Source organism: Peromyscus maniculatus, chromosome 1 (genome assembly GCF_049852395.1).
Source record: "Peromyscus maniculatus bairdii isolate BWxNUB_F1_BW_parent chromosome 1, HU_Pman_BW_mat_3.1, whole genome shotgun sequence".
NCBI classification, from domain to species: Eukaryota; Metazoa; Chordata; class Mammalia; order Rodentia; family Cricetidae; genus Peromyscus; species Peromyscus maniculatus.
Window position 1 is genome coordinate 77,814,254 of NC_134852.1, and position 121,896 is coordinate 77,936,149.

The 121,896-nt window shown below is 44.6% G+C and overlaps 2 protein-coding genes across 6 annotated transcripts; one reads left to right on the forward strand and one right to left on the reverse strand.

Annotated features, from left to right (window-relative positions):
- Positions 1 to 49,884: 49,884 nt before the first annotated feature.
- Positions 49,885 to 93,875, reverse strand: Asb7 (ankyrin repeat and SOCS box containing 7). Its single transcript, XM_006995143.4, has 6 exons — positions 92,732 to 93,875; positions 92,453 to 92,550; positions 85,546 to 85,660; positions 82,903 to 83,164; positions 63,805 to 64,410; positions 49,885 to 50,745 (listed from the first exon to the last, which is right to left on the reverse strand). The coding sequence occupies exons 4-6, from the start codon at positions 83,111 to 83,113 to the stop codon at positions 50,606 to 50,608; spliced, it is 957 nt and encodes a 318-aa protein (XP_006995205.1). The 5' UTR covers positions 83,114 to 83,164; positions 85,546 to 85,660; positions 92,453 to 92,550; positions 92,732 to 93,875; the 3' UTR covers positions 49,885 to 50,605.
- Lins1 (lines homolog 1) lies at positions 93,465 to 121,596 on the forward strand. Of its 5 annotated transcripts, none has more exons than XM_006995144.4 (9): positions 93,465 to 93,660; positions 108,754 to 109,020; positions 114,176 to 114,384; positions 114,762 to 115,275; positions 115,362 to 115,451; positions 116,077 to 116,218; positions 116,937 to 117,524; positions 118,632 to 118,803; positions 120,626 to 121,596. In XM_006995144.4, exons 4-9 carry the CDS (start codon positions 114,865 to 114,867, stop codon positions 121,500 to 121,502), a joined length of 2,280 nt encoding a protein of 759 aa, XP_006995206.1. In that variant the 5' UTR covers positions 93,465 to 93,660; positions 108,754 to 109,020; positions 114,176 to 114,384; positions 114,762 to 114,864; the 3' UTR covers positions 121,503 to 121,596. The 5 variants fall into 5 exon arrangements, with proteins under 5 accessions (XP_006995206.1, XP_006995207.1, XP_042133669.1 ...); XM_006995145.4 differs by having other exon boundaries at positions 93,495 to 93,660; positions 114,187 to 114,384; XM_042277735.2 differs by lacking the exon at positions 115,362 to 115,451 and having other exon boundaries at positions 93,527 to 93,660; positions 114,187 to 114,384.
- The last annotated feature ends 300 nt before the right edge of the window (positions 121,597 to 121,896 follow it).

Below are 121,896 nucleotides of genomic sequence, written 5' to 3' on the forward strand. Positions count from 1 at the left end.
CACATCTTATGGGAGCATTTTCTCAACTGAGGTTCCTGACTCTAGCTCGTATCAAGTCAACATAAAACTAGCCAGCACAAGGAGATTGCAATTAAGAAGAGGGTTCATCCAAGTTCCCCCTGGCTATTGTTGGGATGGATTGGGGACTAGAGATGGAGAGCTGTGATCAGATGCTCTTGCACAGTTCAAATGGGAATCCATGATGCTCTGATACAGCTGAGATCAGCAAGCCTGATAAGCATCTCCAGAACCACTTCTGGAAGGACCAACCGAGTTTCCTGATACAGTCAAATCACGTGGGTTCCACCCCTGACAGCTGATGGAGTCCTGACACTGGTCTTTGCTCTCCCCAGCTCAAAGTGGCCTCTCCCAGCCTGACTTTCCACTGCACCCAAGACCTGGTAAGCCTCTTCCTCAGAAACGGTCGCCCCATGAGGAATCAGCAGTGATGACTAAGCCAAAGGATCCAGTGAGTCGAATGTTTACCCACGGAAGCCAGAGTTAGAAAGAACAAAGGGTGTGAAGGAGAAACCCAGAAAATCCATCCCGGACCCAGGAGCTTGTTTGGGTTTAGTGCTCTTTCCCACACATCCTTAGCAGCTGCAAGGCTGGTCCTCTGTGGCTGACACTTCTCAGGGAAGGCATCAGACCACACACATCAGTCAGGAAGACCGCACAGGAGTAGTGGAGTATTCACCTACCTACACTCTCCTTAAGGTATGAATACAAGGTGTCTCTTCAAAAAGCTCAGACATTGAAGGCTCAGTCTTCAGCTAGCGGCACTGTCGAGAATGATTGAATCATTGATCAATTAATCCACTGAGGAGTTCTTAGCTGAATGGAATACTGAGAGGTAGGACCTGATTGAAGAAAGTAGGTCACTAGAGGCACAACTTCGAGGGGTTTGTCTTTACTCCTGAGCCTTCCTGGCCACCATGAGGGGAAGCAGCTCTCCTCAGTTACACAGTTCCACCATGATGTTTGTGTCTTGCCATAGACTTAAAAGCAATAGAGCCAGCCAACCATGGACCAAGTCCTCTGAAACCATAGCTCCAAGACTATCGTTCTTCCTTCAAGTAGATTTCCATTGGGTCTTTTGTCATAGCAATGAAAAGCTAAGTGACACACCTCTTGACATCATTGCGTTTCCCAGCCTCTTTTGCTGTTTACCAGGTCATATGACCAATTCTGCCCAGTGGAGTGTATCAGAAATGTATTTCATTTCCACAACAAGCAATGAGAGGCAGTGAATCCCGTCTATCCCTCTTTCCCCACTATAGTGAATAACAACAAAATAGATTGAACCAGGATCCATGAAGTACCAAGAAGAAAAGAACTACAGCCACCTCTAATTAGACCTTATGTGAGCACAAAGAAACTCGTAAGGTACAAGGTGGATTTGCTGCTGCATCCAGCTATAGACTTCAATGACAATTACAAATTGTCCATGATTTTGGAACCAATCCAGATCAAGAACAAGAGTATGTAACATTTTTATGTTACTTTACAGTTCAAAAGATTTTTTGCTTGTTTTCATTTGATATCCATTGTTTCCATTAACTGCATAGTCTATCCAAACATTTTCAGTTGGACATCTGCTGAGAAGCTTTCAAAACAAGTATAAGAGACACTGGTACTTTCATGTTTACTATTACATTATTCATAATAGCTAGGATATGGGATCAGCTAGGGTACCAATCAGTAGATGCATGGATAAAGAAAATGGCCCTCCTGTTCCTCCTACTGGGTTGCCTCATTCAGCTTGATATGATGGTATGTGCCTAGTCTTATTGCAGCTTGTGATATCATGTATGGTTGATGTCCCTGGAAGGCCTTCTCTTTTCTGAGGTTGGGGAAGAAGGGAGGTGGTGAGGAGAGACTGGGGAGGGAAGGGGAGAAAGGGGAAACTGCAATCGGGATGTAATATATGAGAAGAATAAAAAGAAAATGGCCCTCTATCTATACACACACACACACACACACACACACACACACACACACACACACACACACACACCTCACAGACCCAAGTTCTTTGCAATATCAGGTAAATTTCAAAAGAATTAGAATAAGAGTCGATGTTTTCAAGACTAGACTCTGGGATACTCCATACATTCCCAGGGTAACAGTGGCTCATAATGGCAAAAATTCTTATTGAGAGGGCTTGAGATGGAAATGGATATGTAAGATGTGTGACTATGTGCTCCCATAAGTTTGTATATAGTCAACTTGTTATAAAAAAAGTTATAAGCAGTTCTACGTGTAACTAGTTCTGCAATAGAAAGAAGAAATGAGATCAGAAAGATCTCTAAAAGGTCTTTCAAGGATTTAATAATGTTCAATTTATTAAGTTGAATTGTGCATAGATAAGAGTTTCTTGTATTCTTACTTAACTTTTTAAAAATAGCATATCAGAAGTATACATGTTTTTGTATGTGTGACATACCTCTCATTTCATTTTAAAGAGCCTAAGGTATATTGATATCCTTCCCAGGAAGGCATATTCATTCAAGCCCAAGTTATGAGTCACTGAATTAATTTGTGAACAATGAAACAATAAAGACAACTTGAGGATTTTAGAATGACTCACTTTATTTTGTAAAAGCATGGCGATGTAGCCAAGGTCTAAGCACTTACACACACACACACACACACACACACACACACACACACAAAAAAAAAAAATGACAAAATAGGTCTTAGTGTATCATTTCCCCAACCTCCTTATCCAACCAAGCAGGAGACATGGCTTCCTTTACATTAGCAATTCCAATTAGAACTGCAGTGGGTGCTGCAGAGATGGCTCTGTGGCTAAGAGCACTTACTGCTCTTGTAGAGGACCAGGGATCAGTTTTTGGTATTCCAGATCCAGGGACCCAATGCCCTCTGGCCTCTGAGGGACCTGAGCATGATGCATATAAACCCGTAGAGGCATGTGTACATATACATAAGTAAAAATAAACAAAATAAGTTGTTAGAGCTGTAATAATAGAGGGAGATACCAGTCAAAGGAACAAATGTAACAACTCAATAGGAATAAAAAATTTAAATCCTTGATGAAAAATAAAATGTATTGGAGTCTGTTTTGTAAAAAAAAAAAAAAAAAGAAGTGCTCATTTTTTTTTTGTTCTGTGTTTTGCCTGAATGTATGTATATACACTGTATATGCAGTGCCAGAGTAGGCCAGAAGAGGATGTGGAAACCTCTGGAACTGAGTTACAGACAGTCTGAGCCACTAGGAACACAGAAATGGGATACTCTGCAAGAACAGCAAGTGCTCTTAATCCCTGAACCATCTCTCTCCCCTCTGTGGAACCTGTTCTAAAAAGTCTGACTTGAAATGTCCAATATTATAAGGAGGGTTCTTCTTCTCTGAATGATGCACAAACTGAGTGAAAACCCAGCTAAGTCTTTAAGGATTCCTACAGGATTTGAAATGGACTCTCTTTAAAATCTATCAACATAATATCAGAAATGTTTGAAAACGCAAGATTGTTGACTCAGTACCAAATATTTTATAAAGATATAATAATCAAAACATTGTGGTATTGACCCCAAAACAGACAAATGGGGAGAAAAGAACACCAAATCTTGAAACAGACTCATGATTATTTAGGAATTTAGTACATGGCAGAGAATTAGTTCAGATATAAATTCAGATGTTTAATAAATGTGGGTGGAACTATTAACAAGTATTTTAAAAACATACTTAGATCCCTAATGCACCCCAATATGCAAAAAAACAAATGCAAAATGAATTAAATAATTGCATGAAGAAAAATAAATTATAAAAAACTAAACTATGTGGGACTACATCTTCACATTTGATTTGTAGTCTTTCTAGAAAATATACCAAAGTAATTAGCTATAAAACAACACAGATTTGATATCATTTGCAAAATGTTATGATGAGAGATACTTAGGGAGAAAAGACCAGTAATGAGTAGAATGGGCAAGTTCAAGTCACAAATTAGAATAAATTTATAAAAATTAATAAAAGACAACTTAGATTAACTAAGCTAAAGGTATTTTAAAACACCTTACAGAAGAAATACTGATTCTAACACAGAGAAGTGCCAATTCAAACAATAAGATGACATTTTACAATCTGCTAGATTGGGAAACATTAAAAATCAGAATATCCTAGGTTGGCTAGATTGTGGGAAAAGAGACCGTCCTAAGCCAATGAGGGGAGGGTGGGGCACCGACCTGTTCTGGAGAGTTCCAAGTCAACCTCTGACTCAGCAGCCTCACTATTCGGAAATACAGTTGGCCCAGATCCCCTCACGTGCTCAAGATTTTATGTGCGGGAACATTCTCTCTGTTCTTGCTGGTCGTAGATCAACAGGGGAAATGTGTTCGTTAGGATGAAATGGGCAGCTTAGACAATGATGAAGCGTGCCTACCATGAGGCATGCAGCTCTCTGCTGGAAATAGACTGGTGGGGGGGGGAGGTGCTGGAGGAGGGGGGAGAAAGGGAAAAAGAGCCTCAAAACAATGCACCTTTTACAACTCATTCCTGCAGGTGCAGGAAATGAAACTACGCATCGCAAAACAAAAATCAGAACCATTATTCTTGTTGGAGAAATGAGGTCACGGGTGCGTTGGGAGATAGGATCTACAAGGAAGAACTTTTAAACCATTGGTATTTGTGTTGCCGCTGATTTTGAGAAGCTCGGATTAAAAACATTAAAGCTGGAGAGCCACAGGCAGAAATGACTCCGTTAAAAAAAATTTTTTTTTGAAGGCAAATTCCTAAATACACATGGAGTTATCTTTCTTTTGCCTTGTAGTGTGAGGTCATAAAAATGATCCAGTCGTCTGAAACATGAGGAGCAAGCTCAGCAATTAATGGGAGGGTCTGCTCCCCTGGGGAGGGTGCAAGCGCTGGGTCCTAAAGAGGGAGCTGGCTATTGGATACTTAATTGTGAACCTTCCAATTTAAGACAGAAGGAAACACACACACACACACACACACACACACACACACACACACACACACACACACACACACACACACAAAAGGGATCATTCCTGAACAAAAACTGCTCTTCGAAGATGTTTAAATGCATACAAATAAAAATATTTCATTAGACTGTCAACTATTTTTATTAGATTTTTTTTTAAGTTATGAAGTGATACATATCCATGGCAAGTGAGACAAGCCAACAGTGAGGAAGGAAACCTTCATGTCTCTGGCTTCACTCGGGGTCACCGACCTGTGACGGTTTCTCTGCTGGTGCTATTTTTCTGTGCAGATGTCTTACGGTTTTATTAAAACAATCTTAAAGGAGCTTTTGATATTGGCTGGGGCAAACCACTCCCTTGATGTGATCATTTCCCAGAGTACTCTGGGCTATTCTCAGACTTTACTATCTTATGTTGCCATTAAGAGCTATTTGGTTCAACATGGGCCTCTGGAATTTCATTTAAGGTGGCATTTCACTTTCTTTTTTATGTAATTTTTAGAATATTTATTTTTATTTCACGTGTATGGGTGTTTTGTCTGCATGTGTGTCTGTGTACCATGTGTGTACCCAGTGCCCTCAGAGGCCAGAAGAGGGTGTCAGATTCCCTGCTACTGGAGTCACAGCCTGTTGTGAACTGCCATGTGGGTGCTGGGACTCTTACGGGGTCCTCTGCAGGAACAGCCAGTGCTCTTCAAGGCTGAGCCATCTCTCCAGCCCACAGATTTGTTTTTACATGTCTCTTCAGCATCATTATAATTTCTTTTAATAAAGTTATTTAAATAACTCTCTCATGAGCACTATAATATTTTTGCTGGACTTATGCACATGAATGTTGTAGAATTCTCTTCACTGACGTGAGCAGGACTTTTATGTTTTCCTTTTCCTTTCATTCCATTTGTTAGTATAAAGAAAATCACTTCATTTTTCTTTACTTACCTTGTGCCTAGCAAACTTGCTAAAATTTCTTGATCAGTCCTAATTAATATTCAGTTTGGGGAGCTTTCAAGACATGCAGCCAACCACGACAATTGTATACCAAGATAATTTTGCATTTATTTCAAGTATTTTCTACTTTTATAAAAGTGAAGCCCTTAAGCAAACAATAATAAAAGACACAGTTATAACAGCACATTTTTGCTATGCTCACGCGCTGGGAACTTAGTGAGCCCAGAGTCTGTACCTACTAGGCAAGGCTCTACCGCTGAGCTCTGAGCCAATCTCCAGCCAGACACTCCTGACTTTTGCCACATTCATTTTTGATTCAGAATCCTCAGATGTAGCCACTTGGGCCCATTTTGGCTATTTCTTCTGACCATTTCACAATACTATACTGCTTTTGTGTATGTGTGTGAGAGAGTCTGTGGGGTGTGTGTGTGTGTGTGTGTGTGTGTGTGTGTGTGTGTGTGTGTGCATGCTCCTATATGTGCTCGCAGAGGATGACAGATGTCCTCCTCTGTGACCCTATGACTTACTCGTTTGGAGCAGGATCTGTCCCTGAACTGAGACCTCATGCTTTTCAGTGGGGCTGGTGAGAAGCAAGCCCAGGCTACCCTCCTGTCTCCACCCACAACAGCACTGGGATGACAGGCACCCAGACCACACCCAGTTTGTTGTCTCTCAGATGCTCAGGGTTGTGCCTCAGGTACTCCTAAGCACTGAGTTATACCCCCAGCCCTCAAATACTATGTGTCCACGTTATATGCTCAGACTGGTTCTTTTTATTTATCTTTTTATTTATTTTAGCTTTAAACATTGTGTACTGACCTCCTAAAATAAGAATTTAGCTCTCTTATACTATCCCCCACCCATGTGCATATTCTATTTCTCTTAACATGGTTTTTTCATGTTAAAACAATTTTTATAATCACTTAGTCACGCCTGTATAACCAGTATCGTAGCCAAATCATCCGCTTGATGACTAAACAGCTTTTATTTGCTGTTCAGCTTTTCTTTTTGCTGGAATTGAGAATGGCTGTAATCTTTTCGTTTTCCTTGTTCTGTGTATGGGTAATGTGTTGTTTTCTTTGCTTATTCATCAAGACCTCTGAGAACAGACCATGCTCAAAGCATTTAAGCACATGCATCAACTATCAATCTTCTTTGTTTTTTGGAGGTCCTTTTCCTGTGGCTGTGGATCTTCCTGGTCCAAATGGGATCAGCTGTTCTGAGAAGCAACAGGGATGCTCTCCTGTGCTTCTGTTCATTGGGGTTGCTAGAAACATCTCTGTGTTTGATCTTCCTGCTCACTTGGGTCCTGCCCCTCACAGTCTTTCTCTTTTCTGATTTATCCCTTGCTATAGATAAAAGAGAGATGGAGAGAAAGAGAAGGCCACTCTCTTTACTTGTCAGAAAAGTAAAAAAAAGAAACACAAATGACTAACTCCAGAGAGCCAAGGTGAGAAACTGTGCTCACCCAAGATGATGTGGGAGAGGATCCCGCATCACCAGCAGGGAAAGCTAAGAGGTAGACTCCATGTCTGGGAGTTCAGCAGGCACATCATTTGAGGCAACTCTTGGTTTACTGACTTAGCTGTGACAGATAAGACAGAAGCATTTTTTTGAAAGCCCCCCAGAAAGCTGGCAGAGTTTCTGATTTATTAATTCGCCTTTGGATAGTAAAAAAAAAAAAAAAAAAAAAAAAAAAAGGCGTGCAGTGGCAGCGGCGGTGGGGGGGGGGGGATCAACAATAATTTAACCCCAAGGATGTAGTAGGCCAAAACTATAGGGGAGAGGAGGACCCTACCCAACTCACCTGAGAGGTCAGATCCGTACTGACATGGCTTTTGAGACCCCTTGAGCATCCAACAGATTTGCATCTTGGTCTTTAATAGGACGAGAGTGGGCAAGAGTTCCAAGTGAGATGTACAACTAGTGACTGTCCTGCATCACCTCAGGGGACTTGTTACAGTTGGGATAGAAACGCTCCCCAAGAAGGTTCATGCTGTGAAGACTTGGTCCTCAGGATCCAACCCTTGAGAGGTGAGTAGATCACAAGGACTCTGATCTACTCTATGGATGAACCCGTTGATGGGTTGTTGGATAATACTGGGCATATTCATTTTCTCTCTCCCTCTACTTCTCTCTCTTGGCTGCCATGAAGTGAGCAAGTCCCGGAAAAATGGCTCCAACCAACTAGATTATAATCTCTGAAACTATGAGCGAAAACAAAGCCTCGCTCTCTTCAGCTGTTGATCTCGGGTGCTTTCCCCCCTGACAGTGATGACAGGGTGACTAACACCAGCCTAAGGATCTATGCCCTCAGAATCTTAGTGAGTAAGCAGTCATCACCTCCCACCCAAATCAGGAACGTAACAGAAACTGCTGTGACACTCTGCAGAACAAGAGCTGTACCATTGTGCCACACTGCCACCCAAAACATGGAACGGCATTGGAAGCTTTTTAAAAATGTCTTCTGGGAATACTAGACTATGAAACTGACCCAGGAAACTTGATAGAGCCAAATGGAATTTCTAGGAAATAAAAAAAAATCATAATCAAAAATTTGTGACTCAGTCAACAAGTTTTACAAAAGGTAAGAAAAAGTTGAAGAAAGAATTTGGGAATGAAAAGGTGGGCCCACAGAAATCATACAGAATGAAGCAGAGATTTAAAAACAACACCAAACTACCCAATATAAAAGAGCTGAAGAGCTATGGAGTAGAGTTTGGATTAAAAACTCCAGCATACATTCAGTGAGAGCCAGAGGAGGGAGGAGAACCTGACAAAGTCAATATTTGAAGGGACAATGGCCAAAACTCTCCAGAACTGGCGAAAGCTTGGACTATGTGTCAGGACAGCGCTCCTTAATAAATCCATAACAAAATGTGTTCTGCAGTCATATCATTGTGGGTGTTAGAAGGACATAAGAAATTTAAAAATTGTATTAAACAAGATCTACCCCACCCCTCCCTGGAGTGTAAATCCAATGCCAATGTGATAAGGCACTTCAAGATCAGTCCCCAGTCTGGATGGGAGGCAACAGCCTGCATCCGGGCTGACAGGGCGTGGAGGGTGTTCTTGAGTTAGAATTCCCTCCAGTCCTCCCCAAAGAGCTGTGAACTAATAATTTTGTTTCTGCCTCCCCTCTGTCTCTGTCTCTGTCTCTGTCTCTCTCTCTCTCTCTCTTTCTGTCAATATTTCGGTAACAACGTGCAACTTCCTCAGAAGATGAGAAAGAAAATCCATGCAGTCCTATATCAACAACCAAAGCCAAGGAGCCAGAAAATCTTCACATACTGCGTCTTGTCATGAGTTACAATCATTGTTCTGGGAATTTCCTCAAGGGTTGGCTCTCTTCCTTATAAACAAAGCTACACATCATTCTTGACGCTGTCTGATAACTGGGATGCAAGCAGTTGCAGCATCTTTTTTTTCAGCCCAAAGAGTGATGCCCAGTGGTCCCCATAGAGCTCCTCCCATCCGAGACCCATACAGACACAGACTGCCCCAGGTATTTCACGTAGGGTACTCAGAGAGCTCCCTTCTCTGCCCTGCAAGCTTATATTTTCCTCTGCCTAAATGTGTCCCAACCCCAGGGCTAAGGCTTCACAGCGAGCTATGAGTGGGGGCTGAGCTCCTTGAGATGTCTGGCTCAAGGACTGATAGCTGGTACAGTATGTTCCTTGTTTGCAAGTTAGTCCTGCAGTGAAGTTTACAAGATAAAGTTTAATGACCTCTTGGATAAAGAGACGGAGGCTCCAGGACAGCTTAAATAAACCGGACTTAAAAACAAAGGAAACGATTGTCGGCGAGTCCCTGAGTCATCTCTTCCCCTCTTCCTCCCTTCCTTCCTGTTTGTGACATCAGGGGACGAGATCTTTTGCATAGGTGGTCTCCATGCCCCGCTGCTATGGTGGGCGTGTGGTTGGAGCACATACCCTGAAAGCATGCATCTTCCCAGTATGGGGATGTTAACCGATCGTTAGACAGCTCAGAGTTGGGGCCTGATGGGAATCTTTGAAAGCATTCTTTCCGGAAGGGTTAGGGTAGGGACCACAGGTCCTCAGTGAGTTCTCAGTCTCTAGAACGGAGCTCTTCCTCTCTCCTGAGCTGCCGCCATGCTGTCGTCTGTCATGCTGTGATAGAGCCAGAGAGGACCTGGCCAGAGCTGTGTAAACATACCCTGCTGTTTAGACATTCAGCAATCAAAATGATCTACACAAACTTCTTTTCTTTATACACTACCCAGACTCAAGTGTCTTTACTACAGTAACAGAAAATGGACTAACTCTGTGACCGGGGCAGAGGCCCTGGCTCCTTTAAGGCTTGGTAAAGGAGCTCCATTCCCTTCTGCTGGTGGTGGTACTGGGTTATTTCTCCCAGGAACACAAGGCTGACCACAGGAGATAAACGGTAGATGACTCACGGGGATTCTCAGCCACCTTGAGTCTGCTGTCTGCAGTGTCTGGCTCTCCCCTTTTCTAGCCCTTCCCACCACACACTCTTCCTTGCTCATCAACCTTCAGTGGCTTCTCATTGTTTCCAGGCTCCAGGCCAGACTTGTTTGTCTGGTTTTCAAGGCCTTCCTTAGTCTAATCCCAGAAACAGTCCAACTGGGCTCCCAATGCTCATTTTTCTCCTCTGGTTCTGAGCCCGGGGTGCCCTAGAGGGTGTTTAGAAATGCGTGCAAGCATTTGAGTTGACACAAGGATGGAGGTGGCAGCTGGCATTTAGTGGGCATGGTCCAGGTGTGAGAATCACCCTCTGGGTACCAAGGCAATCCCACACACGGACTGCCACCCCATCTCAGTGCCAGCACTGTTCCTGCTGAGGACTGCCATTTGATTCTGGCCAGTCTTGATCACTCTCCACCCTCAGGTCGGTTACATGTGTTTCTTGACGCCATCCCACCCATCCCTCTCCCCATCCCTAGTTCTCTGTGTTCTAACCGTGTGAAGACCTGGTTTCTGGATGGGCATCTGCAGCCGTCTCTAGCCCTCAAGTCACTGTCGACATGAGAGGCTAGGGAGCAGACATAAGGATACAGAACTAGTGAGCAGACACAAGGATACGGAACTAGTGAGCAGACACAAGGATACAGAACTAGTGAGCAGACACAAGGATACAGAACTAGTGAGCAGACACAAGGATACAGAACTAGTGAGCAGGCACAAAGGATACAGAACTAGTGAGCAGACATGAAGGATACAGAAGCTGATATCACAGAGACCTAGGTTTAGACTCATGCTACCACTTTACCCACATTAAACACAGAGAACCACTTCCTCCAGCCAGCCCTCACCTTTTAAAGTAACCATGGTGACGGCGCCTACCCTAGAAGGTTCTGTGAGCGTTAAATGCTCTGAGGTCAGGTGAAGTTCTCAGTGTTATCCAGCATGTGGTCAGAGCTCCACTGAAGCCATTACTAAAAAGACTCCTTTCCAATAGGGCTCATATTCAATAAGCCCTTGTGGAGTTGATGTTCACCCTGCTGAGACTTCGTAAAACGAAAGCGAAAGTTTCCTTTATTCTAGACAGGGGCTGCACAGGCAGAGATTTTATTGTTTTAATTCAGTGACAGCAACTGTCATGGGGTAGGCTAGTTATTAGGGGAGTGAGTTGTCACCTTTGTTCTCCATCATACTGCAGCTCTGTCATCAGATGAGGTAGCAAGGACGCCCTCAGCAGATGCCGGTGCCTCGGTCTTGGACTCCGCAATCTCCAGGACTGCAGAAACGAATGCGTTTTCTTTATAAACTACCCAGCCTGCGATGTTCCAATATAGCGGCAGGAAACAAAGGCAAGATTATTCTAGATGCCCTAGAGAAATAGTTTACATTCAAGGCATTAGTTTGCTGCATTTGAAGACAAGACATAGAAGAGGCCCAACCAGACCCAGGACAATAACCTGATGAAGTAGTCTGGACCATGTTAATTGAAGGAGCAAAGGACAGAAGTGAGAAATGGCTGGACCTTAGATCTAGCCCTGGTTCTGCTACAAAGTCTCCAGAGGGTTCTGAGTATCTCCCATGGTTGTTCTGGTCATATGTCTTCTGACCTACCCACTGATTGGTCTATACAAGCTGATTCAACGAGTGTGATGATCCAGTTAGAAACGCAATAGTCTCACCCAAACAATGGTAAGCATTTAAAATGTTCATGCTGTTTATTTTTCTGCCAGCCCTTTCTATGGAAGACTTTTCATCCACCATCCACAAAAGTCCTCTTGAGGATATTCAGCACTCCAGAGTTACCCCAGATCCACTGAAGGCTTCCATTTGCTCAGATGCTGTTTATGCCTCCGGGGCCTAGGTTCTGCTAAGTGGTTCTCAACCTTCCTAACGCTGTGACCGTTTAATAAAGTTCCTAATGTTGTGGTGACCTCCAACCATAAAATTATTTTCATTGCTATGTCATAAGTATAATTGTAATGTAAATAACCTGTGCTTTCTGATGGGCTTAGGTGACCCATGTGAAAGGGTCATTCGATCCCCAAAGGGGTCATGACCCACAGGTTGAGAACTTCTGTAAGCCCTACTCTTGACTCTTGTCTGTCAATGAACTCCCTGGACCTTCTCCTTGTGTCTCCTCTGGCTCTGCTCCCAACCCCGGGGCATACACGGGCAGCTCCATCAGGGCTGTGGGGTCAGAGGCACCAATCCCCCAAACCAGTTTCAAGAAGCCGCAATGCTCTTTGCTTCTCTCCTTCCTCAAGGTAAAGCCTGCTGTTGAGACAAAGAAGAAGCGTGAGATTGACCAGGACCACCTAGGGTTCCTCTTCTCTGAGTGGGAAGTTGAACATAAGAGTCTCGGGAAAGTTGCTAATAGACCTGCACGTGAGCCTACAGGTGAAACACCCCCCAAAGCAGGGTCTCAATGAGAGCCCTAAACTAAGCTCATGAACATCCACACACCCTGGGAGAATGTTACCGAGAAAAAGGCTGGCAGGGACCAAACTCAGCCCTCCTCCATAGGAGCTGGAGAAGCCAGGCTTCAGAGAGGAAAAACACATGCCCTTCTCTAGCTAGGTCCAGCTGGCATAGACAAGCATCCCCATCCGGGATCAATTGGGGGCCTTCTCCAAGCCCTCTACTCTGCTGTCTTCCACTCAGAGGTTTTACTGCAGCACAGAGACCTTTATAAACCAGAAAATAGTCAAAATTTAAAATATATTATCTAGTCACCTATATGACTGTAACAATTAGAAAGAAAAAAATCAGAGTAATACAACAGACATCCCATTGGGCCTAGATCTTGGCATTGACAAAGAAGCAACTTGAGGATGGTGGCCCTAAGGCCACTAAATCCCAAAGGAATCATCCCAACCATTCAACCAAAGTACCAGTTCTGGAGAGGGGTACTGTTTCCAAGGCGGAGAACAGACCCATTCACTGAGGACTGACATTGGTGAAGTATCTGGGATCATGTCTCTGGATTCACTCAAGTAAATGAGATCATTTCATTTTAACTGGTTCTTGAGCATCTTGGGCCCTGCTCAAACATTTTAGTGAAATGGCATTTGTACCTCACACAAAGCGTTCATGACCCTGCATCATGGCAAAAACAGATACTTCAAATCCTCTTTAGAAATGTGGTACCAGATAAAATAAGATATGGACAAAAATCAATTTTAAAGAATCCACCAAACAAATGGAAAGAAGGGGGTGGGAAGACTCATGGGCTATCCTTGTATGGCTCTTTGGAGGCTTGGAGCTGTCATGTTTATTGGAAAATCCTGGCACTGGCCACCTTCCCAAACTTGAGTGGCACCTGAAGACATTTGGAAGAAAACACCAGTTGGCTAGGGGAAGTGGTGACAAGGGACGGTTTTGGACCACGCACTCCAAGGAAAGTAGCAGTCATGTTAATCAAGTGACTAGAATTGGTTTCCCACAGGCTGTCACAGAAATAACTGGCAAAGATTACCTTTCTGTTTTTAAGCACTGTTGACCAAAATCCATCTTCTCCAGAATTCATTAACTCCTCATCTACTTGCTTTTAAAAATCTGGAGGTTTTGGAATGCAATAAAGCAATATACCATGTTCCACTGAAAATCCCCTGCAGGCACCCAGTTTACAATGAATCTGAAAGGGACTGAAGCCATGCCGCAGACCCTGGCTTGAGATGTCTCTGATGAAGAGGCCTGCATTTGATCCACACACTGAGGGGGTACAGGTCCACATCCCAATGCCAGGGCCCCATCGACTAAAAGACTGATGGGAATGGTCTAATCATAAAAGCAGGGCACATTCATAGCTCTTGGCTTTTCCCTGGTGAAACACCTGTTTTTTGGAGACATCCAAAGAACCTTCCCAGGGCCATCCTTCTCAAGGACTGGCAGGCATTGACAGAGCATACCTATAATCCCAGGACTTGGGAGGTTGAGGCAGGAGAATCTCAGGCTTAAGGCATCCTGTGTACAATATAGAACGATCCTATCCTTCTCTCAGTCCCCCGGATACACATCCTATTGTATCTACTGACATGACCAGCTAGGACAATCCAGCAGTGCTCAGTTTAGGGACAGTTCCATTTAGGTTCCACCCGATAACTGGTGTTTATGCCTGTGTGTGAATTTGTGGCATGGGGGACCTTTGGGCTCGCCTGAACCAAACCTTTATGTTCCATGATTTGTTCAAAGGAATTGTGGGGGAGCAAAACAACCAACGCAGTGAGTTCGCTCAGCAGTGACCCCGGTACTCTGCCCCCATGACTCCTTGCCGCTCACCAGTTCTAATGCCTTAATCGAGAAGGCTGGAAAATGCAGCCTGGCGTATGACCAAAAGAGCAGAGAATGAATGTGTTGGGAACTCTCCCCCACATGCCGCCGACACAGGTGAGACCATGACCTGCAAACATTGGGCTGAAGGTCCCAGATCGAGACAGGACTACGGAGACGACCGCCTGGGTCTGTGGTACTCAGCATCTTTCCTCCAGGTCACAGTCAGAACGGGAGAGGGAAAAGAGAAGGTGTGAAAACTGAATCCTCTTTACACTGCATTCGGGGACCGCAAGGTGCCGCCTGCATACTGAGGACCACCTCCACCAGGGCATTGTGTCCCACCTCACTCCTGGGGCAGGTCCACTCACTGCAAACTCTCATCTGATGTTAGCAATACAGGAAGATTTGCATCTGACCTCTGACTGGGAAGAATATCCCCAGCCTCCTGACCCACTCAAGTTTCTATGGCCCCAGTGTCACTGAGGCCAAATAAGGCATTTCAGCTGCTCCCTAACAACAGTGGCTACAGGCTTCCACAGCAGGTACCCTCTCCCCACAGGAGACAGGGGCCAAAGGAGCTCCATTCATTTTTTTCTTGTAGCTCAAAAGGAGGACTCGGAAGTGCTTTAGAGCAGTGGTTCTCAACCTGTGGGTTGAGACCCCACTGGGGTTGAATGACCTTTTCACAGAGGTCACCCAAGACCACCGGAAAACACAGATTTTTATATTACAACTCATAACAGTAGTGAAATCACAGTTATGAAGTAGCAATGAAAATAATTTTATGGTTGGGGGTCACCACAGCATGAGGAACTGTATGAAAGGTTGCAGCGGTAGGAAGGTTGAGAGCCACTGTCTCAGAGGCTGTCTGGGAAGTGTAAAGGAGACTTGCTGAGGTGTCCTGGTTTCAGATGCAGAACTGCCCTCCTGACGCTGCTCCCTAGCAGGATGGTGCCGGGGTTGTGGGGCTCCAGCCTGCTCAGTCCTAGACTCTGAGCCAAAGAGCAAAGTGGGAACCATTCAGGGGGTGTGCAAAGATCTGTCCTTTCTCAGAGCTGCAGCAGGTGCTCATAGCAAAGGCTGGGTTAGGCCCTGGATCCCTAAGGGGACCCTATAGTACTAGCCCGCTAAAAATGGGGGGCTGCCCTGCTGGTCAGATTCTTTGCTGGTTTGGGGTCTGCTCTATTTATTCTGGGAGTACAATAACTTGAGAAGGCCCCAGCCCCTCACACCCTAGGGATCTCCCCAGCTTCCCAGATATTCCCAGTCTCTCCCATGTATTCTTGCTCGCTGCCGGTGTGACATCGGCTGGACAGTGTCAACCTCGGTAGACACTCTTGTCAGGCGTCCTGGCTTGTGGGGGAAAATTGGAAGTCCCTGGTGGGAATCTGGCTACTTTCTTCACTGGGAACAGCGAGGCAGCGGCAGGCTGCGTTTAGCCTTTCCTGGAATTCCTCTTCCTGCTCGAACACCAGGCTGAGTGATGTGAGCCTCCCTGACCACTGCATCTGCTCCTGGTTTCCTTGGCTGGACTTGTGGAAGCAGTTTCCGCCCTGGTCCTTCCAGTTCTTCCTTTCCGGCACCCTGTCACCCTGTCCTGAGGTCTCTGGCTCTCTGGCTCCAGTGAAACGCCCACTCCATTGCTTACGATCTAGGGAGCTTTGCACTGGATCTGCCTGAGAAACTTCCCCGGATGATTAGAGCATTGCTTACGCTTTGGCAGAACACATGTTTGCCCACTTAACCATCATTAAGTTTTTCTTCCACTCAGATGTTCAGCCTTACATAGTACATTATTTTTGGCTCTGTGTGTGTGTGTGTGTGTGTGTGTGTGTGTGTGTGTGTGTGTGTGTGTGTGTAGGGGTGTAAAATACCATTTTTTTTCTGTTGAAAGTCACACTGTGTACCTAAATTTGAACTTTTGTCCCTATGAAGAGTATCTAAGAGCTATCCATAACATTAAATAAATACTCCCCTTTTAAAATCAGTTTTCTGAAAGAGTTCCTTTCCTTGGTCCTGCCTCATCATCTTACTCATGCCTCCATCATTTCTTTCTTGAGTGTGGTGGTTTGAAAGAAAATGGCCTCCAAAGGGAGTGGTACTGTTAGGAGGTGTGGCCTTGTTGGAGGAAGTGTGTCACTATGGAGGCGGGCTTTGAGGTCTCCTACGCTCAAGCTACTCCCAGTGAGACAGTTCATTTCCTGTTGTCTTCGGATCAAGATGTAGGACTCTCAGCTACTTCTTTAGTACCATGTCTGCCTGCATGCTACCATGCCCTGCCATGTTGATAATGGATAAAACCTCTGAACTGTAAGCCACCCCAATTAAATGTTTCCCTTTATAAAAATCGTCATGGTCATGGTGTCTCTTCACAGCAGTAGAAACCCTAACTAACACATTGAGTTTAGATAGTTCTTGTTTAATGACTAATCTGACATGGTGTCTTTTGCACATCTAAGGAGCTAAATGGACAAATGTCAGTCATTGGCTTTACTCCTGAAATACATGGATGGATTGAAATCTAAATCAGGAATCTGAATTTCCAAGGTTGTTAGCATTCCACTTAGTTGCATAGTCCAAATCCAGAACCATCTTCACCTGCTCCATAGGAGTCCTTTCTTAGAGAATCTGCGAGAGAGGTAATATCCAAGCTACTATCCAGGGAGGACAATGGAACAGCTGTGACAATCACACTGTGAGACTCTCCAGCCCATCTATGTCCCACCAGATCCAGGTTTCAGTTGCTCACAGGCCCAGCTGTTTCCTGGAGAGGACTCGTAGAGATATTGTTAAGGACCCTCTGACTTCTAGGTTGACCTGGCCCCAAAAAACTGTGTTTAAAGCTCTGGAGTTCCTAATCAGAATTATACTTGAGTCTTCTGTGACTGTCATTCTTTAATGACCTATGTCTCCTTAGGCAGCCACATTTCTATCTACCCAGGGGTCTATAGAATAAGTCTGTTTCCTGGAACAGAGGTGCCAGCCCAGAGGACTGGAGCCAAGAGACGGCCTATATGCCTCATGCAATAGAAGCCATGTTCTTGCCCACCCTGAGCTTCTGCAGCCAACACATCTCTCTGACTTAGGGTGTGATGGTCTTTTTATCCCCCAGAAAATGCCCCCTTGTACAGCAGCCTTCTGTGGTGATATTCTGTTTGTGATTTAACAAATAAGGCTTGCCTGAAGATCAGAGGGCAAAGCCAGCCACTAGTTAGCCATAGAGGCCAGGTAGTAGTGGCACACACCTTTAATCGCAGCACTTGCAGGCAGAGGCAGATGGTTCTCTGTGAGTTCAAGGCCAGCCTGAGCTATACAAAATTGATCCAGTCTAAAAGAGAAACAGAGCCAAGAAGTGATGGCTCACGCCTCTAATCCCAGCACTAGGGAGGTTGAGACAGGAAGTGATAGGTCTGGAAGAAGAAAAGGAATATGAGGTGGGAGGAGACAGAAGCTCAGGTCCCTTTTGGGTGAGGATTTCCTAGAGGTAAGAACTAGGGGCTGGCTGCTCTGCTTCTCCGATCTTCAGGCAAGCTTTATTTGTTAGATCACAAACAAAATATCACCACAGCCTTCTCTTACACTCACATGCTTCCCTCTTTACCCTGCACTCCCCATCTGAGGGTGGGGTGGTCGCTGGGAAGCAGTCTCACCAGGAGGCATCCCCGCCATGGACTACATCTCCCATCTTCCCATCTGGCTAGATGAGCCTGCCTCTTGCTAGTGGGATATAAGCAGACACTCTGAGGGTCACTTGGGCTGAGGATCTTAAGAAGCAGATGTGACTGACTTGTCTAGAGTCTTCATTCCACTCACCTGTTGGAGAATGAACATGACAAAGGGCCCATGGGATAGCCAAGATGCAACATGGAAGAGCCAGGTTCCTCACATGACACGTGGAAGACAGCTGCCTATTGAGCAATCACCACTGCTTTACACTTTGTCAAGGGGCACTGGCATTCTAGAAGCAAAGAGAGAACTGGAGTAGGGCCAAGCTATAACCCCGAAGGTTCCACCCCTAGTGACGTACTTCCTCCGGCCAGGCTCCATCTTCTCAAGGTCCCGTTACCTTCCCAAGCAAGCACCGCCATTTGGAGACCAAGTATTCAAGCTCGTGAGCTGATGGGAAACATTTCACAGTTAAATCAAGTTGCTTCTTGTCGGGTCTTTTGTCCCAGTAATGGGGAAGCAACCAATACAAGACTGAGCTTGTGTCTTCCATGGCTGGAACTCCAGCTGAAAATTTCCCAAGGCTGCTGGTCTACCTCCCACCACGAGGAGACCCTGAATCAATTCTTGAAGGCAAAGCGGGTGTTTGAATGCCTCGAGTCAAACATAAGATTTGCACCTTAGGAAAACTCTCATATGTCTCTTCCATATGCAGGATTTGTAGCACAGATGTCCAATTTCTCAATTTGAAAATAGCATACAGAGGACATTCTTAATGGGTATAGAATGCACCTTGTGAAGGGGGGCACATGTGTTACATAAGGAACAGTAGTTAGAAAGAAAGTAGGACATCGTTCTTTGTGTCTGACGCTGTCATCACCCCTACCTCCTGGCTAACATTTTCTTCTCTGCCCCTAATCTGTTGTGTGAGGGATTCTAGGCAATTGAATGTTTTTTTCCAAGTGTGATGTTCATTCATCCTTCTATGATGTCTGTATTAAGAAGCAGGTGAGGGGTTGGGAAGATCGTTCAATGGGTAGGAGCCCTTGTTTTGTAAGCATGAGAACATCCGTGTTTGAATCCCTAACACTCACATAAAAAGTTAGGCATAGTCACATGTATCTAAAACTCCAGCATTAGGATGGTGGAGGTAGCCTAGCCAGGCATGGCCACATGTATCAATAACCGCAGCATTAGCAGGATGGAGGTAGCCTAGCCAGGCATGGCCACATGTATCAATAACCGCAGCATTAGTAGGATGGAGGTAGCCTAGCCATGCATGGCCACATGTATCAATAACCCCAGCATTAGTAGGATGGAGGTAGCCTAGCCAGGCATGCCACATGTATCAATAACCCCAGCATTAGTAGGATGGAGGTAGCCTAGCTAAAATAACACATTTGTGGTTCATTGGGAGGTTCTACCTCAAGAGAATATGGTGGAGATAGACAGAGGAAGACACTGCACAGCCTGCTCTGACTCTACATTTATGAGCATGGGTGCACATACCCATACACTCACATGCATATCACACACACATTACACAACATACTCACATATACCTTACCCCCCCCCACACACACACACGCGCGCGCACACACACAGATGTTTGATGAATTAGGGTCCTTACACTAATGAAACTTATAGCCCTGTAGGAGTAAAGACCACACAAAATATGGCATAGGGCATAAAAGTATTGCCTACCTTGTCTGAGTTGGGTACTAGAGAAGGCTTTTCTGAGAACATGTGAACTTCTCAGCTAAGAACTATAAGATGCCCAGGGTTCAACTTCTAGAAGGAACAGTCTAAATGGAGTGTTGACACAGGCCACACTCAGGTGACAGAGGTAGTTAGTACAGAGAGAGTTGGGTTCATAGTTGGGGAAATCGCTGAAATTCCAAGAGAAGTGAATAATAAGGTCCATGGGTCAAAAGGAAAGTGAACTTCACTCCAGAAGCAATGTCAGGATACAAACCTGGCATGGGAAAACAGGGTGGGTTGGCTACCAGGCATTAGAGACTCTAAGATACTATCAATTGTAAGCTACTACCTGCTCTAGATATATTAAAGTGTGAAAAACTGAATATCAGCATATAAAAGATGAAAGTTCAACTGTTGAATTCAGGGGGAAAAATCAGTTTGAAGGAACACACACACCACAGAAATGAGGCAATCCCATGTGAGGTGTGAAGAGAGTATTCGTGCAAAGTACAGCTTGAAACTCTCTAGTCTGATTGTAAAATAAAATACAAAACTTTTTAAGGCAGAACAGAATAATTAGGTTACTTTCCAAAGGAACTGGTGTAATCTTGACAATCCCCACCTCTCAAGTGAACAATAAGAGCCACATTCAAGACAGAGACCCTGAGAAAATCCACATTGTCCTCCTAGGACAACACTTCAAAAACCTACAGAATATGACATTTAATATGTTTAATAACCTAAGGTTTTTCATGACAGTGAGACATGTCTGCTCCTGACAGCACCAGTCTATTTCAAAGAAGGTTGGTGGGCATCAAAGAACCTCCATATAGAGTTTGCTTTCTTTATGGCAAAAGCTAGCCATTTGGACAAAGAAACTGCCCTTGACTCAATTTCTGACATTTTGCTGTCCAAACTGGACCAGAAGGATACAAAAGAAAGCAACTGCCAAACTTTGCCAAGACAAGGCAGGACAGTCCTTCAAAACTCCCTGTTTCTCAAAAATGTCTGTCAAATATATTAGTCCTGTAGGCCAGAGCTGGGTGCCCCAATATTTTAGAAGAACTTTAAGTGACTCTCCAGGAAGTCAGATGTCCTTGTCATTAGGTAACATTACTCCCTTCTGGGGTTCTTGATGAAGTTAAAGACTAAGTAATTAGACTTAAAGTTTTCCTTAGTTATGATAAAAAGGTAAATTAGGTATAAAACTTTAGACTTACAAGGAAGGATAAGATAAATAATAGAATATTTTCTCTAAATTTGTCAAATCCCAATGAACTGGATATTATAACTCTAATTCTTACTTGATAACTATTTTGTTGTATATAATTTTACTGTGTTAAAGTTAAAACCTTCCTTTTTAATTAGACAAAAAGGGAGAAATGTGGAATATTCTTTTACACTATGTGAATATGTATAACTGTGATTGGATTAATAAAGAAGCTGACTGGTCTACAGCTGGACAAGAAGGTTAGGTGGGAGAACCAGACTAAGAGGATGCTGGGAAGAAAAAGGGGAGGAATCTCAGAGTTGTGAGCCAGAAGCAGAAGAAGCAACATGGGAATTTCATAGATGAGGTAAACAAGCCTCAGGGCAGCATATAGATTAATAGAAATGGGTTAATTTAAGTTGTAAGAGCTGGCTAGAAACAGGCCTAAGCTATCAGTCAAGCATTTATAATTAATATTAAGTCTCTGTGTGGTTATTTGGGAATTGGCTGGCAGGACAGAAAAGTCTTACCTACTCCCTGTGCCACTGACCCATACATGAGGGTGAAGCCTCCAGGACTAATCATTTCTCAAAGGTCCCACTTCCTTGAACTGACACAAACAGCAATTAATCATTAGGAATTCTGGTGGGAATATTCAAAGCATAACATGACCGGAACACCCTACCCAGGCTGGAGTTGTCTGGCTGCTTGGACATGTCTCAATCCTGCTTGCTGCCACTGGATCACAATGACTAGTTTTTCTCAGTGGGGGCAGGGAAGGGCAAAAGGGGGTGGAAGGGTCCCTCCAGGACACTTCAATATGGCCTCCTAGTTTCAATCAGGTGTGTCAGGAAAGAAGAACTTGGAGGATCCTTGGCTAGTGCTGGAGTTAGCATGGCAGTTGAACTTTCTATCAGTTATCCAGTTCTTCCTTGACCCTGCTGGCACTGACCCAAAGACCACATCCAGCTCTGGAAGTGATGCAAAAGTTGACCAGAAGCCTCACATCCTGGTCTGAGGCAGAAATGGTTTACTTCCCTCAAAACCAAACCGGGATGGCCAGCACCTTGAACCCCACACCTGGGTCACAGATGAACAGCTAAGTGATGTCCAGAGATCTAAAATAGTGTTCTTTCTGCAAAGAAGTCCCTGAGAATAGCTAGGACAGATGGACATGGCCCACCATCCCACCTACACTGATTCTGGTATAATTTTGAGCCTCTGTGTGCCTCAGTTTCCTCCTAGAGTTAAACAAAACAGAGAGTAAGAGTGTACATTGTCAATGCCCCTGCACAGCACTATAGTTTTCCATAATCAGTTTCTAGGTTGTTAAGACCAGATGATGAAATGATGGCCACCCTGTTAAGATAGAGGCAGAGCCAAAAGTGGTCCTCACAACTTCCAAGAGAGCTCCCAGCTACCTCATGCCTATGTTTTTTTTCTTTCAGATCCCAACAACTCTGAGCTTCAGCAAAGAAAGTCTTCTTCAGTCTGGAGCCTTCATAACAGTGGTTCTCAACTTTCCTAACACTGCAACCCCTTAATACAGTTCCTCATGTTGTGGTGACCCCAATCACAAAATTATTTCATTGCTGCTTCATAACTATAATTTTGCTACTGTTCTGAGTTGCAACATCAACATCTGATACAGGACCCCTATGGGGGTCACGACCCACATATTGAGAACCACTGCTCTACAGGCAGGAAACAACATTAAAATGTCACCTGGAAATGGCCATGTTGGTTAGGGGAGAACACAGAGCCAAACTGATTGTCAGTGCTCCATGTCCCATTCACTTCTCTGTGAGGAGCATGTGTGTATGTGTGCACACGCATGCACACATGTGCATACACTTGACACAAACAAAGCTGTGTCACAGCACGGAAGAGCTCAGGGAAGGAATTTTCAAGTGTGTCTTGTCAGCTTCCACTCTGTCAACCAGCCAGCTTGGGCCATCTATTAACTTTGTTATTGAGTTGTTGGTCTGAGGGGAGAAGGGGAGGGGAGGGCAGACAATGAAGAAGGGAGGGAGGGAGGAAGAAAAGAACAAGATCCTTCACTCAAACTCTTTGGCCTCTCCAGGGGACTCTGCAGCTTCCCCTCACTCCAACTGAAGTCCACATCAGAATCAGGAGAAGGTGAATTCTGATTCACTGTGCCACCGTGCTTTGCCCCACCCTTAGTTCCTGGAAGGGACGCAGCATTTCCCAGACTCTGTAATGGGCCAGATGTTTTCCCCATTAGGGCCTTCCTGGGGCAGCAATGATCCTCGCCTGTTTAACACTCAACTATACTAGCAATCGTTCTGGAAGTCTGGAGCTGTCTGATTTCAATTGCCTGTAGAGACAGAACTCTTAATACGCGCTGTTGTATAATGTGTCAGCTCAGCATGCTTGCCAAGAATGCTTCATCCAGCCAGCATTGCTGACACTAGCCTCTCGTTCACGGGAAGTACTGAAGAGAAAGGAGCAAGCTAAATACACCAGGAATAAACACAAGCTCAGAACAGGGGACATTCTCCAAGACAACTCTTCTAGACGCTTCAATAGACCCCAAAGTATTTTTTTGGGGTGGGAGAGTTAAGGGGGTCCTGTTTTAGAACACAAGATATCAAAGGAACAGAACTATGCACGATAGGCACATTGAAACTAGAACCTGGTTTGATTAACAATATCAAAACAGTATTAATACCATAAAAACAAAAAAGAAATAGACAGTTTTAATCCAGCTGGAGAAATTTGAATCTGGGCTATAGATTAGATAATGAAATTACCACTGTTTTCTTAGGATTGATATTGGAGCTGTAGCTAGGTTGAAGAACGTCTTCGTTCTTTGATCGGAATGAAGGCTCGTGATATCTATGATGTTTAAATGACACGGGAAAGGTGGGGATGCAGTTCAGTAGTAGAGTGCTTGTCTAGCAAACACAAGGCCGGGGTTGGATCCCCGAGTCCCCAGTCCTGTAAACAAACAAAGTCGAACAGAAAAGGAATGTTTGTGTACACATGGAGATGAAGCAACGACGTGAAAATCTTAAGCTACTGGAACTGCATGAAGATCTTCACTGTGCGTAGATTTCATAGTTCAAAGCAGGGGAAAGCAAGAACAAAGAGAATAAAATGAATAGAAGGTTTATAAACTAAAAGTAACATTTCAGAGTTTGGGGAAGGTTTATTCTAATTTGAGGCTGTTCCCTCCATTACTTTGTTGTCTGAAGAAACAGAGTGGAGAAAATGGCGCCAGCATGCACCTGGGCATGAAAAAGGAAGACAAAAGGGTGATAAAGTCACAATTCACAGTGTGGCTGACATCTCAGGAGCAGCGAGGAGCACAAGTGTGACTCTCTGTGTGCCAGCTTGGGGCTGTGTGGCAGCTTCGTGCATGTGATGTCCTCTTAATAAATGAAAAGGTACAGCGGAAGGGGGCTGCATGTGGACCAATGAGGGGACACACAAGTCAAGTAAAAGAAGACATTGCCTGTTCCCTATGTTAGCTTGTGGTGATGATGGGACAGAATTCTCATGTCCGTCTTCATCCCTGTGGGTGCTGAAGGAAAGAACTACTTTCCTTCTAGGATGTTTCTGTTGACCTGTCTATCCATCCACATATACTTGCTGAGGGCCTGTTATAATTTAGGTATATGAAATAGAGAGATAGATAGATGAACAGATATGCACAGGAAAGTAGATGGGAGATGACAGAAACAGAATAGACAACTGTGTTGCTTAGTTTTATGCCCACTAGACATAAGCTAGTCATTTGGGAAGGGGGATTTCAATTGAGAAAATGCCTCTATAAGATTTGCCTGTAGGCAATTCTGTGGTGCGTTTTCTTGATTAACAATTAATGTGGGAGGGTCCAGCCCACTGAGAGCATTGCCACCCCTGGAAAGGTGGTCCTGGATGGTATAAGAAAGCAAGTTGAGAAAGCTATGCTGAGCAAGTTAGCAAGCAGCATTCCTCCATGGCTTCTGCTTCAGTTCTTGACTGGAGTTGATGGCCAGACTTCCCTCAGGAACAGAGTGTGGCCTGAGAGCTGTAAGATGGAAGAAACTCTTTCTTCCCCAGATTGCTTATAGTCATGGTATGATATCACAGCAACAGAAACTAAACTAAGACAACAACTTAGATAAATAGTTAGATAACCAGATAGTAGACACAGGTAGGAAAAAACAGATTGTAGATACTGATGTATGACAGAGAGTAGCTACAGATAGGTGAAAGGTGATAGATAAGCAAATGATAGACAGGTAGCAGATAGGTGACAGGCTTGTTTATCTTTATACAAATGTACATGGGGGACACAGAGAACAGTTCATAGCTATCCTGATAGATAAGAGATGTTCTTTAGGTATATATGTAACATATAAACATGTCATTATCTTATTTAGGGTTTCTATTTGTGTGATAAAACACCATGACCAAAAGCAACTCAGAGAGGAAAAAAGATTATTTTAAGTTTACAGTCTCATAACACATTCCTTCTATCATTGAAGAAAGTCAGGACAGGAACTCAAGGAAGGAACCTGGAGACAGGAACTAAAGCAGAGGCCATGGAGGGGTGCTTGGTTCCCCATAGCTTGCTCAGCCTGCTTTCTTACAGCACCCAGGACCACCAGCCCAGGGTGGCCCCATAGTGAGCTGAGCCCTCCCACACCAATGATTAATCAAGAAAACACCCTCACATATTTGCCTACAGGCATTTGGATGGAAGCGTTTTCTCACTTAAGATTCCTTCTTCTCAAACCATCCTAGCTTGTCAACTTGACATAAAACCATCCAGCACAATTGGCCCCTTGCCAACTTGACACACACACACACACACACACACACACACACACACACACACACACACACATCACAGTTAAACCATAACCTCTCCTTTCTTGTTATCCCTAAGATGTCCTGTTAACATCAATATCATAATATAAAATATATTCTGAACTTTAAGAAGTCCCAGTCTTGCTGGGCAGTAATCCCAGCACTCAGGAGGCAGAGCCAAGTAGGTCTCTGTGAGTTCGAGGCCAGCCTGGTCTACAGAGCGAGATCCAGGACAGGAACCAAAACTACACGGAGAAACCCTGTCTCAAACAACCAAAAAGGAAAGAAGTCCCAGTCTTTAAAAATTCAAATACTTTAAAAGTTCAGCCTCTTTAAAACATATAACATATCTCAAACACCCTAAAGTCTTTTGAAAATATCCAAAGTTTCTCTGATGTTCCAAAGTCTTTTGCAGGCTTCTGTGAAATTAAACCTAAGTTAAATGCTTTCTCACTCCAGGAGGGAAGAACCACAGCACAGTTACAGTCACGACAAAGCAAAGCTGAAGTCCAACGGTGCCAGAATGTTGGGACCTACAGCAGGCTGAGTTCCACAGGGCTTGGCTTCCCATACAGTGCATATCAGATTGCCCATACAGTGCATATCAGATTGCCCATACAGTGCATATCAGATTGCCCATACAGTGCATATCAGGGCTGCTCATACAGTGCATATCAGGGCTGCCCATACAGTGCATATCAGGGCTGCCCATACAGTGCATATCAGGGCTGCCCATACAGTGCATACCAGAGCTCAGGCCAGCTCCACTCCACAGCCGCTGTTGTTCTTGTACCTGTTCTGTGGTTGTACATGGTCTCTGCTGCAACTGGCCTGCACCTTCATGCCCCGCCTCCCGTCACCTTCACCAATAGCCTTTCTCGGGCTCTCTGAAGGACTTAAGTCCTGTCACATGGTGTCAAGCTTCACCTTCTCCCTGCAAGCTGTCAAGCCTCAGCTGAGGTCTCACATTCACCAGTCCACCCCTGTGGCCTCTCACGGGGCCAAGCATCAACAGCTCTCCATGAGCCCTCCAAGCCTTTGAAACCAGGATCTAAATGACTCTTGGACATTACCAAGTTCAGCTGCCAACATGAGATGCATCCCCAGCCCTCTCTGGACCACAGCTCTGTGTACTGACCCTGAGGAAACATTTGCTGGAATATCTCAACTCAGTGATGCTGGTCCCTTCTTACTGTCCATTAATTTCTCAACTCTAGATGATTAGCATTGATTTTCCCTGGAAAGCAAATGTTTTGCTGTAGTGGTTCTGGTCCCTTCTTAATCACAGCTGATTCTTTAGCCCCCACTGACCAGAACCATAGATTCTAAATTCAAAACATGGGATGACCCCAATAGAGTCTTTAGGAGAATCTCAAACTTCCCTCTGGTGTGTTACAAGCCAGGCCCTGAACTGCTCTAGTATTATCTTCTTAGCGTCCACAGTAGCTCACAAAGCTCTGGACATGAAATTTTTCTTTCCAGCCCAAAGTTCAAAAGCCACCACAACACCCCTTCCCCCACAAATCCCACATAGTCAGGTCTGTCACATCAGTACCCCCACAAACCTGGTACTGACTTCTGTCTTAGGGTTTCGATTTCTATGATAAAACACCATGACTGAAAGCAACTCAGGGGGAAAAGGCTTATTCCAAGCTAATAGCTCCACATCGCAGTCTGTCTTCAAAGGAAGTCAGGGCAGGAAGTCAAGGCAGGAGCCTGCAGGTAGGAGCTGAAGCAGAGGCCATGGAGGGGTGCTGCTGACTGGATTGCTCCCATAACTTGCTCAGCCTGCTTTCAAGTAGCACACAGGACCACCAGTGCATGGGTGGCATCACCTAGAGAGAGCTTGGCCCTTCCACATCAACCACTAATTTAAAAAAAAAAATGCCCTAAAAACTTGCCTGTAGGCAATCCTATGAAAGTATTTCCTCAGTTAAGATTCCTTCTTCCCAGTGACACTTGTGTCAATTTGACATAGAACTAGCTAGCATAGTCATATATATAGAAGATCTGCTACACCCCAGGTACACACACACATACACACACACACATACACACACACACACACACACACACACACACACACACACACACACACACTCACTCACCAAATATGGTGGGAAAATATGTAAAATATAAGAAGCTTGGAAGCAGAGTCCGACTTTAGGCCAGTGAGTTAGGAGACAAGCTCTCTAGGAAGGTGCCCTCAGGGCTGAGCTTGAGGTGAATTATTATGCATGGAAGCAGTGCTCTGATGTTTATCTTTATACAAATGTACATGGTGGATACAGAGGAACAGAAAGTGCAGAGGTGTCAGGACAGAAGTGCACTGTGCCTATGGGAATCCATGAGCTCAGAGTACTCTAGTACCATGGGTTACTCTATGGATCAGAAAGGGTTTTGACACCAAGGTAAACACCAGATTGGGTGAGTCAGAAGCAATCGGTGGGCTCTGCGTGGAGAGGTGGCATAGAACACCTGTTTTTAAATGTCAAAGCTGAGTGGTTCTTTAGAAAAGTGGACTAGAACATGATCATGCCCATGAAGGACAGGCATTGTTCCAAACACTGAACGACTTGCAAGTCAAGATTGAACCAGATAGAACTGATGGACAGAACTGATGTTGGTGCTGGGAGACAGCTTGGGACGAAAGAGGGGTCCAAACCCAAAGCCGGCGAGTCTGAGTAAGGTCTCTGGAGGCCAGGAGGCTGGGGCAGAGGAGGCAGGGACACTGAAAGGCTCAGGACATGACTGACTTCCTTGTGGACAGAGTCAAAACTGTAACAAAATACAGGTATAGATATAACTGTGTAAGCATACAATGACGGGAAGAGTAAGTCATGCTTCCACTGAATTGTCTAAAGCAGTTCAGGTTGAGCTGGAAGTTTAAAGAAACACAACCAAGGACACCTGTTGTGGAATATTATTTTAAGATGTGTGACATTTGTTTATACTGGGGAACATTGTTTAACGATGTAAAGATGTATTGCATTATTTTCTGTTGCATTTGTTTAACTCTGTGAGGCTGTGTTACTTTGCCTGTCTAAAACACCTGATTGACCTAATAAAGAGCTGAATGACCAATAGTGAGGCAAGAGAAAGGATGGGCGGGCCTGGCAGGTAGAGAGGATATAGAGGAGAAATCTGGGGAGAGAGAGATCTAGATGTGAGAGAAGGAGGAGGACTCCAGAGGCCAGCCACCCAGCTACACAGCAAGCCACAGAGTAAGAAGTAAAGAAAGGTATATAGGATAAAGATAAAAGCCCAGAGGCAAAAAGTAGATGGGACAATTTAAGTTAAAAGCTGGCTAGAAACAAGCCAAGCTAAGGCCGGGCATTCATAAGAAAGAATACACCTCCGTGAGTGTATTTATTTGGGAACTGGGTAGCGGGCCTCTCAAAGAATGAGAGAGTAAGAGTGAAAACAACTACAGATACCAGTGAAGAACTCCACTTCTTCTACAGCTGCTTTTATGGAAAGCAGCTGTTCATCCACCTCTCCAGTCATCCATTCCACCTGTCAATTCATCTGTTCACTTAACTATGCATAGATAAAATAAACAGCATTATTATGAGGCTTAAATTTTTTAAAAATATTTTATTTATTTTTTGTGGCTTTTACATCATGCATCTCAATCCCATTCAATTCCCCATCCCTTCATATCTGCTCTCCATCCTTGCAACATCCCTCTGAAATAAAATAAAATTTAAGAGAAAAGATTAAAAAAAACAATGAAAAAGTTTCATCATAGAAGTTATAGTGTGACACAGTGAGTCACACAGTTTACCCTTCAGTCCATACATCTTTACTTGCAAGTGTTCATTGCAAAGAGTCATTGGACTGGTTTGAGGCCTCTGGTTTCTGCTACACTATCAATGCTGGGCCCTCACTGGGACTCCTCTTGGATATTCTATTGTTGCCCTGTATTGTGGAGATCCTGCAGCTTTGGATCTGTGGGACCAGCCCCTTCATGTGCCCCAGCTGATCATAGATGGAGTGGATGTTGGGGTGGGCCAACTTATAGCCCTGGTTCTGGGCCTGAGTAGTTTCAGGGTTGGTCAGCCCACCTATTCTCCCCCATCCTCACCACCAGGGTGAGTGAGCTTTCCAGCACAGCCTGGCTACTTTACCCTATGCAGCAAGGAACTAGGGGCGGGGCCAGTTCTCCTGTTTTCACACCCTCGGGGCTGACTCACCCACACCTAAGCCACCAGGGCCAGCTCTACTGTGTTGCCCAGGTGAGGTGCAGGGGCCAACTCTCCCACTCGTGTGCCCTCAGGGTCACCTCACCCCTGCCCCCACCAACAGGGTCAGCTCTACTGTGTTGCCCAGGTTGAGGTGCAGGGCCTGCTCTCCCAACTGCTGCAACTGGTGAAGGGGAAGGTGGGCTCTTCCACTCTCGTGACCCAGGGGCCAGGTCTCCTGCCTGCCACAGGTGGTGAGGAGCAAGTAGGGGGCATCTCTTCCTTGTTCATGCTGAGGCATAACAGAAGAGTAGTGGGGCCATGTATTAGGCTTTCTCTGTCCCACCAGCCAGCTTCCAAATCATGCCACAGAGGCTTATTATTAATTATAAATGCTCGGCCTTAGCTTAGGCTTATTTCTAGCTAGCTTTTTTTAAAAAACTTAAGTCAATCCATTTCTATTCATCTATGTGCTGACCCCAGTGCTCATTTACCTCATCCACATACTGTCTATTTTGTGAATTCCTGCTTCCTCCATGTCTGTCTGTCTGTCCGTCTGGTCCTCAGTTGGCTGGCCCCCTACTGGCTGGGCCCTGCAGGCTGGTACCCCTTTTCTCTCTGCCCACCAGCCCCACCTATCCCTCCTCTGCCTAGCTATTAGCCATTCAGCTTTTTATTAGATCAATCAGGTACCTTAGGCAGGCAAGATAAGACAGCAACACATCTTTTTTTTTTTTTTTTTTTTTTTTTTTGGTTTTTCGAGACAGGGTTTCTCTGTGTAGCTTTGTGCCTTTCCTGGGACTCACTTGGTAGCCCAGGCTGGCCTCGAACTCACAGAGATCCGCCTGGCTCTGCCTCCTGAGTGCTGGGATTAAAGGCGTACGCCGCCACCACTGCCCGGCCTCAGCAACACATCTTTACATAGTTAAACAAATGCAGCATAAAGAAAACATCTTTACATAGTTAAATGCAGCATGAACAAAACAACACATCTTTACATAGTTAAATATTCTATTCTACAACAAGGCCAGCTCCCCCATGCTTACATCCTTTCGGGCAGCTCACCTGCATCTCCTGACAACAGGGTCAGCTTTACTGTACTGCCAAGGTGAGGTGCAGGACCAGGTCTCCCACCTGTCATAGGTGGCAAGGGGTTGGGGAGGCATCTCTCCCTTGCCCACTCCACCACATGGAAGATGAGGTATGGGACCAGATCTCCCACACTCACATTCTTAGGGCCCAGCTCTCTCAAGTGCTACAGCAGATGAGGGGCAGGGCCAGTTATACCTAGTGTTATACAGGGCAGGAACAACTCTGTGCAGCCCTCTTGGCCTTAGGTGGTAACAGGAGCCATGGGTATCAACACAGACCATGGCTGGGCGGCAGGGCCACGGACTCAGACATGGGCCTTGGCAGCAGCCTAGGCAAGCAGGCCACCCACCTCAGCCTGTTCCTCACTGCCTTCACCTCTTCAAGTCTGCCTCTCTCCACAGGACATGAACCATTTTCTATCTATCTATCTATCTATCTATCTATCTATCTATCTATCTATCTATCTATCTCTATCTCCCATACCCCACCATATATTTGCTCACCATAATAGTGCCCAACCACCCAGCACCATACAGGCAGGCCCATGTTTTCTCACCATCCAGGGAAGTCTGCCAGCTTTTAAAAATTTTAAAAATTGTATGTGTATGACAGTTTTGCCTGCATGGGTATATGATGCCTGCCAAGGTCAGAAGAGGATATTGGATCCCTTGGAACTGGAGTTACAGATAGTTCTGAGCTACCGTGTAGGTGCTGGGAATCAAACCCCACTACAAGAACACATGTGCACTTGAAGGCCAACACATCTCCAGCCCATTAGAAAACATTTTTGTTTGTTTTTAAAAATTCTTTTATTGTCTTGCTTTTATCTATCTATTTTAATGAGACAGAGTCCTGCTTTGTTGTTTAGGCTATCTCTGAACTTGCAATTGTCCCACCTTAGACACTTCAGAGTCCTGGGAGTCTAGGTGTGCCCACCAGAGCTGTCTGGGGGAAGCAACTGTTTGTGAGCTGCTGGTGTGGGCAAAAACTGTTTGAATGCTGAGGACACATGAGTAAAGAGAAAAGGCAATGCCCCAGGTCCTTGTAGTTTCTATCTTAATGTAGATGGATGATAAACAAATGCACAGCAAGCAAATTTCATCCTGAGAAAATAAAAGCCTTCGGTTATTAGGAAGTAGGTTGGATTCTTTTAGATTCCAGAAAGAAATTAGCAAGAAAAGGATATACGTGGAACTCATTTCTGCTCCATCTTTGGTCCTAGAGAAGCTTCCGGTTTCTGAAAGGTACTTCATGGATAGATGGATAGATAGGTAGGTAGGTAGATGGATGGATGGGTGGGTGGGTGGGTGGATGGATGGATGGATGGATGGATGGATGGATGGATAGATAGATAGATAGATAGATAGATAGATAGATAGATAGATAGATAGATAGATAGACAGACAGACAAATGATAGACTAGGTAGATAGACCAGATAGAGAGGATTCTAGCTAGAATGGAAATATGAATGTGGACTGCTATTAGCCACAATAAGAATTAGATACCACTGGACATAGTAATTGAAAAGTTTCTGTGGGTGGAGACAAACAGGCTGCAGAAAGAGAGAGACAGAGACACAGAAACAGGGAGGAGAGAGAGACAGAGAGGAGAGAGAGAAAGAGAGAGTGCACAATTAAATGCACAGGGGAAAAGCAGGAAGGAGCCACACATTTGGATCCTTGGGCAGGATGGTGTGAGAGGCTGCACTTTTCCCTTAATGTGCATGCGCACTAATTACATTTTAAGGGCATGTACTCATTTAGAAACAAAGTAGACTTCTCTAAAGATGCATACAATGATACGCACATCTGGAAGGGTGGCCTGGAAGTGAAGCAGGAGTGCTGGTCATGAAAGCTGCCCAAGACTAAGTTCCTTTGCAGTTAACAATGTCTCAGGTGTCCAGGGATGGCCAGCGCATTACACACAACGCTATCACCCGGCCTCCCAGACGCTTCTGAAGCCTCCTGCATTTAAGGAAATAACCGTGTCGAGCACAGCACACATTCTAATGCACCTGTGCTTATTTAACAAACACGAGGCAGAGCCAGGAGAGAAATTAAAGAACTGCAAGTTTCTAATCTCAGCATCCTGTTGGCACCACAAAAAGAATTTGCTAGCAACACTTGTGCCGCTCAACAATCCAGGTTAGTGCCACGGAAGGAGACGACTGAGGCTGATTCTGTGAATGCAACCCTAGAGAATTCTGAGGCCACTTTACAACAAAAATAATGGGTCAGGATGTGACTGGCCTTTGGGGGTCTCACTCTGAACGCACCTGCTGCATGTGGGGGATACTAAAAGCCTGGGAACAGGACGCTTGGCGGTATCCAGAGAGGAACAGGAAGCTGTGCCATCCCAATGCATGTAGGGAGGCTACAGATAACAAGCATGCCCTACGTATTTCAAAAAAGTGAGATCTTTGAAAGATTTCATCATAAAGAAATACTAAGTGTTCGAGGAGATAAATATACTAACCCTGGTTTGGACTGATGAAATGTACGTATGTATATATCAAAACATGGAACTTCCAAAATATAATTCATGTCAACTTAGAAAAATTCTAAGTCAATAGACATCAAAAATTGTAATTTTTTGAAACTGGAGACAAAGACATATGGAATGGATTTTTGTTCAGGTAGAAGACTAACAAGGCATGGCCTCCCTAAATGGACCCAGGCAGTGTTCATCTGAGAACCCCTTCCAAGGGCAGTTGCATACAAAAGCTGGTGGGTGGGATGCTGGCAGGGGTGTCCCGGGTGAGGGCTCTGACCCCAAAGGCTGAGGGGGCAAGTCAGGTGACTTGAACTCCTAAAAGGCCCTGTAATTTTCAGGTGACTAAACAGGGAGAGAATCAGTGTGTGAATCAGCTTTCAAGTATTTAATTTAATTAGACAAGGAAAATGAGGCTCCTTGGAAATCCATACTCGGTATTAACTCCTGTCACAAAGCAGCCCAAGGTAATTGGTGAAAGTGAAAAAGTGGTTACCAAGGCTTAAGCTTATTTTATCACAGCTGCTGCACTTTCACAAAGTGAGGCTTTCTGGTGCTAACCCTCTGCCAGAGCCGCAGGGGCCCTGGAGCGCGGATTCCAGTGTTTGTGCAAACCGCCTCTAATAAGCCATTGTAATAGGGTCAGCACATGGGGTGGGGGGCTGCTAACAGACGCGGCTGACCAGATGCTCACAGCTTGCACTCTGGTCCTGGGTGCCTGTCCGCTTCCCTTCTGGCTTCTCTGGAATGTTAGAATCATACAGCACAAGCTTGGCCACCGAGTCCTTAGAGTCTCCTCCGACTGACCAGTCACCAGCAAAGCTGGCTTTTAGCCTCAAGACCGAGGACACCCATGTCACGGACCCTTTCGGTCTTCATCAGAGGAATCAGAAGGTGGGGTAGCTCTGTGAGTGGGCTGCCGCAGCGGCTCTTTAGCTGGAGCCCTCCTGGAACTGGTCCCCTTTGATTTGTCTTCTTTCCTGGCAGGGCCTGACCCTCAGAAGGCTAGTTCCCACTCACACTCCTCTTTCAAGATGAGCTGTAGCACAAGGGCTTTAACTGTGTGGAAGGAGATAGGAACCTCGCCTGGTAACTGAGCAACCTAACAAATAAACCGGAGTCGAGGAAATTCCGGTAAGGCCTGGATATTTGCAACATGCTGTGCTCTGTGCCCCGACGGAAAACTGAAGGGAAAATAGGCCCTGTCCCCACACCATGTACAACCAAGTAGGTAAGAGGACTGCTCTGGTACAGTGCATCCCCAGCGCTCATGTGTTCAATGCCCGCTTTCCAAATGACAGTGTTATTTTGGGAGTTTCTGGAGCAATAGTAGGTGGGATCTAGTTGGAGGAAGTAGGTCACTGAGGTGTGTCCTTGCATCCATATCTTGTTGTATACTCCAGTCTCTGCTTCCTGTCCAGCATGAGGTAAACAGCTGCCTACGCCACACCCTCCCCACCACAGTGGACAAAACCTCTGAAACCATGAGCAAATACATAATTCCTCTTTTCATGCTGTTCACTCTGGCACTTTATCACAGTCACGGTTCTTCATTTGGGGGTGTTCTGGTTCCTTTTTCTCAACTTGGCAGAAACTAGTCACCTGGGAAGAGGGACCCTCAACTGAGAAATTTGCCTCCATCAGATTGGCCCATATTTGTGTGTCATATCCTTGATTGATGATTGATGTGGGAGGGCCCAGCCCACTGTGGGTGGTGCCCTCCTGGGCAAGCGGTCCTGAATTGCATAAGAAAGCAAGCTTGAGCCAGCCTTGGAGAGGAAAGCCAGTAAGCATATTCCTCCCTGGTTTCTGCTTCAAGCTCCTGTCTGTCTTGACTTCCTTCAATGAGGGACTGTACGTTGTAAACCGAAATAAAACCCTCTCCTGCCAAGTTGCTTTTGGCTATGGTGTCAATCACAGTATCAGAAAGCAAACTAGAACAGGGGTAATGTTAAAGTGAAGGCTCACAAAATAGTCCAGACAGTCATGACTTCGAATTCCCAAACCCAAACAGATACAAACACTCAGTACTGTAACAGGCCAGAAATTGTCTGTGATTCTCAACTAGTAGGTCGGGGATTAGACTGTATTTCCCTTTAGGAAAATGTCCCATTGTGTATGTTAGGAGATACAGGGGTTAGGAGATATGACTATTGAAGAGATTCAAAGACCCTAACTATTTACTCTTGTTTAATGTATGATGTCTGACCCTCTTCTCCCACACAGTTCTGCCAATTGCACCTGCTGTCTGGGAAGAGCTGGTGCCTCCCGCCCTAAGATACACCTGGTCAGGCTTCAGAACAAGGACGTCAGCTGGGCCCAGGCCCCGAGTTATATGTGGTAGATTTTGAGAAGAGACTTTGGACATCCTCTTTCATTCAAGGTTTTCCCACTTTCAAGTGAGAATGATCAACTCATCAGCTTGCACACATTAAACATGTGGTTTTTTTAAACAAACAAACAAACAAACAAACAGCAGTTGGATCTGCATAAGGAAAGGGTCTTCATTTCATCAGGCAGAGTTCACTCAGAGGTTCTTCTGTGTTGGTTCCGGAGAGGGGCTTCCTTAACAACCAGTGACAGCAGTTCAGGCTATACGTACCACGCAGCTGCTCTGTGTTATAAAGCAGGAAATACCGATCTAGTCCCCATGAAGCCCAGGCACCTCCAGGGGTTGGGCCAGAATGTCGGGTGCTATGGTTCCCTCTGACTGCACTGGCTTTAGCCAGGTGAATGAGGCAAGGTGTTTCCCATCTGCTACCAGCACTGGGAACAATACTGTCCATGTTCCCCTCCCAGAGACACGCCGTTGGCAGCCTGTCTCCTGAGCAGAGCCAGGGCCCATGCTGGCCGAGGTAGTGAGAGTCTCCTCCCCCGAAGCAGGCTAGGGCTGTCATTATTAATGTCTGGCACACATATTTATTTACAAGTGACTACCCTAGGCTAAAGAACAATAATAGCAGGAGAACAGAACTACATTGGTACTGGTTTTGTCTGTGCCCAACTTATTAAGTAGCTGCAAGAGATAATTGGAGACATAAAGGTCTAGACATGGAGTCAGCTTGTAATGTGGCAGCAGAGATCTGTAGTCTTTGTTAACATAACACACAGAACTATTCTAGCCTGGTGCATAAAATAAGGAGGCTCACTTTACATGTGGGCTCTGGAGATAGATGGTTTCTCTGTTTCTTAGAGATCACTGGACTTGGCTTCTTGTCTTTTCTCTTCATGATGTAGGAGTCCAAATTCCTTAATGCACTGATTCTACATACAAGCCCCGGGCCATTGGCACTTATATCACCCTGAGAACTCAAATATGTGCTGGGCTATAGCTCAGTGCTAGAGCCCTTGCCTAGCAAGCACAAGGTACCAGATTTGGTTCCTATTATGGACAGAATCTAGATCAACAAAGACAGATTGATCGGGTTTTTCTGCAACATCTGCTGTACGACTAGAGGTCGCCACCAGCAATATTTTAATATTTCGCCATGGGATTCTATGGCTTGCTCATCTGAATTCCTGTGTACAATCCACACTCCACTTGGAACTGGGAAAATGGAAGTCCCTTGACTAGCCACGTGTGGCTCTTCCCATCCTACTCAGCCAACCCAGATCTCTTGTCCATCAGTCAGGTTCCTCTAAATGCTGTCCCTATTCTGTCCTTCGGCACAGACACTCAAAAACCTATATCCTGAGTGAACAATGAAGCCTCAGCTGGACCCTTCCTACAGCCTCTTAGAATCTGGTGAACAACTGTCAGGAGACAACATGATCTCCCATTTGCCCTGAAAGTGCAGCGGGGACTCTTGAGGATTCTTATTCTACCGTTTCCAGGGGACATACTCTGATTTGAGTCAAGTGTGAACCTAAGAATCCCACAAAGACAGGCTTCTGCTAAGCAGGCATTTTATGACTTCCCGTTAAAACAGAAGGTGATTAAAGCACTTTTTAATTGAAAACAATTATTAAATGGTGCAGGAAGCAATGGTATCAGCTAATCTCAGGGTAGAGCTCTTTTTTTTTTTTTTTTTAAACACCCTAATAGCTTCCTAAACATCAAGCGTTTCCATGAAGCTAGCCAAAGTTACTTAATTACAGGCTCTGCAAGTGTTTCTATGAATTCTCAAAGGAGTCACGAGGACCCTTGTATAATATAGGGTTTAGATGTTCCACACTGGAGCCTATAGACCAGCCCTTTTATCTTAATGCATAAAGGTGTCCAGAAGAGGATGCAATGGGGAATTAATCACCCAGGGGAGCCAGCCTGGCTCAGGGATGAAGCAACCAGCTGAATGTGTGAACTCAGTGTCAACATTCCCAGCCTGCCTGTCCATGGGCCACTGGAGCTCCATGCTGGTTACACTGCCGCCCCCACCCCCTGAGGCCCTGGTGAGCCCCTCAAAGAGCAGCATCAGCTGCTCACCCAGGACACTTTGCTGCACTATTGCTTCTCTGAAAGCCTCTGCAGAGGAAGACTGTCGTCACACAGGATCGCAAGAAAACAGGGCAAAGACGAGCTAGGGTACAGTAGACAGATGGCTCTATTGGACAGCAGAATCCGGCCAGGGGTCATCACCAGACCCTTGGCAGGGCATGTGGTTGTCCTCCAGCCTCTTCTAGTCTCAGGGTTCCCTCCTCCCTGTCAGACGGCAGCGCGAGATTCTGAGGCGTCTGTGAGCTTATATGTTCTTTACTCTAAGACCTCTGTGTTTAAGATAGGACTCGGGAAAATTAGCTGGGGAGATGAGAACAAAGCTGTCTGAGTGCTAATCGTTCAAGTCTGAAGTGGTTCCTGTCGGTCCCTAGCATGGCGCACTCTGGGGAGGTAGGGTGCGCGTAGGAGGTAGAGCCTAGTGGGAGGTCCTCCAGCCACTGGGAATGTCTCTTCAAAGGGCATTGAAAGACCTTGGCCTCCATTTCTCCGTTCTGATTCCCATGCATGGCTGATTTTGCTCCCACCATGATGTGCTCTGCCACAGGCCCATAACAACAGGATCAACCGACCAGGGACTGAGACCTTTACAACCTGAGCCCAAAGGATCTGTTCTATCCGAGTCCATTATCACAGGCAACGCTAACATAGGGGAGTGGGAAGCAAGCATGCCCTGTGTAACCCAAGCCCGAGTGTCAACCAGGCGGGGGACACTGAGGCCCCAGTGCAGGAGATGGTGTGCAGCCCACTTTCATTGACCACCTCAGTGCAACACAGGCAGGACTAGATCCCTGAGGAGGCTGAAGAGATGCTGGGAAGCTATGGTGTGGGGGTGGGGTCACTCAAATGCTACCCCGTAACACTCCTAGGGCTCTGGACTCCTCTGATGGCTTGGCACCTCACAGATCCTCTTCTTAGAAAAGGCTATCTGTACACAACCTCCCCGGGGGAGGTGTGTGTGTGTGTGTGTGTGTGTGTGTGTGTGTGTGTGTGTATGTGTGTATGTGTGTGTGGTGTGTGTATGTGTGTATGTGTGTACGAGTGTGTGTGTGTATGTGTGTGTATGAGTGTATGTGTGTGTATGAGTGTATGTGTGTGTATGAGTGTATGTGTGTGTGTATGAGTGTATGTGTATATGTGTGTGTGTATGAGTGTATGTGTGTGTATGTGTATGAGTGTATGTGTGTGTATGTGTGTGTGTATGAGTGTGTGTGTATGTATGTGTGTGTGAGTGTATGTGTGTGTGTGTATATGTGTGTGAGTGTGTGTGTGTGTGTGTTCAGGGTCCTGTGGAGCACAAGCACTCACAGGAACAAGGTAGTGGGGACATGTATCATGGAGCATATCTGTGAGAGCCCTGGTCAGGGTGAGCAAGGTCAGCTCAGAAGCTTGCTGAAGCTTTTCTGGCAAGATGGCAGTGGGTGGGGAGGGGTCTTGCCTCAGCTTCTTCTGTGGAGATAATCAAACTACCTCACACAGAGGAGGTGAGAAGGACCGAGAATGAATGTATAGCGGCTTTACAGAAAGGAGGTGAGCAGCCAAGAATGAATGCATAGTAGCTGTACAGGAAGAGATGAGAAGCCCTGAGAATGAATGTATAGCGGTTTTACAGGAAGGAGGTGAGAGGCCTGAGGATGAACGTATAGCGGTTTTACACAGTAGGTCAAGTTCTGGTTCCCTCTGGCTCTTACCTGCTGCCAGGGCCACAGCAGAGCCATGCTTACTCTTGATTCACCGGATTCCTCCTTCTGACAGTGACAATATTCAGGGTTGTTCTAGCTGTTGGGCAGCAAGGCCCACAGCTGGCTAACTCTTGCCTTCTAGAAGCTTCAGGCATGACAGGCGGAACCAAAGCAAATGGGTTTCCCATTTATAAAGACCTTCAGAGCAATCCCTCCCTCCTGCCGGCACTTTCCCAAAGCCACAGCTTGGGCCAAGAGATGGGAAGTGGAAGGCCAAGTGTGGTCGGACTAAAGCAGGATGACCTTGAAGAAATGGCCCAAGGCAGCCTTGACTGCCATCCTGAGTAGGGGCCCTGTGTCTAGCAGGATGGGGACCCAGAACCAGCAAGTGCCTCGTGAACTAAGCATCAGTACCCTCTTCATCATCATCTTCATCATCTCCCCGGTCTCCCTTTACTAGCACGTCTGAGCCCAAATGACTACACCCCTGCAGGCCTTCAGACTGTAACAAATGACAGAAGGCTGGGGGTGCATCAGTTTAGCAGGTGTTGTGAAAGCTAACAGAAGAAAAACTGGGGGCAGACTGCAAGTCACAGGCCTGTTTGTAGAAGCCCCTAGATTCCATTATCCAAGTCACCCTGAAAAGACAGTGTACAACAAAACTATATAGCAACAGTCAGTTATTCTCGCTGCCAGGCTCACAGGCTGGCAAGGGGCACGCACAGTGAGGGCTCCTCTACCCCACAAAACTATATAATGACAGTAGGTAATTCTCGCCACCAGGCTCACAGGCTGGCAAGGGGCATGCACAGTTAGGGTTCCTCTACCCCAGGATGTTTCTGTTTTTATGCTGAAAGTGGTGGTGGCCCTGGTTATCCCAGCACTAGGCATTTACACGATCTAGAAGAAAAAATTAAAAGTTTTTTTTTTTTTTTTAGATAGGAGCTTAATATGCAGCTTTAACTGGCCTAGAACTCTAGAACTTGCAATGTAGATCAGGCTAGACTTGAAATCACAGAGATCTGACTGCCTCTGTCTCTCAAGTTCTGGGGTTAAAGGTGTGTGCCACAACATCTGGCTAAAATAAAATTTTAAAAGTCTAAGAATAGGCATGAAAAGGGCAAGACCAACAGGCATTTCGCATGGACCTTGATCAGGGAAGGGTATGGATGAAACCTTAAGTAAGCTCTATAAACTCTTGCCAACACATACGCCGTTCTATTATTGCTCTCAGAACAGTGGCTAGGTCCCTACTCCACAGCAAATAAGTGGCATAGGCAAAATCAAAGCCCCAGTAATTTGCAGAAAACTGATTACTGAAAGGCTGGGAGGCCAGATCTTATGTTCTACCTGTAGTAAAAATGAGGAGCCAGAGCTACAGAATTGTAATTCATAACTATTCACCTTGCCTGTCTTGCAGGCAGAGTTTCACACACACACACACACACACACACATACACACACACACACACACACACACACACACACACACCCTACATCCCATCTGTGCACAAACAAAAAAAGTATGGAAAGAACGCAAGAGGTGGTACCGTACGGGGTTCCACTGAAATCCTCATTCAGCTGTCTTGAGAACCCAGGGCACTGGGACCTGTGAGGACACCCTAGGCAACCTGAGAACCCGGAGGGACACTCTGAGCTGGACAGTCATAGACTGGACCCTGCATGCTTCAGAGACCCGAAGTGCTAGGGAAACTCAGAGAGGGTACCCGAGACAACTCACTGCAGCCAGGGTTCCACAGGGGGGGCTCTGTGGAAGTTCACCATCCAGGAGGCCTACTGCCTGAACTATGGCAAAGGAAGGGGCAAAGAGGGGGTTGGGGGCCTGGAGGAAGAACCAAGCCAATACTGACAGGAAGCAGGACTAACTCCACCTGAGATTTGGAGAGAAGAACGTGGATACCATCACCTATTTGGTCCTGTTTGTTTTTCATAGGACTGAAAAATAGGCATGGGCTAAAAAGCACTGAATGACCACCACAGCTTAATAAAACACTGAAAAATGGAAAGACAGGCAGGTAAACCCAGGGAGCCGGGTGTCAAGAAGCTCTTTGACTCAGAGAAAATGATTTCTTATAGGCATCACTAGTCAAACAGGAAGAAATGTAATCTGTTCTTGTGTGTATTCAAGATGGAAGACAGCTCCGGCCCACGCCACTGACTAGTCATTCTTTCCAAATAAAATCGAGCTGTAGTTTTACTTTGGTAAGAGAGGGGAAGCAAGCAGGTTAGGGCTTCACAAACAACCCTAGTGCAGTCTGCTCAGGGTGAGTCCGTTCCTTGCCAACAGCATGTAAGTCACTGGGATTGGGACTGAGTGCCTGGGACTGAGAAGGAAATCTAGAATTGCTTGCTCTAAAACAGTGGTTCTCAATCTTCCTAACGCTGCGACCCTTTAATACAGTTCCTCATGCTGTGACCCCCAACCATAAGGTTATTTTCCCTGTTATTTCTTAACTGTAATTTTGCTACTGTTGTGAACTGTAATGTAAATATTTTCTGAGATAGAGGTTTGCCAAGGGGTCATGACCCACGGATTGAGAACCGCTGCTCTAGCCACATCTGTAAGAGCCATGTACGGTAATTCCATAGTCTCCGAGCGCTCTTTATACTGGCAAAGACAAGGAAAACCAAGCTACAACCTGACCCCTAGAACTACCAGCGGAAGGAAAGCCACAGGAGGTCAAGCAGAACAGCAGGACGGAGAGGACTGGGTTTGCCAGATAAAACAGGCACGGCACAGCTGCGTCACCACCCCACCGTGTCAGCGGAGGTTAAGTCTACTCATGACACAAGCCAGTTTCTCAACCTAAGCGGAATCTACCGCCACACACAGCCACCCCGTCTGATCTGTGAGACTTGGTTTCCCTGAGAAGTGACTCACTTCACTGTTCTCAACACGACTTAAACTATATTTATATTAATTTAAAGGTTCCCCAAGAAAAGGGGGGAAAACCCACATAAATACCCATAAGCGATGGCTTGCAACTGGAACCCAGCCTCTCAAGAGGCACAGACGAGTGGACCCCAGGAGCTGGCTGGCTAGCCAGTCTAGCCAGACTTCAAACTCAAGGTTTAAGGAGAGACCCTGTCCCAAAACAATTAGGTGGCTGGTGATAGGGGACATCCTAGTGCCAGTCTCTGACCTGCACAGATGAGCATATCTGCAGACACACTTGTGCACAACATACACATTCCCAATGAGAGTTTTGAATCCTAGAATAAGCCAAGATTTAATATTATTTATGATAACTACAAATGACTGTACTTATTCTTCTTTCCAAACAGAACAGTAGTATTTGGCTTCACCTTCGTCCCGGAGCTATCTAGTCTCGGGTTCTCGGTCACCCAGGCAGCGTCTGGTATGGGTTCCATTTCATGGAGCAGGCCTTAAGTCAACTCTGATACTCATTGGTTGCTCCCACAAGCTACGTGCCTCCACTGCACTAGCATACCTTGGAGGCAGGACACCACTGCTGATCCAAGAGTTTGTGGTTGGCTTGAGTTTACGTTAATCTTTTGGTAGCATGCAGAGTACCTACCTGTAACAAAGACACCAGAACACGGGGATGACGGCACCAGCTCAACTTCACCACGTTCGGTGCCATGTGGAGGTGCTGTCTTCAGCAATGGGGCCTTGCTGTCAGTTTGTAGAGAGCAACCTATAGTCTTGGCCACAGCCTGGGTTGTTTGGGGATTCCTGTGGGACCCCTTCGGCCAACAACTCAATTAGATGTAACCCAGTCCAAGGATTGGAAGCTTCATTTGGTGACGAGAGATGGCCAGTTGGAGCTCGGTCTTCCTAATTACTTGGGATTTTCAGTTAGATCACCTTCATATATGTATATACTTAAGGAAGCTTCTACTGTATCATGTTTCCACACTACCCCGCCAATGTGCTGTAATTTCACCGGTCTCTCCCTGTGTTCCTTCTATCACCCCTCCTCTTCCCCTCCCCACTCGGTCCTCCTATACCACTGCCTCCCCAATCCATCCACAACTATCTGTTCTATTTCCCTTTCCTAGGGAGAGCTATCTGTGTCTCCCCGGTCCCTTACTCTATCTGTACCTAACCTCTGTGGGTCTATAAACTGTAGCTTGGTTATCATTGACTTAACAGCTAACACCCACATATAAGCAAATACATACCATATTTCTCTTTCTGGATCTGGGATACCTCATTGAGGGTGATTTTTTTTTTCTAGTTCCATCCACTTACCTGTGAATTAAATGATTTCATTGTTTTAAAAAAATGAAGTAATACTTCATTGTATAGATGTACCACATTTCCTTGATCTGTTTTCTTTTGGCATCTAAGTTGTTTCCAATTTCTATTATGAATAGAGCAGCAATGAACATGGTTGAGCAAGTGTCTCTGTGGTAGGATGAAGCTTCATTTGGATATATGCTCAAGTGTAGTATAACTGGATCTTGAGGGAGATCCAATTGCCATCTTCCTAAGGAATCACCGCCACACTGATTTCTGTAATGGCAATACAAGTTTATACTCCCACCAGCAATGGATGAGTATTTCCCTTACTCCACATCCTCACCAATATGAGCTGTCTTTGTTTTAATGATCTTGGTGGGTATAGGATCAAATCTCAGAGCAGTTTTGATTTGCATTTCCCTGATGGCTAAAAACAAAACTGTAGCAATACAATGACTAATGATATTCTGCTATACTCATAGACCAGTGCCTTGCCCAGCCATCATCAGAGAAGCTTCCTCCTGCAGCAGATGGGAGAAAATACAGAGACCCACAGCCAGACATTATGCAGAGAGTGAGAGACCTTGGAACATTCAGCCCGAAATGAGATATCTCCATCAAATCCCTCTCTTCAGGGATCAGGGCACCCTGTAGAAAGAGTGTAAGAGCCAGAGGGGATGGAGGACATCAGGAAAACCAGGCCCTCTGAATCAATACAATCAAAGCTCATATAAACTCAGAGACTGAGACAGCATGCACAGGGCATACATGGGTCTCACTAGGCTTCCAATTTAGTGTTTTTACAGGATTTCCAAGTGTGAGAATGAGTGGGTCTAGGGTTTTTGTACTTTCTCTTGGGCTCTTCTTCTGTTTTATTTTTTTCAATTTATATAGTAGTTTTTGTTTTATACCTTACTAAATTTTATTTTATTATTATCCCTTAAAAGCCTGTTTATTTTCTAATTAGAGACAGAAAGGGGGTGGGTCCAGATGGGAGGAGAGGAGGAAGTGGGAGGAGCAGAGAGACATGAAACTTTAATCAGGATATGTTATGTGAGGGGAAAAAAATCCACTTTCAATAAATGGGAAAAAAAAACAAAACAAATGCCTACTAGTTTTCTAAAGCTCATGATTTACAACAGAAAATTAAGTTTTAGAGCTTTAAGGATTTAAAAAAATATTTCAGGAGTGCTTGCCTGCATGCATGTATGTGTAACAAATGAATGTCTGGTATCTGAGATGTCAGAAGAGGGCATCACATCCCCTTTGGAATTGGAATTATAGATGGCTGTGAGCCACCATGTGGGTGCTGGGAACTGCATCCGGGTTCCCTGCAATAAGCAGGACTCTCAGCTGCTAAGCCACTTCTCAGGCTCCTAACTGTCAGATCATTTACTTCTAATGTTTCATATATATATATATGTCTTCAGAATTGAGAACTTGTTCTGTTTGAAGATGCATACAGTGCGCGCGCGCGCACGCACACACACACACACACACACACACACACACACTTGAATGAATGACATCTAGGCACTTAGTAAAAGATCCTCACTTAGACTGAAAGAGACCAAACACGCCAGCCGCACCATGGGGTTCAGGCGTTTATCACTGCACTGACATTCTCTTGTAGAACATTCTTGACCAAACCTCAGTTTTTTCAAATGTGCTCTGGTCTGTGAAGACAATAACTTGTCCCTAGAGAATGAGAACTCTTCTGGAACATATCCAATATAGAAACATCTATAGAATGCATAATGGTCTGCAACATGAAACCAGAGATATCCAGGAAATCATCTGATCCAGCTGGCACCCTATGTTGGCTGACCCTTTGATTACTTAACACTTACCAGGCAGGTGGTGACAGGACAGTAATGGCAAGAATAAAGCAGCAGCAGTCTGTACGGCAGGAGTCTACAGCAGCTGACCTACAACCCCAGGATCTAGCAGAGGATGCTCATCAAGTCTCAACTAGTTTTGAATGACAATACTAACATTAAAGTCAGGCTGGGAAGCTTGTTTCTTTAATCCTGCACTCAGGAGGCTAAGGCAGGAGGAGGATGAGTTAGAGGCTAGCCTGGGCCACACAGCGAGACACTGTCTCAAAAGCATCAAAATGCATAAAGTATCATTCCTTCTCCGTAGGGAACACGGGGCTGCAGGAAGTTACAGAAATAGAGGGAGGTGACACAGAGTCTTTCTTTCATCTTGGACATCCAACTACATGGGTGTGGAAATATTTCTTTTATCAAGCAGATGGTATGCTCTATCAACAGCTAGTAAGCCACTTTTGTAATCTTTCAGCTGAGAAAACAACACACTCCTTACATCATATCAGAAAAGGAATGACTCCAAGACTTCCAGGCAATGCAGCTATTTTTCAAATTCAAACTCCCTTGTTAGCCATTATAAATGATTTCAAATATGCCATTCTTGGCCGTGATTTGCACCAAACCCTGGATAAGCATGCAGCAAAGTTGTAATCCCAGCATATCGCTGTCCCCCATGAGGTTCTTCAACAGTCTGTCTTTCCTTTCCCCTAGCATGCCATCCTCGGGAGCCAGAGGTCTCTCCCCAATCAAGCTGTGCAAACTTGAGGCTGTGCCGCTGTCTCCTGCAGGCTAACAAACTACCTCAGCTCTGCTCTGCTCTGCCTGCATTTGCTCTTCTCCTTAGTGTGCCGTGGCCTGTACCCACTGTCCTGGTTTGAATGTCTTCCTAGTCAAAATTTGGCAGATAATGAATCTAACTCAGGAAGCCTTCGTGCGGGATGGACACCCTCAAGGCTGAGTCGTTTTCCGGTTTGTAGTCACAGAATGGGTTTTAAAAGGGAATAGGGGCAGTGAGAAGCTCAGCAGATTAAGGGCTTTGCAGGCAAGCCTGAGGGCCAACCTCCCCCCCCCCCACACACACACATAGTAGGAGAGAACAGGCTCCTGCAGGTTGCCCTCTGACCTCCACAAAGTAATAAATAAGTAAATAAATAAGTAAATAAATAAATGTAAAACACTAAAGAGTAAATAAAAAAGAGGATAAAAAAATGTCTTGAAATGTGGACCTGTTTGGAAATTATTTTCTTACCCAGTCACCGGTGACCTAATGTGCTGAAGAAGAAGACAGCTTTATTTCATTTTACCAAACACCTGGAATTGTTAACAAGTTAAGGCGGAGTAGAAAGAAAACACGAATCCAGTATGATTTTTTTTTAAACCAGATTTAAGATTTTTTTTTTAATTCAAATTGACCCAAAGCAAAACTTACATTACAAAGAAAGAACAGAATATATTATGATACAACACACTGGGAGTTACATGAAAGCTAAATTTGTGGGCAAACGGCCTTGTCCCCATCCCATCCTGGGCTAGCGAGTAATTCAGTAGGGAAATTAGAAGCGCTTTCGTATGGTCCCCTCTGCTCATGGTCCACTCTGCTCATTAAGCTACACTCTCTTGTGCCTTATGAGGGTGTGAGTCTAACAGGTCATGCTAGACTCTCTCATGCTCCAAAAGTGACTCCTGCCACTGCCAGAATGCTGACTTCTCCAGCGAAACGTTGCTCCAAGCATGACTGATAATGAATTAAAAAAACCACCCAGTCATCCAAACTAGTGAGCCCGGGTTATTCTGTAGTAAATAGTTTAGAAATATGGGAATTAAATAATCTAGAAAACCACTCTTACTCTGCTGTACATTTATAAACACAAATATTTACAAAGAAACACCCTTGTTTGCAAAAGATGAGGTTTGCAGTTCATTAATGATCATAATCTTTTATGAGCTGGTTTCTTTGGTGTATTTGCCAAATGCATTTTATAAAGTTTTAGGAATAGGCTTAAATAATACATTTCAAAAGAAACACAAAAGAATCAGTGGCGAATTTTGAGTCAAGATTTTGGAATAGCCAATAGGCCGAGTTTCTGAAAATGCTTCTTTTTCTCTCCTCATGGCCACAGAATGCTTCTCTGATAATCAAATTCAAGTGCAGACCTACATGTCATCACAGCCACATAAGCAACTGTACGGCCTTTCAGTCACCATAAGATACAGCATACGACTGGGATTCAATTAATAAACAAAGAACATTCTTTTAAGCTTCCAGATAAATCAAACCTCAAACAATAAATAATGGAATTATACACTTCTTCATTAAATAGAATTCTCAATTCCAGGAAGAGCGCTCATAATTTGTATTTCTGAAGTCACAGCAGCACACAGAACAAAGAATTTGCCTTACGATGATCTTTGTACTTGGGATTCCCTGACTCAGTCTCAGTGGCTTAACTCAGAACCCTCTGAGTGGCTGGGGAGTGAATGTCATTTCTAACTTACTGAATAAATTAACACACACATATGAGCCCTGTGCGACCCGAGCACACTATCGCGGCAGTTCTGAGCACACGCTCCAGGCTCCCTCCCACCACTTCCCACGCTGGGCTTGGGGTTCTAAAAGAAGTTACACTCAAGTAACTGGTCACGTGGTGTCCCTCAGGCTGTTAATGAGTCTCCAGCCTTGACCTGGATCCTGGATAAAGAATGAGAACACAGCTGTCTGCACAGGGGAAGCAAGCTCCGTGGAGATAACCTTTCCGACAAGGTCACGACAAACACCTATCCCTATCCACTGGGTTCCCAGCTACTCAGGGATCAGCTAGAACTCTATGTGCTCCCGAGCTTGCCGAAGGCGTCTATGGGCCACACTAGCGATTCCCTGAATCATCATCTTCTTCTCCAAGCTGCCTGTTCAGGAATCTTTACGACATCTAGGTACACACAGATTCCATGTTCTGATGTCACAGCTATTTTGCAGGCAAGACGACAAACTCCGGGCTTGAAAAAACAGCACTGTGGGCCTGCACTTGGTGAAGCTGAATTTCTGCTGAATCCCACTGTGGGGTGAAAGAGTGTTTGCTTGATGCCCCCAAAATGGCAATTCCGACAAGAAAGAGAAGCCCTTTACCTTGCAAACTTCTGATAGCAAATTTATTAACAGTTATAAATATTTAAAAGATTTGTCAGGGCACTAAGAATGACACCGGGGCACTTGAAAAGGCTCTCCTCAAACTAACATAAAGACGAATGAAGCAGTGAGCATGTGTCCGAGGACATGTCCCTGATGCCTAGTGCCTATGGGCCCTTCTCCCTTGCTACTGATCCTTCACCACACCCAGGTTTAACTTGTACACACATGTCCAACCAACCCAGAAAATAAAATATTTGTCTTGAAGAGCTTTACTGTACCTACCTTCAAAACAGACAGGAAATATTTAATTAGCATATTAGCAATTTGCCAGGATCACAAGAGTGCCCATTAGAGATTTTACCCTTAAAATATATATGTATACATATTACCAGGAAGGAAAACAAAACAAACAAACAAACAACAACAAAAAAAAACACCATGAAACCACCCCAAATTATTTAATCATTAAAATCAAATGGTTTAGCAAAAATGTGGGCTATTTCTAGGGAACGCTGTATCACCAGGATATGAAGTTTGTTCCTTAAAGTGAAAGAAAACGCAACGCTGGAAGTGGAGTTGAGGTGACACAGTGGGTCTGCAGTGGGAGTGGGAGTGGTGGTTCCTGCTCTGAGGGGCACGAGGAAGCCAGTCGGCGAGGAACGGGAGGAGTGAGTGAGAGACCGACCGACCGACCAACCGACCGACCGACCAACCGAGAGACTACGCCAAGAGGGAGCCGCACAAGAGGCACGGGTTTTAAAAACAGAATACACTGGCTTTAAAAAGTGAATTCCTTTCCCCATTCATTTTGTTTTCAAAGCACAATTCAACAAGAGAGAGAGAGGAGTTGAAACACAATGTCTCAGGGTAGTGTCCTACAGTTGTTTTAAAAAAAATAATTTAAAAATAGCGCACACCAAAAGGAAGCAGAGGTACTGGGTTTGTTTTTTTTTCCATTGGAAAGCTACATTAATTAGAAGGGAAAAAAGAATTTTTAAACAGCTCATCTGTACTCGTTAAAAATGAATGAGGTGATAGCATTACTGTAAGTTTCTTCGCAGGGAATTTTCCAGCGTCACCCAGGATCCACTAGGTGAGCCTGAGACCTCCAAACTTAACAAATGTTCTACTGGTTTCTAGTACCTTGTTCACCAATGAAACCAGAGCTCAAAAGGAAGAAAGAACCCTCCACTTTGAACCTGCCTGTGTTAGTGCATTTAGGAAAAACAATTTTTCTAAATGCAGTATTGTATAGAAAGGCTTGGACCTCATAGACTTGGACCAAGAAACCAAATTAAGACCTTCAAGCGTGGTGTGTGTGTGTTCATATATATATAAAAAAATCCCTCCCCTAAAATGAAAACCAAACAAACAAAAACCCTAAAAGTGTATACCTGCCTTCTGACTTCACAGCAAATCAGAAATTGCATAGGATATACTTTGTGCAAGGCCCAGAGCCTTTTAAGTGTCTGGAATAACTCTTAATCTTGCTCACAGTCCAGGTATATCAGATATCATCAAATTTGTGTTTTAAGTAGTCTTTCATGACCTTGGCAATTGGTAGTTCATCAAGCAGCTTCAGGTTTTGAAGGCCTATACACTGTCGAATTTTAATTCGGCACAGGTCCTGCAGGGTTCTGGGTTGTCCTAAAATGACAAAAAAAAAAAAAAAAGAAAGAAAACGTTACAAAGCTACAAAGCACAGCATTGAGAGGGAGAGGCTTTGGTGTCAGAGAAGTGTGGTTTTCCATGGAAGAACCTGCTGTGGACCTCACAGGCAAAGGGTTGGAACAATGGACTGACTCAAACCCAAGTCATCAGTACCTCCATGTGGTGTCTCATCCACTGGTCTCTTCTAAAACCTTTTACAAGAAGGTAGCATTACGGTCTGAATATGGAAGGACCCTGTCAGGCACATGATTAGAATGCTCCATGCTTAGATCATGGCACTGTTTTGGTGAGTGTTGTGGAAGCTCTGGGAGGTAGGACCTAGCTCGAGGCTACAAGTTACCCGGAGCAGGGCATTGGGAGTTTATTATCCCTGGACTATGTCCTGTCCTGTTCCCTCTTCTCTATCTGCTATGACAGGAGCAGCCTCTGTTGCCATGACTTCCTGCCCAAACATGTGAGAGCTGTCAACTCTCCGAAACTGTGGTCCAAAAGAATTTCTCTTCAATCTGGGGGTGGGGGGTGGGGGTGTGTGCCTCTAATCTCAGCACTCTGGAGGTAGAGGCAGGTGGATCTCTGTGATTTGGAGGGCAGCCTGGTCTACAGAGTGAGATCCAGGACAGGCACCAAAACAACAAAGAGAAACCCTGTCTCTAAAAACCAAAAGAAGAAAAAGAATCTCTCCTCTTCTAAGTAGCCTATGTCAGGTAACTGGGTCACTATGGACCAACAGGCAACTGCCAGATAGATGCCTCTATCTCTGCTTTACAAATAAAGTCCTCAGGATGAGAGATTTAAGCATACTGGCCACTGTTGGACAACCAGCTGTAGCACAGAATAATTCTAAGGACAGTCTTTCTGATTCCAAGCCTGAGTATTCTTCTACTATAAATTAAGAAATTGTGGGTCTGTCTTGATGAGACTCTAATACAAAGGCGAGCGTCTGTGAGGAAATAGTTTCTCTGGGCCTCAGTCTCTTCACAAGCAAAGCACGGGCTGAATGAGATGCTTGCTAAGGTGGACTGTTTCGACCCCAAGGCTGAGATGCTGGAGCCTCGACATAACACCACCTCTATGGGGCTCTGCAATGATGTCTGCTTGCCTGGTCACTGTCACCAGGGCAGAGCAGACCCTGGATAAGGGATGAGGGCTGGGTGGTCCAGCAGCAGGGGAGTTTGAAAGGCAGCTTAAGCTAGTCTGTATCTCTTGCTCACCTCATAATCCACACCCTGATCATTGGTGAGTAACCACTGTGGTCACTGACCAAAACAAAATCAAATTCTGTTTCTCTCAACAACTTTGTTTTTATGCCTTAACAATACTGATCATTATTGACCCAAGGAAAACTTCTTTAACAATGCCTCAGTAGGTGTCTGGAGTCACACAAGACTGACTAATATATGAGAAGGCTGCCCTGTATCGAATGCCTGCTCTTCCATGTACAGCAGAAGCTCCTGAGTGTATGGAGTCCTTGAATCCTTTTACAAGTGGGGTATACAAAGCATCACTCCATTTTACTGCAGTCTCAGAGAGATTAAGTAACAAGCTTCAAACGTCAAGGAGACGGCATATTTCAGTGGCTATCAAACACTTAGTCTCAAATACCATTATGTTTTCAAAAATTACCGAGGATATGAAAGAACTTTTGATGTGGGCAGTATCGATGGTGATAACCACATCAGAAGCTACAACCGAAATTTTATAAATACACGTTAATTCATTTATTACACATTAAAATGAACAACTTATGATGAAAACTCCATTTTCCAAAATGAAACAAAATGGTGAACAGGAAATAGCACCCCCTGCACCCCACCCCCCATTCCCCAGTCACACCCCCCGGTCACACAGTCTGCCATGCTTTCCAATGCCCGACTTTCTAGAGGATAGCTGAACTTTCTTGGGCACATTTGCATTCAGTCTGTTGAAACTAAAAACCACACCATGTAGTCTCAGGAGAGAAGGAACATGGAGAGGGCAGAGAACAGCCCGCTGCTGCTATGAGATCACTCCAACCCCACAGCCTCCCTGGGAGGGTCTCAGGCTGGACCTGGATAAGCACTGCTCTTCTGAGTCCTTTATCTCTTGCTTGCATTGTTTTTAGAGTGAGAGTGCAAAAGTAACTCATTCTTCCTAAGTGAAAAGAGCTCTATGAGACTTAGTCCTCCAGGTCTGACGCTGGTGCTCAGCAGCAGAGCACTTCCCTAGTGAGTGCACGGCTCCAGGTTCAATTCCCAGCATCCCCGAAGAGGAAGGGAAAGTAAGAGACTGAAGACTGCTCTGGAAGGCCTGCGTGAACACACTGCTTTCCAAGAGTACCCCACACACAGTCTCCTAGGAGTCCCAACATGTGTACGACAGAAGTCTGCAGAAGGATACATGCAAGGAAGTAACCACTCACACACTTGTCTGTCTCTATTCATGTGTCCTCTATTTTCCAGGTTGATGCAAAAGCAGCCCTTCATCAGAAAAGACAGGGTCAGGTTCTTCGTCACATTTTCAGAGATGCCCCTATCATTAGCACTTAACTGAGTGAGTTCCCCTAACATTTGACCTTTAAAACAACACTCCATTATGTTATTTGTTTGCTCCATGCAGTGTTTCTGGAGCAGCTTGACTAGGGATTCTATTGCAAAATAGCTCACTCACTCAGTGGCTAGTGGGTAAGCGCTGTGGCCCCTGGGAGCTCAGCCACCACCGTCCGGGCCTACACATTCTGGAATGCTTCACTCAGGAAGTCCTAGACCTAAGTATATTGAAATGCTTTCCTCGCTTTGTTATTTTTCTTTTTTCTTAAGCAACATGACATGTAAGTACCCTTTCATATTTTGGAAGAATATGGTCTTTTAAAGATTTTGTAGTCATATGTAACTCCCGAGTACAGAATTGCCTTTAATGATAGGGCATATTGTAGGGGCTAAAATCAATAGTCCTGAAGGCAGAATCCACAGGCTCCTGGTTCTACCACTCACCACCCACACAATCTAGGCTGAGGTGTTTAGCCTGCTGCCTTAGTTTCCGCCTAACAGCATCCCCCTCAAAGGCTTTATAAGAATAAAAATCATTCACTGTGACAAAGTGTTCAGAACACTACAAAGCAAGCTGGAAACTCAATTCCGAAAACATTAGTTGAGGGATATTTCTGCTCATTTTCAGGAAACTAGAAGGCCATCCTTGGAAGGTGGTCTTCATCCTCCTGGTGTGAAGATGGAAGAAAACAAGATGGTTAGAAGGGACAAGTCGTACCCACGAGCAGGGAGGAGCTGGGCAAACTGTTGGATGCCACCCTAAGACATCGCCCATGTGACTTCAAAGGGCTGGAGACGAGACTTGTACTGTGTGGAAGATGCACTTCAGGGAGAGGGTCTAACTAGGCCCCTCTCACACCAGGAGATGAGCTCGAATCCCGCCTGCTTGTCAGAGCATGCAGGTTCAAGAGCAGGCTGAATGCAGAGGGCATGAGGGCAGCTCAGCATCACCGTTACGCACAGACATCATGGGGGTCTTTCTTCAGGGACAGCATCTTGGGGCCAGCAGATTACGATTAGAGGATGAGTTTTCATCTCGTTAGCAGACCACATGAAAGCATTTCCTGAGCACCTACTACACACTTAGCAGAGCCGTGTCCAAAGAATAGAGGGACAAAGAAGAGAAGAGGAGCAGAGGGGGAAGGAGGAGGAGGAATGCGGGTGGGGGTCAGCGGAATGCTTATCCTACCCACCAGGCATCATGGGAAATGAAGAAGTACTGCTCCACCGTGGGCTTGTAACAGGGAAGCTCGAGGACAGCTTCTCACAGACTGTAATTTATGGAGTTAGAAACACTGGAGGACGCAGCAAGAACTACAAGGTGTTCAGACTAATGAGCCACAGTGGCCTTACGCAACAGTTCAAAGGGTTAATCTTGCCAGGCTGTGGAGAGGCCTATCATTACTAATAACCAGTTTGGCACAAAATAGGAAATCTGCTTCTGAAGGGCCCAGTTTAGTGTAAATAAAAAGCCCGGGCAAGGGTATAACTTAGAAAATTAACTGTCCCAAAGCACCGCCCCCCCCCCCCTTTGTGGCTTTTATGAGGGAGACCTGATTTATTTCTTGGGATAAAGATATCTGGACCTGGGGACTGGAAAGATGGCTCAGCTGTTAAAGAATGTGAACTGGTCTTCTAGAGGACCTGATTCCAGCACCCATGTCCACTACTCACAACCATCTGTCACTCCAGGTCCAGAGGGTTCAATGTCTTTGGTCTCTGTGGACACCTGTGCTCATGTACATCAACACCCATACATAATTCAAAATAAACCTTTAAAACTTACTCATATTCATAAAGGTAGACAAAGACTAACCATTTCAACCAGTCAAAGGCAAACCACAAAAGACCAGCCCTAGGTTTCTTTGTGGTGGCAGACAGTGACACAGAGGGGGGAGGGGAGGGAGCCCCTCCTCTGGATTGCTTCAGTCTGTCGTTCCCTAAAGAACCTCTCCATTTCCATAAGCATCCGGAATGATCTCCTAATTTTTCTGTTTAATTCCAGTTCCTATTTTAAAATTCTACCGTAAACATACTTTTCCTTTTAAAGACAGAGTCTCATTATAAAGCCCCAGCCAGCCTGGAACTTACTGTATGTACCAGGCTAGTCTACAGTTCACCAAGATCCACTTGCCTTTGCCTTTCGAGTGCTAGGATTAAAGGTGTGTACCACCATGTCTGGCCAATCATACATTATTCTTTTGCTTTTGCTTCTGAAGTCTTCTCACTAGGGCTAAGTATAAAGTGCGATAAACAACCCTTACTTTATAGGTTCAATGGCAGGTTCTAGCTCCCTTAAAGTAACAATCAGTAAAGTATTCACTTACACTTCCAATATACACAGTATCGGCTTTCTGATGTAATAAGTCTGTTGGTTACATTTCTCCTTGGGCAGCTGAGCATTGGTCCTCTGAATGAGATGTCCCCCATAATTCTGAGCATACAAATACTTGGTCTCCAGTTGGTGGGACTCTTTCAGGTGGCTTAGGAGGAAATGTGTCACTGGAGGCAGGTTTGGAGAGTTTAAAGGCTCCTGCCGGTGCCTAGTTCACTCTCTCTGCCTGGGCTTGTGGCTCCTGCCCCATGCCTTTGCTCTGCCATCATGGACTCTAGCCCTCTGGAACCATAGCCCAAATAAACTCATTGCCTTCACCATGGTCTTTTATCATTGTGACAGACAAGTCACAAAGTCAAGCAAAAATTATACATGATTTATTTACAAATGTCAAGACATCTATAGATGCCAACATTAAAAGTAGGGGCTATAAAAACACTACAAGAAGGTACAGAATAAGATACTCTCTAGTTAGAATAAACTGATTTATTAAAAAGACATTTGCTATGTCAAAGAACTTAAAAAATCTGAATGACAACTCTGTACTGTTGTTTTCTGAAAACAGTTTTTAATAAGTTAGAAATAAAACCCCCGTAAGAGTCTAATGTCGATAGTCTGGCAAAAAAAAAAAAGAAAAAAAAAAAAACAAAAAACTCCAATTCATTAGGAAAAAAACTTAAAATCCTTGGTTAAAATGTGTTGCATGGATTTCTTCATAGAGAGAGCCCACTGTATAATAGGTCACCCCACAAAGCAACGATGGAGGCACTGGGGAGGGGCACAGGAAGCCAGGGCTGTGGGCACCCTCGCCATTTTGGGGGTAAATCAGCTTACATACCGACCCTGTGCTGGATTTAGCTGAGAAAGCCATGGCCTGTTTCACTTCCTTAAAATTCAGAAAAACAGAAGAGCCTGTAGTTTTAAAGGTTTGTTGCTTGTGTGTGTTGGTGGTGCCAGGGATTGAGCCCAGGGCCTTACACACACTCAGCATGTACTCCAATGCAGGACCACTGAACCACACACCCCCTACACACACACACACACACACACACACACACACACACACACACACACCCTGAGGTTTTTATTTTTTCCCTTTTTTTAAACTTTTAGTTTCAAATCCTATTTCTGTAAACATAGTACTTTTGTTTTTTTTTTGTTTTTTAAGTAACATAGTACTTGACCATTACTGAAATCTAAACAAAAACATATTTCTGGTTCCTTCGATATTTATAAAATAGTATTTTTAAACATCTGTGATTACTGTTCCAGCAAGCAAATATCTTAAGTACTTGACAGATTAAGTCTCCTGTGAAACAGTTTACACAACTCAATTCCCAGCCACTTCAACTTTTCCTTTTAGCATTATGAGCGATTCACTTCCTTAAAACCCACAAATCAAAATCCACCCCAGGCCTACCTTTTATATAGCCCTGAAAGCATACTGATTGGTGATTCTAGTCTTTGAATGATGTTTCTGGAACACAGGGCACTACTGCCTTAGCTCAGATATCTCAGGATATTAAACATAAACTCAATAAACTCAACCAACCTAAGAAGCGTCTAGACCAGAGTCAGAAGAAGAAGAGATGTTGTACGTAAGTGTGCTAAGAGCAGCCCACGCCAGCAAAGTGGATGGTGTGTTTACTTGAGGACCTGGCATTTCTGACATGCCTGATGCATGACCAGTCTCTGCAAACTGCCCCCAGAATCCAAGGAACTAAAATCCCCGACTGATAGGAAGCATTTGTCCCAAGTCAGCAAAGCCACAATTTTCTAAGCAACGTCCAGGAGTAAGGGGCCTCTCTCTCTAGATCCTGAGCCATAAACAGCGAGCAGGAGGCAAGCTCTCGGCTTACCCACAGATCTGAACTCCAACCAAAAACACATTAAGGATTCTTCACATTCTAAAACACCAGGCTGATAGGATGCCCTAGCAAACCCTGAATGTAGGGTTGGAAATACAGCTTGTGGCAGAATGATTACCTAGTATGCCCATGGCCCTGGCTTTGATCCTTAGCACTGAAAATATGAAAACTACACATTGCTTGGTTTCCACTTCTCAGCTGAAGGATGCCTCTGCACCTTTAAAACAGGAGACTCTCAAAGAATTCTTGCTTATGTGGATTATCTTTGTCTATATTTACCATATTTGGAAACTAGAAATTTCAGAAACATTTCTGACTTGCTTAAAAATAGCAGCGATCAGTTCATCGGCTGAAATAAATTTTATGAAAACAAACAAAAATCGGTGTCATTTTCTGAAACAAGGAGGCTGTGAGGCTGCACCCCCGTTTCTCCTTTCCTGCAAATGTCTCTTGATGTCTGTCCTCTATCTGCTCTGATTTCAGTCTGTGTGATATCCTGACTACAGGACTAGAAGAACTCCAGCTCAGGGTTCTCAACCTGTGGGTCATGACCCAACCCTTTCACATGGGTCTCCAAAGACCATCCAAAAATACAGAAATTTACATTATGATTTGTAACAGTAGCAAAATTACAGTTATGAGGTAGCAATGAACTCATTTTATGGTTGAGGGTCACAACAAGAGAAGCTGTATTAAAGGGTCACAGCATTAGGAAAGCTGAGAAAGACTGAACTAGCTTCTGTTACTAAGAAGGCAAGGAATACTTAGAATAGCCTTTTTCCAGACAACCTTGGATACTCCATGAAACCCTCTTAAAATGGGATAAGGGAATTTTTTCTTTTTAATTTTGGTGTGTGTTTGTGTGTGTGTGTGTGTGTGTGTGTGTGTGTGTTGCATATATATGTAGGAGCATGTGTGTGTGGAGGCCAGCATTAAATACTGTCTTCCTCAATTGCTCCCTTACCTTATTTTTTGAGGCAGGGTCTCTCACGGAACATGAAGCTCACCAACTGACTGGGAGCTGGCCAGAAGGGCCCAGAGATCCTCCTGTCTTCACGCCCCAGTGCTGGGGTTACAAAACATGTTACCATGTCCACCTTTGTATGTGGGTGCTGGGTATCCAAACTGATGTCTTCATACTTGCTTGGCAAACACTGCCAACTGAGCCACCTCCCCAACCCTAACAGCTGTGACACAGAATCTGAAAACACACTGATGAAATTTTTGTACTTTTAGATTATAGTCCATTGGTATATCTTAAAATTTTAGTGGACTGCCAGGTGGTGGTGCACGCCTTTAATCCCAGCACTAGGGAGGCAGAAGCAGGTGAATCTCTGTGAGTTCAAGGCCAGCCTGGGCTACAGAGCGAGTTCCAGGAAAGGCACAAAGCTACAGAGAAACCCTGTCTTGACAAACCAAAAAAAAAAAAAAAAAAAAAAAAAAAAACCACCAAAAAACAAAAAAATTATTAGTGGACCATTTACCCATACACAGAGTAATGTAAATGTAAATATGATACCAAAACAAAAAAACAAACAAACAAAAAAACCACTTTTCTTAATATTCCTACTGATCTCAGAAAAAAAAATCATTACATACCAGGACTCTCACAATGGTAAATACAAGTTTTCAAAACCACTCTTTTCAGAGCTCAAGATCTGGCTGGTCATCAATACTGTGGTCATTTTCCTTAAAGTGACAAGTGAACTTTGTGCATTCCCAAGAAAAGGCCTGCTAAGTGCCCATGATTAAATGGTAGACTCTGGCTGTCAGTCACTCTTTCAAGGAAAAATGGATCTCCATGAAAAAAGCCACCGGTGCAGCTCAAGCCAACCTGTCACTTCTCCACTCAGTCATTTCCGTCTGCGGAGCCTTTAAAAGGTACGGCACAAAGGGACAAGATGTAATTCAGTTATGCTTACTGCTTTGTCACACACACACGGAAATGGGTCGGAATCCTCATGACTGAGGCCGCCTGGCAGTGAAGAAAACAGTCGTTATCACCACCATACAGCCAGGCCGTCTGTCTGTCATGCTAACCTGGAGGCAGTTTTCCTCCAGAGCTCATATATCCCCAGCCCAAAGGTCACCACAGTGTAAAGGGCAAGAGCTACAGCTATGGCCATCTGTGGACTCCTAGAAGCCCAGCCTTTGGGGACAAAACAACAAATAAACAAAATCAGTTCTACACAATCCTCTTTCCCTCCTTCCTTCCCTCTCCTTCTCCCCTTCCTCTTTTTCTCCTTCCCTCCCTCCCTCCCTCCTTCCTTCTTTCCCAAGTAATAGAAAACCATTGCCTTTAAAAGTAGCAGATACTGGCAAGAGTTTGGTCCAGTTCCCCCCATTTTTTCGAGGAAGGTACCAAGCTTTGTAGGGTGGAGGTAGGGGCTGGAGCTCTTGCCCAAGGTAATTAGGTAAGTCATTTGTGGCACTCTGCACCACCCCATTCTGCTGGCTTAACAGCATGTGATATGGGCACAGCTGAGAGCCTGTGATGATGACGAGCAAGGAGCTTCTGAACCCTGTGTGCGAAACCCTCCTCAGCTCAAAGGACCACAGCGAGGATGCTTTCACACTTCAAATGAAAAACAATGGTAAAACCAGATGGCTGTCCCATTACAACTCTAGCAAGTGTAGAGCTTAGACATCATCAGTCCTGAGTTCGTGAAAGAAGAAAAACTTGCACAACTTTGAAAACTAAGCCTTATCTTGGATCAATCAAAAAGACTGAAGCTGCAGGCAGAGCACTTTTATCAAAAGCTCTGGAGATTAAGATAGACCCTGAGCACTGAGTCTGACCCACGCTTAGCTGAGCAGAAGCCACCGGGCCCACAAACAGAAACACTGGAAACCACGGATGGACAGAACATCAAGAGCCAGTGTGAGGACCCTGCCAGGTCCTCAAGGTGAAGACCAATAAAGACCCTGATGGCTAGGGCAGGGGAGGGTATGCACAACTGGCACCCCAAGCCACTCCATAACTAAGGCTGCTCTCCAAAGAAAGAGACTCACCCAGGGAACAGACCCTTCTCAGGCTTGGCCTTCCTCCCTCACCTTACAGGACTGGAGGAAGAAGCCTACCTAAACCTAGGGAAAACACATGATGATTCCTGCCTGGGGACACAGGCCCACTTAAAAGACTGGAACTGAACCAGAAGATTACAGGGTGGTGGTCCACCACCAACCTTACAACTAACCCCACAGGCTCCAGTGCAGTAACAGCCGGCGACAGCCGACAGACTGAGGAGGAGTCCTGGGCGTGAGCGAGGGTGGAGGTGCAGTGAGGGAGACAAGGGCACCGGAGAACTCTGCGCATCCAGCTATCTGTAGTGATGTCAACACAATCCCATGGCTAGCCAGATTGACAGGAAGCCTTACATGAAGACTACTGAAGCGGGGCAGGCTGGCTCACACGTATAATCCCAGCACTAGGGAGGCATAAGCAGAGGGATTTACTGCAATTTGCAGACAGCCTGGTTTACACAGCAAGGCACAGGCCAGGCAGGGCTATAGAGCCAAGATGGTCTCCACAGGGACAAAACAGAAAAAAGGAGGTGCTGGGAGCATTCACTATCACCTGAGTTCCTGCCACTCTCCACATCATGCCTAGCTTCAACGTAAAAAAAAAAAAGTTACACAGCATGCTAGGCAGGCTAGAGAGAAAAGCAGCTAGAGATAAAGCTAGCGTCAGAACCAGACTTTGACGTGACACAGATGTTGTAATTCCGGTAAGCCAGAGAACTTAGAGTAACTAGCATTATTCATTTCAACCTAATGAAAACACTGGAGCGAGGGAAATCCTGACCAATGTCCTAATGAATGAAGCAGCAGTTCTGCAGAGCTGAGTTCCCACACAGGGTGGATATGGACGTGGCAAAGTGAGGACCAGGAGGCCAGATGCCCCGAGAAAAGTCCTGACTCCACCTGCCTGGCCCCGACTTTGACTCTACTATGTTTTCTGAACATGGCCCTCTCCTACCCAAGGGGCACATTCACAGGGAAAGGCCCCCGAGGTAGCCAGCTCTTCTGTACAGTCTTAGTAACCAAATGCAGAGGCGGCTAGTCCCCTTTCAGATAGTGCACTCTAGCTGCTTTCCAGACTGTAAACACAGGCAACTGCGGGTCGACAGCTCTTTGATTTGCTTTCTGGAGACAGGGTCTTGTGACTGTAGCCCGTTCTAACACAGCCTGGCCTGGCCTGGCCCCCAAAGTCCCCTTGTCTCAACCTCCCGAGTGCTAGGATTACAGGAGTGCTAACATTACAGCTTTTTTCAACACTTCCATTTCCTGGATGTGGAAGCAGCTTGTACAGAGTCATCTAGTCTATAAATCCATGCGTGAGTATTTCTAGATGAGCCACTGCCCGATACTACAGTTTCTCTGTGAATAAAATTCCAGGCATGAATTCATTAAAAATCTCATCTTTTAATATCAAAGTTCTTGTTAGCCACTCACTGAGGTTAGCCCTCTCATGACATTCCTGTCTTTCTCGGGAGACTTTACATTCTGGGGGCTGGCTCAGCAGCACAGCTCTTGTAGAGGACCTAGGTGCAGTTCCCAGCATCCTCATGACAGCTAACAACCTCCTGTACCTCTAGGACCCAATGCCCTCTTCTGGCCTCTTGGAGACTATACACACACGAGGCACAGACATATGGGTAGGCAAAACGCCCATACACATTGAGTAAAAATAAATACGTTTTTAAACATATTCCACGCTCTGAACAACTCTGCAGTCTGTAGTTATTGAGCAACTAGAGAACTTTGCACTGTGAGGGAAGACGATGAGAACAAACTCAACTAAATTATGACCAGTTCTCTGGCGGGTTCCATTAGTAGCTAACCATCCCCTCAGGTTACACTACACTTAGATATTTTCACAAAGTTATAAATGGTACCACCACTTCAACACTCTTTCCACAGCTTTCCCTTGTTTGTTCTTTGTATAAACTGGCTCACCTTTTCCTTTAGGTAAGCACTTCCATAACCTGCTTTCCCCCTTAGAGAGCTGGAACCCAACCCCAAAGGTCCACACACCCCATGATGTCCATGTGGTGTAATCCTACAAACTCTACCCAGTTCCGGCCTGGCTTTCCATAGGGGAAGGGCAGTTCATCTCCTGAGGACTCTGCCGCTGTCCTCACGACCATGCCAACTTGTCACTCGACACACCTCCATGAACTCCAGGCCCTACGTCCTTTTTGTCCACTGGCCCGCCCCCTGGCTTCCAAATTTAAAAACTCAAAACTAAAATTGGCCTCTCCTAAATGCCACATAATCAGACGCTGGCCTTTCTTCTGTAACCAAGGCTGTGTGTGTGGGGGGGGAGCTGGGCACCGGACAGCACAGCAGAGTAAATGAACGGTGCTCACGGCCCTCGGCTTCTCGGCTCACACTCTAGCCTCTGGTGCACACACCTGGCCAATCCCGGGTAAGCACAGCAGGAAAAGCTAACAAGGGCCACACAAACTGACACTGCCCTCAGAGAGCCATGTGGACACCACACAAACTGACACTACCCTCAGAAAGCCATGTGGACACCACACAAACAGACACTGCCCCCAGAAAGCCATGTGGACATCACACAAACTGACACTGCCCTCAGAAAGCCATGTGGACACCACACAAACTGACACTGCCCTCAGAAAGCCATGTGGACACCACACAAACTGACACTGCCCTCAGAAAGCCATGTGGACACCACACAAACTGACACTGCCCTCAGAAAGCCATGTGGACGCCACTACTCTATGTCAGATGAACCAGACACTTGGAGTGTAAAGAAAGTGTCTCTCGGACACTGGGCAGGCATCGGTGGAAGCTGTGTGGCGCGGGGACCTAGTGCCTAATTTCTCAGCTTTCTCACAACCCTTTCTAGTACCCTTAACCTCCATTACTGGGGAATCTAAACACGCCAGAGCGGCATTCCTTTCACTGGAACTTGGTAATAAAGTGCAAGATCTAGACCATCTCTATAGCTCAGGGATCCAGACCCCCAATCTCCTTCTAATTCCTCCACCTGAATCCCACACGGTACTAGACAGACGACTGTTTGGAGCGGTGGGAACTACCTTCCTCTAACACCCAAATTTGTTCATCCTAAAAATGGTCTGTCATTTCCTCTAAACTTTACTGTCCACTTTCAGGAACACAACTGGGTTTTGGATGAATGAGTATTACTTACCAAGCAGGACTTCTAAGAATGATTAATGTCTAGTCATCTCGTATTACAGAAACATCTCAAGCAACTCAGAAGGTGCGAATTAAGAGGAAAAGATGCAATAAGAGTAGTAATTATGTTACATACTTGTGACTTCTTGTAAGAAATCCAAACACGGCCGACTACTTCCTGAAATACTTATTGAAACGGCCAGTGGGGTCTGACCTTCATAGTTCCTTGTGTTCGTGTCTGCTCCATAGTTATACAACATCCGTGCACAGAGCACGTCATCACGGAGGGCAGACAAGTGCAAAGGAGTCTGTCCGTCTTCTAGGCGCCCCAAGTTTGTGTCTGCCCCTCTCTGAAGGAACATGCGGCAGTAAGAGTGATTGCTTTTGATTACAGCATAGCGCAACAGGAATCCATTCTGAATGTCGATGTTGGCGTTGTGGTCCAGGAGGATTTTCACACAGCTTGATCTCTCTCGGATGATGGCGAGCTGAAGGGGCGTTGTACCTTTATCACTAAGTGGGTCGACCTCAGCCTTGAACTCCAGAAGGAGCCGGACGAATGAGTCCCTACCGTAGTGGGCAGCCACGTGGAGAGGAGTCCAGCCATCATTGCTTTTTGCATTGATAATGTCACTCCTGTATTCAGACTCTAGCATCAGGCGTGCAATCCGGGCCCGGCCGTGCATGGCTGCGTAATGCAGAGCGGTGAAGCCTCCGATTAAGTCCTTAACCGTAGGATCAGCTAGGGTTAAACCAAAATGAAAACATCAGTGGCTGCTGAGACAAGGCAACTGTATGAGGACGGATACGGTTCAGCCAGTTACCACAGGCTGTGGAGGGTTAAACACCAGGAACAACCCGAGGGCTTTCCCCAGGGTTAGCAGACGTTGCGTCTCGGTGGAAGTTATCAAGCCCGTCAACGGAAGGAGGGATGAGAGCAGCAGTGTTTTAGACAGCCCCGATGGCAGGGCAGACTCACAGCACCTCACCCCCGCTGCTGAGGGAAGGGAGTGTGTCTGCCCGCGCTCGCTCTCATCACAGCCTCGGTCCACACCTCTCCTGTTTTCAGCTACCTGCTCTGCTTTTTCCTGTGCTGCTTCTTGGCTTAAAGAGAAGCATGTGTAGCAATCCGCTGCTCTGAACTAGTGTCTGGCCAGACTGGTTTTAGGGTTTCATAGGGTTGGGGTGGGGGTGCAGGCAAGGACTCGGGCACAGTCTCTGTGCCCTATGAAAGAAGCAGGTGAGACCCATGTGAGCGACATGACCATGATGAAGCATGTGTGTGTGGATAAGACAGGACTCCAAGCCTGGCTATAGACAGCCTGCGAGTTTATAAGAATTAGCAAGCACTTCATGTTTAAAAAAAAAAAAAAATGGCAGAAACCTCAGTACTACATTGTTTTTAAAAAAAAACAGTTTTAAAGCTCTCTCCTAAATCAACAGATCCCTGGGGAGAAGACCTTGTAAGAATTATCCGCTAAGCGACTCTTCAAGCTACAGACTTCACCGCCCGCTCTGGCCTTCTCAGAGGCCGGCACTTTGTAGTTCACAGTGCACTGCCATCCCTGAGCAGTAGGTCGGACAGAGAGGACAGTTGCCTCCCCCACAGTATGGACGCTGCTTCCTGGAAGCAAGTAAAGCAACAAGGAAGAAAAACCAGCCCAACCTAACTACTAGCATTAAAATGCTTCTTGTGCAACTCAGTCTTGAGTTTGTTTACAAAAGAAAAAAAATGTGGATGCTTTTCACAGATACAGAATGCCCCCAAAGCTACATGATGAAATACTTATGTACTATTTAATAAGATCTTATTTAGTTCCAGACTACAACAGCTGGGTTCTCTATAAGAAGCTGTGAGGCAGAAAATGATATGCTGAAATATTAATAATACTGTAGTGGGTGAAAATTGCAGTTCAAGAGTTGTTAGCAAATAAAACCTATACAAAGTAAACTATTATTTTAGCTCCTCATAACATCTGATGTGAAGTGACAGCTAACAACCACGGTATCACTTTGATCTGTCTACAAAAAAAAAAAAAGGCATCAGCCTTAACTAAAAGAATATTCACTACCTAGAACTATGAAACCCCCAAGACAGGCTAAACACTGAAGCAAAGCCCTCTGCTGCCACCTACTGGAAGAGGCTGAACATGCACTAGTCAGCTTTCACTTCGCTCTCAGACCAAACTGATGGGTCTACGATCCCTGCTGATATCTAAAATAGATGAAGTGTTAAGAGTTCTTGCTGCTCTCTCAGAGAACCTGAGTTCAATTTCCAGCACCCATAGCAGGCAGCTCATAAACACCTGCTTCTTCAGCTTCAGGGCATACAACGCCTTCTTCTGGACTCTGCAGGCACTGCATGCATGCACATAAACCCATTCTCTCTCTCTCTCTCTCTCTCTCTCTCTCTCACACACACACACACACACACACACACATACACACACACACACAGATTTAGAAATAAATGAACACATAAGTAGAACAGATGAAATGAAGACAGGCAGGAGGGATAAATGACCACCCCTCTATTCAGCCACCTGTTTCCAGGTTATCCCTCTTGGTCTGTCAGTGAAACCTCTCCCACCTTTCGTCCAGCAGGGCTATCTATCTTGAAGGGTGCCAGCGTCCTCACACCCTACAGTTGTTCTATTTGACAAGTCGGGCTGAAATGCTGTTACACGAAGTTGCTCCTGCATGGCTGGTTTCACTGTGGGTCTGTGTAAAGTTCTGTTTACATTCTAATGCTATATTGAACTAAGAAACCACAGATTAACACACAGAGCAGTGGCCTGACTCATCTCAGCCAAAAGCATTCAAACCAACTAACTGACTGCATCTTGAGAGCAAAGCACAGGACCAAGAACTACAAAACTGCATACAAACTCCAGCTATTGTCCTCAAGAAAAAGTGACGGGGTGAAATAACGGCACATGAGGGTGCAAATGAGGTGCACTAAAGGGTCAGGATCTGTCCACGCCACGTAAGAGCTCACGGGCAATGCCAGTGAGCAGTGCAGACACAGAACAATGGCAAGTGCAGTGAGAAATGGGTAACACACACACACACACACACACACACACACACACACACACACACACACACACACACACACACAAGCTACTTGGCTGGACTTTCTCAACTTTCTTCAGCAGTACCTGCACAAGTTCTCCTCGTCAGCGACTCCCTGAGTGCTCTAAATAACAACCCTGCTTAGAGGTGGCGCACGCCTTTAATCCTAATACCCCAGAGGCAGAGGCAGGTGGATCTCTGAGCTCGAGGTCAGCCTGGTCTACATACAGAGCGAGTTCCAGGACAACCAAGGCTACCCAGAGAAACCTTGTCTCGAAAAACCAAAATAAATAAACAAACAAATAAAATAACAACCCCACCAAGCTTCTTCTGCCTCCTTACCAGAAACTTCCCCCACAAGCGAGACCATTTTAAACAATCGGTAGCATACTCTAATCGAAACACACAGAAACACAACACATCTAAAAACAAAGAAACCTACTATGCTGCATGTCGCTTGTTTTCTGACAGCTTGGTCAAGTGGCAGCGAGAATTGTTCATCAAGTGAACAGATGGACAAGCCAAGAGTTCATACAAACAGTCAGGTTAACTAAAAAGCGGTTAAAACCCGGAATACTTTTGTCACTTCAAAGTTCCTTCATGTCTCTGTACAACCGATTTCCTACCTAGATTCCGGGAGCCAGGCAAACCACTAGTCAACAAAGACGAAGCTTTGCTCTCCTAGGGTGTCACAACAAAGGGTCATCTGCAGATCCCTGTGACTGTCTCACTTCATTTAGCATGGTGCTTCTGAGATTCAGATTCCACTTCTACCCATGTGCAAGCAGGGCTCACTCGTCTGAGGCTATCTGGACGATGCTATCACAGTCCTCTCTATTTTCATTTGGCTCTGTAACAGGAAAGGACTGCAGACTCGGAGGCTAGCTACTGTTTAACTTCCTAAGAAGCTGCCGATGGCCTGCTGCCAGCGGCTGCCCGCGGCTGCCCTGCCCTCCGTCTTCGCCAGCCACGTACCACAGCTGCAGATGCCCCATCTGTCTCACCACCACTTTTAACTTTGCCTATTAAAAGAGTAAGCGATGACTCCCTGTCCTGGTCATTTACATTCCAGGTGACTAGAGGGCTGGCTTACTTGTACACCGTCTTTGTGAATTATCTGTCACAGTGTTGACTCATTTTTGCTGGGCTGTCCGATTGTGGAGTTGCAGAAGTTCTTTGCATGTTCTGCAGATGAACCAAATGGAGTAGGCTTATTTACTGATCTGTGTGTGCAATGCTACAGACCGAACATAGAGCAAGCACTCGACCACTGATCTGCACTCAGCTCTTTGTTCTTGACTCCATCCATGATCACTGTCTTCTTTTAAGCATTTACTAGAATTTGGTTCTGCTGAAGAACACTTTGCCCAACACCACATGACACATTTTCTTTTCTTCTAGATATTTTGTACTTTAAACCCTTACATTCAGGTAATGATCTACTACCAGTTACTATTTGTGTATGGTATAAAGTAAGAGCAAGGGTCATCATTTGCCATATAGCTGTCTACTTGTTTTGGCAGCATTTGTAAAAACCCTTTCTTTACAAAACAGGAGGTGGGGGCAGTGATGGCTCATCAGATGAAGGTGCTTGCCACCGAGCCCTGTGACCCGCATTCTACTCCCAGGTCCCATTGAGGAGGAAAACAGACACTTCAAGCTTGTCCTCTGATGGTTACATGCACACCCCGAGACACACACACACACACACACACACACACACACACACACACACACACACACACACACACACACATTCTTTTCTCAATGATATATCCTGCTGCCTTTGCTGAAATTCATCTTATCATCTATGTGTAGTTTTATTTCTGAACTGTTCTGATTATCTAAAAGTATTTCCTAGCTGGATAAGGTGGCACACACGCAGAGGGGAAGGCAGACTAGGAACAGGTTCAAGGCCAGAATGAGCTTTATAACAAAAGTATATCTCAAATCAAGGGGCAGGAATGCAGCTCAGGGGCAGCAGGTTTACCAAGCATGAACATGGCACTCAGTCCAACCCCAGCACCCTAGAAAAAAATGCAATTAAACAAACAACTAGTTTTTCTATACGCCAAGTCCAGACTGCTTTAATTATTGTAGCTTTATAGTGTATTTGATATCAGGTAGTATTAACTCCTCCAACCTTTCTAAAAATTATTTCTGTTAATAAATACATTTTCAAATTAGGTAGTTAATTTCTGGTCTAATTTTTTACTGTTCTGATTCCATCAACTTTATAGATGGCAAGCTCCCTCAAATGATCTAAATAATACTAATTTCCCCATGTAATGAACATGGAACACTTCTCTACTTACTCAGGACTTCTTTAATTCATCCCAGCAATGTTTCAGTATAGACTATATATTTATTTAATTAAACTGACCACTAAAAACTTTAAATTATTCCTATTGTGAGCTGCTAACAGACGTTAACTGTTGGCAGAACTTGAGTTTTGTAACACTGATCTACAATCTAGCTCAATTCACTATATATATGTATACACACATATATATACACACACATACATATATATGTATGCACACACATACACACTTGTAGACATATATACATACAATGAAGATAGTTTTACTTATACCTTTTGTTATTGTTAGTGTGTGTGATATTGGGGGGACATATATGCCCAGGTATGCCTCTGGAGGCCAACCAACTTTCAGGAGTCCTTCTTTCCTTCCAGGGATCACATTCAGATCACCAGGCTTACACAGCAAGGGTTTTTACTTGCTGAGCCATCTCGTTGGCCACAACAGTTTGACTTGTTCCTTTCCAATTAGTTTGCTGTTCTTTTACTCCAATGGCTAGAACCTACAAGAGAATGCTGTATCAAAATAGCAAAAGCATGCACACCCTTCTAGACGTGTTTAGAAGAAAAGCATTCAGTTCAGCTGGTACAAAGAAAGCTGCGGCTTTCCCAAGGTCCCTTTGCTCAGGTTCTGAGTTGCCTTCTGGCTTGCTCAGTCATCTTGAATGGGTAGCGCTGTCACGGGCTCTGAAGTGACCCTTTGACACTTATCTTTGATCCTATTAACCCGTCAAACAACTCGAGGATTTGTGGGTGTTAAACAAGCCTTGAGTCCTGAAATACACACCACACAGCCACACTGTAACATCCTTTTAAAAATGCTACTGATGGACCATTTTAGTTAGTATTCAGGTAGGATCTTTGTGTCTGCTGTCAGAAAGGCTATTGCTCGGCAGTTTCTTTTTGGCCTGTGTCTTTGGTTTTGCAGCAGGAGATGCAGAGTGTACTGCACCATGAATTAGGAAGCACTGCCTTCTCTAAAGACTGTGTGCTGGATTACTATTTGTCTCAGGAATACACGAAACAGGAGCAAAGCCGGCTGGGCCCGTAGCTTTCTTGGTAGACATTTAATAAGGAACTTAATTTTTCAACTCTACAATGATGAAATCATTCCTTTCCTATGGGTCAGTTCGGCAATTTGTGTCTTTCAAGGGATGGGATTCTTCTCCATGACAAGAAGCTCATGGTATTCTGTGTCTTGTTGCTTTTTTGTTTTTGTTTTGTTTGTTTGTTTTTTAAACATCTATGGGATCGAGGCGTGTCTGTTACCCAGTCCTGAAATGGGTCATCTTTTCTCATTTTCAGTCTGGCTACAGTTTTTCAATTTAATTGATCTTTTCAAAGAATTACTTTTTTTTTCTTTCAGCTCCATCAACGTGCTCCCTTTCTATTACACTGGCTTTTCTTTTCCTTTTTTTAAAGTATCTTTTATTTTTAGCACAATTATGTCATTTTCCCTGTTCCCTTTCCTTCCTCCAAACTCTCCCATACACCCCTCCTTGCTCTCTTTCAAATTCACGGCCTCTTTTTTCCCATTAATGTTTCTTACATGCAATAAATACCCATGTATTTATTTCTAAATATAACCTGCTCAGTCTGCATAATGTTACTTGTATGCATACTCAGGGCTGACCACTTAGTACTGGATAACCTATTGGTGTGCTCTTCCCAGGGAAGACTACTTCTCCCGATCTCAGCATTCCTTGCTTGCCTGGAGCTCTTCGTGCAGGGTTGAGGCTTTGTAGTTTTTGTTGTCCACTTTGGCATGTCTATTGTTGGCCTCGTTTAGCTCATGTTGGTGACATTTTTAAGGGTGTGACGTCTGATACTACTAGGAGACACAACCTTACAGCAAATTCCTGATCCTCTGGCTTTTGCAATCTTTCAGCCCTTGTTCAAGACTCGCTGAGCCATAGGAGGGGGAGTTATACTGGAGATGTAGCCATTGGAAATGGGGTCCCCAGCTTGTCTGCTGCAAAGAGAAGTTCCTTGACGAGGGGTGAGGACTATGCTTACACTTCTCTGTGGGTGTGAGGACACACTTTTAAGAGTGTAGTTAAGGGCTGTGCTGATCTAGTAAAGCGGCAGTTGTAGGTTCTCCTCCAAGATCGTAAGTTCACTGGCCCTGGGTAGTTGGCTAGGTTTCCAGAACCAGGCTTGGTTCCCCTCTTGTTGAGAGGCTCTTAAGTCCATTTAGAGAGTTGTTGGTTACCGCCAAGGGTTGTATGCCACTACTGCGCCCGTAGGGTTATCAGGCCATGCTGGTTGTTGTGGTTCATAGGCATCATAGCAGGATAAGGACTGTTGGTTGCTTCCTTCATTTAGAGACTTGCATGATACCCTCTGGTACCATGAGAACTAGTCCTCAGAGAGGAGGGAGGCTTTTGGGTCAGTTCCAGCTCAGGGCTTCTGGGCACTGGGTCTGAAGTACATCGTGTTTTCATCAGTAAGACTTACCTCTGGGGAGCAGCCACGGGTAACAGCAATAGCTGTGACATTTGGGGAGTCTCTTAGACAACCCTGACCAACAACTCAAAAGAGGCTTCTTGTGCCTGGGGTTGTGAAGAGTACTGTTAGCCCAGATGAGGACATTCCTCATTTAAAATTTAAAGTATCTATGCATATCAATACACAGACCTCTATGTATCAGTTTTTTTAGGTAGACAGTTAATAGCATGGTTCATATGACTTTTAGAGACATCTGTTATTTTACCCTCCTTTTTCTGTATTTATCTTTCTCCCCCTACCTAGAGCCCCCTTTTCCCTATTCAAATCATTTGTATCCTGCTATTCTCCTCTGTAATGTGCCTCTATACCCCCAACTCCCCAGGAATGGTCCCCTTTCACTTTCTTGGTTTCTGCATTTATTACAGGATATTATATATATGTGAATATATACAGATATATATTCACATCTGCAGATTTGGTGGTAGGAGCCTCCAGTAAGAGAGAACATGTGACATTGTCTTTCTGAGTCTGGGTTACCTCACTCAAAAAGAACTTTTTTAGTTTCATTCATTTACCTTCAATGTTCATAATTTCAATTTTCTTTACATATGAATAGCATTCCGTAGGGTATATTTACTACCATATTTTCATTATCCATTCATGGGTTAAAGGACATTTATGTGTTTCCATTTCCTAGCTACTGTGAATAGAGCAGCAATGAACATGGCTGAGCAAGTATCTATAGTGTAGGATGTCAAGTCCTTTGGGCATATGCTAAAAACTGGTATAGCTGGGTCATACGGTGGATTTATTTTTAGCTTTAAAAGAGTTTTCCACACTGATTTCCATGATGGCTGCACCAGTTTGCAGTCCTACCAATGGTGAGCGAGGGTTCTCTTCCCTCTATCTCCTCCAGCATTTGTTATCAGTGGTTTTTGATGTTTGCCATTCTGACGGGGGTAAGATGAAACCTCCAAGTCACTCTAATTAACATTTCCCTAACTGGTAGTGACAATGAACACTTCTGATTTCTTAGCCATTTTTTTTTCTTCCTTTGAGAACTCCAAGACTCAGGGACATTTTTCAGATAGGCTTGATTTTTTTTTTTTAATTTTGTGAGTTCTTTGTATATTCTGGTATTAATCCTCTGTCAGCTGTATAGTCGGCAAAGATTCTTTCCCATTCTGCAGGCTTCCTGTTCACCTGGTTGATTGTTTTTCATTTTGTTTGTTTCATTTTGTTTTTTAAGACAGGGTTTCTCAGGGTAACAGCCCTTGGCTGTCCTGAGACTCTCTCTGTAGACTAGGCTGGCCTCAAACTCAGAGATCTGCCTTGCCTCACAAGTGCTTGTGGCACCTTGTCTAGCCAGTTGACTGTTTCTTTTTTTTTTTTTTTTTTTTGGTTTTTCAAGACAGGGTTTCTCTGTGTAGCTTTGCGCCTTTCCTGGAACTCACTTGGTAGCCCAGGCTGGCCTCGAACTCACAGAGATCCACCTGGCTCTGCCTCCCGAGTGCTGGGATTAAAGGCGTGCGCCACCACCGCCCGGCCAGTTGACTGTTTCTTTAACTGTGCAGAATTTTTAGTTTTATAAAATCTTGCATGTCAATTGCTGGCCTTTGTTCTTAAACAAATGGAATGCTATTCAGAAAACCCTTTCTTATACCTGTATCAAGTAGGGTACTATGTTTTCTTCTAGCTAGTTCAGTGTTTAGATCTTTGATTCACCTGGAGCTAGATTTTGTGTAGGATAGATACAGATCTAATTTAATCTTTCTGCATATGGACACCCAGTTTCCTCAACATCATTTGTTGAAGAGTCTTTCTCCTGTATGTTTTTGACATCTTTGTCAAATATTAGATGGCTGAAGCTACATATACTAATCATAGAGGTCTTTGATTTTATTCCATCGGTTCCATGTCTGTTTTTGTGCCAGCACCACACTGTTTTTATTACTATGGCTCTGTAACATAATCTTAAGATTTGGGATGATAATCGGCTGTGCTTTTTTTTTTTTTTTCTGGATTGTTTAGGCTACATAATATCATATAAATTTTAGGGTCGTTTTTTCCTATTTCTGCAAAGAATGAAATGGGGATTTTTCATTGGGATTGCATTGACTCTGAAAAGCTTTTTTGTAAAAGGCATTTTTAGAATATTAGTTTTACTAATGCATGAACTTGGAAGTTCTTTCAACTTTCTAGTCTTTCTATCTCTTCAGAGCTTTACAACTTTCATTGTTAGAGGCTTTTCATTTCCTTGGTTAGGTTTATTCCTAGATGTCATATTTTCTTTCAGACTATTGTGAATGGAAGTGTATCCATGATCTCTTTATGTTTTTTGTTGGTATATGGGAAAGCTATTAATTTGTGTAACTGATTCTGTGTTCTGCCACATTGCTGAATTTATTCATCATTTCTGGAAATTTTCTGGTAGAATTTTTAGGATCTCTAATATGTAGTATCATGTCATCTGCAAATAGGGATACTTTGACTCTCAATTTGTACCCCTTTATTTCCTTCTCTTGCATAATTGCTCCAGCTAGGACTTCACACATGTTGAAAAGGAGTGAGGATGGGGGCACCCATGCCTTATTCTTGGCTTCACTGGGACTGCCTCAAGCTTTTCTCCATTTAGGATGTTGTTTGTTCTGGGTTTCTCGTATATAGATTCATTATGTTGAGGTGTGTTCCCTCTAGCCCTACATTCTCTAGGACTTACAAAAAAAAAAAAAAAAGCATGTTGGATTTTGTCAAAGGCATTTCTGTGTCTATTGAGACGATCATGTGATTCTTAAGTTCATTTATGTAGTTTATCATGTTTATTAACCTGGCTCATGCTGAGCCATCCTTGCATTCCAGCATAAAGCCAACTTGGTCATGGAGGATAACATTTGCTGTGTATCTGTACTCTGTTTTCAAGTATTTTATTGAGCGTTAGTGAGACTATGCTCATCAGGGATATGGGTCTGGAGTTGTTTTTGTTGCCTCTTTACCTGGTTTAGCATTAGAGTGATACTGGTTCATCGGAGGAGTTTGGGAGTGCTCCTCTATTATTGGAATATTTCAAGGACTGGCTGTAGATCTTCTTTGAATGTCTGGTAGAATTCTGTGGTGAATACATCTGGCCCTGGATTTGTTTGTTTGTTTTAAGCTAGAAGGCTTTTTATTACTATTACAATCTCATTTGTCATAGGTGTCTTCTTGGTTTAATTTTGGTGGTTTGGTTGAATCTAGAAATCAATCCATTTCTTTTAGATTTTCCATTATCTTCTCAAAGAAACAACTCTTAGATAAGCTGATTCTCTGAACTTTTTTGTTTTGTTTTTTGGGTTTTTTATTGTTGTTGTTGTTTGTTTGGGATTTTTTTTTTTTTTTGCTTCCATTTCACTGATATCTGCTCTGATTTCTATTATTTCTTGATGTTGACTGGGTTTGGATTCGGTTTATTCTTGTTTTCCCAGATTTTTGAGTTCCATCATTAAGTCATTTGTTTGTACCCAGGTGATTTTGATGTAGGCACACAGAACCATAACATTCCCTGCAGGGTTGCTTTGAATGACCCCAGAAACTTTGCTGTGCTGTGTTTTTGTTTTCATTTAGTTGCAGATACTTTGTGTGTCTTTTTGACACTTTCATCATCCAGTAATAAGTGGTTTAATCTCCATGAGTTTATGCACTTGCTAGAGACATGTTAGCTGTCAGTCTTACTGCATTTTGATCAGATAGGATACAAGGATTTTGATCAGATAGGATTCAATCTTTTTGAATTTGTAAAGAATTGTGAGCTTCTTGTCACGTGGCAAGGTATAGATTTATGGAAATGGATTAATTTAAGCTATAAGAACAGTTAGCAAGAAGCCTGCCACGACCATACAGTTTGTATGCAAAAAAAAAAAAAAAGAATTGTGAGCTTCTTGTATTCTTATGGGTATGTCTTCTTTAGTTTGGAGACATTTTCTTTTATGAGATTATTGAAGGTTTTCTCCCTCACCTATGCCTATAATTCAAAGGCTTGTTTTTTTTTTCATGGTGTCCCACATTTCCTGTATGCTCCTTTTCTTGTATTTTGTTTGAATTTGTCATACTCCTTGCCTATTCTGTCTAGATCCTCTACTTTATCTCCAAGTCCTAATACTGTATCATCTGCTTGCTTCACTCTACTTGCAGGCTTTCCTTGGGGTTTTCTTGTTGAGTTGTTTGGGTTATTCAATTCTATCATCATTTCAGCCTGAGTCCTCCTCAGTTTTCTAACTCCTTACTGAATTCTGTCCTCCAGTCCTGGATTGTACTCATCATTTCCATCAGCTTTATGTTTGTGTTTCCTTGGGTACTGTTCAGGTATTTATTTTAAGTTCTTCCTCCTTGATTTCAGTGTGCTGTTTGTAGCTTTTTAAAATCTTTGAATTCTTTGATGAAGCTTATGAATATTCTTTCAAATTCCATGTCCTGATATTCATCTAGGTAATTCTCATTGGCAAACACTTTAATAGGACCGGTCGGCTGAGGAGAGAAGATACTGGCCTGATCTTCCATTGTTGATGTTTTGTGATGAGATCTGGGCATATAAACTTGTAAGTTTGATGGACACAGCAGGTTGGGGAAGAGCAGATGTACCGGCAGGTTGGGTCTAGAGGCTGGAAATGGCTTGGGTGGACAGAAGGGACTGGGGTGGTGTTCAAGATGTACCTCCTGGTCCAACCTGGAGTGTGGGGGTAGATCTGGCTGGGTGGAAAGGATGGATGTGGTGTGGACCTTGGATTGGTGGTTAGGTAGGTCAGGTCCTGAAGAAGACTAGAGATTGGTTATGGCACAGACAGGGGTGACCAGACTAGGCTGGGGCACTGGATATAGGACCCAGACTAGATCTGACAGGCTGGGGATGCAGCAAGGGTAGGAAGGGTCAGGGAGACTTACCAGGCTAGGCTCTGGAGAAGGTTGGGTGGGGAGGTTCTGTTTTTCCTTTATTTCATTCCTACTTTCACTCTGGGTTTAATTCTAGTAGCTTAAAAACTATTTTAATATAACCTCCTTCCCCTGAGCTGTGATATCAGACACAGACACACAGACACAGACAGACAGACAGACAGACAGACAGACACACACACACACACACACACACACACACTAAAGCCAAATAGTAGTTCTAAATATTTTTGTTTTATGCCATTGCCAATGATGAAATAAGCAAAAACAAAAGCAAAAACAAAAAAACCTGAAACAAACAAGAAAAGACAAATGAGAGAAAGAAGCGTGGCATTTTTATGTAGAAAATATTTCCTGCTTTTAAGACTCTACCCTTGTAATAAATGAATAAACCTTAGTTATTATACAACCAAGTTTAAGCTAATAGGTTTACTGGGCAAAAGCATCTACCACTTTGAAGGTCCTAATGTACACTATCAAGTTCCTTTCCGAAAGTGTTTCCACAAATCCCACATCATCTGCTTATTTTTACTGCGCCTGGGACCATCGCGAACCCTTTGGTTTCTACAGAGCTGCACACAGCTCTCCCGCTGCACCGTGTGTCTAATGCTACCTTCTCTCACTTATTTCCTTCCATGTGCCTACCAGAGGACGCTGCCTGCTCTCCTGAGCAGACCTGGCCTCTGTAAGAGACTCTTAACCCAAGAGCTTGCTACCTTCTTGGGAAGATCACCACATTTTTACTGCTTATTACTGTTGCTATGCACACACCCCTGCCACATGTGGGGGTCAGAGGTCAACGCTGTGGGGTCACTTCTCTACCTTCACTGAAATACAACAGCCTCACATACCACAGACAGCACAGGCTTAGTTAAAGTAGAGAGTGGGGGCCATGTGCCCGCACCCCATTTTTGTGTTACACAACTCAGACACAGCTTTGATGCTGTTTATACAAACTTGGATCTCTCTCGTGGCAGCGGCACAGCCGTTTCCCAGCAGGCTTCTTCCCGGGGTTACGGCACTCCCCTTGACTCTCGGTCCGGAGCTTGCTAGCTCTCTGTGATCGATCATTGGCTGGCATTACCACGTGGCTGTGTGGACTTGATAGGTAGAACTGTATTTTGTCATTGTATCCCTTCATGTGTGAATGTCTAAATAAACTATTTCTGGCTACGTAAGTGGCTTAGATTTCTGTCTTCTTTCTCATCTTCCATCTGGCTGCCCCTTTCTCCTAGTAAGTGACGACAGATCTCCCTTATTCTTAACCGAAAACTACAGTTGTTTTGAGTTTCCTCACTGCATAACCCACCTGCCCTTCTTGCCTTAGTCTTAGGCCTTTCTGATAAGCTCAGAAACTATAACCAGAGAGAACTTCCTACAGCCCTGTCCACTTCTCCTGGCCCTCGCTAGCAAGCCTCTGATGGCTCCCCAACATCCCTAAACTGGTGGGCATGCTCCAATCAGACTCAACTATTTCAGTCCTTAAAATCACACAGACTCGTTTCCTTCAAACCCCCATGGGTGGTGTCCTACACATGCAGAATGTTCCACTCCACCAAGTTTCCAGCCTTTCCTGCTTCACACCTTTCAAGAACCCCACCCAAGCCCTGCATTCTGAAGATCCTGGACTCACACACAGAGGGGCCTTGTTACACATGGCCCTTCACTCTCTTGGAAATGCCTCCCTTCTTTTCTAGGCAACCCAGAACCAGTGCAGACGATGGTTGGGAGCCTAGTTCTACTGCCGTGAAGGTGAAGACCGGGTATCTGAACTGCTTTGGCTTCTGTGCCTTATTTTCCAATGGGGAAAGCATCACCCTCTTAGGAACTTGAAGTACATCCTCAGTCACCAGGGCACACTGCTACCGACCCATCCAGCTGCTGGGCTGGGAACACCGGAGACAGTTACCACTGCAGCTGTGCCCAAAGCAGGGCCCGCATAGGCTAGGTGCTCAGCAGCAATTTCTGAATATGAGTGAGTGCTTTCTCAGGAGGCAAACAGCCACCTCATCCACCTCAGAGCTCTGTCCCTCCCCCAGTCAGCAGAGAAGGGAGTGGTGTGCAGAGCGGGAGGGAGTGTAGAGGGCCAAGGGGACTGTCTCGCTCCTTCCAAGTCCTTCACCTTACTCCTCTATCTGATGATTCTGGAAGAGCAGCTGTCATGACTTCGGCAGCTTCTGACCCTGACCCAATGATGGTCCCATCTTTTTCAACTTTTTTTCAAGATCAGTTTTCCCTCAGGAGGTTAGGAACCAATCATTTTGGATTACCAGTGTCTGCTCTCTTCCTCATGGGGAACACACATGTCTGTGGTTCTGCCTTCAGGCACCTTCAGGTGAACTAAAGCCACAGACATTGAACAGGAAGCTAAAGCCCTTCATCGTGCTTATGACTGGGGCGGCAGCAAGGTCCAGGGGACAGTATCCCACGGGGAGAGAGAGCATCATCCAGGGCCCAGCGGCAGCATTGAATGGGGCAAAAATGAAGTTCTCACCTGACCTAGTAGTCTACTGGAAGGAGGTGGTAGCCCTGAGAAGTGCTCGTAAGACTTAAAAGGGAAGCGGGTACATGCAAAGGAAAGGAGACCATGGTGGGGGGAGCTTTGCAATGACCTCTATGACTACGTCTCCAAGCTCAGAGACCCCCAGAAGGTGGAGGGGCTGCTGCACAGAGCTGCAGCTGCAGGGACCAGAGGATCTGCTGCTGTGCTGAGCACATGGCGGACTGAGAAGATTTTGTGCAGGGAAATAAGAAGCCCCTAAACTGCATTTAATTTCCACTTCTACCAAGAAGTGTCTCATTTGGAGACTGGGTTGGGACAGGGCAATATAATGTGGGGGTGAAGGAAATCGACCCACAGTCCTGATGAGGAAAGAGGTTTCCCTGCCGAGGGGTAGCACAGTGGCTTCTTGAAAAGAAGTGAAGAAAAGAGACAGTTAATCAGAGGGGAAAAACTCAGATGATCAAGCAACTGGCCACATCACAGGCGAGGACAAAGGTACCTACCACAGTCTGCAGCCTTTCTGCATGGCACTTCTAGGCTGCAGGGCCAGTTACAGATGTGCCGGGACATTACACGGAGGATGTGCATATGTATGGAAGCCTCCTGCATGACCATGGGTAAGGGGGTGGGGGTGGGGGGTTAGGAGTTTCCTTCATACCTAACCTTTTCAAACCTGTTTATAACTTGCAGTGAGGGGAGTGAGAGGGTGCATTCTCCAAATCTCTTTTGACTGCAGCAGTGTTCTCATAGAACAATACAAACAGCATCACCCTGGTCCTGAGCACTAAATAAGAACTCAGAAGTAGAAGCACAAATGCTGAACCCCTGTATGGCACCCAGCAGTGTGCAGTCATGAGGAAAGAAGGGGAGTCTAGGCAACCTTTGTGGGGAAGAGCAGTGATACCGTACCAACACGTCTCTTCTCATGCGCGAATGCCAATTCCGGGCAGACTGGGGATCCAAGTGCCACAAAATCTTGAGAAGGAAATGCAGGCCAATAATGACCCTGCAGGATGAAGTATTTACTAACCACAAGCCAAGAGACACAAGCCAGGCAAAGGCAAAACAGAATGTGCCCAGTTTATAGTGAGGGCAATAGGAACGTGGAATCACTCAAGCTGGGAGAAGGTTTCCACCTGGAACTGACAAAGGAGGGCACCTGAACAAGCCAAAGTGAGGATGAGCCGAACGAGCTCAGTCTTGTCGGTTTGATACTTGTATGCCGTCTTGGGAGGGGGCAAGCATGTCACACAAGGAAGAGCCAGACATCTGGCAATATGCTGCTGGGCAAAGTGGAGACTGACCACTGTCACACCCAGGCAGGGAGGGCATAGGCAACTGCAGGCAATGTGTCAGCATTCATAAAATACTGTTTGACTTGGCAAGTACTTCTAGGAATTAAGAAGAAGAAAAAAACTCTGACAAAGGTTAAAAAAAAGAAAAAAAAACAGTCAAGGATGTTTCCTGCAATACTGGCCCTAGCAGAAAAATTCAAACAATCTCAAATGTCCCACAACTGGAGTTAAGTGTCAATCAATCATACCCAAACAGTGGAATCTGAGGCTGAACTGGGCACTGACAGGGAACCACCATGACAAAGCTGTTCTGTGACAAAAGTCAAGAGAGTCAAGAGAGCATTAAAAAGAAGAGTGGGCTAGAAGGAAGAGGCTGGGAGCCGCGGGGCTCAGTGCACGGGCTATTTCTTGAGCGGCAGCAGAAGCCAGTGAAGGCCCTGGCTTCGGAGGGGAGTCTGGTGGTCAAGAGCAGTTGGTGGCCTTCTCCCTGCACAGTCCAGAGAACACTAATCTGGGTTTAAGCGGGTGTACTATGTGCTACCTTCTCAAAAGTCTGCTGAGAAAATGCCATGCTTTCTAAACAAACTAAAAGGAACAAACAAAGTTGAAAGTAGAACCCAATGGTAGTATATTTATATGAATGAATACTATACTGAAAAGAGCAGGGAAAGCCTGAATGTATTACTAACAGAATCAGTGTAGTACGAACAATTACTTTAGAAATTAATTGTGGTGCTGGACACCCAACTCTACAAATGCACTAAACTGCAATACACTGTGCAGTGTGGGTTCATGAACTGCAGTTTGTCACACACACACAAACACACACTCACATTCAAACACACACACGTGCACATGCACACACACACTTTTCTTTTTGTGCGGTGTTAAGACTTGAACTCTAGGCTTCAGATATACTGGATACACACTCCACCACATAGCCACCCTTGGCCCTGGAAACTGTCATCCGAGGGGTGGAGGAGAGAGAGATGCTTAGGAGCTGCAGCCCACAAGTTAAATCCAACTCATCGTTAGCTTTTCCTTTTAACCCTCATCACTCATTGACTTAAAGAAAAAGTCCAGCTGGAGCACAGCCACAGCTATGACGTGTTTTCCATGTCATATCACATCCACACATTACAACAGCAGACCTCAGAGAGTTAAGGAAGAAAAAAAAATGTTCCATGAAGTTAGGTGAAAAACAACTGTAGCAGAGCACTAAGTCAGTATGCTGTTTAGTTTCAAAACTACATGGAGAACCACAATTTCTACAAGTGTGTTAAGAAGTAGCTAGAGGGATGAGCACCCAGAGTCACTCATGCCAGGGACACTTCTGAGTAGTGGCAGGCAGGAGCTGGGCAGGTCAAGCAGGGTTTGGCTCCTGTGTGTAGTGTGTCTGAGGATGCGCTTTGTTTTAAGGAGACAGTATCCATGCATTAACTGACTATCTGAACTTATTCTGTATTAAGTCAGCGTGACAGAGCTGGAGGGCACAGGACTAGGTAAAATAAGCAAATATGAGTTCTGATCTTAGTCTTGGTTTTACCAGGTACGGGCAGAATTCGTTCTGATCCTCTTTGTCCAGGCATTCCACTTACACCCCCTTCATTCACTGCAGAATGAGTTCTGTAAGTCAGAAGGTGGAATGGCATGGAAGATGGCCACGAGTGGGCACAGGCCCGTGAACTTCTGGACTCTGTCCACAGTCAATGAGCTGGGGCATATAATTCCTATAGCGGACCGCTGGGACACATGATTGCTCCGTGACTTGGATTTAGCCTCCTCTGGAGTCAGCCTAGGCTCGGAGCCTTAGCATTCGTACAGTCACTAATTCATATGGCCTGCGTGAGGGCTGTGGAACTTCTAACCGTTTCTGTGCTTCAGAAGGCAAGCAAGCCTGGCCAGTCCTTTAACTATACATCCCATAGTACACCCTCGGAATGAAGCAAAGCACCGCTGGTGGCCTGGAAGAGCCCAGACAAGCTGTCTTACACCCTAATATACAGACAGTGTAGACACAAATGATATCTATAAACGGACACACACCCCTCCACCTCCTAGCGTCGGGGTAAGAATGAAGTTGAAATTCACTGGAGAGAGTCAACTGAGGGGATTAGTTTGCGAGCCTTGTAGAAACGGCCAGTTTTCTGAAGCAGACCTATCATGGCAAATGCAGTCACTGACCACGTGTGTCTACAGAAGCCCTCAGAAAAGCAGCCTTCTTCTGGTGTCCCTAAGCCCCTGGAAGTTCTGGAAAAGGCAAGAGCTCCAAGGGAACAAGAAGAAAGGGAGGGACATGCACAGTCTAAGGCACGGGGAGGCTGAGATGTTTAACAGGACCCGTGCTAGGCTCCTCTGCTTGAGCAATTCCACAAGGGGGAACCTGGGCAACTCCCAGTGGTAGAAGCCACTTCCGCTTCTGAAACCCACGTGGCTACCACCCCAATAAAGACTCTGAGTTGAAAACCTGGGATCACACACGCCAGGGTGAAGCCCACTCAGCAATCTGGGTTGAAACAGAACTCAGTGTTTAGTTCACACAAATCTTTGCAAAGAGGAAAATAAGATACTGAACATTAATGCAAGAGAAGCCTTAAAAACCGCATGTAAGCATGCGCGAGTGCACTGTCAACACCATCGCAAGTTTCTCCTTGCAACTAGTAAACTCACCTCCATGTTCCAGAAACACCCGAACACATCTCTCCTTTCCTCTTGCTGCAGAGAAATGGAGCAAGGTCCAGCCGTTGGCATCCCGGCCGTTTGGGGAATAGCCTTGCTCCAACATCTTCCGTACTGTGTGAACATCCCCGGCGGCTACTGCAGCCTGAATCTGCAATTCTTCCTGGAGTTCAGGGTTCCTCCGACAGTGGTGGTGTAACATCCTAGCAGAGTCCGCTTTTCACCAACCAGTCATTAGGTCAAAGGAGTCAGCCTTTCGGGGAAGGTAGAACACGTGACATTTAGACTACGTGGCTCTTCACACTGTGCCCACTGACCACCACAGAACTGCTCACTTCCTAAATCAGTGCAGTGATTAACGGCAGTTCCATACTACTGGCTAATGTGCATCTCCTAAGACCAAAACTTTCAATGGTTGCATTAAGGTCACAAATTAATTGAAAGAGAAAGCCAGACAGAAATCCCTGAATTAACAGAAAAAAATCTCTTCTGCATCCTTTTGAAAACTTGAAACTACATTTGACCATCATGGCTCTATGTGAGGCAAAATGAGAGGTGGCATCCAGAAATTAAGACGGTAGGACCAGAGGGGCTAGAGTGGTATCGGTCTTGGAAAGTCTGATTTCTATGATGCACCATCCAGATTTAAGTCACAAACTGCTCAGATTCTATCACGAGTCAGAGAAAACAGCCCGTAATTTATGAAGACTAAAGCCCATGATGAGGAAAAAGAAGGGCCACCTGCAGGCTGAGTGTCTGAAGAAGTCCAACGGTATCTTATTGTTAATGCAGTTAACAAAGCTTGGGGGAAGCGGGCTGAGCGAACTAAGCTAGAGTAAAATAGATATTTACGTACACGCTCGTATGTACGTGTGTATGCATGTGTATGCGTGTGCACGCGTGCGCGTCTTTTTCTTGGTTTTCCCATCTCCGGCTCTTGGAACATGATGCTCTGTCCCCTCTTTTGCTGTCACATTCTTTTGAAACATTTTTTTCTAATTCCTGTACCAGAAGTTTTAGTTTATAAACACTCAAAGTAGCATGATAAATGGTCTGTTGGTTAGCCACAAGATAAAATGACTTGAGTGAACAATAGTGCTGAGGATTCCACAGCCTCTGCAGGTCATGTACGAGCTCACCCATGTACACAGGGTGTTACTTCTCATGTTGGGGGGTACAGGCCTGTCTGTGTGCTTCCAACCATCGGAATACACACAGACACCTAGATTGACAAGCTCCTGGGAAGACATTCCAACTGGGCTGATTTGAAAGAAGCAATTAGCCTAACCTCCTGGCTATTTGTCCATTTCTCTAAGTAAATTTGCTTGAATGAAAAAAATGTGATAAAGCCCTTTGAAAATATTCTGTTCTCATATGTAGGTTAGACATCTCAGGATAATTTTGCTACCGATAATTTCTCTTGTAAAATTTCTCATCACGGACTATACACAGGTAAAGTAAGCCTAGCTTGGTGGAACCAACACAGGTTAAGAACACAAACATCTGATGTGCTTTTACACATAAAAGTGACATCATTACAGTCTCAGCAATATCACTAAATGATGTAATTTAAAAATATCAAGCTATTACCTCAAATAGCTGTTTCCTCAGAGAAAACTGGGAAATGGGAAATTTCTTGATAATTTGTTCTCTTAATAAGGAAGTTTCCTTTTCTTTCTTCATTTAATTACTTCCTTGAAATTCAGTCTCTTGGCTTAGAAATTTAACATAAAAAATACCTTTCAGAATAGGTTTCATATTAGTTTCAGTGCTATGAGAGACAGTACCGAAACTCATCAGAATATGTTAATGGAAGCTCTTACTGTCTTTAACAGAATGCTTTTGAAATTGTTTTTACTTTACTATTGTTTTTGAGTCAGTCTCACTGAGCTCAGGTTGTCCTCCCAACTTGCTATGTAGCCTAGGCTAGCCTTGAGCTCTTGATGCTCCCGAGCGTTGAGATTGCAGGTGTGTGCCACCACATTGGCTCTGAGTGAGTTCTGTGGGTACATGTGTGTGGTACATGTGCATACGCACACACTTAGGGTGTCTTCTCTACAGTTCTCCACCTTATTTTTTGAGACAGGGTCCACCACCGAACCTCGACCCCACCCTTTCTTCCAGCCTGGCTGGCTATCTAGCCGCCATGGTCCTCCTTGTCTCTGCACTCTGGTGCTGGGGTTACAAGTGTGCATTTCCATGCTCGGCTTTTACGTGAGTAAATGGGGATCCACACTTTAGTCTTCACTCTTGTGCTCAAGCACTTTCCCCTCTAAGCCCTTTCCCCGGCTCCCAAAGAGTGTTTTTAAATAGGAGATTACCCTGGCACTTGAAAGAGGTCTGCTATTAGGAAAAAGACTGAAACAAACAAACTGAGGTTTTTCTTTCCATGCCTGCTGCACTGTGGATACATTAGTTTATTCTTTAAGTCACAATTTTACTCGTTCGTTTCTGCTCAACTCTATCATAATCATGCTAGAGCCTGAACCTAGAGCCTTAAGCCTCTAAGCATATACTCTATCACTGAAGCTGCAGCCTCAACCAAGCCACTCGCAGTGTTCAAGGGGAAAGTAACAGTTAGATGGTGTCCTCCTCAAAACAGCACAGGAGACCGCTGGCCCCGAGTCACCTTACCTTACAGAAGAATGACTCTTCTCTTGGAACACAGGCTGTCTAATGACCATCGTGTACAAGCAGCATCATGGGGAAGGGGTTCCCAGGGTGTCCAGGCCTCAGAGCAATTCTTCACCTACAGACCAATCAAATCACAATCACGGGGAGGTTCCTAAACCAGTGAAGAACCACAGCTATCTGTACACTCTACTTTTTGACGACTTTGTTTCAGGAGTTTATAACAAGTTGACAGAACTCAGAGAAGGTTTGAGAGAAAATGATCTTGCTGCTTACAACAATCTCCAAGAAGCAATCAAGTATGATTTATTTTTGGTATTCTGTCTCCTTCTCCCCCCACTCCCCAGCTGCTTGAAAAAGAGTAAATAAGGAAAATAACAAACCACACATTTGGAATCTGGATATAAGCTAAGGGTCTTGTCTTTTCTACTGAGAATGTATCTTCAGGCCTGCTTCCTTTCAATTACTTTTTAAGGACACCATCAGTCACCTGCTCTTTTTAAACAGGACTAAAAGGAAAAATGTGTGCATTCAATACAGCAGCTGCCCAGGGCCAAATGTAAACCATGATAAGTAAAAGGAGATTATGCCTTTGAATGGTGGCTCTTCACAGGCCTTAAAGGCATCCAGTCAATAACATTTATGTGCATACAACAAGCTACTTAAAACATTTAACTAGCCAGAGTTTTTGCTAGCTTCTCCATATGAATTCTTAAAAGAACAAAACAATAAAAACCCAACCTCTTTCTCTCTACATAATTAAAAGACTCTTTCTCCATTCCCACTGAATCCCAGTTCTGTACATTCCATTCAGGTTAAGGACATCAGACTCCCCACAACATCACAAGGAGACCACTCTGGGAATTAGCCTATTGGGAGACCTGCCACCCCTCTGGTGGGGGGGGGGGCTGCTGAGCCTTTATCACTTAAACTTTCAGACAAGGAGAGGGACAGGCCATCTGCCAACCTGACGTGTAAGGGGAAGAGTGGCAGTTGTTTTTGTTCTCTTCATGTTTTATTTGTCCTTGCCTGAAGTCTTTCAGGACAGATAAATGTTTGCATGCACACGGAACTAAAATCTGAGTGCAACCTGTGCCTATTATTTCCAAATAAACGAAACAGACATGGTCAGAACAACTCCTTCAAAGCAAAGTATAAATACCACAGAACAAGCCTTGCAGAAATGGACAAAGACTGAGGCAGGAAGTCTCCAGGGTGAGCCTGGAGCATCTTATAGTGCCTGAAGGTAAGGAAGTGCTCAAAGAAAGCCACAGGAAAGCCACCAAGGAAAGCATCAGGGCTCTCAACAAGCAGAGACCGCTGATTACTTTTCACTCTGATGGCATCTACATGTCAAGAAGCGTACCCAGCACTAAGGCACCAGGGTCCAGTGGACTGTTACAACCCTGGCTGAGGTCACACAGACAATCCTGGTTAAAATCAAGGTGGGGGACAAAACCGGCAGGCAAGGAGGTGGGAGGGACAGGAGAGGGGCAGTGAGAACAGACAGAAGGCAATATATACAGGTAGGAAATTGCCAAAGAACAAACTTAATTTCTAAAAATGAAAACCAAAAAAGATAAATGTTATCAAACACCCTATTTCCAAGTGTGTCATGTCCCAACATGCTTCAAGCCTTTACGAGTCCTTGCAGATTCTCACTGGCCTCCAAATGCCCACCACCACTTTCACAGAGACAGTTGGGTATGACAGAGAGGAAACACGGGAGGTAGGTATGGAAGAAAGCATGAAATCGTATTTATTCATAATATCACTGAAAGGCTAGGTGTTAAAAGAGAAAGGGATCAAATTATTTCTCCCTGTAAGAAAGATAAAAATGTACAATTCCCTGTAAGTGACTTGAATGGGACAAATAGATGGCTAGCAAGTGCCTGATGTGTGCTCAGCACAGCTCAAGACTTCCTAAAATAGATAGTCCTGTACATTTAAAATGACAGTTTCAAAAGATTTTCAAGTGTGTGTGTGTGTGTGTGTCTGTGTGTGTGTGTGTGTCTGTGTCTGTGTGTCTGTCTGTCTGCATGTATGTAGGTATGTGCACCACATACATGCCTGGTGCTTGAGGAGACCAGAAGAAGGCTTCAGATACCCTGGAACTGGAGATACAGGCAGTTGTGAGTAACTCTGTGGTTGTTGGGAACTGAATCTGGGTTCTGTGTAAGAGAAGAATTCTTAAATAATGAGCCATTTCTCCAAGAACTAATATAAATATTATATATTTTAGGATTTTTTTTTCTGATAATATCAAGGACTATAAATAAGCACAGATTGTAACCTGAAAAGTCACTCCTTACATACATGTGCTGCATCACAGGGGAGAACACACACATGGTGTACCATGTACATGTGATCTCTGTTGTTTGCACCATTGTGAATTATAAAGAGCAATGATTTATTATCAAAGCAGCTCCAAAGGCTGAGGTATCCAACTAGTAATTAATTTTCTCTTGGTGTTACTTTATGGACACTCAGGTTTATATAAATAGAGGGGAAAAAGCACCATGGACCTTAAGAACAAATACAACTTCAGCAGCAAAAGTGCCTATTAAAAAAGTCGTCAAGAAAAGCCACAGGTGGGAAAAGCCTAGCTCTCTGCAGGCAACACAAGTTCAAAATTCTCAGGGCTCACAGAAATCACCTATAAAACAGGACTCATGACAAAGGAGCAATTTTCGAAATGATACATATTCAATGGGAGGTTCTCTTAAATTAATGATGGCTGTAGACTCCAGCAACTACTGATACCAGACTCACCTCTAGAAAGTACATTCTGGGTTTCAGGGGAAAAAAAGTAAATAATAAATAAATATGGAAGACTTTGGGAGTGTCAAAATGAATCATTTTCCCAATAAGCATCATTTTTTAAAGTAGTTTTACTACTTAATGTTAATACTATGTTTACATTTTGCTAAATCATCTTTTCTACTGTAAGAAAGTCAAAAGATAACAACCTAGGTCTCTAAGCTTTTATACAGTTGATTACATTGAATACTACAAATATTTATTGCCTAATTTCTTTACAAGTAGACAAGTGAAATCCATTCAGCTAAGATCAAAATGTCCTCACATAGTTAAAAGAAAATCTATACTGAGATAACAGACTAAATATACTCACAAATCAAGGGAGGTTTGAAATTTGCCCAAGAATACATAGCCTTCAACAAATCTAATGTCTCAATAATTTCCTTTGGCACAAGACTAGATATTAATGACTTCTGAGTATTCTTTTCTTCCATGGTTTTTGTTTTGTTGGGTTGAGATACCAGGCCTCCCATGTAGTGCGAGCTGGCTGGAAAGCTGGGATCCTCCTGCCTCAGCCTCCCGAGTGAAGGCCTACAGACTTGCTGCCTGCTCCTGCAACTTTTCATGAAGGGATTCAAGTGGGAACTCAGTTTCCTGGTCTCAAACCAACAAGAAATAAGGTAACAGTTCCTAACTCCAGACAGGACAAGTGCATTTCTTTGCAGAATAAACCAAGATATGGAAAGAAAACCAGCAACTTCAAAGATATTGGTTTTGAGGACAAAAACTAAAAATCCACCAATGGTTCACCAGATCCCAGAGGGAAGCAGTGACAGAAATACACTCTGTCCCATCAAAGTACACAACATGGCCAACAGGCAGGCTAAGCTCCACTTACACAATCAAGGGCCTGACGCCCAAAATAAAGCAGGTGTCATTTTAGTATCACTCCACATACCATAGTGTTTATGTCCCTAAAGAAGGATATCGGATTTCCTCCAAATGACTGGACCTCCATGTGACACCAAGATTTATTATCATGTACAGCTTACCTAGGACTCACACAAATTCTACAAGAACACCCACTAATTTTCACAAAATGCAGATGAAGTGACAGAAATGTTTAGAATCATTCATCCAGACCTGACTCAAAGCTTATACCACAGGTATTAGAGATACTGTGTCAATCTGTCCTATTAATGCAGGCATACCAAGTCAAACTTAGCAGCTCCGGGTCAGTGTCTCAGAAGTCTGCCAGGACATCACACTGTGGGAGTGCATTCACATGAGAATGAGAATGAAAGACTGAAGGCCAGGTTTCAGATATATACACTATATCTGACTTTACTTACCCATTCTAAGAATAGAATCACTGAGGCTAAACAAAGACTACCCACACACTAAATGTGAACAAACTAAAGACTATACACACACACGTGAACAAGACATTATATATTTACTTTATATATAATGTAAACATATAATCTAATAGAATTAATTGTGAATGACATCATTTTAGGGATAAAAGATAGAAGTGTCATAACATACTATATATGTACCACTTGAGTAGCATCATTTATTCTCCTTTTGTGATATAAATCTGTATTTGGTTACCAAGTAATCAGGTTAGCACCCCCATGTCACTCATAATAAAATTAATAGCAAATTGACCGCCAGACAGAAAAATATACACTGTCTAGCTGGCCATGCTGTTAAGTAAATGTCCAAATTAAATAAATTTAAATGTTTGACATACCCTAGAGCAAACATTCACAACCATACTAATTATTACAAACCCCTGTGTGTGTGTGTGTGTGTGTGTGTGTGTGTGTGTGTGTGTGTGTATGTGTGTGTGAATATTTATCCCTTAATCTTAGGAAAACCATTGCCAGCTGAGCTGATGCTTGTACTATTATTTAAGCAGCAATAATGGCCTGGCTGGATAGAGGAATGTCCAGGATGGAGGAATGTCCATCTTTACAAGTGTGACTAGTGCTCCTCATTTATAATCTCAGGTAAACATATCCCTCACTTAGGAACCCTAGCCAATACATCCTAAGGTTAACTCTAAAATTATCCCACCCCCACCTCCACTGAGGAGGCTAGACTACAAAATATATACATTTTATCTTTGAAACATACTTCAAATATTTTATTATCATTTTTGTTTGTTTGTTTGTTTTTTGGTTTTTCAAGACATGGTTTCTCTGTGTAGCTTTGTGCCTTTTCCTGGAACTCACTTGGTAGCCCAGGCTGGCCTTGAACTCACAGAGATCCGCCTGCCTCTGCCTCCTGAGTGCTGGGATTAAAGGCGTGCGCCACCACCGCCCGGCCTTATCATTTTTAAGAAAGATATAAAGTACTCAGAAGGCATCATACTACTGAGTTCCAAATTGAACTGTGGAACCTCTCCAGTCCTGAGTTCTGTATTTAAATATCAACTACCCTTTAACTTAAGAGACCTTTCCTTAGTTCTCATATATATGTATATGAATGCTACCCTGAATTTTCTCCATAGTACTGTCACTGATGAATATTAGTTTTGTTTTTTTGTTTTTTGTTTTCTCTTTCTTTTGCTTGGTCCTTTCAAAGTGTGTCTCACTCTGCCCAGGTTGTCTTTAAATTTTCCAACCTCCTGCCTCAGTCATGAAAGAATAGCAATTACAGCCAGGCAGTGGTGGTGCACACCTTTAATCCCAGCATTCAGGAGGCAGAGGCAGGCAGATCTCTGAGTTCCGGGCCAGCCTGGTCTACAGAGTGAGTTCCAAGACAGCTAGGGCTACACAGAGAAACCCTGTTTCAAAAAACAAACAAATAATAAGTACAGTAATTACAGAGAGGGCCCCATCACATAGAGCTAATATACACTACTTTTAAATTTCATTCTTTTTCTTTGGCATCTAATTTCCAGTCTTAAAAATATCCAAGCCCTCAGAGTTCCGTAAAATTATCTTTATGTTTTAAGGATCAGTAGACTCAAAAGGCATTATTTTTTGTATGTGTGCAAGACAGGAAATCTAAAGGGACAGAGTAAAAAGTCTGCCATTTTAAATACTTCTTTTTACTTAAAGTTCCAAAAACATTTGAGTTACTAAAATAAATGAGACACTTTTTAGTTGTGATCATGAGTTATTCATTAGGCAACCTGTGTTGTCCTTTGTATATTGCTCTCTCTGTGTTGGTCTGTAGATACTCTCTTCTGACACCAGTCTAAACTTACCTTTAGGGCATTTTCGGAGGCAGCAACAAAATAGGCAGCAGAAATCTGACCACATGAACTAGGTGCTTACATTTCAATCTAGCAAATTCTCTGTAAGGGTTTTAAAATGAGAAAACAAGAGTGACCACTGCCAAAATTAAGCCCCAGATAGCGAAACACACCAAAAGACTACTTTGTTTTAAAATTCCTGACTGTGCTGCTATTGTCAAGGAGATACAATGAAAAATTTTGTAAGTTCACCTAGAACACCAGAGATGTAACAAATATTATGTATCACTTTATAACAACTCTAGTGTCCATCCATTTTGTCACACACAAAAACCCAAAGAGTAAACTATATACTTTGTTTCTGGGGCTAATATTGCTTTTATACAGAGTTCCCAATCTTAAGCTACACACGTTCACTTTTTCCAAGAAAACCAAATCAAACTATTTTCTTCAAAACCCCTAAGTTTCAGTCCTCCAGTTCACCTTCTGCCACTAAGCATTCTCAGTGAGGTAACTGCAGCTTTCCTGATGGAGGCAGAGAGAAAACCGTACATGGGGAAAACAGTCAATTGTAGTTTAATTAAAAGCAGCATCCTTCAGAATTAACAAGCAATTAACATGGAATTGAGGGATTCCTAGGAGAATAAGGAAGGCAGGGAGCTACAAAAAGGTCTCAAAGCCTCAGAGCAGAGTAAATGACACAGTGTACCAAAAGATAATGCGAAACACGGAAACATTCTGAAAGGGAACCAGAAGATGCTTCTGGGGTAGAGAAGTTATTGAGATGTTAAGGATCAGGCAAGGGCAGTGTTTCTCTTTTTTGCTAGGAAACTAAGGTCCAGGAAAGCTTGCATTCCCAGGCAACCACCCTGAAAATAAAGCATTGCTTAATGAGGTAGGGGCCAGGAATAAACAATGGGGGAGGGGAGGTCTGGTCTTTACCTTCGGAGAGGATGCTGATCCAAAGCACTCTCCCAGCGGCTTCTCTGGTGGGTGGGCAGACCCCTTCTGCTCGCGCGTGTCCTCCAGCCAGCTCAAACCTGGAAAACAGAAACCAGTGAGTGGTGCAGAGATCCAGGGGCGAGGAGAGGGCTCTGAGGATGGGGGGAAGCTAAGAAAGGCTGGCGAGTGGCAAGGGCAGGCAGGCGAAAGCAGGGTTTCTCCTTCCTCCCACACCCAGCCAGCCCCTTCCCCTCAAGGGGGGGAGGTAATTGACTTTACCTGGCTCCTCAGCTGCAGCTCCTCTCCCTCCTTCCAGCCTCCTCCACCTTCACCAACTTCTCCATTGAAGAAACACCCCAGGCAGGGCCGGACACCGTGTTCCTGATCCTCCTCGGTGCTTCACGGCCCCAGCCCAGAGAGCATCCAGATAGCCGATCAGGCTGGAGGTGGCGGTCTTGGCCTCGGAGCAGCCTCCGGGAAGGGGGTGCAGGGAGGAAGTGCCGGCTCGGGTTGGGGGTGGGGGGGGGCAGTCCCGGTCCAGGGGCTCAGACCAGGGGTCTGCCGCGCGCCGGGCCGGAGGCTTCCAGCTACCGAGGGACTCCAGAGGTCTGGGGACAGGGAGACCCCCCAAATCGTACCGGGTCCGAAGTGTCAGCAGCGGGGTGTCCCGACAGGGGGCTTTCGGGATGCACTTTGCACTGGGCCACCCCCGCCCCCTCCTTCCAGCACTTTGGGGTCACTGGGATGGGACCAAGCCTTCGGCGACCAATCAGCGGCCGCACTGGAGCCTGCGCTCCAAGCCGTAAACCAGATCCGCGGCGGGTGGGGGTGGGGGTAGGGGGTGGGGGCGACTTGGTTGGTTGGTTGCTTCCTTCTCCTCACCCAGAGGCCCCCACCCCCTGGCTGCCGTAAAGCTGCCGGCGGACTCGCGACAGTTAGAGGAGGCGGGCCGGGAGGGGCTGGAACTCGTCTCCGATTGGTCGCTCTCGCTTCGTCCCTCCGCTTCCCCGCGGGGGTTTCCGAGGCTCCACCCCCCGGCCTGGAGACTCGAAGCGGTTGCTAAGAGACACTGTACTACGAATAGGGCTTCTACGCACGCTGAGGGAGGGGCCGGCGAGGCCTGCCGTGGAGTACGGTGGCCCGGAGGGGGCAGCTATGGACGCGAGTGGCGGGGTGATGGCGGCGCGGCCCGGCCGGCTGGCGGCCAGGTAACCCCGAGCCCAGGCTGAGCTGGGCGGCGGGGGCGGCGTGTGAACGGCAGGTTGAGCGACGGGCGAGGCGACAGGGCCGAGGGCAGGCGAGGTGGGCCCTGACTCGCCGCCGCTCCGCTCCGCAGCGCTCCTTGGAGGCGAGCGGCGGGTCCCTGGGTGCATCTGTCGGTCTCTGAGACCCGGTTAGCTTCCCGGCTGCGGACGCCTCGCCCAGCCTGCCCGAGAGAGCACGCTCTTTGGGATCGCGAGCAGGATTCAAGGGCTTTCCTGCGAGGATAGCGGTCCTCGCGGTTTCCTGTGAATGAAACGAGCGGGGGCGGGGGATTCAAAGTGGCCACATGGATACATGTTTAAGTGCATTTATTCGTTTAGCCAGTGTTTACTGCTCTCGTTGTTGGGGGGACTCTGTGAACCATCTTTTGCTTTTATCTTAACAAGAAAAGATGAAACCGCAAAATGATTAGAAAAAAAAAAAAGTAATGGAATCCTGTTTGACTAGGATGTGATGGGCTCTTTTAGATTGGTAGGAAAGGTCGCCTAGAGAATGACACTTGGCGCGACAAAAAGCTAGCCCAACAAAGATCTGAGGGAAGAGCGTTGTAGGTAGAGTTATTCAGAAGCACAAAAGCTTTGGTACTTGGAATCAGCTCTGCTGTTTAGAGGTGTGGAAGGGAAGCTCTGTGGCCGAAGCAGAGTAAAGGGGAGAAAGGTGGAAATGAGATTACGGGGTGTGGGCAGGCTGCAGATTTTTCAGGGCTTTGTAGATCATGCCAGAACGATTATAGTCTCTTTATGTTTTGCAACGATCACCCAATAGAGAAAGCTGTTATGGGGAACTGGATCACTGCAGATGTTTTAACTTACTGAGATACTTTGTTGCAGATGGGAGTCAAAGTGTTCAATTTGCCTCTGGTTCTTTTCTTCGAGGCTGTTACTCAGTTATTCAAAAGTACTCCTTTGGTGTCTTCCACAGGCGTTACCTCTTAGGTGGGCAAACTAGGTTCACTTATTCCCAGGAAAGGTCATAGTCAGGGATGGGGAGTCCGGAAGGAAGGACCAGTGCTGAAAACATCTGAGGACAATACATTGAAATAAATACCGTGGTCAGGCTGTCTAGTCCTGACTTCAATATATACGATGTTTCTAGGGACTAGTTAGATTCTCAGTTAAAAGGTGAGAGTAGTTGGGAGACCTGCTGAATATGATTTCATCAGAGAGGGGCTTAGTGAAAGCCTGAGTATTTTCCAATTGTAGAGTCTTTTGGGGAACCTAAAAAAAAAAAGCCTACAAATTAGTTTGTGGGCACAGAAGAGACCCAAATAGGCAGGTCTTAAAGGCCCAGCTAGGCCATGTGTTTTTGGAGTTTGGGACATTAGCCTAAGAAAAATCGATTTTTTTCAGGATGTGGATGGATGTAGGGTGAGCCAAGATAAAACTACTTAGGAATGAACCCACTGTCTCTGTAAAAGGTAGAAGAGGTTCACTCAAGCAGTGTCAGTGAGGGCAGGGTGAAATGCAGTAAGGAAGGGTTCAAAAATGAAGGCTTCTAGCCTCCCTAAGTAACTGATATGGACTCCATACACTCAGCTGAGGAGGAGTACAGGAAAAAGTGAGTTCGAAGGGCATGGAATGAGTTGAGTTTACTGTGGGATCTCCAAGTGGAGATCAGCAGGAGGCATGTGAGTGCTTACACACAGACTCACTGTTAGTGTTCAGTGGAAGCCAAACGCCACATTTTGAATTGTAAAGGTTTCTTGGAGTAATGATATACAGTCCGATAAGATGCTGGGCAGTGGTGGCTAGCCATGGCTCCCAGGCAGCTGCAGGATCACCAGGGACAACAGCCAGTGCTCTAGAGTGTACTGTGTTCCCAGCATTGCTGGTTATTGTGTTTTTACATCCCCCGTGTCTATGGCAGGCTCCACTGTGTCTCCTATACACGTACAGCTATGGTTTCTCCCTTGTAGCACAGCACTTAATAAAGGATGCGGGAGATTCAGCACTTCGTTATAAAATGGGTTTCTATTAGATGAAGTTTGCCCATTGTAAGGTAATGTGAGTGTTCGAGATGTGGTCGGAAAGTTAGAAGTGGGTTTTCTGCTTACGCTGTGTTTATTGGAATGTAGCCCCATGATAAGTCAAGGAGTATCTGTCCACAGCCCAGAAAGGAGCTAACCCCTAACTTGTAGAAGTCAAATTGAAGACATAAAAGTCCATGGGATTACTCTGAGAGAGGGAGTGGGGAGGGCTGAGCTCTCAGAGGTCCTGACAGTGAGACACCAGGAGAGGAAGAGGAAGCAGAGAGGGTGATAGAGATGGACTTTGCAGAGAGGGAGAAGGAGCTGCAACCCAGCCTGCCTTGCCAAAAGTCAGTGTGCTCTTAGAAAAGGCAGGCTTTTTTTTTTTTTTTTTTAAATGGGAAAGCAGACACAGGCTTACATTCCCTTTAGAGAATCTGTCCCTTTGGCCAGGAGACATAGTGATAAAATCTTAAGTGGAAAGCATGTATGCAAATTGTAGGAAAGAGTAGTTAGTACAAGGGTTTGTTTTACAGGTTGCATCCCAGGCATGAGGGCGTATGGCCAATATGGGCTAATGATTAAGTTACTAGTTCCCTTGGTGAGCCCCACAGGTTTCTTTCCCTCCTTCAATAGGAAGCTTTTCAGAAAATACAAGTTCTCAGAACATCTGTACATGTTTTTACACTTCTCTGTTCATTGTGTATGTGGGGGATGTGCATGTACCATGTTACCTGTGGAGGTCAGTAGGATGTTTGCCCATCTGTAGGAGCTTGAAGGATGTTCTCTCTCTACAATATGTGGGTTCCAAGGATCAAACTCAAGTCATCAGGCTTGGCAGCAAGCTCCTTTACCCGTTGAACCATCTTGCCAGCTTAGGAGGGCATCTTTAATAACTGTTTACTTAAAATAGAAAATGTATTGTTTTGTTTCCATAAGAACCAGGTTGTCATACGAGACATTTTCAATCACGTTCTGGCTGTTAATTAGATCAAATGTGTGTAGAACCTACAGCTATGTAACTGCATACTCATAGGACTGTGTGCTACTCTGCAAGCAGGTTCAGAATCCCAACAAACAAGCAAACAAACAAACAAACAGCAACAATGACACAAACCATTCTGAAGGATTCCACATGTTTTCCAAAGCCTTTCGATCCTCAGTTTTATCCTTCGTGTTCCCTATCAGTCATCTTGTAATTTCAAAAGCTGAAGTTTCTCTTTAAAATGAATGCCTGGCATATAATTAGAAACCAGCTATATCAAGGACGATCAATGGTATGTTTCAATCTTTTCACTCTACAGTGATTTATTGTAAAAAACGAAGGACCAGAATAGCTTGCCTTTAGCCTGGCTCCTTTACCTTTCAGTGCATTTAAAGCACCAATAGAGTTACAAGTTAGTCTAGGCTTAGTCTGTAATTTCTGCCTAAAGTGATTATAACTGAAGTAATTCCCCATAAGGCCCTGCATGAGGTCTCCAGTGCTCTTGGGGTTATGGGATTTGAAAATTACGAGAAATAATCTAGCCCAAGGCTTTTAAGATGTTCTTGCAATGGCTTGCCACTGTTTTATGATAATGTGAAAGAAACCTGTTGGAGGCTTTTGCTTTTGTATCAGGCCCAACTGACCAGCTAGACCAAACCAGACCAGTCAATTGTACTAAGTATGGGTAATCGAACTGAACTTCAAAATAAGCCAGTATTTTAGTAATGATGAAATAAAAAGCTCACAAGGGCTGTACAGCAGGGACTCATTGGAACCCAATGTACTTGAGCCAATTTGGAAGGATGTCCCCTGTCCTTCCTAGAAAGAAAGTGACTCAGAAGTGCTTGTCTTTTGTACCCTGCTTTCGGTTTTCTGCCTATAGAGCACAGCTCCACCGTCCAGCTCCTTAGACTGCCTTTTCTATATCTTAATGTGATGTCTGGAGTTTGGCTCAGGGGTAGAGTACTTACCTAGCACGTGCAAGGCACTGGGATTAATCCTGAGTGTTACAGGAAAAAAAAAAAAAAAGGAAGAAAGAGAAAAAGAGAATAATCATTAAATGAGACATTACCTAATTTGTGAATCACTGATTTAAAAAAAACTATTAGATCTTTACATTTGTTGAAGTTTTATTTTCTAACAGTTCAGATGTACTTTACAAGTTAGTTTGTAGGACATTTGCTAAGTATAGAATCTGACAGTTTCAAACTCCGTGAAGAAGGGACAAGAGAGAAGGGGGATCAGTGTGTAAGGGAGGGAGAAGGCGCTGTCCTACAGTGGCAGAGCACTCAGCAGAGCTCGGGCCAGATGCGGCTGCTCTGGGGACAGGAAGGTCTGGCAGCACCTTTGTGAGGGTCACCGTGCTCTTTCCGCATGGCCAGCATGGCCATCTTCCCGTTCAAATCCCACATCTGAATTGCAGCAGTTTTTCTAACGATGTAGAGATAACAGGAGGAACATCAGATAGCCAGAATCTCACAGGGTGTGCTACTGGAGAACCCAAAATTCTTTATTGACTTCAGCTATCAGATTTGCTAATTCTTACGTTATAATTTCTTTGACTTGAAAGCAGTTTAGAGTGCAGAGCTTTGGAGCTTGGAGTGGTTGGAGGTTGCTTTTTTTTTTTTTTTTTTTTTTCAGTGTTGGGGATCAAACCCAGGGACTCACTCGTGCTAGGCAGGTGCTGTGACACTAAGCTACACCCCAGCCTTAGACTGCAGAATATTATCATTTATTTTAGAAATAGTTAGAAAACTTGCTTAAATGACAGAAGGTTAAATGTTACAAAAATGGAAACTATTAGTACCCTACATACAAAAAGTGAATTTAAATTAGCCAACTCCATGCATACCCCAGTTAAGCATCTATATAAATACCTATTTACCATTTTGTTTATTTGAAGATAAGGGCACTGTTTGCATACAAACACAATACAAAGATTCTGACCCCCAAAATCAGACTACAAATATTTTCAAAATTTAAAAATATATTTCAACAAGAAACCTTGATTTAATTTCATGATTTTATCTTACTGGAGCATGGTTAATTTTTAATTAAAAACCCTTTTTTTAATTTGTTTGTTTTGAATGTATGTGTGCATGCATATGGAGGTCAGAGGACCACTTTTAAGAGTTGCTGCTCACCTGCTGCCTGGCAGGTCCCGGGGATCAAACTCGGGTTGTCAGCCTTTGGAGGAAAGCCCCTTTATCCACGAGGCCATCTTGCCAGCCCAAGCCCATTCTGATTTTTTTTTTTTGCAAGAGATACTGGTATTACAATACATTGGCTTATTAATAGTAAGACATTTTATTTACAGTATTAGTGTGGGCAAATTTTTTTTCTGATAATAACTTTCTCTTTTACTTCATCTTAAAAATGGTCTCTGACACTTTGTTTCCAAACTGCAACATATCTTCACATGACTACATTCTATACATACAGCTATGTATTTTTCTTTACATACATACGGCCCTATCTCTGTATACACACTTACATCTGTTTTCACATGTCTATACATCTTTCTGTTATATACAGTTATCTTTTTTCTTTCATTTTTCTTTATTAAAAAATTTTCTACTCCACATACTATCCACAGATCCCCCCTCTCCTTCCTCCCACCCCCAGCCCTCTTTCCCAAGCCACCCCACATCCCCACATCCCCCAAATAGAGGGGACTCCATGGGGAGTCAGCAGAGCCCAGCACACTGAGCCTAGGCAGGTCCAAGCCCCTTCCCACTGCACCAAGGCTGTGCAAGGTGTCACACCACAGGCACCGGGTTCCAGAAGCCTGCCCAGGACAGGGGCAAAATATTTTAATGTTGATTGTTTACTGTGTTTTAAACTTTCAAGATTTTTTTCAACATTATACAATAACTGCATATATTCAAGTTTTATTTAAAAAAACAAAAATTAATGATTGGTCTTCCTAGTTCCTAGTAGTAAGCCCTATCTTATTTTTCAGTGTAAGTGATATTCTTATACAGGATCATGTTAGCCCAGTTCTTAAGTAATAACCGAATCGGTGAATGGGTCCTGCATGCAGCAGAGGCAGACAGCCTTCGGGGTGCACTGTAACCTCACTGATGTGGAAGCCACTCTCCGGGGGTGTTTTGCACTTTGATGTGAAGTAGGTAGTTAGGGTTTTAGCACAGCACTTTTTCTTTTAAGATCTATTTGTTTCTGTTCTAAGGGAATGAGTGTTTGTCTCCATGTATGTCTGTGCACCACACGTGTGCTGGTGCTGAAGAGGCCAGAAGAGGGTGTCAGATCCCCTGGAACTGGAGATACAGAGAGTCATGAGCCACCTTGTGGATGCTGGGAACTGAACTCAGGTCTTCTGCAAGAGCAGCTAGCGCTCTTAATCACCAAGCCTTCTCTCTGGCCTGGGTTATTATATGGCTTTTAATAAGAGGAAGCGTTTTTGTTTCTTCCATCATTCACAGATCTCAGGAGACACTCTTAAGAATCTTACAGTCTGGGATGTGTGAGGAACACAGTGCTCCTTGGAAGGTAGCATTTCTTGATGCAAGTGTGGTAGAGAAACCTCCACACCCTGAACTATATTACCTGTAAAATGGTTTTCCTATTTCTGTAGTCCATTGAGTTGTTGCTTTAAAATCGTGTTTCTGTGATTGTTCAGACCCCGACCTGTCCTTTATTACCCAAAGGCAATTTAAACAAGGTTACATGTTCTTAGATTTGCTTTGAGGTGATGACTTCACGGAGGATAGCACATCTTTGGGGCAGCCAAGTCAGGCACATTGTTATTCCTGCAAACTGTTGACTAGAGTAGGGAGCAACCCCAGGATCTTTCTTCACCAGATAAGCCGCACTGATCTCCAATTCTTGCCGAACAAAACATAACATAGACTGTTGTTTCTTTGTCCTGAGAAAACTCAGGACAAACCTCACCCTATCTTAATGATGGGCTTTCTGTCCTCAAAGAAGCAGTCACAGGAACTAACCAGGTTTGTCTGACTACTCCAGTGTAATCTTGCAGGCAGGTGGCCTACAGAAGGCAGTTTGTTGGTGTGTGTGTGTGTGTGTGTGTGTGTGTGTGTGTGTGCGCGCGCGCGCGCGCGCGCGCACGCGCGCGCGCATGTGTGTGTGTTTATGTGTGTATACATGTGTATACATGTGTATATGGTTACACATGTGTCAGTTTACACATGTGCTTGTGTGCATGGAGACCATAGGACAACCTTGGGTACCAGAAAAACCATCAGCCTCATTTGAATCATGGTCCTTCATTGGCCTAAAGCTCACCAGGTAGGCTGACTGGCAGTGCACCTCAAAATCTTCCTATCTCTGTCTCCCCAGTGCTGGGATTACAAACGCACACCGCCACCGCCACCCCCAGCTTTCTCCTCAAGTGCACACAGTGCTCCTCAAAGGACCCAAGTTCGGTTCCTCACCCACATTAGATGTTTTATGACTACCTGTAACACCAACTCCATGAGATCTGATGTTCTCTGCTGGCCTCTGCAGGCTCCTGAACACATGTGGCACAGGCACATACACATGTTTGTGCACACCTGTGTGTGTGTGTGTGTGTGTGTGTGTGTGTGTAGTATTTGGTTTATTCATAAAAGAATAATAAAAAACCAATGGGTCTTACATATAAAACAACATGGTTTTTTGTTGTTGTTGTTGTTGTTGTTTTTAATGGTTAAATACTCAAATAATTTTTGTTTTGTTTTTTGTTTTTTGAGCCAGAGTTTCTCTGTGTAGTTTTAGTGCCTGTCCTGGATCTCGCTCTGTAGACCAGGCTGGCCTTGAACTCACAGAGATCTGCCTGGCTCTACTTCCCGAGTGCTGGGATTAAAGGTGTGTGCAACCACCACCCAGCCAAATAATTCTTAAATAATGACTCGTCGGAGGAAGTCCCAACCCCAAATGTAGCAACTATGATTTACTTGGTCTCTAGAATCTGGGGCTTAGAAATTTTTCCTAATAATTTATGCTGTCTTCCATGTGTGACCACAGCCCTGTAAGCCATGTCTAGCCTCCAAAGCAGTTGGTAGTAGAGAGAAAGAGTAGCTTGTGCTCTGGATGATGGGCATCATTCTGAGTGGAACTGTGTAGGGACCTGGTGATTCTGGATAGGATCACAATAGACCAGATGTCACCCAGTGACATCCTTGTAGCCATAGTCCAACTGTCCCTGGCAGAAAGGGGTAGGGTGAATAGAGAAATCACATTGTAGATGCTGGTCTCCTGGCCCAGCAAACAGGATGCTGAAATGAGGGACCTTTAACAGGACGTGGGGTGGTAAAGAGCAGTGAATCTTTCCCAGGAAAGATTGATTTCTGAAGGACTGTTTAATCATGAGCAACTAAGAGTAGAAAACCGCCACTTTTAATATTAATAAGATGTTCCATTTTTAGAAAATGCTTAGCACAGTGTGATATGAAGCCAGGGAACTCAGCTTTCTTATCAGTGAAATTAAATAAATTGAGCAGAAAATTGTAGTGTCATCTTTGATCCAATTCTTGAGCTTTCCCAGACCCACAAAATCAGAATCTGGGGTGGAGGGATATTATTGCCCATGTTCTAGCAAGCCTTCTGGGGAATTCTGATGCTAGAATTTGAGAGGATTGTCTAGATCACATTCAAGATTCTTCTGGTACTAACATGAGAGGTAGTGGTGCTTCTGGAGCTAAAACCCAGGAGCTCACACATACCAGACACACACCCCACCACTGAGCTGTATTCCAGCTCACAGCAATTCTAATGCCCAGTCTGTCTGTGGTGCGTCAGAAAGAGTTAGCCTCTGGAGAACTGCAGTTTGTATTAAATACTGCCATTCCCCTGATCCAGCTCCGAAGAACAACACTGGGAGCCTGTACAGCCTCTGGACTCTTATCAGTCAAGTTGAAGATGGCGCCTTTCCATGGCAGGCTTATAATAAAGGAACAGAATCAAAAACAACTGTCAGTCCCTCTGGCCAGAGAGCCCTGTGGACTTCTGTTGTTGAGATGACCTCCCCGTCCCCCTTCTGAGCAAGAGAGGGTCAGTCCCCTTTTCAATGTCCTGCAATTCCGGTTATGGGCAAGGTGGTAGGCGCATGGATTTTGACAGTTTTAAGTGATGTGTCCTATGGCAGCGGTTGTAACAGCCCAGTGAGGGTTCCTGTGAGTCAGGAGAGAAAGTTTCAATCAACTTGGACTTTTAGTGTACAGGATGGGGCCATGCCGGGAAGGTACCCAGGGCTGCCCTGGTATCGGCTGGTCTATGACTGCTCTCGTGCACTGGGCCTGTTGCTTGTCACACTGCCTTTCCTTCTTGGTCCTTGTGGCTGCCCCCTAATCAGTAGATGTCTTAAAGGCTGTATCTAGTAAAGTAGGACAAGGGATTTGGGGTCTGTCTAGTTCCTGAAGTTTTTGTCTGATACCTAAGAAGTTTAGCTGATGAAATGGACTTTGAGAATAAAATGGGACTCTCTCTGTCCAGGTTAGTATGTGGTTGTGTCCTCATGGCCAATCTGGAATGAAGTAAAACTGGTTCTCAGTGGGCCTCTTTGACTTCTTTCAATTTGATAGAATTCATAAGTTTCCTTGCGGCCTTTTTCATATCTTCTGTTTCCCCTGAGCACAGATAATTATGACTTCCCTTTCTAGAGCCTTATCTGGGTAAGTTCACCCATGGCCTGTTTGGAAACTGCTTCTTCCCCAGGAGGGGCTTCCATGGTGTCTGAGTATGGTTTCTATTGCTGTGGTAAACACCATGACCAAAAGCAGCTTGGGGGAGGAGAGGGTGTTTCAGACTTAACACCCGGCAGTCCATCATGAAGAGAAGTCAGGACAGGATCCTGGAGGTAGGAATTGAAGCCGAGGCCACAGAGGAATGCGCTTCCTGGCTTGCTTCCTGTCAGTAGCTCAGACTGCTTTCTTTTACACCCCAGGATCACCTTCCCAGGATGGCATCACCCACACTGGGCTGGGCCCTCCCACATCAATCAGTAATCAAGATGGTGCCCATAGGCTTGCCCTCAGGCCGTCTGTATTGAGGCATTTTAGTAATTAAAATTCCCTTTCCCCAGATGACTCTAGCTTGTGTTGCATTAACAGAACAAATCTAACCAGTGCACAAGGGTTACAGGCATGAGCCTCATTGACCCATTTCTTGACCAGTAACCAAATTCCTCATGTATAGGAGAGTGGTAGATTGATTGTGTTTGGCCCCCATAAGTTCATAGGAAGTGGCACTATTGGGAAGTGTGGCCTTGTTGAAGTAGATGTGGCCTTGTTGGAGAAAGCTTGTCACTGTGGGGTTGGACTTTGAAGTCTCTTTTGCTGAAGCGTTGCTCAGTGTCACAGCCACTTCCGGTTACCTCCTGATCAAGATGTAGCCAGCACCATGTCTGCCTGCACACCGCCATGGTGACAATGAACTGAACCTCTGAAACTGTAAGAAAAAACCACCCTAAATAAATGTTTTCCTTAGAAGAGTTGCCGTGGTCATGGATGGTGTCTTCACAGCAATAGAAGCCCTAACTAAGTCGAGGAGACAGTTTATATAGATATGAAATTCTTTAATGAAGTGGAGGGTCTTGATTAAAAGAGCTGTTCAGTTTCAATGAGGGTAGAGTCAAGCGTGGGAAAGAACACATAGACTCAGATGGTTTCCAGTTCTCTGTTAGTGCCTCACAGAAGAGATATTAGGCCTATTCTGTCCAGTGGGAGGGATCCCCCAAGTAGGTGTGCCAAAGGGACAGAGTGTCAGGGCCTCAAGATGTGGGGGAGAGCTACTGAGAAGGTGGGTGTGGCTAGTGATCAGTAGGATGAGGTGGACAACTGTCCTTCTAAGGACCCTAAGAACCTGGCCAGGCACCCACAGCGGGTTTGTCACAGATTTGGATCTGGAGAAAGGGGACATGATGGCGTGGCTATGGTGAACACCAAATCATTTCCAAAGGTTGTAAGAGAACAAAGCAAACGGGAGACCAGTACTGCAGTTGGGGGTACTGATTAGGGACCATGCCTCTTTGTCTCAGGGCCAAGCCATGAACAAAGGAACACAGATGTTTCAGAGTCTGGGGATCAATTTTTTCTCCAGTTTTTTTTTTTTCAAGTGTCCCTCACTCCCACCCCGAGGATGAGTCTGAGGGGAGAGGAGGTGACTCCCACGATGGGGAGATCAGTTCCCTACCCTAACAGACACCCCTCCAGGGGAAAGGGCCCTAGGTTCAAGACACTTGATGTGCACTTTCAAAAGGGGATAGTTAGCCTTACTAAAGGACTTCCTCAGAGATGTCCACAAGGGACGTGAGGTGCAGATGTCAAAGAGGGCATTTAACTTACTAAAAGGATGTCTTGGCACTGGAACCAACAGTTAAAAGTTCAGGGACACTGGATACACGGCCCAGGTTCTGCAGTCTGATGTCATGAAGACTCCTCAGATGAATGGAGTCATTCTCAGGAGAGGCCAAAAAGAAGGAAAGAGAAACTATAGAACCTCCAGAAGTATTCACCTCAATGTATGCAGTCACCCAGGAAGAGCTGGGGTGGCCTGCTGCACTGAGCAGGGTCCGGGCAGAAACAGACAATAGTCCTTCCTTACAGACCCTGTCTCAGGCCTTCTGTTCCACCAGGGTTGTCCATAGTTGGCGACTGTCAGATTCCAGAGGAGGAGAGGCCTTCTGTTGAAAGGTGGAAGACAGCTGTGGAGTGTGAGAGAAGGGAGGCCTTTGTTCCACAAGGGACTGGTCCCAGCAAGGAATCTTCAGCTGTCCTCATTCTTCAGTGGAATCGTTCAGGGGTCCCGAGGCAGAGAGAAGACTCCCAGAGGAACTCTAGTCCCTCACCCCCAGCAACAGAGGACCATGCCCTGGAGCATGGAAACCTGGTCCTACTGGGTGGGAGTTGTCCCAAGTAGAGGCTGTCAGTAGGCTCCAAGCACTTATGGAGCTTACCAAGGATCATGAGGAATGGAAGCAGGTAGTTGATGTACCCCAGAGTCCATGCAGACAAATGTGATGTGGGTCAGATTCATGCGTGGTAAAAAGAATTCACCAATCCATATCAGAGTTAAAAAGATAACCTTACAGACATTTCAAGAAAGCAGTGGGCTGGGCAAGGACAGAACCTGCCTCCAGAGGGTGGATTGTGGTATGCAAATGAGGGTAGTTCTGATTGGCCGGTATTCCCTTTGGGCTGGGCCTGCTTAATTTTGATAAGTCATACCTATGTGCCACTCACTCAGTTTGTGATGTCTCAATGGGGATAGAACCAGAACCCTGGAAGACAGCCTTTGCTTGGAGTAATTCAGCTTCTGCCTTGAGTGTCATAGCCAGCATCCGAACTACGTAGCTGCTTGGGCTGTCTGTCATTAAAGTTGAGCAGCTGTTGACTTAAGCTGAGGCTTAATCCTGAATCTCTTGGCAAACTCTAGTGTATTTGTAAAAAAAAAAAAAAGTCAATGTTTTACTTTTAATAACATTGGCTATGAAGGCTTCAAAGTTCTATCTATATCATGGAAAATTTGGGTTTTTTTTTTTCTTGCTTTGTTGTTTGGTTTGGGTTTTTGGTTGGTTGGTTGGTTTTGCATCAGGGGCTTCTGTAGCCCAGGCTGACCTCAAACTCACTGTGTACCAAAGATGACCGTTGTGTTATTGTTACTACTATTAAGATATTTATTTAGGACGGGCGGTGGTGACGCACGCCTTTAATCCCAGCACTTGGGAGGCAGAGCCAGGCGGATCTCTGTGAGTTCAAGGCCAGCCTGGTCTACAGAGTGAGTTTCAGGAAAGGCGCAAAGCTACACAGAGAAACCCTGTCTCGAAAAAAAACCAAGAACAAACAAACAAAAAAAAAAGATATTTATTTAGAAACAGGATCTGGCTGTTGTAAAAACTCAGGCTGACCTTTTACATTCAGTTGATTGTGTGTGCACACTTGCCCATGTGAGGATCGGAGGAAATGTGGGAGATGGTTCTTTTCCACCAGGTGGGCTCCAGGTCTCAGACTCTGGCCGTTAGGCTTTATGGCAGGCATCTTGACTAGCTGAGCCATCTTACTGGCGCCCAGGATGTTCCTATGCCCTCTTCCTCCTGTGTCTATGTACTCCCCAAACCCCTAAGTCCTGGGATACAAACATGACCACCATACTCAGCTTCTAGGTTTGTTTGTTTTTGAGATAGGGTCTCACTATGTAGCTCTGACTGGTCTGAAATTTACTCTGTGGACAAACCAGGCTAGCCTTGAACTCACAGAGATCCTTCTGTTTCTGCTTCCCAAATGCTAGGATTGAAAGCATGCACCACTATATCTAGTTAGTTTCCAAAAGTATTTTAGGTGAACATTTTAAATGTACTTCTGATACTGTTCTGTTCAGTGTTTGGTGTAAAGACTTTAAGAATCAGAATTTTAGTGTAAATTAGGCATGGTGACATAAGCTTATAACCCCAGCATTCAGGAAGTTTAGACAAGAGAACTGTAAGTTCAAGGAAATCCTGGACTACAAAGTAAGATACTAACCCCCCCCCCCCCCACACACACACACATACAAAAACCTAATGTGTTTTTAATATCATTTAGTGGATGTGAATGAAATCTATATATATGGAAAGACTATAACCCATCATGAAATTGAGAGGAGTCTTGTTTGTTTGTTTGTTTGTTTGTTTGTTTTTGTGGTTCTGGAAGTCAATACTAGGCAAGCATTCTACCACTAAGCTATGTCTCCAATCTTCTCTCCCCTCCTGCCTTGAGTTTCCAAGACAGGACTTGAACTTTCAGTCTTACTGGCTCAGCCTCCTGCGTAGCTGGGATTGTAGGGATGTGCTGTCTTAACTGGCTAAAATTACTGGGGTTTCCTTTAATGCTTCTTTTACTTTGAGGTCATTGTAGAATCACGAGCAGTTTGAGGAACATACAGTAAGACACTACGTAGCCTTTTCCTGATTTCCCCCAGCATCTTGCTCAACACTGCCCAGGATCTTGATTGACAGAGTCTTGCCAGGCTCTTGACACAGCCCACCAGCCTCCTTCAGATTTCCCTCTTTATCTGGATGCATTTATTTGAATGTGTGCTTAGCTCTGTGTAATTTTGTCATATATAGGTTGCTGTCCACTATCCATTTGTTAGCACCTCACACAGCCTCCTGTCATCCTTCATAGCCCCGCCTACTAAGGAGGTGAGGCCCTCAGCCAGCGCTGACTTGCATCTCTATTTGCTTTTCAGGAACGGAACTAGCGTGCGGCCTCTCAGGTTGCCTTCTGCCCTCAGCATTATCCCTTGGAGAGCCATCTAAATCATCTCATGTAGCAATAGGGTGTTCGTTGTTGATGAGAAGTATTTCATGGTGTGGCAGCGCCACTTTGTTTAACCGCACACCCAGTGAAGGACATCTTGTCCACGTTTTTGTGTGAATGGCTTTATTTTTCTGGCACGGATGCCAGCTTCTCAGTTGCTGGGTCATCTGGTGACTAGATGTTGAGCCTTTTAAGAGCCTGCCAGATTCATTTGCAGAGTAGCTGTGTGAGTGGGATCTAGTTTCTGCACGTCTTTGCCAGCGTTCGGTGTCTGGGTGTTAGTGCAGCTATTCTGAGAGTGGTACTCTTTCTAGTTATTTCTGTTGTTCTTTCATGGTTTGTTTGTTTCCTGATGTGGAGCTGAGTAGAGAGGACACTTAAAAATGACAGCACTGGGTTATATAGGGCTCAGCTTTTTTAGAAACACTACCTCACCTTGGATGACATTTTCCTGTAATTACTGACCTAAGTGCAGTTGGGACATTCATCCCAAAGCCATAGTTTTTATCTGTTTAAGGAACGCTCTCAGTGACTCGGATAAGATTCGGGTAAAATAGCTACTGGTGACAACCATACTGGCCAGGAAAGAGGCATTGGTGTGTTCTGCTGTCCTGGGGGGGGGGGGGGGCTTCTCCAATGCTTCCTGAAGCTTCTTGCCAAGGGATAATCCCCTTTTCTGGTCAGCTTGCCACCTTGGTTTTTAAATATGCAGAACAAGCCTCTTTGCAACCTGCTTGGGATTCCTGCTTGGGATTGTCTTTGACATCAAAACCAGCATCTGCCCAGCTCTCCTCTGCATCACAATTGACTTGTTTTTCTGTCTGTCCTCCAGAGCCCAGCACTGATGAGTCAGCGAGGGGATTCCGGGATGACTGGACACGAGGAGCAAATGATGGTGCCCACAAAGCAGCAAATCCCAGCCATACGCTCATGATTAGGCAACACCATGGGAGCCAAGGGCAGCAGCCTCCATGCGAGACCTTTCTGTGCCTTGCAACAGCTCTGTGCAGTGTCCTTCTTCAGCTACACAGTCAGCATGCCTCTGTGTCCACTTTCTCTATCTAATTTGTTCCGCTAGTCTCTGCAGATTCCAAGACAGGTAAGCACCAGCCAATTTCTGCTCCCCATTTGCAGGGAAGGTGAGGCTGCTAGGGATCTGGTCCTGCTTCTGCATATCTGGTAACACCCAATGTCAGCTTCTTTGAGTCAGCTCTCAGCTGTTAGAACCATCTGGTTGCCTTTGAAGAACTGGCATTCCAAGACAGAGCTTGTAGCATTAGTCAGTTGTCAGTGCTGATTTTTGAGAGTTTTTGTGGTCCTAACGCTTGATGGCTTTTCTTTTCTGTTTCTTTTACCCCCTCTACCAGAGGCTGAATCTCGAACCTCATGCATGTTGATCAAGGACTCTACCACTGAGCTGTGTCCCTCAGCAATCTTTCAGCTTCTTAGTGGAATTCTTTAGAGAGCAAATATTTTAATTTTGTTGAAGTCTAACATATCAATTTTTGCTTTATGTACCATGCTTTTGGAAGAGGCCAAGGTTTTTGATCCCAAGGATTTTTTATTACATCTTTTTCTAAAAGGATAATTTTTTTAACATCAGACAAAAAATGTACCAGTTGTCAGTGGAGATCATCTAAGAAATAATTTCTTTATATCCATGTCCTGACTAGACATCTCCAAATATTTCTTTTCCATGGTAGTGGCCTCCCTTGTAGACTCTGTGTAGGTGTTTCAAAGCATTGCTGCACACATACTAGACAGCCAGCTGTGACCACATTTTAACAGTACATATCTTTCCAGGCCAGCATGGCGTTTCGGTTTGCAGTGAACCAACCATGAGCAATCCCTTGAGGGCCACAGTACGGCCACTTGGTCCCCTAGTCTGCTTTCTCAGATTTCCCTTCCCTTTGATCCAGTGTTTTTCTGGGGAAGAGCAGTGGGTTTTCTTTAGTAGTTTTCAGCTTTTAACAGGCCACCTATAGACATTTATTGTGGGGCGTACTGTGGGGTGCATTGAATCACCATGAATCACGTTTTAAGTGCAGTTGAAGTTTTGTGCCGGGCCCCAGGAGAAGCACCTCAGCACGTAACTGTTGTCAGTCAGTTTCCTTGCCTGTTCTCTGGGTGTTTGTGATGTCTTTGTTTTGTTATTTTCTGAATAGTTATTTATTTATGTGCTGGGGATTGAACCCAGGACCTCACCCATACGTAGTAAAGCCCCACTCCGGAGCGTCATCTCCCAACCAGATATGTATTACTGTTGTATTTATTTGTGTGTGTGCATGCACACATTATGTCCGAGAACAGCGTGTGGGAGTCAGTCCTCTCCTTCCACCGTAGGACCCGAGAACTGAATTCTGCCATAAGGCTGGCTTGCCAGTAGCACCTGTGGCAAATACCAGCGATGCTTTGGATGCCTTGTGTGCACCATTCAGTCAGATGCTTGGATACTTGGTCCTCAGTTCACATAGGTTTAGGAGGTGTAGCCTTGTTGAAGGAAGTCTGTCACTGGGAGCAAGCTCTGAGAGTTTAAAGACCTGCACCATTTTGAGTGTGCTCTCTGCTTCCTGCTTGGGGTTCAGCATGTGAGCCCTCAGCTTCTGCGCCAGCTGTCATGTCTGCAGCCTGCTGCCAAGCTTTCTTGCTATGAAGGGCTGTTAACCCTCTGGAACTGGAAACTCAAGTGAACACTTTCTTATATAGGTTTCCTTCACCATGGTGTGTTATCGCAGCAATAGAAAAGTAACTAGGACATTGCTTTCGCCCTCTGAGCCACCTAAGTGTCTCTGAATATGTATTTCTCAATTTAAAATGGGCAAACTTTGAGTCTGATTTCTCAGAGCCATTCCTGCCAAGGAACCTGGGGCCTACCATGACAGAAAACAGGCTGCCCCTCCCCCACACTGTTGTTCTCTGACATTGACCTTCACTGGTGCTGAGATGAAGGTGGCAGTGAAGGATGACCAAGGAGAGGTTTCATTCTCACTCAGTAAAACGAGAGGTGACAGGAATATTGTCCTAAGGATTTTTATGCTATAAATAACATTGGAATGAAAATGCATTTGTTGCTAAAGTTAATGACAAGAGATGAGCGTATGATAATAATTAAAGCCTAAAATATTCTAAATATTAGTACTACTGAGAAAAGAAAACTGTTATGAAAAGGGATTTAGACTTTAAAGTAGAATATGAAAGTCAGTTTCTGACATGTAATTGGAAAACTATGCCAACAGCTGATTTTATTCTGGCCATTGCAGTTGGGAGAATTTCCTGTAATGGGAAACCTCTCAATGAGGATGGCCAAAGAAAGAAGGGATGATGTGACCCTGTTGTCCCAACTATGTTTGAGACTGGGGCATGAAGATACAATTCAAGGCCAGGCTGTACAACTTAGCAAGATTTCACATCAGAAAGTGAGAAAAGGGTAATGATGGTGGAGGTCAGTCCCCTCTGGGCACACAGACCAGGACTGTCCCTTCTGGTTAGCTGTGTTAGCATATAGCGGGTTACAGACTTCTTAACCACTGCTACTTATGTGAGTACAGGAAAGCTTAGCGTTGTCAAATGGAACAAAGCTGCAGAAGTCTAGATTATTAAGTTGTGTAGAATGCACATTACAGCTTGAAAGTGGTGTTCAGAGGCTGGAAAGATGGCTTGGTAGTTAACAATGCTTGCTGTTCCTGCAGTGGACCTGAGTTCAGTTCCCACTGCCTACTTCTAGTCACTCATAACTACAGCTCCAGGGGATCCGATGCCCTCTTCTGGAATCTGTTGTTTTTGTACTGACGTGGTGCAAATACCCGGATGTAGACACTCACATACACATAAGTAATGATAAAAATGAATCTTAAAATAGGATTTGGAGAAGACTTAACTAAAAGTTTTGTTCATAAATTTAAAATCTATAGCTTTGTTAAGATTTAGCTGCTCTATTTTAGTTCTCTACTACAAAACTGTGTCTGGTGAGGTGGCCCACAGTTGAGATTCCTTAAGTGCTCAATGGGAAGAAATAAGTGGTAAAAGACTGAGCTGGGTGAGGTGGCACATACCTCTAATCCCAGAACTCCTTAGGCCATGGCAGCTGTGTCTCTCTGAGTTTGAGACCAGCCTGGTCTACATAGTGAGTTCCACACCAGCCAGGGTTACATAGTGAGACTCTGCTGCAGAACAATCAAACCAGCCAGAAAGAAAAGCAAAACAAACAAAAGAGCAAAAAAGGTGTGCATGCGGTACACAGACAGATATCAAGCAAAATAGCCATACACATAAAATTTCATAAAAGAAGATGGCAAAGTCAAGACCAGTGAATGGGCCACACTCTGGAAGGGAGGCACAGCATGAGCGGTCACTCTCATAACCTCTCCTCTGAGGAGGGAAGTTAAGCATGTGCAGGGCAGTTGGAATGAGTTATGGTGGAGAAGGAGAGTCCATGGGTTTTGCTAACTAGGGTATTTTAAGAAGACAAAGTCAAGGGCCGCAGAGATGGCTCCACAGGGGCCAGAGAAATGGCTCAGTGCTAAAGAGCTGTTCATCCAGATCTGGGTTTGATTCCCAGCACCCACATGGCAGTTGTCTTCGTTACTTTTCTGTTGCTGTGAAGAGACAACTTAAAAACGAAAGCATTAATTTGGGAGCTCATGATTTTAAAGGGTTAGAGTCATGACTAGCATGGTGAAGAGCATGGCGGCAGGCAGGCAGGTGTGGGGCTAGAGCAGTAGCTGAAACTTTTCATCAGATCCACAAGCATGAGGCTGAGAGAGAGAGAGAGAGAGAGAGAGAGAGAGAGAGAGAGAGAGAGAGAGAGAGAGATAACTGACAATGGCATGGACTTTTGAAACCGCAGAGCCCCCTCCCCCCCAGTGACACACCTCCTCCACCAAGTCCATGCCCCCTAGTCCTTCCCAAACAGTTCCACCAACTGCTGGCCAAGCAGTCAGGTAAATGAGTCTTTGGGTACCACTCTCATTCAAACCACCATAGCAGGTGACATCCATTTATTACTTCAGTTTCAGGGGATCTGGCATTCTCTTCTGACCTCTGTGAGCACCAGGCATGCACATGGTACATAGACATGCATGCAGGGGAAGCACCCATATACATAAAATTAAAGTAACATTTTATGAAAGAAGACAACATCAGGATCCATGTAAATTGCATATGTGAACAAAGTTATTTATTTCTATTAATTTTTTTATTAACAAATTTTTTATTCATTTTACATACCAAAGATCCCTTTCTTCCCTCCTCCCACTCCTCCAGCCTCCCCCTGTCAACCCACCCCCTATTCCTTCTTACAAGAAGGTAAGGCCTCCCATGGGGAGCTACATTTAGTAGAGGTAGGTCCAGGTACTTCCCCCTGCCTCAAGGCTGTACGAGGTGTCCCATCATAGAAGTGGGCTCCAAAAGGCCTGTTCATGCACCAAAACTTAGGAATTGAGGGATTCAGGCAGCTGTCATACCCATTTAAAGTAAGAGAACTATGAATTTATATGGGGGATGTGAGTGTTCAAATGTGTTTACAAAAACAAGCAAAACCCTCCTTTTCCCCAGTAGAAGAGGATTCTTTGCTTGTCCGAACACACGAGATGTGTGTGTAGCTTTAAGCTCTCTATATTTAGGAGGAGTAAGGTGGCCCAGTAGGGTCCCAGAGCCTCCATCATTCCATTGGAAGAATGTCCAGTCCTCTTTTTTGCTTATACCATTGACAGCATACTTCCTCTGGCATTGACTGGCTGCCTCTTTCCTCTGCTTTAAAAGCCATATCTGTCCCTAAATGTGTCACATGTCACATTTGTCACATCTGTCACACATGTGTCACAACCCATTATGATCTCCATCATGCCAGAGAATTCTGGAACAATTGAATGTCTAAATTTCTATGCAGTTACAAGTACAGTCTGCTCAGTTTGGGTTGCTTTTCCTTCCCTTCTTGACTTTCTTGGGATACCACTTTTTTAAAAAAAAAAAAAAGGTTTTTACTTAGTCACAGAGGTGATGACCTAAGATCCTAACATCATTGTTATGTAATATGATATATAAATAGTCAATCAGGTTTTAATCTATAAGTCGGAGTGAAGGTTAAAGAATTTGATTGATCCCAGTGTTTTTGAACTGGGACATCTAACAATGTCTGCAGACATCTCTAGTCATCAGAATCTGGTAGATGATGCTGGGAGCATTTGGCTGGGAGAGGGTAGAGGTTTGGGTAGGGGGAGGTGGGGTTGAGTGGAGGGTTGCTTACCAGCTTACAGTGTTCTTGCAGCTCCCCCATACAGAGGAGTCTGGCTCCACTTTCAACAGTACCAAATCTGAGATATCAAGCAGCTACCTAGAACTATTAGAAGAAAGTTGGTGTTTTTCAGCTGGGCCTGGTGATGCCAGCCCATGATTCCGGAGACTTGCTTGTCTGAGGCAGGAGGATCACAAGTTCAAGGTCTCCCTGAGCTACAGAGAGATCAAGGTGAGCTTACCACTGTAGGCAGCTTATAGAGACCCCATCTCAAAACAAAAAATAAAAGACAGGGCTGGGAATCAAGTTCAGAGGTAGAGTGCTTGCTTCACATGACCAAGATCTGGGGTTCAGTTCTTAGTAAGATACATACACACACACCCCAAAACAAACAAAAGCAAAACAACACTACAAAAAGTTTTATGCTCTTATATTTGCATATAAAACATACATTTCATCATTGTGATTTCAAAGTGTTACTATAATATTCATTTGAAGAGTTCAGCAACTAACATCTCTAACTTGAGACTTACTAAGTGAACATGGTGTTCTTTCACTTATAATACAGCTTTAACACTCACAATTACAAATTACTTTTTCTATTTCAGGTTTCACCGAGGGAACATCTTAGAGAGTCATTGTATTTCTAAGCCTTCAATATTTACACCTTGGGGCTGTTGACTCTCTTATCATATACATTTTGGAATCAAAATGGAAAGTGTCCAAGAAATTTTGGACCAGTTATACAAGAAAGTACTTCTTGGAGCCATTCTTGAAGATGATGTCTATGGTTACATCCATTATCTCAACCCAGACCTCTCAGAACAAGCTGGCTATACAGCTCCCTCTTTAGCTCAGTCTCATGTCAATGGTACACTTGATGGTGTGCCAGGCCAGCATGGGCCATCCTCCAATGAGCTGACCACCCTTCCTGAAACACGGGAGTGTGCAAAGAGACACTTTGAGATGAGCACGGCCCGGGAGGTGAAGCTCCTTCAGTTAACTGTGATCGACGTGATGCTGAGCCGAGTGCTGTCTGCTGAAACTGAGACCCACGCAAAGGAGAAGTACAGAGAGCTGATTAAAGTCCTCTTGCAGTCAGCTGAAGTCGATTCCAAATTGGTAAGCCACTTTTGAAATGACTTAGATACGAAGTGAAGGTTTTTAAGGCTTCAGCAGTGTGATGGACTGGGTCTGTTTTGCTGTAGATCTGCATGCTCCAGAATCCCGACAAGTTGTCGTCTCACATGGCTGCCAAGTGCCTCTCATCGCTCCTCTATTTCCAACTGAGAGAGAAGGTCAGATAAATCGGATTTCTGTGTTCATAGTTAATGCTTGCAGTCTTAAAGTTGCTCATTGGCATTGACTTGACTCCTTCAAGTTGAATTAAGATATTTGCACCCACAATAATGCACAAATTGAAAAGCATAATAATAAAATAAGATCCTATCTCAAAAACTAAAGAGGGAAGTGATTGAGCAGACACCTGGCTTCAGCCTCTGCTGTCTGGTGTACTCGCACACACATGTATTATACAGGGGCTTGCAAACACACACAGACCCAACGTCTATTGACTCTGTGCTCCAATTGCTTGTTTTGAAAATAACACTTTGAATATGAAAGTTGTTTATGGTAGAATATTTGGACAGTAAAATAGAGTATTAAAAAAGAAAGACTTACACGTTACTATACCATTTATAAATAACATGGATGTTTTCATGGTTCTTTTTGATCCTTCACGTCTATGGTGTGTTGACTTTCCTGCCTTAAAAAATATTAGAATATTTTTGTTCCTTGTTGTGTCAAATATTACCGTACTTTTTTCATGTAAACAAGTAAACAACACTTTATAGTATTATGTTATATAACAAGTAAATTTTAAACAAAATAATTATAACTACCCTTTTGTTTCTTTATTTATAGATGACGTTAAGCAATCCCTGGATCATTTTTTGCCAAAAGCATCTCTCTGAATCCTCTGGGAGCAGTGAAGCAGCACATTGCCTCTGGATTCTTACAGCTGTCATAAAAGAAATCTTTAGAGATACACATTCACGGCAAGCAGGTAGAGAAGACACTGTCCATAAGTGACCATCACTCTCTCGGGAGCATTGTGTTTATAATGAAGAATAACATGTATGTTATTCCTCATCTCTCCTGAAGTATGGAAAAATGCAAGAAGTCTCTCTCCTGAATTTTTTATTGGACAGAACCTTGGTGTGTGTGGTGTCCATATTCAGTGTGTGGACATGCACATGTGGACATGTGTGTGCCTGTGGATGCTTGTAGAGGGCAGAAGTCGATGCTGGGCACCTTCCTCAACTACTTCCCACCTTGTTTGTTGAGATAAGATCCCTCACTGAACCTAGAGCTCACCAACTGGGCTAGGCTGGCTAGCCAGTGAGCTCCAGCTCCACCTCCGCAGATGGGGTTCCAGATGTGTGCCACTCTGTCTGGCTTCTACATGGGTGCTAGGATCCTCAGGCTTATGCAGCAAGCACTTTACCGAATGAACCACTCTCCAGCACTGAAGATTACCTTTTTAGAAAGAAATTAAAACTTAATCATTAAATATCTCTTGTATAGTGTGATACTGCCCATATTTACAAAGCAAAAGTTAACTTTTAATAATTAGCTGTTAATCTGTATACCCTCATTTGGTCTTATTAGAAGTAACTGTTCTTAAACCTATTTTTTTATCTTACAAATTGAATTGTAAAATTTTGTTGTAAGAAAGCTTTTGTTTTTCCTGTTGCTCATAACTACTATTTTTATAATTACAGAAATTCTAAAGCAACTCTTGGCTCCTTTCGACATTACTTTTGAAGCGTTCTACAATTCCTTATTTTCTCAGCATTTTGGAAACTTCCAGAATCCCTCGAACATAGTCAACAGCCTGGTGTGCTTCCTGGAGCTGCTTGAACTTCTCATAGCCTCCAGAATCCACCTGAAATTGCACTTTCGGAGTCAAAGGATGCTGTTTTTGAAACCCCATGCTCTAGATAGTCTTGCCTGGCCTGTTCCAGCTTTTGTTAAAAGGAAATTGGTTATAGTCATCAAAAAGTGCCTTCTTGGTAAAATGGGGGAAGACCTCTGCCGTGGTTCTGTGCCTGCCCTGATGACACCAGACCACCTTCTGGACAGTGACGAGTTGGCCTTAGCTGATGCACTTCTGCACGCTGTGCATCTGGGGTTGTGGAAGGAATTGTCTGTGCCTGGAAAGCCTTCCTGCTTTGGAGGGGATGAAGTTCAACCTGGATGCCGACCCAGGTCTGGCCCTGATCACGTGACCCTGAGAGCAGCAAGCTTAATTACAGTGAAATCCTTAGAAATCAAGTTCCAGAATTGCACCTCAGCAACCGAAATGAAAGGTAATTCTCCCAGACTCATCTTTTTATTCCAAGTACTATGCAATTAATTGTTCACTTAAGAAAAGTGACTCATGATTATTGAGTACTAAGGCTAGTGTCATTTCATTAATTTAGTTATATTTTCTTGATTAAGTTTCGTAAATACTTTTTCAAAGGGAGGGAGCTGTGGGGGACTGGAATTTTAAGAAGCTTGTCAGCTTTTTGTGTACAATTAATATGCCTCAGATAATGAATTCAAAAATAATTGCTTTTGAGTCACTACCAAGCAAATGGAAGTCACTGCATACTTAATTATATTATTCACAAAAGCACTGTGACTATGTATGCTCGTTACTGATAATTGGAATTGTTGCTGAAACTACTTACTACAGGAAGTTCTATTGATAAAGGAAGTGTCGCACATGACTTGGAGGTGAGGAGTCCAGGTTCAGAGTGCCTGAGAGAGCGGTTGTGTGGGTGTGAGAGGATATGGCTTCCATTTCACTAGAAGAGGGCCAGCAGTGACTGTCTCCAGCAAGTAGCTTGTGTTTCCAAGGAGAGTGTGACTCCTCAGTGAATGACCTCTCAGGCTGACCTAGGTATCATTTTTAGGATGGTCTCATTACCGCAATTACAGCTTATAACACTAGATGGCATCTGTTACATAATTCAGAAGTTTGAGTTGCAGTTAAACTCCCAGATCTTGTCTGGGTTTTTGCAGTACTTTCTTTTAGTTCTTTCACAAGCCAAAGGAAGATTTTTCTGTTGTTTTGAAGCCATTTTTCTTTATGGCTTAGCATTCTCTAGTTAACAGAAAGCTGTGGTTGCCAATGAGGAGACTGTTGCCCACTCAATTAACATGCTTTCATAATGAAATCATGTTTATTTCTTAGACAAACTGTTTAACTAGTTTTTTGGCAGATGGATACCTGACTATACATTTTAAGTGAGGGCTCCTCCGTGAGTCACATTGCTCTTCTCAGTTCTTCATTTGTGAAACAGCTAACCCCTGCTCTAGGACCCCAAAGTGTCGATTACGAAAATGCACTTACAAATTTGCGTACAGACAAGATACTATTTGTGTGTTCATAAACCTTAGCTGCACTTTGAAATTTCTGTTGTTTGAAGTTGACTTGCAGAAGTTCATGGCCGAGTTACTGACCTTCTTAAAGCCTCACCTTCAGCCCTCTCTCCAGTTACACAACCCATGTGAATGGCTGTCCAGGGTCTTTATAGAGCAGGATGATGACATGCTGGAGGCTGCCAAAGCATCCCTGAGCATCTACCTGCAGCTGACAAGGTTTGTGTCTTTCAAGTAACTTGGATTGCCTACAAGCCAGAGAATCAGGAGACACACGTGTCAGAAAATGTGTTTCTGCCTCGTGCTTTATTTTTCTTCTACCTGGGTAAAAATGTATTGTAGTTCCCTCCCATTTTAACTCTGCCTTACATGAAAACGGATGCTCTTTGCATTATCCTGAGAAGCTTACTGGCTGAGCAGATCAGGGATAGTGAAGCAAGACCAGAACCCCTGGGCCCCGGTGTGTTGCCTGTGGGGTCAAGATAAGCCAGTGCCTTCTCTAAACTGCAGCTGATGGTTAAGAACCGTTTTCTTAAAACCTCCAAGACTTTCTTGTTTGACTCAAGCTTCTAGATGGTGACTTTCACCTTTTCACAGAGAATGCAAATGGAAACAAGCAGCAGAGCCTTTCCGAGCTTACACTTGCAGACGCTCCCTCAGGCTGCTCTCCTGGAGGCACATGGCTGGGACACTTGGGCCCTCTTCGGCTTCTGCTTTGTACTTGCAGCAGCGTCTGTAATTGCTCCTGAGGCTGACAACCCATGACCCTTTCCATTATTCTGCTCTGCTTCATTAAAACCCTCAAGGACTTGCTCCCTTTCCCTCTCCCTTGGCCTGGGAGGAGAAGGGCTTTCTCACTAATGATTGGCATTGCAGCCTTGTGCCTGTTATGTTAGGGCCCAGCTGGCAATGGCTGCTTTCCATCTCTTGAGTGTTTGGGGCCAGTTTTCAAAAGGCTCTACTCAAGAAACAGAATTCCTGCATGTGATTTGAGTTAGGCTCAAAAATAGTGAAATACAGATTTAGACTACAAAGTCCAGAGTATGTGTTGATTCACTCGGCACTGCCTTCTTACATCTCTGCTTCGTGGGAGTCTTGCTGCCTTCACTTAGGTTGGCTGTGTCCAGAGAGGTAGGTTTTTGTGCCATAGATGCCTAAAAAAAAATGTCATCCTTTTCAGGTTTTCTTGTTTGTAAGTGACAGAAACCACAAACTAGTTTAAGCAAAAATAGAATTTTTTGAGGCCTGGTTGAGAATTTTTGTCTTTTGTTTTGTTTTTCAAGAAAAGATTTCTCTGTGTAGTCTTGGCTGTCCTGGAACTCGCTCTGTAGACCAGGCTGGCCTCAAACTCAAGAGATCTGCCTGCCTCTGTCTCCCCAGTGCTGAGATTAAAGATGTGCAACACCACCACCCAGCCAGTTAAGAGTTTTAAGGGTATCCAATTGGCATCAGATATAGCTTTGTGTGGAGTGTGTGTGTGTGTGTGTGTGTGTGTGTGTGTGTGTGTGTCTTTTTGTGTTTGTGTGTCTGTGTCTTTGTCTCTCTGTATTTATGTGTTCATGTGTGACTATATGGTGTGTGTCTTTCTGTGTGTCTGTGTGTTCTCAAATCACGCCAGCCATTATTTCCTGTTTATGATCTCACAGGCTGATTCCTTCTCAGGCCTAACCACCAGAAGTTTCATCCTTCCTTTTTATCAATCTTACGGTCATAATTTTTCCTAGCCATCGAGGTATCTCAGGGAAGATAGGATTAACTCGCTTGGATCATGAGGCTATGTTCTCATTGGTCAATTGGGGTCACATCTATCCCTGATGTGGTGGTCTTGAGCTCCACTGTAAACATGGGATAAGTTGCCCTCAAGCAGAGGGGCTTCTGATGTTGTGTAAAGGATGGAGACTTTTGTGCAGACAAAAACTGAAACTAGTTGGTGGTGAGCAGGTTCGATTTTGATTTCCTTTTAAAGGAATATGTTAAGTGAGTGCTAGAACATGTCTGTAAAGCCCTGTCATTCTGAGCTCTCCCTTATCTGTGTTTTCAGAGGAGGGGACGATGCTTCTGGAAGCCTGACCCAAGAAAACGAAGCATGGATCCACTACACACATAGAAACGGCTGTAATCCTCACTGTATTTTCTTATTCTTATTAAAGAACATAGTGTTTGATTCTACAGTTCTTCTTGACTTCTTGATTTCCTCCGAAACCTGTTTCCTTGAATATTTTGTTAAATATTTAAAATTACTGCAGAAAGACTGGGGTCACTTCCTGTCCATCTGCAAGTTTTTTGATGCAGCTGAATCACAACGTGGAGTAAATACCCGAGGTCCTGTCTCCTCTCTTGTCCAAGACAGAAGCACCAGCCACACAGTACCTGATGCTCTGGCTTCTCCTGTTGGCCACAGAAATGCTTGCCCATGGGTCCCCTGGGCTTCTGATGCCTCCTCTGAATCCCACAGCCAGGTTGTGATGCCCAAGGAAACTCACACTGTGCCAGCTCATGGCCCACCTTCCCAGACACCACTGAGTCTGGTAGATTATGGCAGCTCAGAAGACTCTGATGAAGAAGCCACAAATCAGCATTTAGCAAACAGCAAACAGACGCCTTTATGTCAAGAAATGAGCAGGGAAATTCAACGCCTGCCTAGGACATGTAAGGATCAAAACAGACTTAGCCGGGAGCCTCAGCTGGGGCCTCTGCTTCCCCAAGAGTCTGCTCCCAGTCTCCCCTTCGGTGCTGCAGGGGACATTGCTCCCAGTGGGACTGTCTGGGAAGTGGGAGTGTTGTTCAGAACAGTGAAATGTCTTAAGGAGCTCCAGGGCGCTATCTACCGTTTGCAGGAGAAAGGTCTCTTTCCGTATAACCCAGCCGCTCTTCTCAAGTTGTTGAAAGGGGTGCAGGCGAAGTGTGATGAAGTGTGAGCATCGGTGACACCGCAGCGTTTGTCCTCAGGGTTTGTTCTCTTTGATAGAAATTGCATGTCTGAGATAAATAAAGACAAACCAAAGCTGCAAACATGGGTTTCTGCGTCTTTGCTTTCTGGAGCAGCCTGAGAAAGGTTCATTCTCTGACAGGTCACCTGGTGCAGCTGGGCCACAGCTGGAGTCCATGCTGGTTCAGACTGCACAGAAGTGGCCATGCCAGGCGACTGCATGTTTCGTAGCCTAAAACAAGTGAGATGTCTCCTCTCAGCTCTGGAGGTCAGAAGCCTAAACCAAGATATCAGGAAGGCTGGGTGTCTTCCCTGCTGCTCCTGCTGGTCACCACAGTACTGAATGTCCCTTGCCTTGTAACTGTGTCACCCCAGCTACTTCT

Bases quoted from the DNA above. Each gene is read 5' to 3' on its own strand.
- Asb7 (XM_006995143.4), bottom strand. From the start codon at position 83,113: ATGTTACACCACCACTGTCGGAGGAACCCTGAACTCCAGGAAGAATTG. The intron at 64,411-82,902 runs GTGAGTTTACTA...GTTTAACCCTAG, and splicing joins GGTGTTTCTGGAACATGGAG to CTGATCCTACGGTTAAGGAC. The intron at 50,746-63,804 runs GTATGTAACATA...TTGTCATTTTAG, and splicing joins TTTCTTACAAGAAGTCACAA to GACAACCCAGAACCCTGCAG.
- Lins1 (XM_006995144.4), top strand. From the start codon at position 114,865: ATGGAAAGTGTCCAAGAAATTTTGGACCAGTTATACAAGAAAGTACTT. The intron at 115,276-115,361 runs GTAAGCCACTTT...GTTTTGCTGTAG, and splicing joins CTGAAGTCGATTCCAAATTG to ATCTGCATGCTCCAGAATCC. The intron at 117,525-118,631 runs GTAATTCTCCCA...TGTTGTTTGAAG, and splicing joins CTCAGCAACCGAAATGAAAG to TTGACTTGCAGAAGTTCATG.